This window comes from Euprymna scolopes, chromosome 38, assembly GCF_053919585.1.
Source record: "Euprymna scolopes isolate OS-2025 chromosome 38, ASM5391958v1, whole genome shotgun sequence".
Taxonomy (NCBI): domain Eukaryota; kingdom Metazoa; phylum Mollusca; class Cephalopoda; order Sepiida; family Sepiolidae; genus Euprymna; species Euprymna scolopes.
Genome location: NC_136519.1, coordinates 52078503 through 52222681, shown reverse-complemented (window position 1 = coordinate 52222681; position 144179 = coordinate 52078503). Strand labels below are relative to the sequence as shown.

The window sequence follows — 144179 nt, the reverse complement described above, 5'->3', positions numbered from 1 at the left end:
ACTTCTTTTTTATTTCTTCAAACTGTGTGGGAATGCGGCAGTCATTCACCGCTCTTCACAGTTCTTTTGCGATATCATTGAACCGTGCAAGAAGCATTCAAATCACGTTGAATGGAGAACAGAGGGCAGCACAGACCGTGCTGCATCATATGATGGACCCTCCACATTCGCAGATGAGTGGGCCGGTTTTTTCCCCATCTTACCATAGCAAAGTTTTATCATCCCTACTCATTTTTTGAGGCAGATGACTGTTTTATAACTGAATCTACGATTATTCTAGGTGAAGTAAGATAGCAGCTCCATAAATTAGGAGTTCCATGTCAGTAAGAAGAAGAACACCCCTCTGGTCTATATCTACGATAATATAGGGACCTAGAAAAGGCTGAATAAGCTTTTAACAATTTTCATAGTTACCAAGTAAAATAACACGTCTTATCAATTAATAAGAATTATAAGAACCTTTCTACTAATAAATAAAACATCTCTATATATATCTTTAAAAGTGAACGTGTCTGTATGTGTCTGTCTCTGTGTGTGTGTGTCTGTGTACATTTCCCTACGCAATAACTCTGTCAATTTTTAGTCTACAGACTCGGAATTTGATATACAGCGTACTGGGAAAATCGATGTGATCGGTTTATAGTCAGAAATTAGGCGATTAAGGGTAAAAGTTCAACGATTTGATCTTTGAGAACTCTACCAAATTCGTCCAACAATTTTCGGTCTACACACTTGAATTTTAGATATAGGTTCCTTGGACATGGATGTAACTTGATTAGAGCCCAAAACAATAAATTTATAGGGGTCATAAAAGGGGTCAAAGTTTTAAAAAATTGACAGCTTTTTTTTTGCTCAACATACACCTCCAAATACCCGGGCAACGCCGGGCACCCATGCTAGTATATCTATAAAGTGAACGTGTCTGTGTATCTGTGTGTGTATCTGTGCGTCTGTGTATGTGTGTGTCTGTGTGTCTGTGTGTCTATGTGTGTACAGCAATAATTCTGTCAATTTTAAGTCTACAGACTCGAAATTTTATATACAGGGTACTGAGATTTGCGAAAATCTTTGTGATCCGTTTTCGGACAGAAATTTATCTATTAAGGGGTAAAATTTCAACGATTTGACCTTTAAAAAATCTAACATGTCCAATGAACCTATATCTAAAATTTAAAGTGTTTCGACACAAAATTGTCGGAGGAGTTTTGTAGAGTTCTCAAAGGTCAAATTGTTGTAACTTTGGTCCATTAATAGCCAAATTTCTGGCCGCAAACCGATCTCTTCGATTTTCCCAAACCTCAGTACTCTGTATATCAAATTTCGAGTCTGTAGACTTAAAATTGACAGATTTATTGCGTAGGGAAATGTACACAGACACATACACATATACACACACAGACACTTTCACTTGACATTTGACAATCTGCACTGATGATTACCGAAAGGATGAAAAATTATTTTCTGTGTGTATTTAATGATTATTATAGTAAATAATTATGTCAGATCCTTTAAGAGAGGTTAAAAAGCATTTAAAAAATAACTGTTAAAATTCAACAGCATTTCTTGCGGTTTACGGTAGCCGAATGTATTAGATCCTTACTAATGAAGACAGTGATGGGTTCTGTCGCCGGGTTCGATTCTAGCGACTGGTGGTTATCATAACACCCTGCACTGATGATTCCTGAAAGGATGAAACCAGTGTTTGTGGGTATTTAATAATCTTACCTAATCCAGTACGCTATGAGGCCATAGAGAATTTACTGTTTAGTTTTTACGTTCATATATTTGCATAGATTCTATTATTGACATTTTTTTAAATATATATTTTTAAGAAAATTATATATATATATATATATATATATATAGCTTGTCTGTCTATTTATTCCATTTTTTTCATCAATTACTAGAAAAATTGGGCTGAGACTTAATATAGACCTTTGTTATTATAAGGTGCAGCGTATCATGGTATGCGTTCAATACAAAATTAAAGATTAATACTTCTCAATACAGATTAGTGTGTAATACTATATGAGCACACATTTAACCATAATCAACCATCAATTTGTGATAACGCACTCATACTAAGTCAAAAGTCTATAACTTTTGTATTCACGCGTAAATAGAAATGTTTTATTGCCAGGTATGTCTAGTGTATATCAGGTGTACTGTTTCTGGTATCGATGCTCGTGTGCCGTCTCGTGGCCAGAAGGACAGTTACTTTTCTTTGTTTATGGCGTGTGTGGACGTTTCGATCTGCTACGTATATATTTAATAGTCTTTCTATGTGTATGTAGGTATTTTCACATATTCACGACATTCGGGACAGAACGGACAGTGTTTAACCATGAAGCATTACACCCTTGTTTGTCAGGCCACATCCTTTATTTATTGTCTTCCTCTCCTCTGGCAGCAGACACCTGAAATGAAGACATCTTCTTCCGAATGGAACACTGAACGCCGACATTATATTGCCAAATGTCTATTCCCAAACTCTCCACGTCTCGGAGTTTGCAGCTCTAAAAGTTTTCCCTTCCATTTTCCTTATTTGGTCTGTAGATCCTTCAATCGGACCACAGAGACAACTCCTGCTCTTTCTACTAACCCAGTGTCTGGCTAAGTCACAACTCGTCTCCTTGACTTCACGTAACAGGATAACTCTGATTTCTGATTTCTCTTGTCTTACTATCTCTTACATCAGGTAGAGCGGGCAATCTTGTTTGTCACGAACACCACATCGGTTTTTACTAAACCAAATTCCAAACTAGCTTTGTTTATGTTTTTCTTCTATTAATACCATTTTTTATAGCAACAAATCCTGTTATGTTATGGCGGACAGTGCCAAGCGTCAGAACTATTATGATGTGAAAATACGTACATACAAATATACTACGCTGTGATCATAGCAAAAGGTGCGCCACAAGACAGAAATAAGGGATTAGTTAATCAAAAAGAGTTGATGGAGTAAACATTACTAACGTAATAATTTTTCAATATCAGTTCTGCGCGTGTTTAAATCTATTTTACGTCTAAAGAAGTTTTTTGCTAGGTATGAATTTAAGGAAATAAGCTAAAAAACATGTTTTATAATTTTTGAGGAAACCATCCATCATTTAAATTATTTGCATTATTCGGATTAGCGTTATCATCTTGGCTGTTATTTTCAGATTCTGGAACCACTAGATGGTGATTTGAAATGCCAAAATCATTTTAATGAAGTCCTTTATGTTAAATATGGAAATCGTCCCAATGCGTGTATATATATATATATATATATATATATATATATATATATATATATATATATATATATATATATATATATATCATTTTACTCTCTCTCTCTCTCTCTCTCTATATATATATATATCATTTTACTCTCTCTCTCTATATATATATATATCATTTTACTCTCTCTCTCTCTCTCTATATATATATATATATATATAGTGAGTAAAAATGATTTCATAATTCAAAGTCGGTTTCAAAAGGAAAAACTAACAAAATCATCGATTACTTGTTTCGACACAATCTCTTTCATAGATAACTCAGCTACGTTTATCCCGCTTTCACATCTTATGGCGCTATAACCACACTTACCTCCTTTCTTTTTTCGTTCTTCTTTTCATTTTTCTTTTACTTTTTTTTCTCTTAAGCTTCGCCGTTTTATTCTGCTGTCGATTTCAATGTATGGTGTCTAAAATGTCATTGGACCTTCACCAACTTTCTCTGCTCGTTTTAATTAAAAAATATTTCAATTCTTAAATTTGAAGAACAGACTTCTCCTGTGGTATTAAGTCGTCTGACAAAGACGTGTTAGTTCTGACCGACCACTTGTCTGAAACATTAGTCTGGTTTGTGTAGCGACTGTATAATATTTTCTATATAAATAAAAATTATATATATATATATATATATATATGTATATATCAATAAAGTTTCGTCATGGTGCCGGCTGATGCAACGTTTACAAATAACTAAGTAAGGCTTATTCTTTAGAGGAAATTAAAAATTGGAATATAGCATACTGTTTACATTGTTTTTCCCGATTTTGTCCCTTACTTTTGGGCGTACCCTTTTTTAAATTAATAAATAATTGTTATAATTCTTTTCCTATCCTTTGCAAATGTTTCAAATTTTAGTATACTATTATGGATGATAACGAGTATCAGTTTTCAAGATGTCAGCTTTTCACTGCAGTTATTTTTAACAAATATTAAGTTTTAAATTGTTGTCCCTTAGTTTTGGACGCTACTGCATGTATATATATATATATATATATATATATATATATATATATATATATATATATATATATATATATATATATATATGGCATTGAATTATTCCTTATTCAATCGCAATTGCGGTGGGCTAGTCATGTATTGAGGATACCCGATGACAGAATTCTAAAAATTGCGATGTACAGTCAATTTGAGGGTGGTAAAAGAATTGTCGGACGTCCTTGACTTAGGTACAAGGACAAGTTGAAGAGTAACTTGTCTGCAGTGAACATACCATACAGGAGTCTTGAAGATGAGGTGAATGACAGAAAAGGATGGAGATCAAGGTGTTTTGAAGGTCTCCAGAGGTTTCAATCTGAAAGCTTAAGACAACTGAAAGAAAACAGAGTAAGAGCAAAACGACTACCAGCCGCACCAATATCTGCAGTATTAAATCCACATTCATGTTCTATTTGTGGCCTTGTCTGCAAGTCCCTTGCTGGACTAAAAAGTCATCAGAGGCAAAAACATAAATGAGTTTTAGAAATATGGGTTGTCCGAACCTCATACGTCGAAATCGACGGGAGAGTCCATCATATATATATATATATATATATATATATAAGCAGTATTACGTCACAGGAAAAGATAAAATTATATAGTGATTAAATAAATTAAATTATAAAATGAAATACCAGAACAGTTTTTTTTTCACTTCTTGTAGAGTAATAAGTTTTAAATCATGATATAATAATACTAACTACCATGTCTGCTATCCTCATTTGAGTTTTGATTAGAATTCATTATTCGATGTATATTCTAAGTTAATTAAAAATGCATGAATTGTTAATTCAATGCAAATCCAAATGCAAATCTGTTCGATTTCGATTTCCATGGTTGTGTTCATATTATTGCAACTAAAAAACGTTAAAAACACTCTAAATAATCTGGATCTTCATTAATTATTAATTAATGGCTGGTAACTATTGGTAAAAGTTCACAAGAATCAGATTTGTTTAAAATTTCCCGAAGCGATTTATTTATTTCTTTCCTCTCTTTGTATGAAACTATTTGAATACAATAAATTTAAACTGAATGTATATTGCATTATCACCCCTTACACTTTCTAGCTGTGGTCTAAAATTTAAAATGATCAGTTAAACATGTACATATATTAAACTTTATATATACATATACCGAACTTTATATAATAATAATTATAATAATAATAATAATAATAATAATAATAATAAAAATGTTAATAATAAAAATGTTAATAATAAAAATGTTAATAATAATAATTTTAATAATAATAATACTGATAATAAAAACAATAATGTTAATCATAATAATAATAACAACAACAACAACAATAATAATATTAATAATAATAAAATGTTAATAATAATGATGTTAATAATAATAATATTAACAACAGCAAGAACAACAACAAGAACAACAATAATAATAAGCATAACAACATTAATAATAATAATAATAATAATAATAATAATAATAATAATAATAATAATAATAATAATAATAAAAACCCGATTGGGAAGACAAAGAAACAGTAAAACAAGAAGGCGATAAAGAAGAAAAAGAAGAAAAACGGAAAAGTTGACAGACAATTCCAACATCATTTGCCCTATTTAAAATGGCTGCGCTGCGCGATAACATATTAGTTTTCAACCTGAACGTGTTGGTCTGACCGGCAACAAAAGACGAACAATCGAATGTATCATCCGACATTTGCAAGAGATTTCGTTTCGGTGTAGACCCTAGCCATATTTTATACTTGCCTTGTCCGCTTCGTGAACATTTTGCCATCCGTTAGCATGGCCGTCGCTGATACGCCGTGAAAGGTCGTAATTGCCGAGCGCGTACAAAAGACGGAATTGTAAACAAAATACGAAAAGACGTTTTGATAGCGAATAAATGCGACTCGCGTGTACGGTTTTCGTGAAACATGTCAGAATGAAGATTTGACGCTAAACAATTTGGTAGCGTAGAATGGCCGAGTAAAAGACTGGTTTAGAAATCCTTTGTTCAGGAAGGAAAAAGAAAGAAAAAATGCTTTAAATAAATGATAACCGACATTGAAGTCTAAGACACCATTTATTTCTACTTTCGTTTGTTTGTGTTATGGCATCGCAACAAGTTTTGCAAGTTATTTAACGTAAAAGCACAATATATATCGCAAACAATTTGTCCACATATATTAAGAACTTGGGCTATACGGCATATCAACGCCAATGTTTTTGCAATACAAGCCATTCTACACCTGATTGGCCTATTAGAAAACCAGTCAGACTTCGAAGACATATAACTGGAATTATATTTTCCAAAATATTTGTTTCATGATTTAAATAATTTGTCATTCTATTTTGATATTTAAATATTCTTAATATTATAATTCATTTAAAAGTGTTCTCGTCAAACGTTGTATTCTTTAACTGAGATTTAAACACACACAAAAAAAGATTTAAATAAAAATATTGCACCCGGTAAGGGAGGAAGCCACTTGATGTATGGAGTAAAAAATAGTACTTCAAGATCAAAAACTTGCCAACAATAAGTGTCAGATGTAATCAATTTTGATCCAGAAAACAATAATTGTTCCCTCTTTCTAATGAAATATCGCACCTGGAATACAAAAAGACAAAAGTGACGCGTGAATTACGCAGCTGCCGAAGTTAAACCTAAGATCCACTTTCAATTTTTCGTGAATTTAAAAACATACAGATACATATAAAAATATATAAGGACAGAGTTTGGATGCCTACTAGAGATAAGGGGTTTGTCAAGACAATCTGGTCTGAGGAGACTTTCCCCTACAAGTAAAACCTGACTAAATATTCAAAATAACGAAGTATTCGAAGTCAGATAAGATCCTCTCGAAACAGCCTACCTGGACTGGTGTTTATGATGGTTGCTGTACTTTTCTAAATGATTTTTGCCTATAGTAATGAAACTGAGATGAATACTCCACCAGACAAGATTAATTCTTGAACTAAGATTAAGTAAGACACACAAAAAAATTATTGAATAAAAACAAAAGAAAGATGTACTATGCCGTAGGTAACTGATTAATAACTTTCTTCGGGCCAAGATCAAAGTGTAGTATCTATTCTTGAGATGATGCACTTAAATTTTTGTTCTCTCTCTCTGAGGTGAGGAGTAGTCCTTCACGACTGAGTCAATTTTTAATTTTTGTTCCTTTACTCCATGTTAAAAAACGACCCTGGTGTATAACTCTGTCCCGTCGGGAGGCTTTGTAAATAGTAACTTTCCTGTGGCCAAGATCAAAGTGTAGTATCTGATCTGATACAGATAAAATACATCATAAACTTTAACAACACACAGCATGATACTTCAAGTTTTTGTTCTTGGTTAGTGGATGAGAAATCATTCACGACTGAGACAATTTTTATTTTTGTTCTTTCCCTCACATTAAAAACCGATCTTGGTGTCTAACTCTGCCCTTGTGGGGAGGCAAGTAAAAAGGGACTCAATGATTGAGAGATAAAAGAGACCCATAATAGAATAGACGAATATTTATGCATCTCATATGGAGATCAGGTGTCAGCCTCTTGATACTTGAGAATTTCGTTTGATGGAGAATGAAATAAGAATGAAAATATATTTATAGCATGTGGGCTACACAGTAACATTTATGTTTCATTCGCGAAAAAATCATCAGGCTAATTCTGTGGTTGAATATTTTGCGATAGCTTTAATATGAACTTTTTTTTTTAATTTTAAATAAGACTCATTGGTTTTATTTATTCTTTTCAGGATTTCCTTTCTATCTCCCAATAAATGAGAAGGTCTTTGTTTGGACGTGTCAAACATTCTTGTGAGTCATGCACATGCAAACTATTACGATCCTTAAACATTTGGAACTTGACATAAATTTACAAATAAAAATGAGAACTTAATAAATTTTTGACATAGACTACCCTTTCGATATCACAGTGCAAGAGAAAGAACACGAAAAAAAGAATAAATAGCAAGATCTAAAGTGGGAATTATTAACCTATGAAAATATGAAAAAGTCAAGCTGATTACCATAGTAATTGATACGCTTGAGACCATAACGAAAATACACCACAAATAGTTTAAACAGATTGATTAGGCAGTTTGTTTCCAATGTTGCAAACGATTTGCCTAAATGATACGAGAGACGTGTTAGGGTACAAATTGAATGTCTAAAGTGAAAGAAATTCGTCTGAATCATATTATTTGGATTCATCGGATTACTGTTCTCATTATGAATGTCATTTACCCAATATTTCGGTCGATATAACCTCCGACCGTCTTCATGTGTATCTTGTCCTACTCGGGAACGTGTCTGTCGAGCTGGGAAATATAGACGGAATTTCAAACGGAACCCTTCTTTTACTTCACGGGGGTAGCATGCTCTCGTTCGGTCAGCCATAACTGATAGAAGTCCTAAGTATTTCGTAATTGTATTTTTCGGTTGCCGACACTGAGCACAGTTATATCCTATAACTGTAAAAGCTACAATTCCGCCATGCCTTGAGTACTGTTACCACATCTGGATCTGCGCATCTACCACTAATATCTCACGCTTAAAAAGAGTACGAAAACAATTCACACACCTAATAAGTCCCGCATTATATGCCTAGCTACAACCTCTGTCATATCGTCGCAATGTTACATTATTTGCCTGTCTTACAAGTAATTTAATGGAATCTGATCAGCTAACCCGACAAGCGGCGGAATCTTACCCCTTCACTGTCACTTGATAACAGAAATCTCTCTACTCTAATAGTTTGTTCCCGCGAACTGCTTGATGTTGGAAATTCTTTTTATTCCTGCTCCTCTGACGGTACTCACATGCAAAAGTTTAACTGCGAACAGATATCTTGCGGCTCAACTACCAACACAGTCCTGTTAGACATGATCTCAAATAGTTGTCCCTGACGTCACAGTGGCATGAGGCCTTGGTTGGGGCGAAAAAGAGTAAAAAAAAAACTATCCGAAATTCAAGTATTTGTTTCTTTTTGGAATGAATAACAAACTGTTATCATGTTTTTATCACTATTTATGCTCCCAAAACTATCGATTTAATATCGCAGATTTGATTTATGAACGAAAAACATTGTAGTGATTTTTATTGAAAAGCAAAAAAGGTTGATATAAAGATGAATTAATAATTTATCAAGAATAATGGATTTATAATCGGTTTAATGTAATACGTCTCAGAAGCAAATGGATAGCAAATGGACATTATATCTTCAAAAATGTATGCAATGATTATTGTGTATACACACTTATTCAAATTAGTATAAAACGTGTAACAGCGCGGACGCGCGCACGCAAATACATGCAAAATGACGTCACTGGTAAGGAAAAAGAAAGAATATAAAGTCGATCACGTTAGAGACGGGAATGCCGTTCGATGTGAAGTTAAATGCGTGATTGGCGTACGAGAGCATGTTCGGGAGGACGATCACTTGACGGACACCACAGCAGTAACGTGAGAATGAAGACAACGTTACACATGGAGTTTATATTACCTTCATATTGAGATACATGCACGCGTATAATTAATTTGCACTTGTACATTTTCACTTTCTTTAGTTTTCATTTTTAAAATTATAAAGACGTAGAGACAGTCATGCAATTAACTTTGGAAATACACTGTTCGTGGTTTTTATATATTTCTTAATTTTAATTTAGTACGAAAACTATCAATAAGTCTAAAGAAATACACCAATAGATAACATGTTCGTTAAAATTGATTTAATTTAATAAATGTCCACGAAAGTAAAGCTATATGGTGTGTTAATCTATTCATTTCTTTATTCTAATTTCGGAAAATTGTCGCCAAAAATCCCGTAAATTTCGTAGTTGCCTCCCCTTGTCTCGAATCGAACTATTCCAACAATGGCAAAAAAAAAAAAAAAATGGTAAAATACAAAATGCTATATATTCCACGTACTAAACAGTTTTGTTATTGGTGTTTCATACATATTATAAAAAATTTAACAAACTTTCGATGCATTTAAATTTTCACGAAAGCTTTCAATCTTCGATTAATCGCCGTTGTATAAAATAAATTAAAAAATAGTACACAATGTAATCTATTATACTTGGTATATATATTCCGAAATTTATATTGATCTGTTAATGATTTTAAAAGTGAATTAGTTTACATGAAATATATAAATACAAGGGCCATGCAATAAGTAATGGCACAGACACACAGAGCCAGGCACGTCCAAGGATGGAATACTGTTGCCACATCTGGGCAGGAGCTGCTAGAAAGGACTTGGCCTGCCTTGATAGAGTTCAAAATAGACTTCGTAGCCTCGTAGGAGATATCCTTTTCTCTTCCTTGCAACCTCTATCTTACAGAAGAGACGTTGCGAGTTTGTCTCTGATGTATCGTTATTTTCATGGAAAGTGTTCGACTGAGCTTCTATGGTCCCCCCTCGCCAAACTTTCACAAGAAACACTCGTCTAGCTGTAAACACTATCAATAATTCCCCCACCCTTTATCTGTGCCTAAACCTAAACGTAGATTCCATGAACAAAGCTTCTTTCTTAGAACTGCACGCCTGTGGAATTGTCTTCCGTTTTCCTGCTTTCCGGCTGACTACAATATGGTTGTGTTCAAGTCTAACGTAAAAAAGTTCTTGATGAGCCGTTCCATATAAGTTATCAAATTTACCAAATTTTCATTACTAATGATTTCTAACTATATTGTCAAATTTCTAATGTACACTCTTTAACCCTTATCCTTAAGGAGCCTCTTGGCCTTGATAATGTGGTCATGCCTATGTAAAAAAAACTTCCCATAGTAGTAGAGAAACGAAACTTGGCACAGTGATTCGTCTTTCTCTACATAGAAACCACCCTGAGTTATGCATTTCTCCCATCGTTTGATGCAGCTCTGAGACCGTTTTTGTAGAATACCCCAGATTGGTCCTCCAACCACGACGTGACTTCAGAAATCAAAGCTGCATCATCTGAGAAACGCTTTTCTTTAAAATACAACTTCATGGCTGGGAAGAGGTGAAAGTCAGAGGGTGCAAGGCCAGGAGAGTAGGGAGGATGGGAAAGATTTCATAACCACACGCCCGGGGCTTCTGATCTGACGACATGCGAGTTGTGGATCGGAGTTTTGTCATGCAGGAGGAGAGTACCTTTGCTGATCTTGCCCCGTCTCTTGATTTTGATAGCTTCCCTTAATTTCCTCAAAAGTGAAGCATAATAGGCTCCTGTAATTGTGCTACCCGTTGCCAGGAAATCTGTCATCACTACTCCGTCCTGGTCCCAGAAGACTGTGAGCGTGACCTTGCCAGCGGAGGGCTGCACACTTGCCTTCTCTGGAGGTGGTGAGTCCAAGTGCTTCCACTGCATTGACTGAGTTTTGATCTATGGATTATAGTGATTGACCCAGGTTTCAATCGGTGTAATAAGTCTTTTGAAAAACTTTGACTCATCTTCTTGGCACATCTCCAAATTCATACTCGAGCAGTCGACGCGTTCTCGCTTCTGAAATAGTGTGAGCACTCTAGGAATCCATCTGGCAGATACCTTATGCATATGCAAATGGTCATGAATGATAGTTTCCACAGACCCTGTACTAATTCTGACATCTTGGGCTATTTGACGCATAGTAATGCGCCGATCTTCCAAAATGGCAGCCTCAACTTGACGGACAGATGCCTCATCAATGGCAAAGGGGGGGACCAGGTCTGGGAGCTGTTTCCACAGACTTCCGGCCATGTTTGAATTCACGTTGCCAGCGTTTTACAAGGTCATTTCATCAAAAGTCTCCTGTGCTGTGCGTCCCTTCAAATACAAAAACCGGATCGCTGCTCGACATTCAACAGGCTCCATTTCAGCCTGACTCAATTCAAACACCTGTAAAATATAATCCACAATTAGTTCAGGGCTGTAATTTGCCACATAACCCGTACATATATAAATCATTGCACATGCAAAATTTCAGCTAGATCAGACAGACAACTGGAAGTTGTTAGGGGCATTACTTATTGCACGACCTTCGTATTTACTGTTACCTATATATATATATATATATATATATATATATATATATATATATATATATATATTTAAATGAGAGGGTCTCCAACAATGTGTATTTTTAACATTATTTTATTATTCTGTGTCTTGGTTATTCATTGAAAATTACGTTTAGATCATTGTAATGGTGTTTTTAAATCATTGAAATAGTTTTAAAAAATAATGAGCGTGTCATCCTTGCGCAACCTCCATGCTAATCTTCTCTGTATCCTTCCAATTTTAGTATATGTACTGCCAAAGCGTATATATATATATATATATATATATATATATATATATATATAAATGTAAATTTGGTTCGTTAAAAGCGAATAAAACCATATTTCTACGTTACCAATTTATTTGAAATTTTCAGACAACCCATCTTTAGAGTCGAGGTATGTTTTTATGTTATTACAATAAATTTACCTCGCGAATTATTAAAATATTAAATAAAATAAATATATTTTTTAAAAACATTACTGCGAATCTGTTCTGTTGATAAAACTGAACTTCCGGTTCGATTCATTTCACAGCCACAAATTGACGAAAGATTTCATTTTCTGTTAACTCGATAAGTAAAAAGCAAAAAAACAAAAAAAAAACAACATAATTCATTTGTTTATCTTCCAAATTTTTTAATTTACACATTTTTTCTTTATTATATAAGGCAAAAAAAAGTTTGTCGCTTGCTTTTGGAGTTTTTTTTTGTTTTTCGATATAAGATTTGTAGGTAAAGTACTGTTTTTTGTCCGCGCTATTTTTTAAATCGTATTTCCAGGTTTAATTAGTTTTATTATATGTTTTTTATTCAATTGTAAGGTTAAAATACACCCTCCCCTTCCCATGTTTAGAATGGCTTTTTAAATATTAACGTTATTATTACAACACGGATCACTCTCTGCATGAGTACTGTACTTTCAACTAACAATTTAATAAATAAAACATGGTACTTATGCAGAGAAACAAAAAAGTAACAGAAATAAAAAAGGTTTTCATATGTTACAATTATGAAACGTTCTATTCATATATGTTCCGTGATTTTTTTAATTGTACAATAAATAAATTTAAATTTGAAACAGAAATAATAAATTGCAAGAGATTACGCGCGTTTAATATTAATTTGTATCGTTTATAACTACTCGCGTGAATTAATAATAATCACGTGATTCAATTTTGAACTAAAAAATTAAAGAAAATATTGTTTAAAGAAGCCTGATAATTTATTATTTCTATTTATGTATTGTTCATCATTAAAAAAGGTATTCATTGAGTAGAATAAAAAAAACAACACGGAACATACAATTTTTAAAATATGAATAGAACGTTTCATAATTGTAACCTACGAAAAACTTTTTTTTATTTTAATTAAAAGCAATATAAACAAGTATTTTTTATGTTTTTTAAAGTTTTTTTCAAAAACAACTTCTGAAATACCTATATTATCTCTATATAAATAAAATGAACTCATTTTTCCCCTCCGACTTCGACCTTTATAGGACTGCCCCTGCTTACATTTGGTGCAGCCGTATCGTCCACAAACTGAATCACGACATCTGCCGTATGTTATAGGTTTATTACATATCCAGAACCTCGCTGCTCGGAGTTTCCTATATTCTGTCTGGTGAGAGTCCACTGTAAAAATCGGTTATATTTAATGGAGGTAGTAAAGTAAACTCTCTCTACAAAATTCATCCTTCCACCGCCACTCACTTACACCGTTCCTGGCCGTTCACAGGAGACATTTAAAACCGAACACCGGTTAGAATTTATCTAAAAACTAGACTGGACTTACGCTGAAACGAAGCACGCTTACTTTGCCATAGGTTAGCATAAAACATAAACAAAATTATAAAGCATTTATTTTATTAAAATTAGTTTAAAACAGAACACAATCCGTTAGCTGGAATTGAATTCACAATAACATTACTTCGATTTCGTTATAACCCGCGTGTGAAAACCTGAATTGACATTTACGTGAGACGCACCAAACTTACTTACTTACACAAACACAACTTCCGTTTGGATTTTTCCTTTCCTTCTTTTTTCTTTCTTTCTTTCTTTCTTTCTTACCTTACGTTGTCTTTTTCGCTTTTTGGGTGATGGTGGTGGGGTTTCTTCCCTATGTTTCTCTTTCTTTCCATAAACATAAACACAAACTAAACGCTATACGTTATCTTGAATTGTATAACCGAAACGAAACGTAACGGAACGAAACGAAACAACCTGATATTCCAGGTTTTACTTACACTCTATCACTCTACGACTCTTACTTGTGTTTCCAACTCTATCTGTGCCACGTTCCTTTACTTTTTCACCGTACCACTTACCAGACGACATTCAGGTAAATAGACTTATATATGCGGCGATATTCACGTACATGTAGTTCCCTTTTTGTTCTTTTTTCTTGGGCCCGGTTTACGTTACTACACGTTAGCCATGGATCGGGCGATCGCTGTCAGACGATAATACGACTTCTTTTTTTTTATTTTTTACTTTTATATTATGCTATCTTTCAACTAATTTCGGCATTCATACTCAGGGGACGGGTGACTTATTACATCAGTGGTTATTTATTTATTTATTTATTACTTTTTATGCAATTTCTTACTTTTTTTCCATTGGTGGAAGTTTAGTTAAACCATTGATACAAAGCCTATCTGAATGTCAGCAGACGACATTCGAATGGGAAGAAACATGAAATACACATACTTACATTTTTCAGCGTACGATTCTTGGGGTTATTCAATGTTCTTGCATTTTTATTCTTTCCGGTTGGCAGTAGAACCTATCTTTCTCCACTTCTTATTTCGTTTTTTCTTTACTTCCTTTTTGGGGGGGGGGCATCTACCAATGATTTAAACACACATTTTCCATTGCGTCATGTACGAAATTTTACTTTGTTGTTTTTTCCGAACGCCAATATGTTTTCTACTAACTAGGTGTTTTTTTTTCACTTCACTAGCAGTGTCAGAAATTTCGTGAAAATAGTGAATAATTCCACCCCATCTTTCCAAGCTTATAACTCCTCGAACAAAAAAAAAAGTGTTTTTTTTTTTAAAGGTTTTAAACTTCGGACTTTACAAGTAAATTTCTAAAAAAGCGATTTTTTGGGGGTTTTAAATTTGAATATATTATTGATTGACCTTTTCTCTTCAATTTGTGATATATAAAACTCCCCGACATAAATTAATTATTTACTTTTTACTAGACATTTCAAAATGGGTGACACTTGGGGGGGCGTGAATTTAAAAAAAAAACGTTTGTCTAAAATATTATATTCGGTTTATTGAATAAAATTTCACATTGACCCTGAAAATATCGTAAAAATACAATCATTAGAAAAATTTTGATAGATTTTTAAAGTTTCAAAATTGAAAAATATACAGTTCGGAACATTCATTACTGTTTAAAAAAAATTCTATTACTTTTAAAACAACTGTAATAGTTTATTTTGAAAGTATAATCCATAAAGAAAATAAATAACCCACTTTTAACAGAGAAATTACGAGATTTTTATATTGTATTCGCAGTTTCGTGTTAGGGGTGTCAAAAATTCCTACAAAAATTCTGATACTGCTAGCACTTCACTTTACTAATTAACTCGGAAATAGACCCAGAAAACTTTATTTTTCACGTGTACAAATACTTTTTTCCCCCTTTGGCACATTAAGTTTACTCCTTACTCTTTCGAATACAATAGAAAACTCATAGGAAACCTACAAAAAATGTAGGATAAATCGGCTTGCACAACTAAGTCCCTCATTTTTGCCCGCCCAGTTTGGCACAGTTTACATATTTGTGTCCTTCTGTTTGCCGGGGGGGGGGGCTGTTATAACTTCCCCAAAACCGGGGTATTGGAAACATCCACAGCAATGTTTTTTTTTTGCACAAAAATTGACCACTACAAGAACTATGATTATTTCCACTATTTGTCCGCAATAAATAACAAATAAATATACATCATTACCCGTTTATTTCGTTTGCAAAATACAGTCCGATGTTTGCATTTACATAAACTTTACTTCCCTCATATATTATCTACATCGATTCATAATGTGGTAGACTCATACATTTCGTTCATTAATGGAAACGTTGAATTTATTTCTTTCGTCGGTAGAAGAGGGGGGCAATAAAAACATAAACTTAATTCTGTCAGTTTCTTCTTTTTCAGTTGAAAAGGCAATCAAACATCAAAAGTCAAAAATCAAGACCATAGAGCTCATTAGTTGAGTATATAACAATTTTTCACTTTTTACACATTACAATCTTTTATAAAATATGCCACCAAAAAAGACTTCCCTTAGTCGTAATACAACAGCAACCAGAAAAAGAAGTCGACAATGGGAACATTATGAACAGTCTTAGGAAGACACTTCTGGTACTTCCTTGAACGAAAATGCGAATCAGGACTTTTGACCCAGACTTATATGAGGCGGACCAGTCACAACCTACGGATATAAACACGTATGTGGAACTTCGGGTTGCGCAAAACAGACAGGCTATATTAGAAGCAATGCAGAGACACACATTACGCACAACTGCTCCTAAATCATCTTTCTGGTTGCACAGAGGACGTACATATGAGGCTACATGTACTTATCAATTACGCTCAGATGTTCAAATTGGCACATTGAGTAATGGGACACCTTGCAGACAATGCAAAGCAAAGAAATGGAATCGGGAATCACCAGGTATCTGTTGTTCTGGTGGAAAAGTTATTCTTCCAGATTTAGGTATACCTCCTGAACCATTACGCTCACTTATTGATAACAATTCAATTAACTCAACACATTTCTTGAACAACATCCGGAGTTACAATAACTGCTTCAGTATGACAAGCTTCGGTGCTGAACAAATACGTGAAGGAGCCTACATGCCAACATTTAAAGTTTGTGGGCAGATTTCTCATAGACTTGGTTCTTTGCTTCCCATTGATACTGGAAATCCACAGTATCTTCAAATATATTTCATGGATGATGATCAGCAAGAAGCTACGACAAGATGTAATTATGCTCCCAAAACAAAGTTTGACATTGTTCTTGATTTGCAAAATATGCTTCACCGAGAAAATAACTTTATCAAAAACTTCAAGATGGCTATGGAGCATGCTCCATGTGATGATTTCAAAGTAGTTATACATGCTGATAAAACTCCAAGACAAGAACATAAACGTTGTTTCAATGTTCCAGATGCACCTGAGGTTGCTGTTGTAATAGTCGGTCAAGAATTTCATCAGCGAGATATCATCTTGCATCTCAGAAACCATCAACTACAGCATATTGCTGTAACACATTGGGCATATGATGCTTTACAGTACCCAATCATTCATTGGACAGGTCAAGAAGGTTATAATTTCTTTGTATGGCAGACAAATCCTCAAAATAAAGAGTTAGTAATAGGAAAAAAAATATCAGCTAATGCTTTCTACGCATTCCGAATTATGGTCCGTGACGACAGTTTTAATATTCTGATTAAATGTAGGAACTTATTCCAACAATACATAGTTGACATGTATGCTAAAATAGAGCATGAGAGGCTTATCTACATTAAAACTCATCAGAGGGAGCTAAGAGTTGCTGATTACATTCACTTAAGAGATTCTGTAAATATTGACGGCAACATTGAAAATGTGGGCCGTTTGACCATACTACCAGCAACATTTACTGGGGGACCACGATATATGCATGAACGCACACAAGATGCATTGGTCTATGTGAGAAAACATGGAACTGCTGATTTATTTATAACTTTTACCTGCAATCCCAAATGGCCAGAGATTGTGAATGAACTCCTTCCATATCAACAACCACATGATCGGCATGACCTCATAGCAAGAGTTTTTCATCTAAAGCTACGTGTCCTTATGGATTTACTTACAAAAGGAAACATTTTCGGAGTGGTTGTAGCATATATGTACACTGTTGAGTGGCAGAAAAGAGGATTGCCACATGCTCATTGTCTGGTTTGGCTTCAGCAAAAATTGAGATCCTCTGACATAGACTCTGTTATCAGTGCAGAAATTCCTTATCCTGTAACAGATCCAGTTTTACATGATATCATTAGACACAACATGATTCATGGACCATGTGGAACATTAAACAGCTCTGCACCATGTCTCAAAGAAGGAAAATGCTCTAAGAGATACCCAAAGAAATTTTTAAATGAAACTCGGTCAGATCAAAATGGTTACCCATTATATCGACGATTGCCTACTGATGCTGGAGGCTTTGAAACAACAGTTACCCTCCCTGGGAATGCAACGTTTCATGTAGACAACCGATGGGTTGTACCATACAATAAACCCCTTTGTAAGATTTTTAATGCACATATCAATGTCGAATATTGTAATAGTGTAAAATCAATTAAGTACATTTGTAAATATGTAAATAAAGGCAGTGATCAAGCTGTCTTCACATTGGAAAATAATGCTCATGATGAAGTTAAGAGATATGAAACCGGCCGTTATATTTCCACTAATGAAGCCATTTGGAGAATACTTAACTTCCACATACATGCGCATCATCCCACAGTTATTCACCTCGCAGTGCATCTAGAAAATGGACAGCGGGTTTACTTCACTGAAAATAACGCAGCTGATAGAGTTGCACATCCACCTCCAACTACTTTAACAGCGTTTTTCAATTTGTGTAAAACAGACGCTTTCGCACGTACACTTCTGTATGCTGAAATTCCCGCTTATTATACATGGGACACTCATAATAAAATATTCAAGCGACGCTTACAGGGTAGGTCAGTTCAAGGCTACCCGTGTGTTAAAAAAACTGAAGTTTTGGGCAGGGTATACACCGTGCATCCAAATCATTTTGAATGCTTCTGTTTGAGACTGCTTCTACATCATGTTAGAGGTCCACAGAACTTTAATGATCTAAAAAATATTAATGGTCAAATTATGAATACATTCAGAGATGCATGTGCTGCACATGGACTGCTTGATGATGATAACCACTGGGATGCTACATTACAGGAAGCATCTACATCTGCCTTGGCACATAATTTGAGACATTTGTTTGCTATCATGTTAACTACCTGTGCAGTATCTTATCCAACACGACTTTGGCATACACACAAAGAAGCATTAAGTGAAGATTTCCTTAGGGAACGCAATCAACATCCTGGGGCTGGTATAACTTTTACAGACAAAATCTTCAATACTGCTCTGGTTCATATTGAAGATATTACATATAAGATGAATGATAAAACACTGACAGATTTGTGTCTTACCTCACCTGATAGATCTAATACACAGCCTATTGTTACTGCTTGGACACGTGAAATTAGCTATCAGCCACATGAGCAAGCATCAATTGTTCGGGAAGGTATTGCAAAACTAAATAGTGAGCAAATTCATGTTTTTCGAACTGTAGTTAATACTGTTGAAGATCAGCAAGGTGGCCTTATATTCCTTGATGCACCAGGAGGAACAGGAAAGACATTTGTTACCAAGTTAATTCTTGCAAAAGTAAGGTCAGAAGGAAAAATAGCTGTAGCTGTGGCATCATCAGGTATTGCAGCAACCCTTCTTCCTGGTGGTAGAACAGCTCACTCCACATTCAAATTGCCATTATCATTAATAAAAGATTCTATTCCAATTTGCCATATAGAACGAGGATCAGATTCAGCTAAAATTTTACAGAATTGTTCCTTGATCATATGGGATGAATGTACAATGCACATAAAAAAAGCATTTGAAGCTCTAGATAAAACATTGCGTGATCTCAAGTCACGTGATGTTGTCATGGGTGGCATCACACTTTTATTATCTGGTGACTTCCGACAAACGCTTCCTATTGTTCCACGTGGAAGTCCTGCTGATGAGCTCGATGCTTGCATTAAATTGTCATATTTGTGGAAGTACATCAAGACTGTAACCTTATCTACAAACATGCGTGTCCATCTTAATAGTGACCCATTGGCTGATAAATTTGCTTCCATACTTCTACAAATTGGAGATGGCAAAATTCCAACAGACAAACATGGTAAAATTGTAATTACTTCAAGTATTGGATCAATTGTTTCCTCACTCGCAGAACTTTGTAACAAAGTTTACCCAAATATAGCTGCAAATTATACTAATTCTCAATGGCTAACAGAAAGAGCAATTTTAGCTCCAAAAAATGATATGGTACACATCATCAATGACCAACTGCTTGATGAAATTCCAGGTGAGGAACAAATTTACACTTCTCTAGATTCTACTGTAGATAATGACCATGCTGTACAGTACCCTACAAAATTTTTTAATTCCTTGCAATTACCTGGTATGCCACCACACAAATTAAAACTGAAATCTGGATGTCCAATTGTGTTACTCAGAAACCTTGATGCTCCACGACTATGCAATGGAACAAGATTATGTGTAACACGAATGCAACCTCATGTGATAGAAGCAGTCATATTGACTGGTGTAGCTACAGGCGAATTGATATTTCTTCCTAGAATACCAATTATTCCATCAGATTCAACAATTCCATTTAAAAGGCTTCAGTTCCCAATAAAATTATGTTTTGCCATGACAATAAATAAGTCGCAAGGACAAACCTTGGCAGTGGTTGGTCTGAACTTAGCTTCTTCTTGCTTTAGTCACGGACAGTTTTATGTAGGATGTTCACGGGTAGGTTCCCCACACAATCTATATATATTAGCACCAGAGGGTAGAACATCAAACATTGTGTATCCAAGAGCTGTATACAAATAGGAAAGCCAATTCTCCCTTCTATTATTTATAGTTATTTTTTGCTGTGAATTATCAGCATGGCAGTCTCATAAGTATTGTCCACACTCCACCCATATTCCTGTCAGGTCAATGTTTTAAAACTCTGATAGGAAATTCTTATGGGAAGTTTCTAATCTTTTTCATTATAGAATGTGTACCTTTTTCTATTAAAATTTAATTTAATACAACCGTTCACTTCTTTCATGTTAAGTTACTTAAAATCACTAAACTCAGTTGCAGTGCTCCCTGGCATAGTGGTTAGCATGCCGGACAATTCACATTATATTTTCACATTCGCGCTGACCTACTGTAGTCTTTTTTTTTTTTTCATAAACACCTAAAATGGATTTTCTTGGTGGCCGAGTTGTTAACATTGCATTTTTTTTTTCACACTTAATTTTCCAACTTCGCCCCAATACTCCGGGTTTGATCCTTCCTACTTACCTAACATCACTTTTTATTTATTAAACAATCCCCACCCCGGAAACAAACACCCGGGCAACGATTTTTTTTATTCTTTTGTTTTGATTTACTCAAAACCGCACACACCTCGAAACATCCGAGCAACGCCGGGTACCCCTGCTAGTTCTTTATATATTATTGGCATAGTAACGTACCGGTGATTAGGGAAATTAGTTCCTTTTATGTGATAAAGGGTTCGAGATTATTTTTCCACCTAAACTAGTCTTGCCGAGAAAGAACAGAGAAAGTACCATAATAATATAATAATATAATAATAACGTTATTTAGAAAGCCATTCTTAACATGAGCAGGACGTTTTGTTACTATTCTATACTTTCACCTAACAATTTAATAAACAAAATGTGGTACTTATGCAGAGAAGAAACCGTGCTGAAATAACGCTATTAAGAAAGCCATTCTTAACAGGGGAAAGGGAGAGTGTTCTGTAACTATTTTATATTTTCACCTAACATTTTAATAAACAAAAGATAGTACTTATGTAGAGAAGGTACCGTTCTGAAATATTACCGTTATTTAGAAAGCTATTCTTAACATGGGGAGGGAGTTTTGCATCTATTCTAAAATATGAATGCTTTTTCTTTATTAAAGAAATTGGGTACTCGTGCACTTATTGATCCGTGCTGAAATAATAACGTTATTATTTAAAAAGCCATTCTTAACATGGGGAGGAGAGGGTGCTTTGTAACTATTCTGGACTTTCACCTTACAATTTAATAAAAAAAAAATTAAACTTAAGCAGACAAGGAACAGTACAGAAGCATTAACATTATTTAGAATACAATAGAATAATAAAAAAAACAACTTTAATTAAACTTGAAAATATGATTAAAAAAATAGTACGGATCGGTAAGTGCATTAGCACTATAAATTTGTCTAATTCTTAATTTCTTATGTTATTGCAAAAAAAAGGAAAAAAACAAAGGTAAATATGAGGAATTACTCCATCCTCGAAAATTCTTTTAAAATTACCACTCCTATAGGTTGTCGGGGTCGCTGAAAACGAAAATAACCTTTATAATTAAGGCAAACGAGTAGTTTCCAAGATATGAAGAAATGTTAGTTTAAAAAGTGAAGGATCACTTTTCTATAATAATTTAACGTAAAATGATCACCCACTTTGTGGCCACGATTTTGGGGGTGGGGGCTTTCTTTCTACCCTTGGAAAATTTAAAATTACCTGCTTAAATTCGTTGGAGGGGCGGGGGGTCGGCCCCCCCCCACAGAAAAATGCCCCTCTCTCAGGTGGCCAGAAAGTGGGTGCTCATTATAAGTTAAATTTAAATTGAAAAGTGATCAATTAATTTCTTCATATCATGAAAACTTTCTTTTTGCGACGGAAAAGGTTTGCAGATTCGTTTTTAGTACACTGAAATCTACAATAAAATATTTCGTTATATACGAACATGAGACGGGCCTTAAAGTAAAATGATACCGGATTTTGGGGGCAGATTTGCCATTTAGTTGTATAATGTCCTCAAACCAGGTAATCACTAAAAGGGACTCTTAAAAGTCGTTACCTGTATCGATCAAAATTTAAAACCACTGATTATATGTCAGCCTACATCACAGTAACATATATTGAGTGAGTTCCTAACAGTATTTTGTATAGTTTTTTAGTGTAAACTCATTTTCCCAAAATTTCCCCAAACTTAACGTGTTTGATACAGTCTGCCGCCATTTGTATTTTTCAAATATACCAATAAACACTGCATGTTTTTGAACTGATTAAACATTATACATTACATAAAACACTACAATCTTATCCAGTTAGGTAGAACATTTACTTTTCTTGCCTTTGATAACATTTATTTGTTATATATTCTTTTTTTGACAACTTCTTTGTATCTGTTAATACAAACCCTTTTCATTTTATGTAACGTTTAGTCAGCTCGAAAAACAGTGTTTATCGGTGTATTTGAAAGATACAAATGGTGGCGGACATTGTTGATTATGTTAAGTTTGGGAAAGTGAGTTAAAACTATAAAACTATACAAAATACTGTCACAAACCCACCGATTATGTCAGCCTATGCCATGGTAATATATTCGGTGGGTTTTTGACACTGTATTGTATAATTTTTAGTTTTCAACTTAATTTCCCAAACTTAATGTATTCAACAGTCTGCAACCATTTCTGTTTTTCCAGCCGATTAAACAGTTTACCTTACATAAAAACACTAAACAATTATCCAGTTAGGTAGAAATGTAACTTACCTTACCTTTGCTTTCATTTGTTTTTGGACAACTTTTTCGAATCTGTGTATAGTAACCCCCCAATCACTCAAATATTAATTACTAACTAACATTTTTGTATACAGAAAAAAAAAAAACATTTAGCATTTCAACGTTAGATTTATCCACTGATTGTTGGTCGAGCCGAAGCCATGATTGAAGGTAATCCTGAGGATCAGGATCCAATTCTGCAAGAGTACCATTTTTTTCATTTTTTTTAGAGTGGATTGCTGTACTAAGAATATAAGAAACATGCATTTTCTCTTTTTATTAGAATTTTCCATTACACCAAATTGAGCCACAGCAACGCGTGGCAGGGTACAGCTAGTATATATATATATATATATATATATATATATATATATATATATATATATATATATATATATATATATAAATTTAACTCTTGCTTCGTTCGCAATTAATAGTCTAAAAAAACACTGGACGGATGGCTTCCACGTTTTGGTATAATATGTTTACTATATCCATGTATGTTTTTATATATTTCTTTTTAATTATAACATTATACTTAATTTTTCGATGATAAATAGGTGGTTTTCTTTGTACCGATAGGCCATTTTTTATTTAGGGACAATTATTTATTACATCTTCCTGTCACGTGGCCAGTGTTTCCAATTTAGCGGTTTTCCTGCTAGATCTGGAGATTTCGTTTGCAATCTAGCGGGGAATTCTAGAAAATCTGGAGATATTTGGCACCCACACACCCACAATTTTGATTAAAAAATAAAGAAAAGCGCCTGAAAATATTTTAAAACATAAAATAAACTCATTCATGTATGTAAAAAAAGTAGCATTTATTGCCTTTGGTAACAATTATTTATTGATTATTTGTTTTGTTTTTCATCTTTTTTTTCGGCTAACCATTCTTAAATCTCGCTATAAAATCGATTTTTTCAAGTACATTTTAGGTGGCGGGGGGCATTCCAACTTCCGAAGTTTAGTTTAAAATACGATCTAAGCAACCCCGCTTAATTCAGAAGTATTTAGTCGAAAGTTGTAAAAAGCAAGAAACAACAGCAAAAAAAAAGAACATACCAATACAGTAGAATTTAATTATCTACCAACCTAAATGCTTTTAACATGCTAAAAAAAGTTTTTTTGTTTTTTATTTTTCTAATTTCAAAATATGTTGCACCATTATTGTGATATTTAATTTGCAGTATATTTCAAATTAATTTTTTTTATAAAAAGTTTGAGTTTATGATTAGTTTCTTTAAAAAAAATACCCTCTTTGAAAAAAACAGGTAAAACTAGCTGATAAAATAGTTAAAACTTCTGGGGAGCTAACCGCTTCAATATAATTCCAGAAACATATATTGAGAAAACACGGAACATTGTATATGTTGAATATACTATATTTATATATTTTTTATTTTAGGAAGTTAAAATATGGAGTTTTTTTTTTGGGTGGGGCGAATTAGCGATTTTTGAAATTTCAGATGATAAAAGTTAAAAATCTAGCGATTTTCTGGACATTTATTTCTCCTGATCTCACGTTTTTTTTTTAAATCTCAGTTGCATCACTAAAAGGATATTTTGGTCTCAACACTACAGGCTTAATGTAAACAGAATGTGTTTACAATATCGGTAAATTTTCAATGGGTTTAATCACATGATCATTGATAATGTAACCATGTGATTGAAATTTAATTTAAATTAACCACACATGGTTGCTTTCCTATCAAATATTCATCGAAAAATGGTAGGTACAGATAAAATGAATGCCGACGCTCAAAGTGTATAAACATTTTGACCCTCCCTTTACTTAAAAATTCATCAAAAATCAGGAAATTAACATATTTTAATGAAAATTTCAGTATTTATCAAATAAGGATCGCAGTATATAATGAACTAATTATTTTTACTTAACTCTTAGTGAAACTGTTTTATTTTGTTTAAACCAAAAATACCTTTACTAAAGTTATGGTTTTCAGTAGTAAATAAAAAAACGTAAGAATTTATTTTTGCTTTTGTTATATAAATAAGGCATCGTAATTTGTAACAATAAAAAATAATTTTTGCTAGAACATTCCGAAAAAAAGCCCCTAAAGTCTGTATTAATGAATTCGATATAACTCGAAGAAAAATTAATTTCTCACATACTATTCAGGAAATTAAAGATTCAATTAGGTTCCTATTTCAGTCACCTAAATTATTAAGGGTGAAATGAGCGTAGGAATTTATAGCCAAACCTAAATTTTTTTTTGCTTAAAAAAATAGCATTAATACAGTAAGTTAGGTAAAATTTGAATAGAATGCTCTGCTTTACTGTTGTTGTAAAAAATGGAACGGACATTTGAATTTCGTTCCCTTTTAAATTCGGTACATCTTTACATTATGTCCAACTCATCGTTCACATTCGACACGTCAACTTTTATAGCTTTTCGGGTATGCTGGCAAGGTTGAGGGTGTCTATTCCGAAAGCCGTTCTTTACATGGGGAGATTGGTAGGTGTGTCAGAAATTTCGTGAAAAATAGTGAATAATTCCCTCCCGTTTTTCCAAGCTTATAACTCATCGAAAAATGTAACACACGCCTTAACTTTTTTTCAATTAAAGGAGCAACGACCAAGCTTTGATTAAAAAAAAAACAAAAAAAACAACGTGTTTTTTTATAGAAGGGTTTTAAACTTCGGACTTTACAGGTAAATTTCTAAAAAACACTACTTTTTTGTTTTAAATTTGAATATATTATTTATTGACTTTTTCTCTTCAATTTGTGATATATAACACTTTGCTGAGTAAATTAATTATTTACTTTTAATAGACATTTCAAAATGGGAGGCGTGAATTATTCGACCCCCTGTCTTTCCAAGCTTATAACTACGCGAAAAATGTAATTCAAGCCTAATTTTTTTCAATTAAAGGAGCAAGGACCAATGATTCATAAAAAAAACGAACAACGTAATTAAAAAAACAGGTTTTAAACTTCGAACTTTACAGGTAAATTTAAAAAAAAACACTACTGTTTTTGTTTTAAGTTTGAATATATTATTTATTGACCTTTTCTCTTCAATGTGTGATATATAAAACTGTGGTGAGTAAATTAATTATTTACTTTTTAATAGACACTTGGAAATGGGGGGCGTGAATTAAGAAAAAAACGTTTGTCTAAAATATTATATTCGGTTTATTGGAAAGAGCATAACATTTCACATTGACCCTGATAATATCGTAAAAATAAAATCAATAGAAAAATTTTGATAGATATTTAAAATTGAAAAATTGAAAAATATTGAGTTCGTAAAGTTCATTAGTGTTTTTTAAAAAAATCAAAAAATATTTCTATTACATTTAAAACAACTTTAATAGTTTATTTTGGAAGTATAATCCATAAAGAAAATAAACAACCCACTTTTAAAAGAGAAATTACGATTTTTCTATATTTTATTCGCAGTTTCCTGATAGGGGTGTCTTAAAGTCCTACAAATATTCTGATACATCTACAAGATTGAAGTGTTTATTATTGTTTGTACCCGACAACCTATAAATGTCGGCATTTCCAATGTGAATGGTAAGCTCGACTTATGTAAAATATAGCAAAAAGATATACCAAACTGACTTTTTCGTTTAAAAATGGGATTATTCCCCTTTCGTTATTAATTTCTTTTTTTTTTTTTTTTTTAAATATTTTGTGTTTTATATACATTAAGTACAATTGTTGAATGTTACTACTTTGATTATATTCGTTTAGGGGGCACAATTAAAAAAATTAAGAAATATCCAAACGGTGTGAAATTTACGTTTACGTTCCATTTTTACAACAACCGTAAAACAGCGCACACTCAGCAAGTTTTATCGTAATTTATAAGCATAATGTTGAAACACTAAATCAACATTTTATTTATTTTTTGCATTATTAATGATGGAAGTATTTTTCTATTTATTTTCTTAACATCTGTTAAAAAATAATTTGTACATTCTCTTGAAAAAAAGAATCAAACTTTTCTCTACTTTCACATAACCATTTACAGTGTTCATGTAAAGCATTTATCTGTTCTTTTTATAATAAAAATTTCATTTTCAAAGAGAAATGTTTACTGCATATTTTTTTAAAAAAAAGTGCAAGTTTTCATGAAAAAAAAAACCTTTCACCTAACAATTTATGATAAAAACTTAATCTTTTTTTGGGGGAAAAATAACAAATTTTATTGATTAAAAGAATTGCAAAAAGTAATGAAAGTAAATAAACGGACAAAATGCAATTTTTCTTGAGGAATGTGTTCCATTTTAACAAACCGAGCCACAGCAACGCGTGGACGAGTACAGCTAGTATATATACACATATAAATATATATATGTTTTATTTTTTATTACCGTATCTTTCTGTTAAGTTAGATTATCGTTTCGGCTACATGGCCGTTTTTTTGGGCCGTCTGTAGCGTCCTCAGACTTTTACAGAAACCTTTTCTGTAAAAGTTTGAGGACGCTACAGACAGCAAAAAAAAACGGCCGTGTAGCCGAAACAATAATGTAACTTAACAGAAAGATACGGTAATAAAAAATAAAACGCATATTTGCTCTACAACAGTATTAAGCACTTTCCTCAGTTTTTATTAATTACCATCTCAACTAAATATATATATATATATATATATATATATATATATGACGTGATCGTCCCAGGAGGCGATTGGGCTCCCCACAGGGGTGCGGAGGGAGGCAAGACTCCCAAAATGCTGGAAAGCCGAGCTGATATGATTTCTTTTATTCTTTGATTATTGTTTGTGTGCTCGAGCGACGGCAAAATACCTTGCTGAGAGAATGATTGGGTTGTAATTGTCATTGTTTTGAAAAGTGAGGTCGCGGGAGTGACCTTTTTCGGGGCATGAGAGAACTGACAGAACCACAGGTGCACACAGTTCACACAGGAAAGAGTGAACCTCCCCTAGAGGTGACGTAAATTGATACGATTGGCCCAGGGAGCTGCACCGGTCTCACCCCTTCCCTGAGTATATGAACGGGTCCCAGAATCGAAACCGTGTGTTGGCGGAGAGTTGAGCTGAAGTTTGGAACAAAGTCGAGACAGTGTAAGAGTCGCCACACTCCTCTCTTCCCGCATATTTCCACCGCGATATCGAGAGAAATGAGCCAATTTTAACTCAACAGAGTCTCTACAAAATCAACATGAACTACGGTGAATTGTATATCACTATATATCTGTATACCTTATCTTAAATTTAATCAATAGAATAGAGCACTTAGTTGTTTTTTTTCTTTTGTGTGCATGGTATTGCTTTTCGTCTAGTCGACAGATCGACGAAGCGGCGACATATCAAACCGGTCGTTAAATTAAGACCAACCAAATCGATTGAGAGGTCCGGTCACACTAAGATACCTTGCTGACCTACGAAGAACGAGACATAAACACATACAGATATATATATATATATATATATATATATATATATATAATTTATTAAACATAAAAGTTACTTACTAATAAAAAATTACCATATGTTGAGAAAAAACTTACTTAAAACGAGTAATGCCATACATGAGTTTAAATTTCGACTGTGGCATGTGTCTCAAAAGAAAGCACATATACCGTCATGACCCGTACCACCATTTTCCGCCACCTCACATGCCACATGTCCTCTCCTCTAAGTGTCATCACCCAACATGTAACTACACACAAGGAATCCAAGTAAGAATTTAGAAAATTCCTTACAGAGAACACGTTCATCCTGGCCGCCGCATATTCCGAACTGCGCCTACTCATTCCTAAAGCATTGCTCATTCGAGAAAAACAAAACAAAACAAAAACGGAACATAAACTAATAGACCGAGTTTGGGTGAGGGGACAGCGTAATCAAATCTTTTTAAGCGCGTCATCTGTTCAGTCAATTCACCAATGAACATTCAATATGCAACAGTTCCTTATAGCGACCCATGTAGGTGGAAACTGTTAGTACATTTAGCGAATCTCTTTACTCTCTGGCAGAAAATAGACAAAAAAGAACATGCAGAGCTTAGCGTTGATATCCAACTAAACCTGTTTAAATAAAAGAATGCTATATCAATATATATATATATATATATATATATATATATATATATATATATATATCAATTAATGAAAACAAAGAGATGTAGTGTTAACCTGATATACGCAATGGTAAACTTCAAACAAATATAAATAACACTATTTATATATAGAGACTGTAATCCTAACCAAATTAAAAAAAAAGTTCAATACGCAATAGAGAGTAGAGCTTATTATAAGAGAAAGAAAATTATGACTGTGAGTTGAACTTTACAGTCAAAATTTATTGTTCGACTGAATACTCCAAAAAACAATTAATAAATCCTTATTTCGCGGAGTTTCTCATTATTCTTCTCATCAGAGGACATAACATAAAGGAAACAGAAAATTATATTTGACGCAATCCTTGAATTTGCTAGTTAAGGCATTAAGTGAAACCTCAGTTTATTGTAGTTATAAATTGCCAAATAAAAAATGAAAAAAATATTTGATATGTAAAAAACTAATATGAAAACACACTGCGCATAATATTTCAGCTAGACTTGATCTAAAATGCTAAATAGTTCTTTAGATAAAAGTATGGATTACTTCACTGCCCGAGGAAAAAATAATTTTCATTATTTCAGCTGTTTTGTAAACTTTCTAATCGGAGTTTTGAAAACTTTCTAATCGGATTATATGCATCATCACACTGGACTTATTTCGGAATACATTCTATCTTACGTATCTTACGTGCAGTTCACTGTTATATGTGTGTGTGGGTGTGCGTTCTTATCCTTACACGGTTTCTTGCCTTGAAAGTCTTCGAGACGTTTATTTGCCATGTATAATGCGTACATACCTGGTTGTCTTGGCCAGCGAATGATATCTTCTGGTCGCTGGGCTGCCATCTCGTTGGCAAGTGGTCACTGCAGACAGATGCATCGATAAACAACAATATGGATTTGAAGCTTCAATCTTTTATTAAAGGCAAGCCAATCATCTCGAACCCTGGTTGTCGGAGAGACGGATCTCCGATCTGCATTCCTCTGCTGCTTAAACCACTCTCTGCCCATGTAGTCGTCAACCGAAAGCCTACAAGCATACTTACTGTGTCACCCCTAATTTCCGGTGTATTCTCTGTAGGTAGATACCTGTCAAACCTAATATGTTGTGACCCTGCCATGAAAATATACTTACATAACTTTCGATATCAAAAACTACCTACATGTAATTAAGCTGGGATTCAATATATCAATATATATATATATATATATATATATATATATATATATATTGATCGTCACTTTTTGACAGAAGTAACCATCTTTCCCTTGTTTTTTTTGTTGTTGATTATTCATCCATTTCCATGTACATTTAAAATATTATGCTATTGTTTGTTATTATTATAACTTTTTGATATCATTATTTTTATTTGTTTATTTGTTTATTTTTATTTATTTCATTTTAATTTTTTAAATCTATTTTTATTTGTTTATTATATATATACAGTTATACATATATATATATATATATATATATATATATATATACAGTTATACACACATACATATATACCTGTCGAGATGTGATCAAGATGCATCAATTTCCATCTGCTGTGGGAACGAAGGTGACTCTTCAGACCCGCCCTGCTCTTACACAGTCGGTTGCAGAGTTCACATTTTAGCTGAGGGACGCCAACTAGTGCTGCTCTACTATTGACATTCATATGACGCTTTACACCTCCACTCGATTTACAGACCACAGAGCAAATAGAACATCTGTGTCCCGCAGTATTTTCCCCGTCAAGAAATACTGATCTTCATGTGATCGCTTGTGGCTAGCTTTGCCGGCTCCGGATAAAGTCATTTTACCGCATAAATCACACACGTGGTTCTGCACGAAAGCCTCCGGTAGACCTGATAGATCTGACAGATTTTTTTCTTTTGGATATCAAGCGTCATTTTTGCATGCTCATATTTTTTCTTCTCAAAGCTTTTACAGCCACGATAGACCAAGGAGCGCCACTTTTTACGACCATTGGAAGTACTTTCCGAACTGGACACGTTAATACCGAGAGCTTTAAGATTATCTTTGATGTTCTCCTTAAAGTGTGTCCTAGGTTTATGTTGTGGGCGCTTTCCTTGTATAATTTCAGCATAGAACAGGCGCTTAGGCAATCTCTCGTAGTCCATACTAATATGGTTGCGTATAATCAACTTCTCGATACATTGTCTGTCAGCTCGCATAAGGACATCAATATCAGGTATAAAAAGGTTTCACCTGATGCCCAGAATGTGCCTCAGGAATTTCTGGTGCACTCCCTCCATGACTTTTATATGTCTACCATAAGTTGTCCAGGCTCCAGAAGCATTAAGCAGAGATGTTAAAATACAAGGTTTCTAGGCACTGACCTTTCTATGAATAGTTATACCCCTGTCAGACCATAGCAGCTTCTCAAAGCCTTAGTGGCACGCTGTATCCTATAGTTGACCTCAACATCCAGGGTTCCCTATCTGGCAAGAGCACTACCCAAATACACGAATGTGTCAACCACGGCAAGTCTCTGGTTGTTGAAAAAATATTTGGTTCCACATACAAACTACCAGATGGAGGTGTGAACATGATCTCAGTCTTCTTAAAAAGACGCACAGGCCCCTGAAAACAGATCCATAATACCCTGCATATCTCTCCCACTATGGGCCACGAGATCAGCGTCATCTACATAAAGCAATTCACGAATAGGTGCTTAAATGTTCTTGTAGTAGTATGAAAACGACGAAGATCAACAAACTTACCTGTGGTTCTGAAATGCAAATAAACACTCCTTAAAGGCATCGAAATCAGTAGAATTAACTAGGGATCGAAGCTTTTCACGTATACTCGGATCATACAGGCTGGACATATCAACCCGCTGGGAATCTCAACACACCTCGACCCACACTTCCTCCTTATACAGATTTTCAACTTTCCGCGTACGATAAAGTGATCTGTGCCGCATTCAGCTCCACGCACAACACGCACACCACAGACGTCCTGCAAATCTGCCTTCCTGGAAATAATATAGTCAATCAAGTGACCTTTTATTGAACGAGGATCGGTCCAAGTAAACCTAAGACCCTCTTTGTGGCTGAGGAAAGTGTTACGGATAGCAAGGTCAAACTGAGTGCATAGATGGAGAAGATGCAGACCATTACTGTTGATCTTCCCTACACCAAACCGGCTGAGTGATTCCTACGTGTGATGATCCTTGCCAACCTTAGCATTTAGATACCCATGAGTAAGATCTTTTCAGATAAAAGAAATAGAGGAAATGGTACTACTGTGATCTTGGTAAAACGCTGTGATGGGATCTTCATAATGACCCATGGTAGGGGCATACGCAGATAAAAATCATCATATACCTACTCTGTGCAAGAGGGAAGCGCATCATCATAATTCTATCACTTACACAGATTGGCCGTTCAATCCTCTTCACCAAGTCAGGGCACTGCAAAGCCAATCCCACCTTCTCGTCTTAGTCCCGATGGTTTTCCTTTCAAAAAAAGGTGTCCTGGGCCCACACCCAGCAATTAATCCTCACCACTCAATCGTGTTTCAAACCATGTCCCAATGCCTATGCTGTACCTAGCGAGCTCTCTTGCAACAATAGCTGTTCTCCGATCAGGTCTTTCACTATCTAGGACATTTAGAAAAGTAAATGTAAGCCATGTTTAGTTTCAGAACAGTTTCCAATGGCCCGTTGTTCTAGATACGGCCTGGAAGGTGACTGGTTTGCAGTAGACAGTTCTCGAGTTGGAATTCACAGAGCAAAAGATTCTTCCTGTGTTGACACGAAGAATCATATGCGAAATTGCTACAGAAAGAGTAAATATTTATGGATTGTTTCTGATTGGTTGGTAGCAAAATGTGAATTAATTCGATTCGGTAGTTCCTAGCAGCATCGTTTATAAACCGAATCTCATGCAAAATGTATTTGTCAAAAGGAAAATTTTTTATGTATTTTTTCTTTTTTTCGTTTTTTTTTTCGGCTTCCATTCGTTTTAGAGAGGTCAGTTCAGTATATAAAGAAATCATTTTGGGTTTTTCTTCCGAGAAATAATGCTCTCTCAATATGTTCACTGCTTTGCAGCCATCGTCCAGTGCTTCTCTCATCACCAGTGATAGACTTCGGTCATCTAATCACTGTATTAATTCCGCAAAAACAGTTACCTTCTTTTCAATAAAGTCGTGGTCGTTTCTGTATTCAGGTTGTGTTTGAAGTATTTTGTGTAGCTTTTGAATTCGTAGATAACCTAGAAATTTCACTTGACACAATTCAAATTTTGATTATCCATCGAAATAAAGACACACACTGGACGCATAACCTCTAGAAGTCTAAGCCATGTTTAGTTTCAGAACACTTTCGATGGTTCGTTGTTCTACACAAATCCTGGGAGGTGACTGCTTCGCAGTAGATAGTTGGAATCCACAAAGCAAAAGAGTCTTCCCGTATTGACACGAATGAAACATATGCGAAACTTTCGAGTAAATATTCATGGAGCAATTCTGGTTTTTGATTGGCTGGTAGCAAAACGTAAATTAATTCGATTCGGCAGTTCCTAGCAGCATTTTGATACCCCCAAATTCGAAGCTATCTCTTTACAACCTTTCCTTTTCATAACCTATCATACTTTCATAAATCAGAGTCAGTTTTCTGTAGTCTGTGTTTGAACCCAGTAAACGACGGGTATTTTGCTAGTATATATATATATATATATATATATATATATATATATAATATATACATATATATATAATATATACATATATATATATATATTCATGTTTAAGATGTTCAAAAGTATTGGCTAATGAGTACAACGAAGTTGTTAGATAGTGCTCAATAAAAAGAGCAAAATCGAAGCTGCAAAGAAACAGGGTAAAAATTAAGAAAAAAAGGAGCTCTTCAAAAAAAAAGATTATAATAGGTTGTAAGATCTCTAAAAAAAGTAGAATAAAAAATAGAGACTGCATTTAAACCTTTTGGAAAATTGTTAAAAAAACATTTTACAGCTGGATATAAATATTAAATGGTTAAATGTGGCATAAGTTTGCTAGAACGGTGCATTGTATATGAGGGTGGGTATAGGGGGTTCTGTTTGCAAACTGATTTCTACGTGTTAGGAAAAAAATTGCAAATGTGTTCGTTGACATAATAAGTCGCGTGTCAGGAGAAGGTTGAAGTTAGGGAGGGTTGGAGAGTTTAATAAAAAGTAATAGAGAAAGAGAGAGACCGAGAATTATCACTATGATGAAGAATGATACGTTAATGGACTTATGCAGACATATTCATACCGAAACACATATCCATATGCATACACACGCACAACATATACACACATATGTACGGGTTCACACACATACACACATACACACAAATATATACATAAAATAATATATAAACACACATGAATATATATATATAAACACACATGAATATATATATATATATATATATATATATATATATATATATATATATATATATATATATATATATACGTCGATGGCTTCAGGATCGCCTGAGGAAGTCTCATTTATTGAAACAGATGCCTGTTTGTAGCGACCATATGTAACTGTTTACCCTAAAATAATATATATATATATATATATATATATATATATATATATATATATATATATATATATATATATATATATATATATATATATATATAAGTTGGTGCAAAAATAATAACGCAACGAAATCCGACAGTGGAATGATCACAACCCTTGTTCGAGACGAGTAAGTTTATTTCAATGTCGGATTGCGTTGCGGTTTACTTGATAGGTGATAGTTAAAAAGACTTCCTTGTGTGATGCGCGTTTGCTCGGTTGGTAGAGTGCTTGTCTCTCAAGCAAGAGACTGGTTTCGAATCCTGATTTCGGATTCTCTAACTGATGAGACCAGATGAAGGCGAAACTCGGGTCTTGGACTTCTAGTGTGTTGCCTTAGTAGCTCTTGTGAACTGCGACGTTGTCTGGCTGTGGAAATAATTATATTTATATATATATATATATATATATATATATATATATATATATATGTGTGTGTGTGTGCGTCTGTGTGTGTGTGTGTGTGCGCGCGCTAGCGCGCGTGTGTATTATTCAAGGGTGTGATTAACTTTTTCTTACTTCTGCATCTTTTTCCGTTCTCTGCCGTGTTCAGAAGCATTGCGCTGAATGTCTATCTGATCTTCATAGTCAAGTTGGAAGTCTGTAACAAAAGAATATCTTATGATTTTTGCTCGTTTCAGAAAACGAAAGAAAATGAAGAAGCGAACATGTTTTATTGTGAAAGCATTAATGCCTTCTGGCTTAAAACATAAACACAGGTCGTCTAGTGCGGATATATGGGGGGGAAAGACAATATAGAAAAAACAGATAGAGAGAGAGAAAGAGAGAAACACAGATAGAGAAAAGGTGATAAGACAATAAAAAATTTGATCCTTCATAAAAGTTTTATACATTGTTTTTGCAGTTGTTTTCAAAACAATTAAAATACTTTTTCGTATTTGTCGCTTTGATGTATTAAATTTATTTTGTATAATGGCGCAAGTACTTTTTGTTTTGAACATAATGCATTTTTCTGGGTATATTTTTTATCAATTTTTTCAATTTATTTATCTGAATCATAAAAGAGAGCGTCACCAACTTCATTAAAATTTTTCATCTACTTCGTAGATTACACAACAACAATGATTGTAAGGAAATACTTATTCAATAAAAATCACATGCTCACTTTTTGGACTCATTCAGTCTTTGAGAGACAACGGATACTCACGAAATGGTGTTTGCGCATAGATTTTGTTTTGTGACAGGAGGTGCACAATCTCCAACCACACCTTTCCTGAGTCGACATTGTTAAATACCAGTGGTAAGTGAAGTGTATGTACATGTCGACTGGAAACAAATGGCGAAAAATAAGCGAGGAGCACATACAGCGCCTAGAATTCCCAAATGATCACCCATCTGGTATTAACCAGGATCAACGTTGCTTAACTTCGGTTATCTGGCGAGAACTGGTGTGTAAACGTGAATATGCTGTATATAACTAAATCGACAACAAACCCATATTAGGTTGGTGCAAAAAAATAATGTCGTTTATTATGATATATATATAAATATATATATATATATATATATATACACACACACGTAAAAAACGACATTATTTTTGCACCAGCCTCATAAATAGTAGTTGCAAAGAACAGCCCACACAAAAACATTGCTTAAAACAAACGCGCGTGAGTAAAAAATAAAAACGAAATATATTGGGATCAAATTTTACTTCCGTATAAACAGCGATAGCATGAGAAACATGAACCCACATTAAGAAACCAGATAACGCAAGGAAAATTTTTTTTCAAATAAATGAGTTTTTTTAATTCGAATTTTTGGCTTCATGGACATTTCTCAAGGTAATAAAGAAATTGTTTTCCATTGCTGCATTGCCAAAGATCTTGGTTTCCATTCAGCCTTGTTTAAGCAAAATTATATTCGTAGTGAGATTCGCAGATACGCGTGAACAAATATTGGAGATTAACTTCAATACAGTAGAAACATCGGTGTTATCTGATTGATTAATAGATTTAGCAATTTTTTATTATACAGATGCCTCTATTGTAGGAAGATGGAGTCAATATTTGTGCATGCATATTAACGCCTCTCCCTACGACGAACGTACATAAAAAACAAGACAGAAAGAAATTTTTGAACTTCGACAACTGTAAGATCTCGAGGATTAATAAATGTCTGTATCACTCTGACGAACGCTCTTGGAGCTAAAAATTGGAATTAAATAATAATTCATTATTCGGACTAGTTTTCTTATTTTGAATGTTATTTTCACAGAGTTTCGGTCGATATAATATCCAACCTTTTTCGGGTGTACTTTATCGAACTCGGGGAGCTTTCAGTCCAACTCGGGAATCTGCACGAAATTTCGCACGGTGCACTTTATTTAATCCACGGGGAAGCATGCTGTAGATCCGTCAGCCATGCCTGGATAGAGGTCTTCAATAACTCACAAATGTATTTTTGGTTGTCCACACTGACGACTGAACCTTTAATTTTACGACGACTGTCATTTTTTAACTGAATTTCACCAAGTATTTTTAACCACTGCGCCATGAATTCTTGCGGACTATTCTGTTACATATATTAGGAGGGTAAACCTATTTTCTTTTTAAATGTAAGTATAACTATTAATTACTATATGTTATCAATATATATATATATATATATATATATATATATATATATATATATATATATATATATATATAGGTACTAGTGCACTTATTTATCTGTGCTGAAATAATTAAGTTATTATTTAGAAATCCATTCTTAACATGCGGTGTAGAGGATTTTTTGTACTTATTCTGTACCTTACTCTTACAATCTCTCCTCTCTCTCTCTCTCTCTCGCTATATATATATATATATATATATATATATATATATATATATATATATATATATATATATAAAAGTGAACGTGTCTGTGTGTGTACCTGTGTGTGTCTGTGTACATTTCCCTACGCAATAACTGTCAATTTTAAATCTACAGACTCAAAATTTGATATACAGGGTACTGAGATTTGGAAAAATCGATGTGATCGGTTTTTTGGCCCAAAATTTGGCGATTACGGGGTTAAAGTCCAACGATTTGACCTTTGAGAACTCTACCAAACTCCTTCGACAATTTTGGGTCTACGCACTTGAAATTTTAGATATAGTTTTCCTGGACATGGATTTATCTTAATACCTTGATTTGAGCTCAAAACAATAAATTTAAAGGGGTCATAATAGGGGTAAAAATTAAAAAAAATTGACCTCTGCGGTCTCTTCCAGATTACTCAGACAATTTCTGGTCTAAATATTTGAAATTTTACATAAAGGGTATTCAGAGAAAAGGCAAGCTTTTTCATTAGTTTGGGTCGACAATTGTTAGTTACCAGTACATAAATGTATGTATGTATGTCTGGTTGCATGTCTGCCTTAAATTTTCAATAGAGGCGATAGATTTTAGCAAGATCAGTATTGTTTTAATGTTCGACCTTTCATACGACACATATCGAAAAATTGGCTAAAAACATTAATATCTTCCCCTTCAACTAGGCACTTTTCTACAGGGAGGGGTCAATTTTTCGCCGATATTTTTGAAAGTTATTCTCTTCTTTAGATTGTCTAGCCTTAATTTTTAAAAAATGTCGCTTCCGATTTGGCGGTGGTCGTAACAGCATAAACGTTAGGTTTTTATCCCGGACTGAAATGCTAGTTTAATAAAAACAGATATAAAACTATGATTAAACTTTTAAATATTATTAAAAATAAGGTGGATCAATAAGTGCTCTAGCACACACACACACACACACACACACACACACACACGTCTCTCTCTCTCTCTCTCTCTCTCTCTCTCTCTATATATATATATATATATATATATATATATATATATATATATATATTATCGTTGGGGAAATGCCCGGCTTGGTCCTGGCGTAAAATATACTTAAATATGTTTTTTTAATAACTCCAGATTTCATATATATTCTAATAGAGTCGTGATTTCCAAAGTAAAAAAAAGTATTTGGTTCTGTCAGCCAGAATCGAAACCGAACGTATAGCATTCACAGATTATATTGTCACCACCGTACCAACGTGACACGGATATGAACAGATTAAACATTAAAATTATAAATAAACTGAACACGTATAATGATTTTTTTTTAGTTTTGACCCATTTTTGACCCCTTAAAAACTATTTTAACAAGCTAAAAACCCATAAAAAAATGGTCCGTAAAAAATATCCCACTATTTGTGGCACCTGGCGCCGCTTGCACCTTTTGTTTCGGTGGAGATAGAGATGGAAAAAATAGAGACGGACAAACTGACATGCAGCATTTTATATATTAGATTACTATATGTACATTTTCTTACTATGTACTTATTACTATATATACATTTTCTTACTATGTACTTATTACTATATATACATTTTCTTACTATGAACTGATTACTATATATACATCTTCTTACTATGTACTTATTACTATATCTCTTACTATGTACTTATTACTATATATACATTTCTTACTATGTACTTATTACTATATATACATTTTCTTACTATGTATTTATTATTATATATGCATTTTCTTACTATGTACTTATTACTATATATACATTTTCTTACTATGTACTTATTACTATATATACATTTCTTACTATGTACTTATTACCATATATACATTTTCTTACTATGTATTTATTATTATATATGCATTTTCTTACTATGTACTTATTACTATGTATACATTTTCTTACTATGTACTTATTACTATATATACATTTTCTTACTATGTATTTATTACTATATATACATTTTCTTACTATGTATTTATTACTATATATACATTTTCTTACTATGTATTTATTACTATATATACATTTTCTTACTATGTACTTATTATTATATATACGTTTTCTTACTATCTACTTATTATCATATATACATTTTCTTACTACGTACTTAATAATATATATAGATTTTCTTACTATGTTCTTATTACTATATATACATTTTCTTACTATGTACTTATTACTATATATACATTTTCTTAATATGTACTTATTACTATATATACATTTTCTTACTATGTACTTATTACTATATATACATTTACTTACTATGTACTTATTACTATATATGCATTTTCTTACTATGTACTCATTACTATATATACATTTTCTTACTATGTACTTATTACTATATCTCTTACTATGTACTTATTACTATATTTACATTTTCTTACAATGTATTTATTACTATATATACATTTTCTTACTATGTATATATTACTATATATACATTTTCTTACTATGTATTTATTACTATATATACATTTTCTTACTATGTACTTATTACTATATATACATTTTCTTACTATGTATTTATTACTATATATGCATTTTCTTACTATGTACTTATTACTATATATACATTTTCTTACTATGTACTTATTATTATATATGCATTTTCTTACTATGTACTTATTACTATATATACATTTTCTTACTATGTACTTATTACTATATATGCATTTTCTTACTATGTACTTATTACTATATATACATTTTCTTACTATGTACCTATTATTATATATGCATTTTCTTACTATGTATTTATTACTATATATACATTTTCTTACTATGTACTTATTACTATATATACATTTTCTTACTATGTATTTTTACTATATATACATTTTCTTACTATGTATTTATTACTATATATACATTTTCTTACTATGTACTTATTACTATATATACATTTTGTTACTATGTACTTATTAATATATATACATTTTCTTACTATGTACTTATTACTATAGATACATTTTCTTATTATGTACTTATTACTATATATACATTTTATTACTATGTACTTATTACTATATATGCCTTTTCTTACTATGTACTTATTACTATATATGCATTTTTTTACTATTTACTTATTACGATATATACATGTCTTACTATGTACTTATAACTATACATGCATTTTCTTACTATGTACTTATTATCATATATACATTTTCTTACTATATACTTATTACTATATATAAATTTTCTTACTATGCACTTATTACTATATATACATTTTCTTATTATGTACTTATTACTATATATGCATTTTCTTTCTATGTACTTATTACGATATATACATTTCTTACTATGTACTTATTACAATATATACATTTTCTTACTATGTACTAATTACTATATACATTTTCTTACTATGTACTTATTACTATATATACATTTTCTTACTATGTACTTATTACTATATATACATTTTCTTAATATGTACTTATTACTATATATACATTTTCTTACTATGTACTTATTACTATATATACATTTTCTTACTATGTACGTATTACTATATATGCATTTTCTTACTATGTACTTATTACGATATATACATTTCTTACTATGTACTTATTACTATATATAAATTTTCTTACTATGTACTTATTACTATATACATTTTCTTACTATGTACTTATTACTATATATGCATTTACTTATTACTATATGTACAGGCGGCAAAAAAAGTCTTTACTTGTATTTTTTTCAAAAACTGCAAATTTAAGCTAAATTTTATCTGACGGTTTAAACAACAAATACTTCATTTGGTTCACCTTTTATTCCTTTTTAATTTTCCTGTCCATATTTGACTGTTAATTGAAATATTCTAGTGTTTACATCAATTTAAAAAGGAATAACTTAAAATTAAGGATTTAAAAATAAAGTCCGCAGCAACAAAGTCGCTTAAACCAGCTTAGATTATCGCCCTTATATCAGTTTAAAATATCCATCAACAGGCAACAAAGCATCTCTAATATTAATTATTGTTGTTCCAGATTATACAACGTAACATTTAGTCCATATGCCACGACTGTCTCTTAATGATTGTCATTAATCTCAACCTTTCTAGTTAATCTAATCGGGAAATCGGCCGCACATTGAAATGTGATAGCAAAACTGTTTTAAAGACTATGAAAAAGCACCAACACCCTGAGGGTGTTTTTTTTTTTTTTTTTTTTTTTTTTTTTTTACAAAGGCATCACCACATTATCAAGGCCCAGAGGCCACTCAAGGATAAGGGTTAAAGAGTGTACAGTAGAAGTTGGTCAATATAGTAATCATTAGTAATGAAAATTTGGTAAATTTAATAACTTATATGGAACGGCTCATCAAGAACTTATTTACTTTAGACTTGAACAAAACCATATTGTAGTCAGCCGGAAAGCAGGAAAACGGAAGACAATTCCACAGGCGTGCAGTTCTAAGAAAGAAGCTTTGTTCATGGAATCTACGTTTAGGTTTAGGCACAGATAAAGAGTGGGGGAAATTATTGATAGTGTTTACAGCTAGACGAGTGTTTCTTGTGAAAGTTTGGCGAGGGGGGACCATAGATTGAAGCTCAGTTGAACACTTTCCATGAAAATAACGATACATCAGAGACAAACTCGCAACATCTCTTCTGTGAGATAGAGGTTGCAAGGAGGAGAAAAGGACATCTCCTACGAGGCTACGAAGTCTATTTTGAACTCTATCAAGGCAGGACAAGTTCTTTCTAGCAGCTCCTGCCCAGATGTGGCAACAGTATTCCATCCTTGGACGTACCTGGCTCTTATATAGATAGAGAATAGCATCAGCAGTGAGATATCTACTGGATCGATAGAAAGATCCCACCATTTTTCCAGCGGCCTTGGCAACAGATTTGATATACGTGTTCCATTTAAGATCAGGAGTAATGGTCAAGCCCATGATGACCCTTAAATCTTGTTGTACGAGAGTTACTTATGACAGGGAAGACAATGCTATCAAGATCCTCAGCCTAAGAAAAAGATTTGAAACGGCTCCCCAAATTCAACAACAGTGCAATCTTGTTAAAAGTGGTCGCTTTCTACTGTGAAGAATCGATTAAAGCAATTTAATTTGCGAGGATATGTTGCAAGACGCAAGCCAATGATTTCTGTAAAGAACAGAAAGAGCCGTCTGGACTTCGTCAGATGCAATGAAGATCATAACTGTTTGGTCAAAAGTGCTTTTTAGCGATGAAAGCAAGTTCAATAAGATAGACAGTCATGATTGGCAGTACACCCATCGCAGGAAAGACGAAGAATTTAATCCTAGGTGCTCAGTTTCAACGCTGCAAGGTGGTGGAGGTTCAGTTTTGGTGTAGGGCATTATTATTACCGATGGTCCAGGGCCTATGTTTCGCTTGCAAGGTCGAATTAATTCGAACAAGTACATTAATATGTTGACTGAGCATTTTCTACCCTATTTTGGTTATGCAGGATAATACTCTCATTCACACAGTTGGCAATGTCAAGAGATTCCTGGAAGAGCATGATATTCCGTGTTTCGATTGGTCTGCATAATATCCAGACCTAAATCTTATCGAAAACGTATGGCATTACATCAAGCATCAGCTATGCAATTATAAAATTTCAAATTAGGAAAAGTTTTGGACAAAAATTAAAGAAAAGTGGAATTCCCTTTTTCCAAAGTATTGCTGCAGTCTAATTCAAGGGATTCCCAAAAGATTGCAGACTGTCAAATTGTAGAAGGACTGTGCTACTAAATAATAACTAGTTCATTGTGTTACTGTTATATTTGTGTTGCATTAATGTCCTAAAGTTACATTTAAATAACAATTTTCCATTGTGCTAACTTTCTTTTTGCCTCCTCAATTTGAAGTTATTTTTTTTTAATTTGACGTAAACACTAGAATATTTCAATTAAAAGTAAAATATGAACAGGTAAAATTATAGAAGAATAAAAGGCCAATCGAATGAGGCATAGTTTGTTGTAAACAGTTACGTTAAATTTAACTTAAATTTGCAGTTTTTGAAAAAATTACAAGTGCTGACTTACTTTTTGCCGCCTGTGTATAGTATTATCCCAACATATATGCTGCTTCTTTGAGTTGTCTTATCCTCCGTCGTTCTTTTCTTGCTATAATTTTACACTGTCCCATAAAGGTAAAGATTTCCACTCAGTAGTAAAAAAAAATCAAATTTTACAAAAAATATTAATTTTATCTAAAAAACTGAGAAAAGTAATAATTCATTAATTTAACAGAAAAAAAACTCTGCATTTTGTTATCGAGTTTCTTAACGGATTTTCAGATCCAAACCTGCTTTTATATAATCTTAGATTTTTAAACTGGATGACAAGCATTATGAATACACAACGGAATTTCTAGAAACTAAAATGTAAGAATCGAAAGGCACAGAAAACTAATTAAAAAAACGAGATTCGCTGAAAATAAAATCACAGAACTAGAAGTCACAAGAATGGAAATTACATAAATTTCTGTTAATAACATGGAATCATTTTCAGAGATTAGTAGATAGATATCATAAAAATATAATTATGGCATATAAGCTACACAGAAATGTTATTAATCAGATGTAATTTTCTACATTACAGCAAATATACAGTCTGTGTTGTTTATTTGTTTGTCTTTAATGTATTATTGCACTGCTACTAATAGGTCCTGTCATATAAAGCGTTGTTGAAGTAAATAATGAAAATATTTTTGCATGATTATATAATTTTTACCATATAATACGTGCATATATACATGAAATAGTAAATTATATATATATACATATATATATATATATATATATATATATATATGTGTGTATTTATACATATAGATGGTATTTGTTTTTGTTTTTGCGATACGTTTTGAATGAATTCAATTATTTACGAAAGTGTATTTTTACCTAAATGCGAGTTGGGAATAATTTTCCCTTTAACCAACTTGGTATTCCCACATGGGGAACGGCATACATGTTGTTTTTAAAATATAATTATCCAAGCTTTGGAATATTCTGCCGAATAATAAAATCTTGTTGTAAATTTCTACTTTACATCCCTGTTCTTCTTATTAATTATTTATACATACATATATATACTTATATATATATACACATTTATACAATATATATATATATATATACATTTATACAATATATATATATATATATATATATATATATATATATATATATATATATATGAAACTGTATACAAAAAAGACGACGAGTATTACAGTTTATAACTTTTCTTTATTCGTTTTCTATTGATAACGTGCAGGAATACAAAATGTTATTCTGAAAAAAAAATGTAAAACTGTTTTTACAAGTTCACATCTTTCGAAAGATTCTTCAGTCTTTATCAGTGTAGTGAAAATGATTCGTATGAACATGTGAAGATGAAAAAGGAAGAGAATATAAGAGAAGATATAGCCAATGAGAAGCTGCCACTTCAGTCTAAAATAAATAAATAAATAAATATATATACATATATATATATATAAGTCTGCACATACACACATGCACATAATATATATATATATATATATATATATATACATATAAAAGGAAAAAATAAACAGTAAATAAACACAAAAAACGCCAAATAAACATTAAAAAACGCGCATTTAACTAACATTTTCAATTTCAACAATATTATTTATTCCAAGAGAGAACATAAATCCAAAGAGTATAACACGTTATGAGGAAACGCGCTGTAAAAAAAATATGTATATGAGGTATGACAATTGTTACTCACAGACATGATTTGCCTACACATATGCAAATATGTTTGGGCAGAACTATGGATAGGCAATCCCAAGCTCGAACTAACGTTTCTTCTTTACGCTTGCATTCCTTTTCTTCTCTCAATTTTCTTTTGATCAAGCTGTGGTTGGAGCATCCTGTCAGACGCCAGAAATCCACCAGTGGTTTCAGTCCAACCAGAATTCTTTTGAATATTCTTATCGTTTTTAACAGCAATTGTTTTCATCATTCTTGCAAATTGCTCCACAAGTATATTAGCTAAGTGATCTTTGAAAAAGGTTTTATGAGTCCAGTAGTCTTTTTAATCACTGGAATAATGGAGATCTTCCTAAGATTCCAGTTTCTTTTCATGTGGTACTTAAGATCTTGATAGTTCGATATCTTTTTCATTCCAAATCTGTTTATGCCAGCATCATTGGGACAGTAACGTGTACTAAGGTTGCTTTTTTCTAATTCTTCTCCTATATCACGATGTCAGGTTTAATGGCTCAGTTTGCTAGGTACCAATATATATATTAAGTTTTGTCTAGGAATATTCACGGGTTTCTTTGGCCTTCCTTTGCTCAGACATATCGGCTACTGCAATTATACAATGTCTTTGTTCACTATTCAATGTCTTTGGAGTTCCTACATATATACATTTGGATCAAGGGGCTTCTTTCATGCCAGAAAACTTCAACGATTTCTACAGGAAGAAAGAGTAGTTATAAGCCAGACAATTTCCTACACCCCTAAGGGTAATAGCAAATGCGAAAAATATACCGGCATTATTTGGAAGACCGTTCAATTGGCTGCATAAAATAACGGATGTTCCATTGATAATTGGGAAAATCCCCTTCTTGTCGCATTATACGCCATCGATCCCTATTGTGTACCGCCACAAATGCCACCCCACACGAAAGGTTCTTACCTTTTTAGCTTACACCACGAATGGTCCCTTGGTGGACGAAGCAGAGTTACAAGAGGTGAATCTCCAGTACGCTCTAGCACGACATGCACATAGTTGAGGGTCTAATGTGTCCCTCAGAGATCTAGCACCTGCAGGAGACCAAGCAGGACCGCGGACAACTCCTGAGGACAGACCAACTCGCCCTGACACTTGAGCCACTCCGGAAGATCATTGCACTGAAATTGCTCCTGACCCGTCGTCTAATGACACTGTGCCCATTGGGGGTCCGTCAGATACTTCGGATGGGCCAACATCTGAATTCATTACAGATGAAGCACTAGCACCGAAAAAACTTGCTCATATATAGACTGACTCTGACGCGGAACGGTCTGCGCTTCTGAGAAGGAAACATTTCGGAGCGAGGTATTTTAGACTGACACTGAAGAGCCTTCCTCCGACCTTGAATAATGGGCTACCGAGGCGGCCACTGCGAGCTTGCAGGTAGCCTGGACATTTAAGGAACTTTCTTTCCGATCAGTGAGAAATTTGGTGGGGGAGAATGTTGTGAATATGGATTATCTCCTCTTTGATAAAAGCTGTACATTTCCGCTTGTCAAGCAGACGAGTAATAAGATTCTTAATTGAATAAAATATTACTAGACGGAATATCTTGTCCTGTTTTCATTACAATTCGGCACGACCTTTTTTTTGGGTGGGGGGGCGTCCTTGTAGTTGTTTTTTACATGCAAGTTCTTTGTGTATTTTTGGCGACTAATCTTTCGGCTATTTTTGTAAAAGACATGTTTTCTTACACTCCCCAAAACGTTTTGACAGTTTCGTGATAGAGGTTGTACTGATTCATGATGTTAGTGTATCATTTTGACGTTTGCACTTTGGGAGCTTATCAGATAATGCTCAGTGCACATAGAGATTGAACGATGCTGGTGGTCAATTTCTAAGAGACTTATGCCTTCTGCTTCTATTGGTAGATGCAACCTCGCAAACATTGGTTTTTGTATGTTATTATGTACAGTGTCAACATTTTTCTGCATTTTAGTGTGCCAATCAACATTAATAAAACTATATATTTTCACTGGCATGTATAGTTGGTTAATGTGACGAGCGTGCGCGGGAGCGCAAAAGAATTGCGTGGCAGTGTATAAGTCGGGCCTACCTGCGGTCAAAAACAAACCAGGGACCTTTCGATTGAAAATCAAAAGTTTACTAATGAGGTACATCAATCCTACCCAAAGCGACGATTGAGTTTCGCCAAGCGTCTATGAAAAATCACGATAAGTCATTCCGGGGTAATTGAAAAAGATTGCTCTGGTAACCTGTTGCATGTTACTGCGTTCATAATCGTGTTGTGGAGTTAAATTCGACCGTATTGTTCGGGATGCTGTCGACCCATGGTGTTGTTCAGGATCGTATCGTGTCGAGTCGACGGTATCGTTCGGGATCATGTCGGGCCGAATCATCGGAGGTGGTTGGCAACTTGTTCAAGACCATGCTGCCACGTGTGATATATATATATATATATATATATATTTATATTTCACTATTTTTGCGTGAAGCAACGGTTAATGACAATTATCTTGTTTCTGTTTGTAAATCTTACACGGCGTTAAAATTCACTGTCAATTTTATCCTTCATCTTTGGATGCTGAAATTAATTATTCTCTTTTACTTCGATAAGGTATTTGTATTTGTCATGTTTCATTCCGGTATTCATTGAGAATCGGCGTCAGAGTTGTCATACAGTCAGGTCATCCATGAAGTAAGTAATTAACGTTTTTTAATCCAGACCTTGTAGTTTTATTTTTTTTAAATAGTTTGCTTAATGGATCTATCGTCAGACAGAACAGTTTTAAAAAAAAGACTATTTCCATGGAAGATTTCATTTTCTGATCTTGACGTTACGCATTTTTACAGTTCCATTTTTTTTACACATTTCGATATACAGACACGGTGTTTTAGATCACGGAATGGCTGTTATTTAGATCAAGGCACCGCAGTAACCACGTGTAAAGCATACAATAATACACCCTTCGTAAGCATTCCACACCATATTTTGGTTCTTTTGCCTTTTCTCACAAAGTTGATCTTATTATCAACAGCTGATGTTTGGTTCCTAAACTCTTCTATCAGCAATCTGTATATTCTTCCATTAAATGATTTCCAGATAATTTGTGTATGAATACAATTCATTATACGCGCATGCATGTAATTACCTGGCATTTAGAAAAATTATCCATCCCTATGTGAATAATAATAATAATAATAATAATAGTAATAATAATAATAATAATAATAATAATAATAACAACAACAACAATAAAACAGCAACAATACTACTACTAATAATAATTATTAAGTCACAATACTATTAATAATAAAATTATTTTATTTCGAATAAAAATAAATTACACCAACAATAATAAGAAATAATAATAATATCAATAATATTAATAATAATAACCGAATTATTTTATTTCGAAAAAAATATGATTTAATTACAACAACAACTACAACAAAAACAACAAGAAAATAATAATAATAATATTATTAATAAATAATAATAATAATAATAATAATAATAATAATAATAATAATGATAATAATAATAATAATAATAATAATAATAATAGTTGAATTATTTTGTTTCGAATAAATTATAATAATTTAAAACAATGACAACAACAACTAACAAAAACAGAAATAATAATACAATTACAAAATAATAACAATAATAATATTAATAATTATAGATTAATATTATTTCGAATAAGTAACAATAAATTACAACAACGCTAACAAAACAGTAACAAAAACAGCAACAACAACAACAACAACAACAACAATAATAATAATAATAATAATAATAATAATAAACTTACTCAATAATATTAATAACTACAATAGTCATAATTATGGTGATAATTATAAAATTACTAAATAATAATAATATAAAACTACTAAATAATAATGATAATAATAATAATAATACTAATGAGAATAACAATAAAATTACTTAATAATAATAAAAATAACACCAATAAAATTACTAAATATATTAATAATAATAAAATTACTTAATAATAATAACAACAAAACTACTAAATAATAATAATAATAATAATAATAATAATAGTAATAAAAATAATGATAAAAATAATAATAATAATAATAATAACGCTACAGTTATTCGCACTACTATATAATAATACTACTAATACTAATATTGTTCATAAATATGTAAAGGAACAACTTTAATACAATTAATAATTATGATTGAATGTAGTTCAGAAGAAAAGTTTGATTTTTCGCAAAAAAAAAGGAATTAGTTTCATTGAAATTCACAGCCAAATTCATAAGATAGAAAATATATACAAAAGCGATTTTATTAAAAAAGCCAAACTTTGTTTAGAAAAAAAAAACTATATAAAGGCACTAGGGTTTCATATAAACGGCGGGTCTGATATGTCATATCCGTTTACACGGACTTTCTAGTATCCCTCCAATGGATTGAGACTTATTCTGTAAACGAGTGGCGGCTGCTGCGAATAAAAAATGGCGACGATAGAGATGGATCCTCTTGAATTTCTTGATAACAACCCATACGAAAAGGTACGTTTGTCGAAAACAATTACGAACTTTGTCATTTCATCTGAAATGTTCGCTTTTCTGACATAATTGTAATACTTCTTTGCCTCCCTCGAAGGACTAATATGGATTTAGAACGCTTACGTCAATAGTGTTTATATATATATATATATATATATATATATATATATATATATATATATATATATATATATATATATATATACACGATTTCTAATAAGCGATATTTTGGTTTTGAGTTTATATCCTGAAAACATAGAAAGAAAAGATAAATTTCGTTTATTTATTTTGTTTTTACGTTTATCAGTTTCATTATCCTTTTCCACTGACAGTTTGTTTTATTATATATTGTGTATTGCATCCCCATGCACACACACACACACACACACACACACACACACACACACACACACACACACACACATATATATATACATATATACACACTTAAAGGGATTAAATAAGTATATCTATATATGTATATATATATATATATATTTAAATAGAATTTTTTTTATATAATAAAATGCTCAACATAGAGGTGGCGCTTTGGCACAATATGAACAAAATGTTGATAAAGGAAAAATATATGCTGCTGTATATAGACTCATTAATCAATTTTTAAAACAAGGGAATGCAAAATAGTGTGTACGATAATGTTATATTCTTTTGTTTAAAATTGCTTAATAAATAAATATAAAAGAGAATATATATTCGTTTTCAATATATATATATATATATATATATATATATGTAGATATATATATATATATATGTAGATATATATATATATATATGTAGATATATATGTATGTATGTATATATATATGTGTGTGTAAATAAAGTGATGTATATATATATATATATATGTATATATATATATATATGCATATGGTCTCAATATATGTTCCGATTGTTTTTATATACATATATGTAAATCAAGGCTCCTTCAGTCTTTAGCAAACTATAGATACCCACGTAAGTGGTGCCTGCGCGTGAGCTGCGCAATCTCCAGCCACACCTCTCCTGGCAGGAGGTGCGCAATCTACAACCACACTTCTCCTGGCAGGAGGTGCGCAATCTCCAGCCACACCTCTCCTGGCAGGAGGTGCGCAATCTCCAGCCACACCTCTCCTGGCAGGAGGTGCGCAATCTCCAGCCACGCCTCTCCTGGCAGGAGGTGCGCAATCTCCAGCCACGCCTCTCCTGGCAGGAGGTGCGCAATCTCCAGCCACACCTCTCCTGGCAGGAGGTGCGCAATCTCCAGCCACACCTCTCCTGGCAGGAGGTGCGCAATCTCCAGCCACACCTCTCCTGGCAGGAGGTGCGCAATCTACAGCCACACCTCTCCTGGCAGGAGGTGCGCAATCTCCAGCCACGCCTCTCCTGGCAGGAGGTGCGCAATCTTCAGCCACACCTCTCCTGGCAGGAGGTGCGCAATCTACAGCCACACCTCTCCTGGCAGGAGGTGCGCAATCTACAGCCACACTTCTCTTGGCAGGAGGTGCGTAATCTCCAGCCACACCTCTCTTGGCAGGAGGTGCGTAATCTCCAGCCACACCTCTCCTTGCAGGAGGTGCGCAATCTCCAGCCACACCTCTCTTGGCAGGAGGTGCGCAATCTACAGCCACACCTCTCCTGGCAGGAGGTGCGCAATCTCCAGCCACACCTCTCTTGGCAGGAGGTGCGCAATCTACAGCCACACCTCTCCTGGCAGGAGGTGCGCAATCTACAGCCACACCTCTCCTGGCAGGAGGTGCGCAATCTACAGCCACACCTTTCCTGGCAGGAGGTGCGCAATGTCCAGCCACACCTCTCCTGCCAGGAGGTGCGCAATCTACAGCCACACCTCCCCTGGCAGGAGGTACGCAATCTACAGCCACACCTCTCCTGGCAGGAGCTGCGCAATCTACAGCCACACCTCTCCTGGCAGGAGGTGCGCAATCTACAGCCACACCTCTCCTGGCAGGAGGTGCGCAATCTCCAGCCACGCCTCTCTTGGCAGGAGGTGCGCAATCTACAGCCACACCTCTCCTGGCAGGAGGTGCGCAATCTACAGCCACACCTTTCCTGGCAGGAGGTGCGCAATCTCCAACCACACCTCTCCTGAGACGACATTTTTAAATACCAATGGCAAGTGAAGTGAATTCACAAGACGACTGGAAACAAATGCTGAGATAAGCGGAGAGGACATACAGTGTCTAAATTCCCAAATGGTCACTCATCTGGTACTAACCAGGCTCAACGTTGCTTAACTTCGGTGATCTGACGAGAATCGGTGTGTCAACGCGATTATGCCGTATATATATATATATATATATATATATATATATATATATATATATATATATATATGAAAATAAATGGATATATATGGATATATATATATATATATATATATATATATATATATATATATATATATACTAGTAGAAAACTCGTGTAATGCGGCCGTTGCAATTCACTTTACTAGAGAAGAGAAAAACGGTTGTCAAAAAAGGTCCCGTTTGATTCACTGTTTAAGTAAACTGCTGATTTAGAAGCAAAACATTGCACTTTTTTCGTTTTCCTCTGTTTATAATTGTAAAATAATATTTTCTCGTAGTCAGAATTATTTAATAATTAATTCATATATACGATTTGCTGCAATCTACTGAAGCACACTAGTTTGAACCTGTTATAGTTGGCGTCGTCTGGAGATTATGACAAGCTATCGTCCTCTGCAGATCGTGGCAGGCTTCTCGGCCGGATGAATTAATTTTCTCTTCGGCTTGAGCTATTTTTTCATGACCATCGGTGAAGGCAAATTGTGTTTCAAGTGGAGAATAGCCAAGGCTAAGTAAGCAATCGGTTTGCCACAATTGTACTTTAAAGTTAATAATGGTTGATTCCTTTAAATTGCTCAATGATATCAGCTGTGTATTAAAAAAATTACATTGGTGTTTGCAATTACAATTTTAAAGCTTCGGTCATATATAAAACATAATGTTTAATGTTGTTTTTATTTGTTGATACCTACAAATTGCTAAATTATAACAACCGCATTTAAAAGAAAAACGCGTTCCTATCCGTCGCGGTTACCACCTGATGAAGGCCAGAGGAATAGTTGGCCGAAACGTCGTGAAACAACAACTAATAAAGATGAGAATAATAGTCCGCAATAAATAAAAAATTAATATAAATAATACTCATCTCAATAATGACTTCCAATTAATATATATATATATACCATTCGGTACGGACCCGAACATGGGAGATCAGATAATAAATACACGTGGATTTATAAGATCGAAAAAAAAACAACCTTGATCGCTCTTCGGGGCCCGTGGTGCAGTTGATAGAGACGTTGAATATCTACGGTTCCAGATGAGCATTGTCTGAAGATATCGGTTTCAATCCTACCCAAAGCCGGCAAGAGGCTTACTTGGCGAAAACGTGGTGAGACGACAACAACTACGGGTGGCAGTGATTGCTGAGAATGCAGTTAGGAGATTCGAAGTTCCCATCTGTCGCGGTTACCACCTGACGAAGGCCAGAGGAATAGTTGGCCGAAACGTCGTGAAACAACAACTAATAAAGATGAGAATAATAGTCCGCAATAAATAAAAAATTAATATAAATAATATTCATCTCAATAATGAATTCCAATTAAAATATATAAAAGATGGATTGTTTTGGAAGCGTGCGCGGCGGTGGATGAACTAGCGTTTATCGAGGGGAAGCTTAGAGAACCCTCGATGGTCCTGGGAGCAGCTGTGGACAGCACTAGTAAAAGATTTTCCTCGTGACAGAACCGAGGAGGAAGCCATGAGGTGGCTGTATAGACTCGGGCAGTGGGTGGGAGAGGAGATGACCGAACTGGCGGCGAGAATTGTGATTTTCGTATGAATGGCCTTTTCTGACTATGGAAAAGCGTGAAAGACGGAAACATCAGGGCAAACGTCGCGAAAGGCAGTCCGCGGAAATTGCAAGAGGCTCTTGATTTTGACTTGACTCAAGAAAATGTTATGAAACATGCAAAACCTACTGACCGACAATGGTCAGTAAAATCCCACAGCGAACTCTGTCGAAACCTGAAAGAAACTGGGAGAAAAAGCGTTGGAGGCTGGGAGCGGTCTTTCTGAAGAGTGGTCGGTTCGGCCACGAATCTAAGTGGTGCACTGACGCCGAAGATCGATGACTGGAAATTAGAAATTAAAATGATATAATGCCCCATTCTCCTTTAAATAGCAAGGCTAGAAGAACCGAGATCGCCCCGCCCAAGGATGTAGATATTGATACTGGGGTGAATGATTGAAAGAGCAGGAGCCGGAAATTATTAAAACCGCCGACCCTGTCATTTACGCTTATAATGAATTGCAAGCCTTTAACATGAGTATCTCTGATTTTGACATTGTGCTTGATCATAACTTGATAATAACTTGCACGCAACTAAAATGATTATTTCTGAGTTTATATTTTATTCTTAACGATAACCTGGAGGTCTTTAGATTGATTATTCTGACTTTGAAAAAAAATGTAGTCGTTTGTGATGTTATTTGCTTCTTAACGATAATTGAGGGTTATGAAACTGACTGGTTGAGGGATGGAAGTAATAGTAAATGAAATATATATTGTGGATACGTTCTGGTGCGGCTCCGTTCTTGGCGATAAATTTAAAGCGCGTGAACTGACGAGTAGGCGGTCGTCAGGCTCGATCATTTTTTCCGGAAAGGAAAAAATGAAAACATTTAAATCGATACTTTGAGAATTAACTCGAAAAGCTTTTGAAACCATTTAAACTGATACTTCTGGGAATTAAATTGAGAAAATTCTGGAGAAAATTTTGAAAGCATTAGGACGAATATTTCTGGGAATTAAATTGAAAAAAATGTGAAAGCGTTTAAACTGATACTTCACGGAATTAAATTGACAAAATGTTGAAAAGAGTTTGAGGGCATTTAAACTGATGCATTTGAGAAAAAAAATTGAAAAGAATTTGAAAACATTTAAAATGATACTTTTAAGAATTACATTCCGCGCTGTTGTTATTCTGAAAACTAAATTAAAAGGAATGTCGAAAGGAAGATGCACAAATTTAAACTGATTCTCTCGGAAATTGAGTTGAACAATGCTGGACAGAATGTGTAGGTCTTTAAACTGAGAAATAGGAATTCTTTTAGACTTAAAAATAAAAAGTTGAGAAAAATTTCTACAATAGGACGCAGAGAGGTAGATAATTTACTCTGATCCTTAAAGAAAAGTAAACCACGTTGTTCTCGTTTTTATAGTGCATTCAGAATAGGATATGTATCTTATTTTGTTTAATAATGTTGTAATGAAGATCTCTCTTAACCTGTGATTAAACGTTCATGTGCTCATATTAAGACATTATGTTGAACAAAGATGGCGGCGAAGATTCAGTGGAGTTCTGATCATGAGTATTAAGTAATTCCCGGTAACAAAGACGGCGGCGAAGAATCAAATGCTAGTTCGTTACGGACATGACGGCGAACTGATTGAATCCCAAATTCGACAATTTTTTATGGTAACTTTGAAAGCTTTTCATTGGTTGGTTATTATAACTTGTGGTTATAAAAACGGACGTCAGAATCATTGGTGTCATACCCCCTTTTAGGAGTCAAAAACATCCCCCCTTTTTTGATATAATAGAACAAATCCTTTCGGATTCAATTTGGTTTGATTTGAAAAAATGAAAAATAAATAAATAAAATAAAAATAAACAAATAAATGATCAAACTAAATAAGATTTTTTTGTGCTTTTTTAAAATTTGATTTTTTTCTCATTGATCAAAAAGAATTATTAATATATTGATATAATGTGTTCAAAAGAAGCCATTTTTTGTAAATTACATTATTTTTTTAAAAAATACATTTAAAAATAAACACTTTCCGAATATGTATGTACATACAAATATAATCCTTCATATACATATAATATAATCCTATTCACACACACACATACACACACATACCCCCCCACACACATATATATATATATATATATATATATATATATATATATATATATACACACACAAACACATACAAATATACATTTTTTTTGTTTAACAAAAACTGGAAACATTCTGTTAGGTACTAGTTGTTTATTTGGTTAGTAAGATAAAAATGGTCGCAGTTTAACGTCGTGCCCAGGACAATTTACAATCTATTATTAATTTCTTTTTGCGTGTCATTTCGACCGTTCATGCTTTTCTTTTTTTGGTTTCTGAAAACAGATTTATTCATGATTACATTCAAAATAGTTCGGCTATAAAATGTTTTAATTTTATCCTTTTTATAGTTTTAGTGAAAATGTCGGCTATATTACTTTCAGACATTACATAACTGTAATATATTTTTTACTTATTTCATCCCTTATGAAATGATATCTGATATCAATATGCTTCGACCTTTGATGAATCATAGAATTTTTTGCTAATAAGATACTACTCTGGTTGTCAGAATGCATTGCTATATGTGTTTTTTTTTACTTAGATCTGGTTTAAAAATAGATTTTAGAAGGGTATTCAGAAAAAATTGCGATCCGTGCGAATGGGTAAGGGCCACTAATTGTGCTTCACAAGTAGAAAGGGCTACAATTTGTTTTTTTAGTTTTCCAAGGGATCATAGTGTTATATACTGGGTGGTATGACGATGACGTCTATTCTGTTTTGTTGTTGTTCGTCTTATGAAGAGTCTTAGTGTTTCATCTAGAGCCAGGGTACATTCTATTGCATGAGCAACAAGCCTGGAATTGAACTATCAGAGATTTTTGAATATCTCGATAGATAGAGAGATAGTCTGTTTGATATTTATAGACATATACTTGTTGTAAATGTCTCTGAATGGAATTACCCCGTTCATTTATCAATGAATAAGGAGACACTTGTTATAAACAAACTTGGTTTTTTGACAAAATTCATATATACACAATGCGGCGGTGGAGTGAAGAGGTGGTGGTGGGAGAGGTGCGGTTGCGAACATGACAGACAGTTTTTCGTCGTCTGTGCTTCGTTTCTCTCCGCGTCTCTCTGCCTGTTTTTTGTTTTCCATATCTGTTTTATGGATTTTCGACCTCTTAACCCATTAATCAATTTACGTCATCGACCCATATTCTGACCCTCTCGGTGTTTGCTTTTGGTCTTACCTGCGGTCGAATCACGTCATCTCATTCCCGGGTGTCATTTTTGTCGGTTAGTGTTTAAGGTCGTTCGAACTTTGCTCCATTCAATCGCCTGACCCATAAAACGACTTGCGTCATAGGACCAGGTCATCCAATTTCCCGGTTCCATTTTTGATGGCCCGGATTTCCAGTTCATTCGCACCTTGTCTCTCCCTTACAATAGATCCAGTCTTTGACAGTCTAAAGCATTATCCCTTTTATACTTTTTCTATCCAATCTGAATCTCCTTCTACAGTTAGAAGATATGTTGACTTTTTAAATATTAAAGATTGTTCCTTGGTTCCTTTTCGATAACGAAGGATTTGTTTTGCACGATTAAAGTCCTTAATTGTCGGTATCGATAAGTTTTGGGATAGCTTTGTTACAGTGTAACATATATCAGACCTAGTTGCGGTCATCAAATAGATGAGACTTCCAATCATTTCTCTGTATCATCGATCGTCTATTAATTTTGTTTCGGTCTGCATATTTTTATTTATATCCATCTAAAAGGAAGTTGTCCGCAGTTTACAATCTTGCATTCCGAACTTGAGCAGAAATTTTCCAATGTACCGTGATTGGTTCATTGTTATACTTTCATTTTCACAGGTAAATTTTATACCGAGGAATCATGACAATTGTCCAAGATCGACCATTTAAATTTGTTTATTTAATTTATTTTTAACATCTTTTAAAGTGTTGTTACAATTTGAGGCGAGTAATATATAGTCAACCCCAAAAAACAAAATCAACAATTTATTAACTGTGTTTTTGTTATACATGCACGCGTCTACGGGACATTGCTTGAATTCTTGTTCTATTAAATAATTAAGCGTGTTAAATTCTAATTGTGAGCACTTTGTCTTAGTCCGTAAAACGATTCATTCAGTTTCCACACGAAATTTTTATGTTTCATTTTAAATACCCCTGGAGGGTAAATATAGATTTCACAGTCAATGGCAGCATTTAAATAAACATTTTTTTACATCCATTTGATGTATTTTAAAATTGCATTGAGCGGAAAATTGCAATAAAATTCTAATTGTCGTTAAATTTGACGTTGGTGAAAATGTGGCAAAATATTTCACTCCAGAAATTTGTGAAAAACATTTTGCAACAAATCTTGCTTTAAAAGTTTCACTGTCAGAAGCTGTGATTTATTTGGAAAAAAAAATCCTAGCGTGAAGAAATGATATTCTTTCCTTTTGGTTTTGCCACTATTTTTTATGCGTTATTTTAAGATAAAGCTTTCAATTCGGATTTCGTAGCCTTTTCTGTTCTTGATGATTTTCTGAATTAATCGCCTCATTATAACTTTCTGGTGCGCTTTTCGATGAGTAACAGTAATCCACAGCGTAGTTTTGTATCTTTTCAATTTTTAAGAAATGACCTTTTTCGCTCCTTTATCGGGTATCGACGTGTCTGGTTAATATTTACGTCAGTAGTTCTATTGCAATCGTCGTCATTATTAATATTTTCATTGTGATCGATTAAGATAATAAGGTAATATTTTCTCAGGTTTTTCATCCACTAGATCGCCATTAGTTAAATTCAATGTATTTTTTAAATTTAATGTATCATTGAATTTTACACATGTAACCCTTTTTTATGTCATTTTGGTCTGGGAATTAGATTAAATATCCTGGACTGTTTTCATCGTAACCTCCGAAAATACCTTTTCCGCTTTTAGTATTTAGTTTACTGGTGTTTTCTATAAATGAAACACAATCTGAAGCAAATATATGCATTCGGTTAAATTTTGATTTTACACCGCAAAACGCTTCATGCGGTGTTTTGCCTAATTTTTTATCCGCTGCCATTAAAGCGTACGTCCATAAACTATGCGCTAATTTCGATTCGATAAGTAGACATCTCGCCATCTCAAAAATGGTCCGCCATGCTCTTTTAGCGGTGCCATTTTGAAATAAAGAATACGGCGAAGATTTCTCGCGTTTAATACGATAGTTAATTAATAGAAGTTTAAAGTCTTTACTAGTAAATTCAGTCCCATTGTCTAAGCGAATACATTTTACAAAACGGTATGGGGTAATATCAGCTAAATATTTCTTAGTGGCGAGGATAGGGTCGGATTTGGTTTTAGAAAATAAACTATAATTAAACCGGAAAAATCATCAACAAAGTTCAAAACGTACCTTAGATTATTTCTCCCAATCGGTCTGATCAGACCTGTAAAGTCACAATGCACAAGTGAAAGAATTTTCGTGGCCTTTTAGTCTGGTGTTTTGTTTATATATTTTGTCATTTTCCCCTGTGTACAGACATCACAATTTGATTTTCATGCATTCGACTACATTTGGTAATTTTTTACTATCAGCTGTATTGCAGTGTCCTAGAAGTTTATGCCAGGTTTCCAAGTCATGACATGCAGTTTTTGAGGGAACCATACTTTTTAAATAATATAGTCGGCCATTTTCTTTAATGCCGAATACAGTTCCATTAGGGTATATCAATTTTGACTTGTTTTATGGCCAAACTTTATATTCGCGCCTTGTTTAATGGCAGCTTGCACGAAAAATATGTTTTTTCTTAATGTAGGTATGAAAAGAGCATTTGTTAGAATGCAGTTACAAATTTCGCCTTAATTATTTTTTAATTATATTTTAGCATTGCCTCTTTTTAAGACTATATCATTTATTTGACTACCGTTGGCAAGTTCGACAAAATTACTTTGTAGATAAAAGTTTGAATCGAAATTAATAAAGTCAGATTCCTTGGTGATAACGCGTGCTGTAGCATCACAGTCTACAAGGAGAGTTTTACCGTTTGTGGTATTGTCACAGTTACATGTGAATAGAAATGTATGTTCTTTATCAAAGTTCTCAACGTTTTTTTTTTGGAGACAATTTTTGAGCTTTTATATCGACATTGGAAACTTTTGTGGTTGGGTCGTCCACAATTTTATTCTTTTTCTTGGGAAAATTACGTTTGGGGAAAACATTCCGGTTAGATGCGTAATTTGTTGATGTCTGTTTTCGAGAAGCATTTTTGAACTTCATGATATTTCTGAAATTATTATTGCCCACGAACATCCGATTCATCTCTTCATAACTGCGCAATAAAATTCATGGGTTCGTCTTCTTGCTTTATATCAGTTGTAAATGGTTTAAAATCGGCTAGAAGTGCCCTATTATTATTTCACCTGAGAGTTTTAAAGCATTGGCGGTTGTTTCTGCCCTTATAATGTAGTCAGTAATAGTTTCATCCTCGTTACGTTTCAGAGACGTTAGTTCTGTATATAGGTATATAATTTCCAGTTTTCCTTTTGATAAATAATGTTCTCTTAATATGTTCAATGTTTTCTATCCGCCATCCAAGGCGTCTCTTATAATCCGAAACAGACTTCTGTCGTCTAAGCATTGAATCAGTTCTGCAAAAACAGTCGCGTTCTTTTCGAAAAATTCGGGGTCGTAAGGATTCTCTGTTAGAGATTGTATCACTTTATGTAGTTTCCGAATCCTTAGATACCCCAGAAATTTTACCTGCCACAATTCGAATTTAGATTCCGAACTGTCAAAAGAAAAGACGATGACTGGGCGCATAACCTGTTAAGTGTTGAGGCATTATGTTGAACAAAGATGGCGGTGAAGAGTCAGTGCAGTTCCGATCCTGAGTATTGAATTATTTCTAGTAACAAAGATGGCGGCGAAGATTTAGTGCAGTTCTGATCTTGAGTGTTAAGTAATTCCCAGTAACAAAATGATGGCGAAGAATCAAATGCAGGTTCGTGACGGATACGACAGCGAACTGATTGTATCCAAAATTCGACAATTTTTATAGTAACTTTGGAAGCTTTTCATTGGTTGGTTATTATAACTTGTGATTATATAAACGATCGCTCGCCGAAATTATCATTGGTGTCATACCGCCCCCCCCATTAGGAGTCAAAAACATTTATCAGCTCAGCACATTGTTTGAATTAGAAACCGCCGATACGGTGACAATTGAATTTTTATCTAATATATGAATAGACTGTCGTGGAGGAATTTAAAGCTTTTAAAGCGAAAAGACCATTAATTAAAAAAGAATAAAAATACATCAATCAACCGATTATTCGGAAAAGTGAAACCGCGATACTGATGGTACTTGATTTGATGTTTTATAACTAGGGATACTAGAACAGCATATTCTTTTCCTTGTTTTGATTCTCAGGTATATATCCATTGATATCTTATATGTTTTTTATAAAGAGTGATGTGGTTCTCAGTTGATTAAGTCTGTCTGTGTCGGATATATACTCGGGAGTCAAAACCATGTTGTCATAGCCTTATTTGTAATATATGAATTTTACGATAGAAAAAGAAAACAAGAAATATTTTTTTTTTACGATTTTACACTCGAAACGAAAACAAATGCCACCAGCAACGGAATATGTTTTAAAATAGAAGGAAAGAAAACAAAAGAAAATAATTTTTTTATGATTTGTATTTAAAAACGTAAGCAATACAAGTTGTAAGGTGTTTTGAATAGACAGAAAGAAAAAAAAGAGAGAGAGAACGCAATTAGCCGAAACTAAAAGAAGGGAATTAGTTGCGTGCACCAGCAGCTCGCACGCAAGTCAGATTTTCCTTTGATCCTATCACTAAATTAATAGGACGAATTGCCAATAGAGTTATTGTCAGGAATTCGTAGCAGGGCTACCCGATGTCATCTGAATTGCGATAATTTTTTTTTTTTTTTAGTGAATTCTACTTTGTTTTGAAGTCTGGTTTCTGAGTTTTTAATAGTTTTTAGAAGAATTACTTACGGATTAATGGTTGGACGGTTTCCTGAAGTTTAATGGTTTTTTGATAAGACAAATTATTTGATAATAAGTTTCGAACTCTGACTGGATTGATAGGTCCACACGTTAGCGACAAATAATACCACCGGAACGATGGTCGATAGTTGAAAGTCTAAAGTTTTATAGTCAACTCGCATCGATGTGGGTGTGGTCGAACAAGCGCCCTGTCCGATCATGTTGACGGCGGGTGTGAGAGCGAGTCGGTGATTAGATGTTTCCGCTGTCAATTTTTCTGTGTTCGGAGTTGGTGTGTTTGTTAGACAACCCATGAATGACTCCAGTGTGTGCTAATGGAGCCAATCAGGCGTATAGAAAAGAAAGAGAGCAGAGAAATTAAAATGCATTATTAATTAAAATAGTAGCGATACCTGATAGGATGTGGGCGTTGCGTGACTAGAAATGAAGATATCTAAATTGAATTTATTTAGTTGTAGGTTACAACTTTTACAATTTGACAATTAAAAATGAAATATCATCTAGCAGGGGTAACTGATAGGATGTGGACGTTGCGTGACTAGAAATGAAGATATATAAATTGAATCTAGTTAGTTGTAGGTTATAAATAGTTATTTGTAGGCATAGACCAATTCATACCATCCAAAAAATTTCAACAAAAACCTAACAGCCAGCCTTGGTTCTCCCCTGAATGTGCTGCTGCCATCGCGCACAGAAATCACTTTTTCCATAGCTACCAACGTAATAGATGCACTGAGACTAAAGCTGCTTTCAGGACCGCCAGCAACCACTGTAAAAGAGTAATACAAAATGCAAGAGAGCTATATGCTCAATCCGTTAAATCTAAAGTAGCTGAGCAGCGGCTTGGTTCCCACCAGTTCTGGCAAATAACAAATAGGATCCTGAACAGAAGCATACGTTCTATCCCAACCATTATCAATGGACCAGAGGTCATCTCGTCAGCATCCGACCAGGCCAAACTATTTGCGAAAAACTTTGCAGCTAATTCTACCCTATGCGACGACGGCCATCAACTCCCTGTATTTCCTCCTATAACACACAACACGCTAGGTAACATACAAATATATTTGCGTGAGGTCGCCAAGCTAATCAAGAACATTGATTCCAGTAAAGCAACTGATCTTGACGGTATTCCAGTTATAGTGTTAAAAAAGTAATAACCAGAACTTGCCCCAATACTTACAAAACTGTTTAAGCGTTGCCTTAAAGAGAAGTGCTTCCCAACACCCTGGAAAACCTCATCAGTATGCCCTGTATTAAAGAATTCAGGTGATAAGTCATCTCCCTTTCAATACAGACCAATAAGTCTCCTGCGTGTGATGAGTAAGTTGCTGGAATCCATATTAAATAGAGAAGTAGCCAACCACCTCAGCCGAAATAACCTTCTTAGTGACATTCAATATGGTTTCCGTTCTGCTAGATATACAGCAGAGGTGCTAACGATTATATCTCATAGGATTAGCGAATCTCTCGACAAAGGCTTCATTTCTAGGGCAATTGCTCTTGACATATCAAATGTCTTCGATAAGGCATGTCATAAAGGCCTACTTCACCAGATTTACAGCTACGGTATAACTGGAAATGTTTTCTCAATCATTAAATCATTTCTCTCTGATAGGGTCATAAGAGTAGTGGTCGATGGGCAGAAATCAGAGGCCCACAGTATTAATGCTGTAGTCCCTCAGAGGTCGATCCTGGGCGCAACTCTCTTCTTGATCTACATCAATGATCTCCCAAAACAAATACTAAAGTCATTCGTTGACATCTATGCTGATGTCACGACTATCTATGGCAACACATCAAAGGCCGTAAATGACAATGTTCTCTCTGATTCTCTCTCCTCAGATCTTGAGCGCATGGTACAGTGGGAGAAGAAGAGCTGGTTACCTTTAATGCATATAAGACTAAGCTCCTATCATTACATCATAAACGCCCTGATCCCCATCTGGCATCAATTAAAATGGATGGCTTTCGTCTAGGGAAGCCCCCATGTTTTGATAAGCTTCTGGGTTTGACCTTTACTCCTGATCTGAAATGGAGCACATACATCAAGTCTGTGGCCAAGGTCGCTGGGAAAATGGTGGGATCCTTCTACCGCTCCAGAAGAAATCTCATTAACGATGCAATTCTCTATCTATATAAAAGCCAAGTACGCCAAAGGATGGAGTACTTCTGCCACATCTGGAGCTGCTAAAAATAGCCTACCCTACCTTGACAGAGTACAAAATAGACATCGTGGCTTGGTGGGGGATGCTCTTTTCTCTTCCCTTCAACCTCTCTCCCACAGAAGAGACATTGCGAGCCTATCCTTGTTTTATCGTTATTTCCATGGCAGGTGCTCGTCTGAGCTCCATTCTCTGTTCCCCCCTCGCCAATCTTTTACGAAAAACGCCCGACTAGCTGAAACCACAGTCAATAATTTTCCCCACTCTTTATCCGTGCCTAAATCAAAAAGTAGATTCCACGAACAAAGCTCCTCTCTTAGAACTGTACGCCTGTTTCCCTCCCGACTTACACTTGGATGTCTTCAAGTCCAACACAACCAAATTCCTGATGAACCGCCCCCTTAACTAAGTACACTTTATCAACTCTCCAATACTAACTATTACTACGATACTATCCCATTGATTATTGTACACACAATAACACTTATCCCCGAGTTGCTTCTGGACCTTGATAAGTGGTGACCTCCGTGTAAAATCGAAAAAGGTCACAGGAGGAAAGAAAATTTTTACCGACAGAGAAAAGGGAAAGATAATTATATTTCCTCTTTAAGGCGTGTATATATATATATATATATATATATATATATATATATATATATATATATATATATATATATATATATATATATATGTGTGTGTGTGTGTGTGTGTGTGTGTGTGTGTGTCTGTGATAGCGGTCCGTTGTTGACTTGGTGGAGTTTAGACGTGAGAATAATTGCAACTTTCTTTTGTTGTGGAGAACGAGATCATACCACTCATTTAATTTCTGGTTCGGGTAAGAGATGGTTCTCTTCGAAATTGTCGGACTGTATTTAAAATTTCTTTTGTTTTGATGAACAATGTAATTCCACTCGTTTTTTTACAAAACTATTGTCAACCGCTGTTCCAGGTGAAAGATGGTTCACTCCGGAATGGCCGGAATCTATTTGGGAACATCTTTTATTGTGGTGGATCAGGTCATACGATTAATTCTTCGACCACGGTTCCGGGAGGGAAACTATTTTTTGCACTCAGAATTGCTGGAAGGTGTGGTCATTAGTCCGTTTGTCTGACCACGATCATGATTGTGATAAAGATGACAAGGCGGATTGAATTTTGATCCTCTTCTGTTGTGGGGGTCCAGCGTCATATAAACCGGTCTTGAATTCGAATATTATTGTTATGATGTGCCAGCACCTTGTTTCGGTACTGAAGTTAGCGGGAATTTTATAATTGACGACTAGACTGCCACAATACTAGTCAGGAAGAGGTGGAGCTATGGGTGGACAGAGTCACGTATTATTGATGTCACCGCAGCCACCGAGTATCACATTTACTCTCCTCATCGTTAGGTGAAATAACATTAATGAATGCTAAAAATAGAAGACAATCTGGAAGTCTTTGAACTTCGTAAACTAATTCGAGGAATTAAAAGTGACTGTTAAGTCTTGAAATGGAAAGCCAACTTATGAAACTAAAGAAAAGAGTTCTCCATGTCGTTACAGATATGGACCTGCTCATGTAGGCCACCTCATGGAGCTGGAATAGATGACAGGAGCCCTGAGAATGGGAGGAGTGCCATCTTTAAGAAAACCAGTTAGGTGATAATCACGCAGTCAAACCAGTTTGTGATCTTAGTGAGTAATTTTGAATCCTCTATGGAATTGATTAGAATGTATCCAGGAGTTATCAATAAGTTTAATAAAGTTAGACTGCATTTAACTAATACCTATAAGGGTGTAGATGGATAAGCCCGAATATTAAGCCTCTTGGAGGATGAGTTGCGGTTATTACGACACCGATAGGCCGAGCAACGTAATTATCTAGAGAAGATAGAAGGGTTAGAAAATAAAGAAGGATGGAATACTGCTGCCATATCTGGGCAGGAGCTGCTAAAATAGTCTATCCTGCCTTGACAGAGTACAAAATAGACTTCGTGACTTAGTGGGGGGTACCCTTTTCTCTTCCCTGCAACCTCTCTTCGACAGAAGAGACGTTGCGAACCTATCTTTGTTTTATTATTATTTTCATGGCAGGCGCTCGTCTGAGCTCCAATCTTTGGTCCCCTCTCGATAATCTTTTACGAAAAACACCCGTCTAGCTGAATACACTATCAAAAATTTTCCCCACTCTTTTTCTGTGCCTAAATAAAAACGTAGATTCCATGAACAAATCTTCTTTCTTAGACCTGCACGCCTGTGGAACTCTGTTCCCTCTGCCTGCTTCCCACCTGACTACAGCCTGGATTTCCTCAAGTCCAACGAAAACAAATTCCTGATGAACCGTCCCCTTAAGTATACACTTTATTACATCTCCACACTAACGTACTGTACATGCAATAACCCTTATCTCTGAGTGGCTCCCGGGCCTTGACAAGTGGTGACCACCTTGTATAAAAAATGAGGAGAGCGGTGAGTTCTATACCAGGCAAGGCCTTAGAGGATCTGTTCGGTGTGATCACTGAAGAAGACGAAGAGAACTCGGGCCAACAGGTCAATAGTAACTACTCTTGGCTGTGTCTCCACCTTTCTGGACACAACCTATCCTTACATCTTAATCAACGCTCTGATCCCCATCTGGCATCAATTATGATGGATGGCTCTCGTCTGGGTGAGGCCCCGTGTTTTGACAAGCTTCTGGGTTTGACCTTTACTCCTGATCTGAAATGGAACACGTACATCAAGTCTGTTGCCAAGGTCCTAACTAAGAGACTGTTGTAGATTGATGTTGGCCCCAGAGGAGCCAGCAGTCTAAGGTGAGACGATGGAAAAAGAAGATAATAATAACATAAAAGAAAAAGCAAATGGTCGCCCTAGATTAGTGAATTGCATGTGTGTGTGTGTGTGTGTGTGTTTTCGTGCCGAACAATTAAAAAGAAGAACGGCCCTAAAAAAAAGGAAAAGAAAAGAAAAAGAAAAATACGTTGACTCTAGAAGAGATCACGGTATAAGGGGATATAGTTGAGAAACCAAGAAATAGATAGACTGATTGTATTTTTTTCTGCAAGAACATGAACTAAATAATTGCCAGTATGAGAATTTTAGACAAAATATTATGGAACCGAAAGTTTCACCCGAGATCAAACTAGGCAATGGTCCAAGAGAAGATAATCTTTAAAAACATAAGTAGAAGGCGAGCAATTGGCCTTGATTAGAACTGAAATTTCGCCTTCAAAATGAAATATACATGACATATATAACCTTTTCTTGCAAGGATATATAACTTTTGCATGATAAGTGCATGTTGCATGAATTTTTATATACGGAGGACTGATTCTACAAAATTTGCGGGCCAACCTTCTCCATTAAATACAACAGAACCCCCTACTTTCCGTTAGATTTTAAATATGCTTATTACATGGAGAATTCTCACCCAAAGTTAAACCAATTTGCCCTTTCAAAATTAATGGCAAATGATGTTAAAGATATTTGGACGGCAGAAAATCCCCGTTTGCCCCTATTAACTGAAAAATGGATTGTGCACAAATTGTAGGACGCCTGCTTTAAAAAAGCTAAGCAAATAAATAGAAACGCTTTATCCGCATATGCCAAAAGTCTTCTGGTCAATAAACTTGACAAATTATTTGACATTTCATCTTGTTCGTGTGATCTGTCAGTTGCAAGTTGTCATGACAAAAATATTAAATGAAAAATAGAAAATTGTCAGTCAAAGCATATAGTCTGTACTTTTCTTGTAAAAAAAGGTAAGTTTATTCTATTTTTTAAAAATTTCTCTTCTTCGTTTGAAAAAAACTTTTTTAATGAAAATCATAGACATTTTAAATTAAATGAATTTCCATACTTGTGTTTTATGTAAACCAATAAGAAAAGAAATTACAATTTTTTTTACGTGAAATAGAATTTATTTCTAAGATCAGTGTAGATTAGAATAAAAATTTGTTAAATTTTCTAATTCAGATTCCTGTGGAGGAGAGAGAGAGTATTTGAAGGACCAAAGAAATAAAATAGGACCCAAAGGCAATTTTCAACTCGGACCTGTTTATAAAGCTGCAGTGGCAAAATCTAAAAAGTTAACTGTGTTAGGAGAAAAGCAAGTTGATTCATCCCTCCCGCCTATTGCTTCAACATCCCATGACCAGAATATAATTCCGACATCAGAAAATAGTGATGGAACAGATGAAAGTTTTGAACCAGAGGAAGAGTGTAAGAGTATTTACAGCCTGATAAAAATTCCTCATCATGCCATTGAACTCATCAGAGGTGATGTCTCATCAAACCTAGGTGCAAGTCTTGCAAATGCTTTTCTTTTGGATCTATAGGCTGCGTACCTTCTAAAATCAAATGCAGATTTTAAAAAAATTCTTGATTAATCTAAAATTGACAGAGAAAAAGAAAGATAAAAAAATAATGCCTATCAAAAACATAATAAAAAAATTAGATATCTTGTCTGCATTCGTATTGATGGGAAACACGACGAAGACACTTTATTTTACATGGAAACTGTCGATGTAAAAGGAAACAAAAATCGAAGAAAAGCTAAAGGACAAGAGCATCACTTGACATTAACGAAGGAGATGGGATGTGGAAGTAAGGGAGAGTATCACATAGAGTGATCCCTACTGTTGGAGCAACTGGTGCTGTTCTAGCAAATGAAGCTCACAACGTTCTAGAAGAGTATGAGAGTGTGAATACTTTAAAGGCTGTCCTTTTAGACAACACAAGCACCAATAGTGGATGCGAATCAGGACTGGTTTCCTCACAAGAAAACAAGCTGTATAGAACAATACACACCATTGGCTGATTGAGATTGTCGGACTAACTTCCTCATCTTGGTTGTTATCGTCGCAACGTTTCAGCCGTTTTGCTCTCCGGCCTTCATCATGTGTTTTGTATCGAACTGTTAGGAGTCTCGAACCCAACTCTTTTATTATTACGGGGGTACCGTGTTCGGACTCCAGCTAGGCTCTGGGATATAGTTGCTGATTCTCTGTTTTAAATGTTACTTTTCACTGCTTTCGTTCAGAATTGAACTCAGCACCTTTGGGTAACTGTAAACTTTGATACAACGTCTAGGACCACTTGGTCATATGTCACTAGGACAAATCCTACTTGGTTTTTGTTAATGTTAAACCTATGTTGTTATTCACGGTTTTCCCTCTCTATCAGAGGTGTCCAAATTGTATTCAGCTCTATGCTTGGTTTGCTCAGTAGATACAAAACACCTGATGAAGGCCGGAGGGCAAAACTTCCGAAACGTTGTGACGATAACAACCAAAATGAGGAAGTTAGTCCGACAATCTCAATCAATGAAAACATCTCATCTCAAAAATACAGACAATTACACCATTGGCTATTCTTTACACAAGAATAAGCTTCCTTTTAGGGCATTATTTAAATCCCTTGATGGAAGTGCACAAAGCCTAACATCATTTACGGGTCAACTCGGAAAATTATGTGCGAAAAATTACCATCATTTACTCCAAGTTTACTTTTTTACCAGTGAGTAGTCCTCCAGAGGGCAGGTATTCTGAACTAACAGAAAATGATCTCACTGGTGACCAAAGACAACTTTTAGAGTATACTGTCGGTATTTCAAGGGGTGAAGTAGACCCTCAGTATGCAGCACGGAGGATCGGACCTTTAAATCAGGCAAGATGACTTACTCTTACAATCCGATTAATGTGTTTGTGGACCCGTAAAATTTATCCATCTGAATTGACCAGAAAAAATGCACCAGCTGTATTTATTGTAGAAGTGTATACAGTTAGCTGGTTTGAAATTAAACTGGATAATAAATTTCATAACCAGCAAATGTATATTTTTAAAATGATTGGGCAAATAAAAAAGCAGCCTCCAGAAATTCAGGAAATTGCTTTAAGCAATCTTCAGTTCAATGCTTTTGCCCTTTTGCCAGAGAATGTTCTGTTCTCTTTGTTAAAATCAGATGAAATGGAAGAAGCCATAAGAAGGATTTTAACCATTAGGTAATTAAACATTCATATAAAACTGATCAAATTCTTTATTTTGATTTATACATTCATTTTCAATTATTAAGTTGAAAAAAAATAATTAATTAAAATAAAAGTTGTGTTTGTTCAAGTCAATAAAATTATTTGACTTCTCTTTTCTTTTTCAGGAGTGAGGAACCAGTGAAAAAGCGTTAAAAAATATCAACACTAAATTTTGACGCTTTTCATTGGTCAGATTTGATAGATCTTTCTCAAAGTGGAGTTTCAGAGCCAGCACTAACTAAAGAATTATCAGATGATGACCTTCAGGAATTATTGATGAGCGGCAAAAGTGTAGAAAGGGCTGTAAAATTGACATCAGAAGCCTGCCAATCAGTTTTTAGACTTGAAGTAAGACATAGACATATTATTGCTAAGATTTTATGCCATGAAATGAGGCCATTTTTTGCTTCAAAGGAATCCTATAGGGAGAATTTTGATATTACGGTAAAAAATAGCTTTTTTATTTGCCAATTTTCTGTGTTTTTTATACAAGCATAGATAACTGTCTAGAGGTAGGTAAATACTTTGTTTTAGGTTTTACTAAGACGTTTTACCAAACAGAATAAACACTTCTTTTTTTCATTGATAGTAAAACGAATTGAATTTGCAGTTATAAAACAAAGTAAAATGCAGCATTTATAGAATTTTGTAATTGCCGCATCTCAGTTGGATGGGGGCAATTATAATTTTGTTTAATATTTAGCATATCAGTATTTTATAGCTTATTTAAATATATAAAACAACTTGTTATGATTGAAACTGCAAAATACTAAATAATTTCATACAAATCTTTCACAGATAAGGATTTTTCCCTGTCTCAAAGTAGACTATCTTTAAAATCAAATTAGCATGTGATGCCTGATTTTAGAAACCTAGTTTTTTATATTTGTACTCCCCATATGTTTATGCAACTTTCTCTGCTTTAATCTTGTACATTTTCCAAAAAAAGTTGAAAATCAACCTACTTTAATATATATTAGATAGAAAGATAGATAGATAGCTAGATAGATGGTGATATAAAAAGAGACGGGTACTGATAGAGACAATCAAAGTGAGGCAAAATCATTAGTCAGCAAGTGTATACTTCTAACGAATTTTATAACTCACCTGATTTCTAATTTCAAAGATCTATGAATACATGCGAATGCGCAATGAGTTTCGTTAGCCTTAGGTGGATCTTAGTTTTGGAAAACGACGACGACATGCTCGGTCACACCGAATATTTGCAATATTATCCCGGGAATGGAGGCAGAATTTGAAGCGGAATAAACACGGTTACATTTACATCAAAGCAGAAATTTCTTTATAAACTACCGAAAGATTTTAATATAGTTAAAGTTCAGAAACAGCACACGAGTTTCGGAAAGCTTTCTTTTTCTTTGCGTACATACTGTATCGTATATATATATATATATATATATATATATATATATATATATATATATATATATATAATTATATGTGAATTATAAATAAATAAATTATATATAAGTTATGGTAATTTTGAAATTACATAGTAATTTCTTTACCCTTTCAGATACATATAATTTTTCTTTAACATAATCTTTTTTCTACAATACTTTATAATTCAATAATCTTTATTTTAATTTTTTTATTTCTTCTTTGCTTGGCCGGTTTTTATCTGCAATTTCCGTATTAGTTTTTAAATATTCCTATCTGTATAATATATCAATCTATCTACACATTCATATCCTGTATGTATATTTACTTATATTCTACTATATGCATTTACTTACATACTTGCTTTATCCGGAATTTGCAGATATCGGCCATCCTCTCCCCTTAAAACATTTTATTTATTTTTTTATTTTATATTTTAATTTTAATTTATTTCTTATTTATTTATTAATTTATTTATTTATTCGATTTAGTGTCTTTTAATAACTCTTGTTGACATTTTCTTTAGTAATAACCTGTACATTCCGGTGACCTCTTTTTTGCCTTATATTTTTCGGGCCTTTTAATGTCATTTTGTTTGGGTCATTTTGACATTTGCTTTTCTATTTTCTATTTAATTCTATCACCATTTTCTCTCATCTTTTTCACTGATTTTTCTTGATTACACTTTGTCTCGGCAGCCGTGTTAAACGCATATATTATTTTTCTTTTATTAATATTATTTGAATATGTTTCTCCTTTTCCTTGTACATATTTGTGAATTATTCCACGGATTTCCGCTTTTTTGGATTATTTTGGACCATCTTCCAATTACGCGATTTCCTTGAATTTTACTTGTGCGAATGGAAATTTAATTAACTTTATTAGATTTACATTTTTGGATTTTACCCTCATTGGATACTTTACTTTTCACCAGACTATCCATTCACGTGAAACACCTTTTTCTTCACCATATTCCATCTGCTTCACTTTTTGTTATCAAGTAAGAGCTTTGACTTACTTGCAGTTTCATCAAATACTTTTGTATGCAAAATCCGATTCCGCATTTTGCTAATTTCTACCCTCTGATGAGAAGGAAAGTTTTCTTCGAAACTTCGCCAATTAAGTACTATCCACTTATTAAGTGCTTCCTTTTCAGATTAAATATATTTTTAACTATTTTTCAAAGTGTTTTTAACATATTTTATTAACTATTTGCGCTTATATATATATATATATATATATATATATGTATATATATATATGCATGTATATATTATTCTATTATTAATCGTCATCTAAAACTCTTTGAAACATACAATATAACAATGTGTGTTTAAAACATTTTTAGATGGCGATTAATAATTTGTATTATTCGGATAAATGTACTCATCCTGAGTATAAGTATCTCAGGTTTCAGCCGGTGCTAGTCCAGAATTTCGTTGGGTACATCTCGGCTGACGGAACGAGCGCAGTCGACCCCCATGGATTAAGTTAAGTAATCTGTTCGACATTCTGTACAAATTCTCCGACCGACATAAAAATTTCCGAGTCCGGCACAAAACATCCCGACTTCAGCAATTTTTACGTGAACAAGATTAGCAATTACATCGGCCGAAACGTTGTGAGAAATTACAAATACGAACACCAGTTTTATAATACGAATAACGCACATTATAATCACTCATAAAAAAAAACTCCGAAAGATAAAAGGAATCAATTACAGATAACTATTACCATAAGTTATATCTTTATTCATATTGCGGTTCATTTCAGTTGTCATATATGAAATTTTATCATCAAAATTTTGCGTTTGTATCAACAAAATATGATTGCGTATTTTAATATGATAAAAAAAAGAATTAATTTATGAGTATTGTCGCCTCATAAACGCGTTTGATATCAAACAATTGCACGCATTTGACGTCTGGAATTTACAATTTCGAATTAAACTAGTTTTTGGAATTTTTATAGAAGTATATAAAAATAAAACAAATAAATAACAAAACATTCGGTTATATTCCAGATTCTCAGCATTTTTTTTAACTTGCGGTTTCTGCTCGGCAGAAAGGACGTCGTAAACAAGCGAGATATGATCTCTTCTGATTAACACTTTATTAGTCTCAGATATCGTGAAGATATCACCTTTTCTCCTATTAAGAATGGCTTTCCTCCCCGATTTATCATGCCTATCTATCTATAAAAATCAACGACAGAAACCGGAAGTTAAAACCGGCAGACAATCTTGACAATCGCCAACCATTTAATAAATTTCATAATTCTATCTTGTTAGTTGCTTCTTATTTTACACGCCTTTTCGAACTCACAAATAAGTTCTTTCGAAACAAAAAAAAATTATTGTTGAAGGATAGAAGAAAATTGTTTTGCGTTAATGTTCGTTCAAACTCACTGAGCAGTGTTATAGGGGAGACAGAGGTTGATACCCGAGTCCGTAGTAAAATGGGGGCGTGAATGGATGGTAACATTTAATACTACTAACAAAAAGCTCCTTCCTTTCAACTGTTCAAACAGGACATTTCCGTTCATCGATTACAATAGATAATACTATATATTGAACACAATATTATAATCAATAGAATATTAATTCTATAATAATGAATACGAAATCTGAATAGATTAAAACATATTTAAATCTATTTTAAAACTAGGCAACGCTGAGCGGTTTGCCAATTTGAAACAAAAATAGTATATAGTGAGACGGGGACGTAAGTGGGTGGTAACGTTTACTGCTACTAAGACAAAGCTCCTTTCCTTCAATAATGAAGAAGTGGCTTTTTAAGTCACCGATTGCCATGGATAATGAAAATCTAGACGATATTTCATCATTCAACCTCCTCAATTCTACATTCACATGTAACATGACTAAGAAGAAACATATAAAAAGACATTGCCAAAGCTGCCGCAAATATTTTTTTCTTTTTTTTTTTTAATTCAATTTTCACCTCAAACAAGGCACAATGCCACTTTGAAGTAGGGGGCTACTATTAGGGACTTAATTAGCGGAATCATTATGAAGGGAGATGAGTAGAAAGATGTTTGTTAACATTACACTGGAACTTCTGCATATCAGTGCAGTTGGGAAAGCAGTATCCCGGAACGGAGTTCCAAAGACTCGCAGTTCTGGGGAAGAAACTATTGGAGTAAAAGGCTTTCTTGCACCTAGGGATCTCTACTGTAAAGGGATAAGACTTACTAGCTTGTCGGGTTTGTCGGGGGTAGTTACGTCGGGGAGGTACAAGTGTTTGCAGTTCGTCAGAGCATTCACCATTAAAGTATTTGTAGAACAGGCAGAGGGATGCAAGATCTCGTCGATGGGACAGAGGCTGAAGCCTAGATGACAGTTCAGGACCTATCAGGTTGGCGACTCTCTTTTGAACACTGTCCAGGAGCGAGAGACAAGCAGCAGATGCACCAGCCCAGATGTGACAACAGTACTCCATACATGGGCGAATGGTGGCCTTATAGAGGTATAGGATACTGCCAGGCGTAAGTAATTTTCTAGCACGGTAGAGGGAGCCAACCTTCCTTGCAGCAGCCTACGCAATGCTCTCAGTGTATCTATTCCAGTTCATATTCCCTGTAAACGTTAGGCCGAGGAGTTTAAAAGAAGTGCTTTCAGGCAATGTGTTCTTGGCCATTGCTATTGGTGGTAGAGAAGGTTTCTTGTAGAAGGAAACAAGCTTAGTCTTAGCAGCATTGAATGTGACCAACCATTTTTGTCCCCATTCCACTACAGATTGGAGGTCATCCTCTAGTGTTTCTACCATTTTCTTGGATATGTGTGCATTTGTTTTCCCTTCATATCTGTTATAGAGAGTGGTGCCATCGGCAAATATACCCATCCCCGAAACAATATTATCAGGGAGGTCATTTATAGATATCAGGAATGATAGATGTCCAAGGATAGGCCCCTGAGGTACTCCCGCATTTATGTCATATTGTTTAGATGTACGACCGTCGAGGACAAATAAGTTTTACTCTCTTGATCGCGCTCCAGAGATACCTATACTATTACATAGATCACTACCGGGGAGGCCAAATAACATGGACAATTATTATTATGATCGTTGTTGATGCTAGGAAAATAGATTGTTTAGAAAATCGAGGTAATAAAATATTTGTGTTAAAAATATGTATCATGAATATTAACGTACGAATTTTAAAACAAACAAGAATGGAGACGGTTTAGTGATGTCATCACATGATCTTATATTACGTGTACTAATGACGTAATGAAATAGAAGACACGCACAATGTTATGACGTTTCTGATTTGTTAAGATGAGCATTGATTATTTGTATTATTTGGATTTATCGGACTACTGCTCTCATTTTTGTGATTTTACCTCCGACCCTCTTAAGGTGTATCTTGTCACAACATAACTATGTTTCTGTCGAACTCTGTCGAACTCTGGAATTTGGACGGAATTTCGAGCGCAACCCTTTATTTACTTCACGGGCGTAGCATGCACTTGTTCCGTCAGCCATGACTGGATAGAGGTCCTAAGTAATTTGCAATTGTATTTTTCGGTCGGCCACACTGAAGATTGAACACTCAATCTTAAGATTAATATCACTTTTTACAACTGATTTTTCCAAGTACTCTAACCACTGCGCCACGGGTCCTTAAAAAGGCGGGCAAGTAAGCACGATATATATCGTCTATTCGTTTTGGGATAAACGTGACTTTAGCATAATGTAGAAATGACAACGTTTTGCAACTCCGATGTGAAATAACCATCCGTGAATAAAATGATGAAAAATAAAATTCCAGTTTTGTGTTTTCTTCTGTAGAAACCTTCAATTACAGACCAACTGTCCGTATTCTGCATAAGTATCCCTGTTTTTAACCTGAAGCCTGTACCAGGTAAACAAACAACAAAAAAGTCGTGTCGGACTTGTTAACCAGTAAGATCACTTGTGACAGCAACAAAAAATAAATAAATACGAAAAAGTAAACGCCGACAGACACAAGTCGTTATTCTAAGCATTGCTGTAGTTAGCGAACCAGAGTGAGCTTAATATTTAAGGGTTCCCCTCTACCAGGAGAAAAAGTCAAGATCCGCAACTGAACACAATTATTAAATCTCGGGTAGATCCTATTTTTGCTTCTCTCCATCGATTTATTTAGGTTTGCTTAAGAAGACAGGCGACAACGACTTGCTGTGGCGAGCATTTTTTTTTCTTACAGACCAATTGAACGGAAAACGGCACGTGTCCCAGCTCATTTCATGTATTTCTATGTTGTAAATGAACGGACTTTGATATATGTTACAATTCCCTGGTCTAAAGAAACGACATAAATACACAATTAGATAAGAACACGAGACCATAGTTGATATATAACACCATAATATTTTTACAAAACCACCAATCGAGCATGTACCGATGATTTTTCGTTTTCTTTTCCCAGAACCATCTTAATTTTATATCTGCACCATTTACGAGGGTCGTGCAATAAGTAATGCCCCTGACCCACTTTCAGTTGTCTGATCTAGCTGAAATTTTGCATGCGCAATAATTTATATCTCTACGAGTTATGTGGCAAATTACAGTACTGAACTAATTGTGGTTTCTGTTTTACAGGTGTTTGTAACTGAGTCAGGTGTGAAATGGAACCTGTTGAATATAGGGAATGATCTGGTTTTTGTATTTGAAAGGATGCACACCACAGGAGACATTTGTGAAATGAAAGAAACATATGGTGATAATGCCCCATCATATGACCTTGTAAAACGCTGGCAGCGTGAACTCAAACATGACCGGAAGTCTGTGGAAACAGCTCCCAGACCTGGTCGTACCCCTTTTGCCATTGATGAGGCATCTGTCCGTCAAGTTGAGGCTGCCATTTTGGAAGCTCGGCGAATTACTATTTGCCAAATAGCACAAGATGTCAAGATTAGTACATGGTCTGTGGAAACTATCATTCATGACCATTTGCATATGCATAAGGTGTCTGCCAGATGGATTCCTAGGTTCCTCACACCATTCCAGAAGCGAGAACGCGTCGAGTGCTCGAGGATGAATTTGGAGATATGCCAAGAAGATGAGTCAAAGATGTTCAAAAGACTGATTACACAGAATGAAACCTGGGTCCATCACTATGATCCAGAGACCGAAGCCCAGTCAATGCAATGGAAGCACTTGGACTCACCACCTCCAAAGAAGGCAAGTGTGCAGCCCTCCACTGGCAAGGTCACGCCTACAATTTTCTGGGACCAGGACGGAGTAGTGTTGACATATTTCTTGGAAAAAGGTACCACAATTACAGGAACCTATTATGCTTCATTTTTGAAGAAATTAAGGGAAGCTATCAAAATCAAGAGGCGGGGAAAGATCAGCAAAATTTACCTACCTCCTGCTGGACAACGCTCCGGTCCACAACTTGTATGTCGCTAGATCAGAAGCACGGACGTGTGGTTATGAAATCCTTCCCCATCCTCCCTACTCTCCTGACCTTGCACTCTCTGGCTTTCACCACTTCCTAGCCATGAAGTTCTTTTTGAAAGGAAAGCGTTTCCCAGATGACGCAGCCTTGATTTTTGAAGTCACATCGTGGTTGGAGGACCAACCTTGTGTGTTCTACATAAACGGTCCCTAGACGATGGGAGAAATGCATAATTCTGGTGGTTTCTATGTAGAGAAAGACTAATAACTGTGCCAAGTTTCGTTGCTCTACTGCTATGGTAAGTTGGTCAGGGGCATTACTTATTGTACGCCCCTCGTATATTCCTGTTTAATATTCCGGCGTGTGTATAATTCCCGTGTACAGCTTTACTCACGCAGTCGTGTCTGTTGTCTTCTTTCTGGGTTAATTTGTTGCATTCACTTATTTCATTTACTGTTTCGTCTCTTTGTCCACATACTCTACATTTACTGTTTTCCCCCGGGTTTGATACAGCTTTAATGAAGTTAGTTCCAATCGCGTTTTTCACGCAAGCATAAATAGAGATTTCGTTTTCTGTTCAAGTGTTCTTTTCTTAACAATGGCTTGGTATTTTTTGAGTATCTCATTCTTATAAACCTTATAAATCTAAATGTAGCTGTTACTGAATCGTTTCCCATCTCTCTTTTTTTATTTCGCTGCTTCGTGTCTTCTTTATTTTCACGATATGTCTTTTCGAACTGATAAGCAGTTATGCGTTATGTATTTTTGCAAGTGTATGTTTCATCGACATTCCTATCAGCATTTTTCCTTTTCGCATACTTACGTACACTCGGTCAATATAACCCATGAGTGTGCTACCCCAAGTTCCTCCAGTTCTTCGTTAGTCCATCCTATGAAAGGTAAAGGAATACTTTTCTAGTAACACGGTCCAAGTGTTTATTTATTTTTTTTTTTTTACTGGATTCCTCCTATGTATTTTAATAGGTACGTGCAAAATAATGTCCGATGCTCAAAATAAATAAACATTTTGACATTCACCAAAAAAAAAAAAACAGGAAATTAACAAATTTTAATGAAATTTTCAAAGTTTATCAGATAATTACCATGGAATATATTGAAGTCATTATTTTTATTTAAATCTTAGTGGAAATTTATTATTTTGTTTAAACAAAATATGCCTTTACTAAAGTTATGTTTTTCAGTCGTAAAAAAAAAAATAATTTATTTATTTTTGTTTCTTTTATTAAAAAAAATATCGTAAAATACATCAAGTAAACAAATAATTTTTACAGGAACATTGCAACAAACCCCCGTAAAGTCTGGATTAATGAATTCGATATAACTCGGAGAAAAATGAATTTCTCGAACTATCGATATACGTTAATATTTTCACACACACAAAATAATAATAACAAAAATATTTCTACTTTGTTTAGAATTACAAATTTCGCATAATTTTTATATGTAAGATTTTAATATTTTTCTTGCGCTTTAAGTATATTCTTAATGCTTAAGTCATGGTGATAAGCCTTCCACCTTATATTTTTTAGGAAAGTATTCTAAGCGAGACCAAATTTGTGGCTATATTCTTGTTGGGTAGGAATAGGGACATTTTTGGCAGACAGATGAATGTGTTCCTTTTCAAACATATCTGGAGAGAATAACTGACATTTTTTTTATTTGATGACCTGTACATTTCAGTTGACCTATATTATTTTGCCCTATATATTTTTGTCGCGCCGTTAACATTTCCTGTCTGGGTCATTTTGAATTTTGTTTCCCTTTATTTTATATTTTTTATTTAACTTTATCATCATTTTTTCCTCTTTCCCTTTCCTGATCTTTCTTATTTATATTTATGTCTCGAAAGTAGAGTGAAAAGCATATCTTATTTTTCTTTTATTAATATTATTGGAATCTTTTCTTTATTCCTTGTACACATTTTTGTGAATTATTCCATGGATTTCTGCCTTTGGATTATTATAGACCATCTTCTTCCAATTACAGGATTTCCTGGGATTTTACTTGTACAAATGGAAATTCTTTTAACTTTCTTGAAGTTTTACATTTGGATTTTACCATTACTGGATTTTTTTTATTTTCCACCAGACTATCCATTCATGTGTAATCACCTTTTTCTTCACTATAATCCCTCTGCTTCACTTCGTTTGTTTTCAAGTAAGATCTTTGACTTACTTGTTGTTTCATCAAATACTTCTGCATGCAAAATCCTATCCCGCATTTTGCTAATTCCTACCCTCTGATGAGAAGGAAAGTATTTCTTCGAAACTCCGCGGATTAAGGACTATCCATTTATCTAGTGCTTCCTTTTCAGATTAAATATGTTTTTAACTCATTTCAAACTGTTTTTTCTCACATATTTTATTAACTGTTTGCTCATATATATATATATATATATATATATATATATATATATATATATATAAATTAAAAGGGGATTAGAACATTAGTCTAAAGAGCAGAGTGTATTTTAATGTGATAGCAAAATCACTAATGTAATTAAAATACAAGAAAGAACAGTGCTCGTCGTAATGTCGCCGAAAAAAGCGACCCCTCGCTGTAAAAATTACCCAGTTGAGGGTGAAGGAATTAATGTTTTTGATCAATTGTTTGATATTTGTCGGTCAGAAAGTCGAGTTTTAAAACGGTACCGATCTCTTGAAAATTTGTCACATTTGTCAAAAGTTTTAGGCAGACCTACAAACATACATACATTCATGCATACATTCATGCATTCATTTAAACAGACAGTCGAGATTTATATTATAGACTATCGGGGATACCATGCGTTGTCCGGGTGTGTAGAGGTGGTGTAGTTAGGAACCTTGGTGTAGGACGTGGAGGAACGTGTTTAAAAAAAGTAGTAGCAGCGGGGAGGGAATCAAAGCAACAGTAGGTAGTTCGGTTGGAGAGGGGTGTTAAAAAGGGGTAGTAGGCAGGCAGGTTCGAACCCGTAACACGAAGGAGAAAAAAAGTTAAGAAAACGTAACGTCAAAGCTGATACGTCCATGGCCCAACCGGAAATTGCGAGCGTCAAAATTAAGCGTAGTCAATCGAACGGACACGATGACTTGCGAAAATATCGACGAAAATTTTGTACATTGACGTGAACACTAGGATACTTCAAATAAAGTTAAATATAACCAGGTAAAATTATAGAGGAATAAATGGGGAATCAAATGAAGTATGTTTAGACAATCACATTCAATTTAGCTTAAATTGACGGTTTTTGAAAAGATGACGAGTGCGGAATTACTTTTTGGTGCCGCTGTATATGTGTTCGAATCTCCTTTTCAGTTAAACTTATAAAATGAAACTCATTTCTGATAAAGTTGTTTTAATATGTAAGGCGAAATATTTAATATTATCATGTGAGTTAATTATATATGTTGACTTAATTTCTTTTATTACAATTCTTTTCATTCAAACATTTATTCGCCATTGAATCTTGACATTCGCAGTTGAAAAAAGGAACATCAATAGCATTTCTTCAACAACCCATATAATCTAATAATCCAGAAAAGAAATTAATAAATATACATATAAAATATCAACAAATAAAAAACAAATCTACATTCGACGCGAACGTAAAGAAAAATACAAAATCGCCTTAATGAGAATTTTAATCAATATAGTTGTCCACATTTCGTGATACAGAACAATATTCTACAAACATCTAAGTGATATATACAAAACAGAATAGTAAATAATAACTTTCCCCAACAAATTGCTCGACCAAAACAAAATGCTGTATCTGAAATTAAACATAAAAATAATCTAAACAAACAAACAAACAAACGCACAGAAAAAAAAAGAATATTATAAATCGCAAGAAACCAAGTGCAAAGCAATTACAAATTCGGCAAAAGCGCTATGGCGTATAACAAAAGATTCAATATTTATCTTTTTCACGCATAAGTATGATGTGACACAAGGCCAATAAGTAAGCAAGTTCCCTTACTCGCATTTCTTACTAGAAGTAATAAAATAATTTTTTTCTCAGAGGGCAGTAAACGTCTTGGAATGTGGACATTCAGTTCAACACAGGGATACGGATTGATGAGGTTTTTCTATGAAATAACTAAAAAACGATTGCCGAAAGAAACAACATTTACGTGAATGCACGACTTTCCGAGTATTTGTTTACGTTAGCCTTTTGAATCATAATTGTGTATACATTATGGATTTTTTCTGATCCACAAATTTGATATTGCTAGAAAATAATCTCTGTTTATGGAAAACACGTTTGACCGTATGCATACAAAATAGCGGTAGAAGTAGAGTTCTCATGTGAATGTTTTGTGCTAGCAAGGTTTTAAGTTCAGTTGAACTCCTAGCATGCAAATAACGATTTAATATAAAAAAAAAAAAACATGAACGTCTCTTTTCTGTTACAGAAGCTATAGGGAGGAGAGAGGGTCATATCCCACTAGATTATGAAGATAATTTTGTAATCTCTCAGCGCAAGAAAGAGTGCTCTAAGATACACCCTAGTTACAGGGTGGGACGATAAAATTGCTGAAAACCGATTTTTTTTTCTATTGCAGATAATCTACTTGGGCAAATTGTGTAGAGATCCCAAAAGCAATATAGCCTTCTATCATGTCTGAAAGTGCCTCAATGTTTAACGAGCGAGGTCGAAGATGCGCCGCTGTACAACTCATAATCTCTATCGATCCAAGTTATGACAACGCGGTCATTGCCAGCACACTCAAAATGCATCCCTAAACTGCTACTAGACTGTCACTAATAACATGGACGTGCACAGGGCGATGAGAACAACGGTTCACGGCCACTGTTATGGTCTTTGTTGTGGTTTCAAGTTAAGGCTACATCATGCAACTTCACATCTTCGAAGTCGGCTTGAAAATCAACACCAAAGTGTACCTTGATATGCAGAGAAGTATGGTAATCTCCTGGTCCAATCAGTTGGACGCTGACAGACTCTAGGTGTGGCGGCATTACTCGCCGCCGGCCCTCGAGTTTAATGAGATCCAGGTTTGGCTTCAGAAGGAGTCCTATGACTTTGCATCTTTTTCTCACTAGTCCTTCTCCTCCCCCGTCGTGAACACGTTGGACTACTTCGTTCGGTCATACGTCGAGAACATCACCAACATGACCTCCAACAGCACCAAAACCAGTCTGATCGCCGCCATCCTCGAGTATTCGCTGAGCCTCCTCCGGTGCTTGTAGAAAATGCATGCTCCTTGTTCCGGACATAGAGGCGGTGAATGAGGCTGAATGCGGCTACATTAAATAGATGTCAGCTTGCTACATACTCGAATTTTCTTAATTGTTTTTTTTTTCAATAAAAGTGTAAAAACAAAAGTTTTAGTGTTGTTTTCTTCAGGGCGACAAATTTATCGTTCCACTCTGTATTAAAGAATAGCTCAGTAGTTAACGCCATGGTTTTAAAACCTGGATGTGGCAAATCTCACGAAAACACTTGCGCATAGTTTACTTCTTTTAATGATTCGATATCTTCCTTTAAAGAACTTTTACAAGAAATATACTGGTCAGTCATTTCATTCATATGAAATGAATGAAAAAGTCAATTATTCTTAGAATAACCTGCCTGTTTTTTAATTAATAACGATCAAATTTTGATTAACTTTAGAGCACCCGGCATGCAAAAAAGATTAGTCTAGCAAGAGGACATAAAAGAAGTGCATACCTACGCTTGCTTCGATGTTCATGCCTACACACAGACACGTATTTCATCTAGGATTGAGGAATCTTAGTCAGATCAGGAGTCGGAATCGAATTCGCTTGAACGCAAATAATATGATTTACACAATTACGGTATCGTTTATCTTTTATATATCTTCAAAATTTGGAATGTGTGTGTGAGGATATTCTCAACCTATATACTCAACGAATGTTTGAAATACAGACATGAAATTTAGTATATTAGGAATTCAAACGCATGGAAAACTTTTAGTCGGTTTTCATACGAAAAAGGGCTGTTACGAGGGGCATGCAATAAGTAATGCTCCTGCCCTACTTCCAGTTGTTTTATCTAGCTAAATATTGCATGTGCAATGATTTATATCTCTACGGGTTATGTGGAAAATTACAGCTCTAATCTAATTGTGGTATCTGTTTTACAGGTGCTTAAACTGAGTCAGGTGTGAAATGGAGCCTGTTGAATGTCGAGCATGATCCGGTTTTTGTATTGGAAAGGACGCACACCACTGGAGACTTTTGATGAAATAAAAGAAACTTATGATGATAATGCCCCATCATATGACCTTGTAAAACGCTGGTATCGTGAAATCAAACATGGCCGGAAGTCTGTGTAAACAGCTCCCAGATGTCCATCAAGTTGAAGCTGCCATTTTGGAAGATCGGCGCATTACCCAATAGCCCAAGATGTCAAGATTTGTACAGAGTCTGTGGAAAATATCATTCTTGACTATTTGCATATGCATAAGGTGTCTGGCAGATGGATTCCCAGGTTGCTAACACCATTCCAGAAGCGAGAACGCATTGAGTGATCAAGGATGAATTTGGAGATATACCAAGAAGATGAGTCAAAGTTTTTCAAAAGACTGATTACACAGAATGAAACCTGGGTCCATCACTATGATCTAGAGATTAAAGCCAAGTCAATGCAATTACAGGAGCCTATTATGTTTCACTTTTGAGGAAATTAAGGGAAGCTTACATCATTTGTAGACATTTATGCTGACGACACTTCGATTTATGGTAGCACATCTAAGACAGTAAACGACCAAGTTCTCTCCAATTCTCTCTCCTCTGATCTTGAGCACGTAGTACAATGGGGAAAGGAGTGGCTGGTTACTTTTAATGCATCTAAAACCAAGCTTCTCTCTTTACATCATTAACATTCTGATCCACATCTGGCATCAATTGAAATGAATGGCTCTCGTCTTCAGGAGGCTTCAAGTTTTGACAAGCTTCTGGGCTTGACCTTTATTCCGTTGCCGAGGCCGCTGGAAAAATGGTGGGATCTTTCTATCGATCCGGTACATATCTCACTGCTGAAACTATTTTCTATCTATATAAGAGCCAGGTACGTCCAAGGATGGAATATTGTTGCCACATCTGGGCAGGAGCTGCTAGAAAGGACTTGTCCTGCCTTGATAGAGTTCAAAATATACTTCGTAGCCTCGTAGGAGATGTCCTTTTCTCTTCCTTGCGACCTCTATTTCACAGAAGAGATGCTGCGAGTTTGTCTCTAATGTATCGTTGTTTTCATGGAAGGTGTTCAACTGAACTTCAATCTATGGTCCCCCATCGCCAAACTTTCACAAGAAACACTCGTCCAGCTGTACACACTATCAGTAATTCCCCCCACTCTTTATCTGTGCCTAAACCTAAACGTGGATTCCATGAACAAAGCTTCTTTCTTAGAACTGCACGCCTGTGGAATTGTCTTCCGTTTTTCTGCTTTCGGGCTGACTATAATATGGTTGTGCGTAAATAAGTTATTGATGAGCCGTTCTATATAAGTTATCAAATTTACCAACTTTTCATTACTAATGATTACTATATTGTCCAATTTCTACTGTACACTTTTTAACCCTTATCCTCCAGTAGTCTCTTGGCCTTGATAAGTGGTGATACCTATGTAAAAGAAATAAATAGATAAAAGCTATCAAGATCAAGAGGCGGGGAAAGATCAACAAAGGTACAGTCCTCCTGTAGAACAACGCTCCGGTCCACAACTCGCATGTCGGCAGATCAGAAGCACGGACGTGTGGTTATGAAAACCCCCCATCCCCCTACTCTCCTGACCTTGCACCCTTTGACTTTCACCTTTTCCCAGCCATGAAGTTGTTTTTGAAAGAAGGCGTTTCTCAGACGATGCAGCCTTAGCAGTATCAGAATTTGGGGGGAATTTTTGACACCCCTAACAGAAAACTGCGAATAAAATATAGAAAACTCGTAATTTCTCTGTCTAAAGTGGGTTATTTATTTTCTTTATAGAATATGCTTCCAAAATAAACTATTTAAGTTGTTTAAAAAATAATAGAAATATTATTTTTCATTTTTTAAAAAAACATTGTTTACAAAGTGCGTGCGTGCGCTCAGGAAGCCATTTTGTTACGTAGTGAAATCAATTGATTTTTATGAGATGAATATTTTTCAATTTTTAAACTTTAAAAATCTATCAAAATTTTCCTATTCGTTCAATTGTTACGTTTTTTCAGGGTGAATGTAAAATGTTATGCTCTTTCCGATAAACTGAATATAATATTTTAGACAAACGTTGTTTTATAAATTCACCCCCCCCCCATTTTGAAATATCTATGAGAATTTTAATAATTAATTTTGGTCGACACGTTTTATATATCACAAATTGAAGATAAAACATCAATAAATAAAATACTCAAATTTAAAACAACAAAAAAAATATCACTTATCTGTAAATTTACCGGTAAAGTCCAAAATGTAAATCCTTCTTTTTTCGATAACCACGTGTTTTTTTTTGTTTTTTTTTTACGTGGAAGCTTAATTTTTGTTTAGAATTTTCCAGTCAATATTTTTCGGTCAGTGTATATTTTTATATTTAATTCCTGGTTTGACATTGTTCTTTATTTGCAACATATGCTTCACCGAGAAAATAACTTTATCAAAAACTTCAAGATGGCTATGGAGCATGCTCCATGTGATGATTTCAAAGTAGTTATACATGCTGATAAAACACCAAGACAAGAACATAAACGTTGTTTCAATGTTCCAGATGCACCTGAGGTTGCTGTTGTAATAGTCGGTCAAGAATTTCATCAGCGAGATATCATTTTGCATCGCAGAAACCATCAACTACAGCGTATTGCTGTAACACATTGGGCATATGATGCTTTACAGTACCCAATCATTCATTGGACAGGTCAAGAAGGTTATAATTTCTTTGTATGGCAGACAAATCCTCAAAATAAAGAGTTAGTAATAGGAAAAAAAATATCAGCTAATGCTATCTACGCATTCCGAATTATGGTCCGTGACGACAGTTTTAATATTCTGATTAAATGTAGGAACCTTTTCCAACAATACATAGTTGACATGTATGCTAAAATAGAGCATGAGAGGCTTATCTACATTAAAACTCATCAGAGGGAGCTAAGAGTTGCTGATTACATTCACCTATGAGATTCTGTAAATATTGATGGCAACATTGAAAATGTGGGCCGTTTGACCATACTACCAGCAACATTTACTGGGGGACCACGATATATGCATGAACACACACAAGATGCATTGGTCTATGTGAGAAAACATGGAATTGCTGATTTATTTATAACGTTTACCTGCAATCCCAAATGGCCAGAGATTGTGAATGAACTCCTTCCATATCAACAACCACATGATCGGCATGACCTCATAGCAAAAGTTTTTCATCTAAAGCTACGTGTCCTTATGGATTTACTTACAAAAGGAAACATTTTCGGAGTTGTTGTAGCATATATGTACACTGTTGAGTGGCAGAAAAGAGGATTGCCACATGCTCATTGTCTGGTAGTATAATAAATAAAAAATTCAGGTATTTCTTTAAGATATTAAAAAAAAAAAATTACATTTCATATCTTCATCATTCGTAATCCGTGTAAATCCAAAAATAAAAAAATCCCAGTTTTCATGTACGATAGCGTAAAGGCGCCAACATTAAAAAAAGGACGATGTTATCTCCCTTTATTCATATAGGGTCAATATGAAGCCACCCTCGAAAATTCCTTTAAAATTACGGCCAAATCTGTTCATTGCAATGTGACCATAAAGTGGGTGCCCATTTGACGTCACATCATTATGGAAAAGTGACCCCCCACTTTGTGACCATTTGCAAAATTTTTTATCTTGGAAACTACTAGTTTCGTTTGCCGTATATATAAATGGTTATTTCCGTTTTCAGCGCCTCCGAAAACCTTTAAAAGTGGAAAATTTGAAGGAATATAATCCAATATCGAGATTACGAATTAGTGTTTTTTTTTACACTTATAGGCTTCCGTAGATAAGAAAGTGATAATTTTAACATCCGGTGTCTTTACAACTTTCTTGAAAGACACGCGTTGTCGCGATATGTGTTGGAAAAATCCTTTCATTTAAAAAATACATGGATTATAATACATAAATATGAATAAATTTTCATACAGGAAGATTAAAAGAAAGCACATCTTACTCATTAACCAGGTAAGTTGTATATTTTGCCGTTAAAATAAATATCGTAAGATTCAAGTAATGTTATTGTTCGACAATCCGTGTAATGTTAAGTGAAGAAATCGAAGGAAAAATAAATAAAATTGTTTATTTCTCTATTAAAGCTTTTATGATATTAAAATTTGGTCTTTGCTCGTTTTATTGAAATAAAATTTACGGGTTTAAATTACGTTTTCATATTGTTATAATCTGATAGAAATATAGCTGTCTATTCAAAATGGCGACTCGGCTGAAAATTCCCCCAAAATTCTGATACTGCTAATGCAGCCTTTATTTCTGATGTCAAGTCGTGGTTTCAGGACCAACCTGAGGTGTTCTACAAAAACGGTCTCCAGAGCTGCATCAAACGATGGGAGAAATGCATAACTCTGGGTGGTTCCTATGTAGAGAAAGACTAATAACTGTGCCAAGTTTCGTTGCTCTTTTTCTATGAGAAGTGTGTCAGGGGCATTACTTATTGCACGCCCGTACGTGAAAAATTAGTACGTTGAGGTAATCGGATTTTTATCCGTTTGTCAAATGTTTCACGAATCCGTATGCGTAAATCGTTCGCAAAACATTTTGTTAAAAGTAGGTTGGAAAACACATGTCAAAGTTTATGCCAAGCTGGACTCATGGCTGTCGTACTTGAATCACTGTCTTTAGGTTTTGGTTTCGATCTCAGCTAAAGTATCTTTTTATTTGAAAAATTAAATTATTTAGAAAAAACCCCAGAATACTCGCATGCACCTCTCAGTTTTTGTATGAATTAAAATATGATATTTATGCTTATTTTACGACCGGGAAACGCCGGGGGTTTACTAGTATTCTATAATTTTAGCCTCAAGTACTAGAATTCTACATGCTGAGTCAATGCTAGGAAAGGGTAAGTCGATTTGAGGGTAATCAAGGAGTCCAAGTCGTAAGAATACTATGAGCCGAAGTTGGATATTTTAATTTTGGAAGAATCACAGACACGGTGAATATTGGATAACTTTAAAATAAAGAATCGGATTCGGATATTTAAAAATTCAAAGAGTTGGAGCGGATTTTTTTATGATACCGGGAATCGAAGAGTGTGCCCTAAGAATAATATGAGTCGAAGTCGGATTGTTTGAATCTCTAAAAACAAACAAACAAAAGCACACACAAACTTAAAAACACTGAATACTCAAAAGATATAAAATAAAGAGCCTAACTCGGATAATTTGAAATAATAATGGTTGGTTGTTTTGGTTTTATGGCATCTCAACCCTTTTAAGGTTATTTAATGCCGAATCCGGTAATTTTGAAGAACATTCTTTTAATAGAATGTATTTGTTTCTTGCAAGTCGGTTTCTATTTAACACATAGTTGGGACCCTAACAGTTACTACAACTCCGGGCCAAAGTGGACCTGGGAGCAATGACAATTAACGGGTGGCTCCACACTAAGCAAAACCGGCAAGCTGGGGCCTCACCATCGGATATAGGTTAAGGTCATATCCATGACCTGAAAGTCTATGAGTAGCATTACAGTTGTAATATGCGTCAAAGTAACCTTTGGATATTTTAAGAAAATGAACTAACAGTGTGAATATTGGAAATATATATCATTCAAACAGTGTTTGAATATATGGTAACGTGGCAGTTTTAGTTATTTAGAATTGCTTTAAAGCTTCACCGCTCACTCATTTTACGACCAAATTTCAAATAATTATTACAGTTTATAGATCACCTTCTTAGATATATTGTGAAAAAATCAATTTCCGTTCAGTAAAACTAAAGTTATGATGAATTTTCGGGTGTTCAAAGTCGTAAAAAAATATAAGGAGGTGAGCGACGTTTCCATAGCAACTATGTCGCATCAGCTACTACTGTTGCTACTATTTCACTGATGTCGCGATAAAGAGAAGTAACAAGTGAAACAGAGAGAATGAAAGCATGAAACGGAGATAATTGGGCAAGCAAACGAACGCCGTACATTGTTATTACAAAAAATTACACTGAAATTAAACAAAGAACAAGTAAATCTATAGAAAGCCTAGAATAATCATGGGTTACAATAGTAAAATGCGCGCATGAAAAGTTATATAGTTAAACTTAAACATAGAAAAGTAAAGGACTAGTTGTTAAAACTGGAAAAGAAAAGGACAAGATATTCTTGTAAAAAATATAATAAATTTATAACTTAAAATATTGCAGCATTAAGAATTTTATTTTAAATTCAATTTGTAACATTATATAATCAATTTTCATTTGAGATAGAGCATAGATAGATCTGAAAAGGCTGGTTTCTTACCCCCCACCCCGTTTGTCAACACGTTACTACTTATAAAAGAATATGCTTGTTTAAGTAGCGAACTGTCACGTGATGACCGTTTTTTTTTCCAGCAAAATCATTTCCCATTTGCAGCCGCGAAGGATGTCTTATTATAGCAGTTGAATTTTGTAATATTTCTTTTCTAGATGCAAGTGCTAATATATTTATTTCAGTTTTTAATCTTTATTTTTATTTCATTGTTTTATTAATTGTGTAAATGGTTTTCTCGTGGAATGATGTACTGAATCTATCTGGCAAGTTCCTTTGGAATATATATTTTATTTTATTTATTTATTTATTTATTTATTGATCATAGATTTTTCTTGTCTATAAATGTTTATATTTTCCAAATTGATAGCATAACAGTTTATGCAATTGTTTTCATTTTCAGTTGGTGAGAGGGGAATCGTTCACCTAACCCTCTCTTAAACACACCAAATGGACATTTATTAAGTACAATACTTAATTTGTTTTAATGGAGAGTAGACAATGCATTGTGGATGTGTTATCGGCAGCTCCCGTTACTCTCGCTTCTCTTTATTTGTCCCTCAGTCCTCATTTTTAATAAGTGATTATTCTGACAACGGGAGAAGAAAAAGCTGTTTTCTAGGTTGGCAGTATTTTGAGTGAACAGCCGCCAGAGATGTCGGAAATGTTCTGTTTCTATATCTATCCTTGTAGCCATGTCACGAGTAAGGGTGCTGAAGGTAAACGTTTTATCTGGCTGACGTTATCCGCCTGATAGCCAGGGACTCGAACCTTGGATTAACCACTAAGGAGACTGTCCTATCAGCAGTTCCAAAGTACTGAGGCTGCTGTATTGCCATTTGGTGAATGTATTCTGGGACATGCAGTAGCTTCCGGTGGGGCCTCCTGCTACGATATTAGTGGGTAATTGTTACGGCGTTACCTTTTCATGTGCTACAAAAATATTTCTTCATTTCTATTTCTCTCTTACTTTCCCTCTCTGCCCTGCTTCAGGCATGTCTGTCGACCTAGTCCACAAATCCCAAAACACCATCATGAAAATTTCAATAAAAACACACACAATTAAACCCGGATTTCCAACTTCTAACGTAGACACTCACTGCCAGGTCTCCTTCTCTAACACCAAGTGTCTACGTTCAAATCTTCCAGAGGTTGAAAGCCAATTACAGGAGACTAAACCAGACATATTATTTCTAAGTGACACTGGCATTGGACAGACCATTTCCCTAGATGAGTTCGTAATTAAAGGATACTCTAATTTAACTTCCAAATCTGACCCGTCAAGATCGCCATGGGCATGGAATATGTGCTTATGTAAAAGATGGTTTTCCATGTGGTAGGGACATCTCCAGGGAAGATCCTAACTTACCCTATATGTGCTTCCGGGTTGTACTAGCTCAAACTACTGCATTTATATTTGCTCTCTATCGCCCCCACAACAGCGGAGTTACTATGTTTAAAAGCATATCTGAGAAAATTGACCACGCTCTATCTGCTTATCCTTCAGCTAATATTCATGTCTGTGGAGACTTTAATGTTCACAACATGGAATGGTTAACTCACTAAAACAAGACCGATGTTGAGTAGGGGTTCTGTTATGATTTCTCCATTGCTTATGAACTCACCCAGATTGTTCACGAACCCGCCCGTGTTCCCGATACTGACAACCAGTATGCAAGTCTCCTTGACCTATTTCTCACAACTTGCCCTTAACTGTGATTAGCTTCTGTTCTGTCTTCACTTGGATCTTCCGACCACTAAGCTGCATCAGTTAAGATAAAAATGAAATGTAATAAGTCCTCAGATATAATTCTCCATCGTACAGTATATCGATACTTTATGACTGACTGGGATAGCTTCCGCATATTTATATCAGATCTAAATCTGTGTTCCCTTTTTAAAAAGGATGTGTCCTCTATAGTATCAGACTTGACGGAATAGTTAATTGTAGCTATAGATCGTTTCATACCCTCGAAAAAATTCCCGCAAAAACCTAACAACCACCCGTGGGTCTCTTCGGAATGTTCTTGGTTCCCACTAGTTTGGCCAAAAAGCAAACATAATCATGAACAAAAGCGTGTGCTCTATCCCAACTCTCATAACTGGAGCTGAGGTAATCTCGTCAGGATCAGACCAAGCAAAACTCTTTGCCAAGAACTTTGCAGCTAATTCTTACCTTTGTGACCAAGGCTGCCAATCTCCAATATTTCCTCCTGTATCAGAAAACACGCTATGTGATATAGAAATATCTGTACGTAATGTTGCCAAGCTAATCTAAAACTTGATTCCAGTAAAACAACCGGCCCTGACGGTATTCCATTTATAGTACTCAAAATACTTCAACCAGAACTTGCGCCCATACTTACAAAACTATATAAACATTGTCTTAAGGAGAATTGCTTCCCGTCACCCTGGAAAATCTCATCAGTATGCTCCGTATTTAAGAATTCGGGTGGTCCCCCATCTCCCTCACATGCGTCATGAGTAAGTTGCTGGAATCTGTGTAAAATAGAGAAGTAATCAGCGATTTCAGAAGAAAATAACCTTCTTAGTGACACGCAATATGGTTTCCGTTCTACTCGATCTACAGCAGATGTGCTTACAGTTATATCTCATAGGATTAGCGATTGTCTCGACGGAGGCTACCTTTCTAGGGCAATTGTTCTTGACATATCAAAGGCCTTTGATAGAGTATGGCATGAAGGTTTACTTTACAAGATCTCCAGCTACGGTATAGCTGGAAATATCTTCTCAATTATTAAATCATTTCTCTCTGATAGGTTCATAAGAGTAGTAGTTGATGGACAGAAATCAGGAGACTTATTATTAATGCTGGAGTCCCTCAGGGGTCCATCCTGGGCCCAACTCTCTTCCTGATCTATATTAATGATCTTCCAAATCACATCCTTACATCATTCGTAGATATCTATGGTGAGGATACTACTATCTATGGTAGCATAATAAGAACATAAACGACCAAGTTCTCTCTGATTCTCTCACCTCTGATATTGAGCAAGTGATACAATCGGGAAAGAGGTTGTTTGTTGTTTTAATGCATCTAAAACCAAGCTTTTATCTATACATCATCAACGCTCTGATCCCCATCTGGCATCAATCGGCTTGGGGAGGCCTCATGTTTTGACAAGCATCTGCGCGTGACCTTTTCTCCTGATCTTAAATAGGACTCACTGCTGATACAATTCTCTATCTATATAAGAGCCAGATACGTCCAAGGATGGAGTACTGTTGCCACATCTGGGCAGGAGCTACTAGAAAGGACTTATCCTGCCTTGATAGGATTCAAAATAGACTTCGTAGACTTGTGGGGGATGTCCTTTTCTCTTCCCTGCGACCTCTTTCCCACAGAAGAGAGGTTGCGAGTTTATTTCTGCTTTATCGTTATTTTCATGGCAGGTGCTCGGCTGAGCTCCATTCTATGGTCCCCCCTCGTCAAAGTTTCACAAGAAACACCCGTCTAGGAGAAAACACTATCACTAGTTTCCCCCACTCTTTATCTGTGCCTAAACCTAAGCGTAGATTCCATGAGCAAAACTTCTTTCTTAGAACTGCACGCCTATGGAATTGTCTTCTGTTTTTCTGCTTTCCAGCTGACTACAATATGGTTGTCTTCAAGTCTAACGTAAACAAGTTTTTGATGAGCCGTTCCATCATTTACTGAATCTCCATTACTAACGGTTACTTTATTGTCCAATTTCTACTGTACACTCTTTAACCCTTATCCTCCAGTAGTCTCTTTGCCTTGATAAGTGGTGATGCTTATGTAAAAAAATTCTTAATGCTGCAATATTTTAAGTTATAAATTAATTATATTTTCTACTAGATTATCTTGCACTTTTATTTCCCAGTTTTAGCAGTTATAACATAGCGCAGATGGCTTTATGCAAATACCGAGCCGTGAGCGAAATGGCATCACGGTAAGGATAAGCAACAAATGGCGGGAGAATGAGAAAATAAATGTCGTTGTACTACAAAATCCCTAGCTGATTTTTTTTTTATTCTTTGTCTACTTTGCGACTGAGGCTACTACGTGTTGAATAATGTTGCATAAGGAATCAAAGTTTGATATTATAGAATTCTAGGAATCGAAGTCCGTATACTTGCAATTCTTGGCGTCAGAGGTCGATTCCGCAGCCTTATTTTAATGATAGGTTATATGCACTTTAAATATCTGCTCTAAGAGTTGATTTTTTTCATAGTATTTTGTTTAACTTTCCATTAGTCTAAATGCACTAGCGATGGCTTCCACTTTATTAGTCGATTTTCATAGTTTACAAGATAAGCACATCTTTACTTCTAATGGCTGATATATTCTCTAATAGTAATTGTCTTTCAGTCTCGCTTGGCAAAGGTTTAGTCACTAACAAAACAAAAAAAACAAACAAAAAAAAACGCTCGCATATCTGATAGCCATCAGCACTCATTAAGAAAACTTTCAAATATTAGAAAGTTGGAGATAAACTCATGACTCAACTGAAAACGGACTAAAACGACCACCCGTACAGTACGTCGATTCAATGTACATTTTTGTTTAAATTCCACAAACAATATTCACACTATTCATGCGCAGTGATCGAACATGTATTTGACCTACTTTGTGTATCGCCCTAGATAAGCATTGGATTAGGTTTAGGTTAAATTAGGATTAATGTTAGGGCAAGAGTATGCAAGTAAATTATATCCCTCTCATAGCGGGAAAATGTGACTCATTGACCAGAAAGTGGGATTGAAATGCCAGCACTCCAAACAAGGAACACCCTGGCCTTCATAAATGCCTTAGTAGCACCGTAGACATTCCCCACGAGAGGCGCTTAAGGCGCTTAGCAATGAACTAGTCTCTTCTAAAAAACAAACAATTTCATGAAACAAAGAATGTTCAGGTACGATGTTATTTGTCAAGGATATCGATGGTTGGAGAGGCGTCTTGTAATTGTTAAAGGAGAGCAATTTGATCTTATTATCATGAACTGTTATTATACATTTGCGGCCTCATTCCTCTACGGTCTGGATTATTCTAATTATCAACGTTTTGGCAGTTGTAACCTCCGATGATCATTAATTGGATCTTTTTGAATTCGGGATTGTTTCTGTCTGACTTGAGAATCTGCACGGCACTTCGAGCAAACAAAATTAAATGAATCTATGACGCAGCATGGTCTCGTATCCTCAGCCATGGCCAAGCAGTAGTCTGAAATAATTTTGTACATATTCTCGTATTTGACAGAAAAACTCCCGAATTCGACGAGATACACCTAGTCGGAGGATACATCGGCCAATACGTTGGTAGAATATCACTATAGATCAGAACATAAATCCAAATAATAGCAATAATACGAATATTCAGTTCGGAAAGAACCGTTGTTCATTTCGGTTTTAGTATTTTAGGAGAAATACCATTCTATAGCGTTCTTTTACGAGTTCTTTCTTTAGATGTTACACAGATATTCAAGTTTGTATTTAAAAAAAACCCTATTTCTCAAATCTCGAATGGATGAAGTAGTTAATAATAATTGTCTAATCTATTAAATAAAGTAATTGATTCCAGGGCACAAAATGTGTCTGGTTTAGTGGAGTCACCAAATGTTATTACTAGTCGGTAGCGTCACTATGTTTAATCATACTGTTCCCTTGATAGTTCTATCTAATATACTGACACATAGTTGTATCTTGCGCACATCCCATAGAAATCTGATTGAAATCATAGTTTTCCTTATCAAATTTGACATTTGTGACGTCATACATCACGCCGCTGACGTCGCTTTGCATTTTTTTAAAATATACATTGAACCTACGTGACTTCTCTTCCTGGACAGCTTTCGTAGGACTTTATTTTCCAAATTTCGTGTAATTCCGGTTTGCTTTAGATCAGCATTTTTCTAGAATAATACTAGCTGATGCATTCACTATCCGACATAGGCCGATATATTGTTACCCGATATATTTTTAATTTTTAATTATATTCTTCATTTGATTAAAACGAATAATGTTACAGCCAATATCGCTTTATTATACAAATAATTTAATGAAATGTGTCAGAGTAGCCTCTTTTTTAATTTTACCCGCGTTTATATTAATCGATGACAAACCTATTTCACATACATTTCATTTACTGGCAAATATTCCCTTCACCAGTTGGTATGTTATTGATAGCTTGGGAAAATGGTATTTTCGCGAAAGAAAGTATATTACACTGACACACAAAGGAGAAGTTAATTCGTAGGAGGTAAGTATTACGCGAAACAAATATATACTACATAAGGAGGGTGTTCACATAACAGCAAAATATATACTGCACTAGCCTACTCAATAATTGACCAGGTAATACCTGGGAAAATTTGCTTATGACAGCAGATTACATTTTACACTAAACTCATAAATGGGAGAGTAATGCTTGGGAGGATGATATAATTACAACAGAAAAGATGCTACACAAGGATCCCTAAAAATAAAGTGGGGTATTTTTTGTAAGTATAGTATAATTATGAAGTACATACACTGCTTTACTCCCCAAAGAAGGAGATAATGCTTGTGTCTACAGATACTACAATCAGCTACTAAATTGAAAGTCGTGACTGGTTCGATGGTATAATAACGATTGACCATATACCACACTTAATGTAATGTTTTGGGAAGTTGGTATAATGATATAATGACCACTGAACCGATAGTACATTAGCTCTCTAAAAAGAGGAGCTAATGCTTGGTAGAGTTGTATCTTTACGAAAGGATATATATGAGACTATTTAAACCTTTTACTGAAAAGGCTTGACATTTGTCTCCGATGTTAACTTACGTTGAGCCTACTCAGTACCTGATGGATTAGCATGTTAGAATACCAGCCGCTGTATGTAGGAAAACCAACACTTGCCTACAAGAAATGAAAGCACCTAACGTCGTCAGTTCCGCTGACGACGATATATAAACGACTGGCGACCGCTTATCTATTTGATATTTTAATGAAACTTCGTCGTTCGTAGGAAGCCGAATAAATCTGTAAAGAATTAGTGCCGCTATGGTACGCGGTATGATACTTTGCTCACATAAATGAGAAAGATTTGAGAGAAATTCCTGGGAGGATATTATCATTACCGCACAATAGATACGTTTGAAAGATAATGCATTTGTCCTAAATAGCATCTTTAACTGAAGTAAATATTAAATCATAGTACAGGAGTACATTAATAGAAGTAATTGTATAGTTGCGACTTAAAGCTTACTAATCATTCGTGAATGCTCTTAGCGTTGCTTACTGCCACATAGTTCATAGTCTGGTTCAAAAATAGAATTGATAGTATCTATGTCTTAGTTGTGGGAATACAACTCGGGCTAAGATCACAGTGTTGTATATGTTCTGATTCTACGCCGAAGTTAATCAACTTGTCGTTAGTCAATATAGGGGGGCCTTCTATACTAAGGCAATTTTTATTATAGCCTACCTTCCGAGAGGCCCTTTTTGTTAACTGATTTTCTCCACACATTAAAAACGACCTTGTGTAACATTTTGTTCTCGTAGGGAATCAAATAAATACAAACATTATATCAGAATAAAAAAAGCAAAAAAAGAAATCTGATTTTACCAATTTTCTTTTGTCAACATATTAACAGTAATTGGCATTTTTCTGTTCGTATGAATCAATCTATAAACTTTTTATCGATCTACGTGATGCTGATGTTGGCATTGGTTTCTGAGAGTCTTGCCAAACAAACTTCTTTGTGTTTTGTTTCGAATACACGATAGCGATTTTTTTTTGCACCAAACCCATCTTGACGTCGATTTGAAAAATATGTTTCCCTCCACAATAATGATTCTATTATTTGCTTAAATGTAGTTGATGTTTGCACTAAGTAAATAGGACGTCGCTAAGATTAAACATCCAGGTCAAATAACAAGATGTAACAAACATTCTTAATGCAATTTTTTTACCTCCCTCCGTTCCGCCTCCATAACGGTTTGTAGATTTAATGTCTATGGTATTGATGCATTAACGCACAACTTAGCCTTCATAAATGCTCATGGATTTCTAAATCCTAGGCATTAGAGCAAGAGGTCTCAACCGTAACTACATATTTCCTGTTTTTCTCAAGTTATGATAAAAAAACTACTAAAAATAACAAGAACTGAGAAACAATTTGGAAAATGAAGTTTTTAAAATAAGGCCGACATGTCGTCTTAGCTACAACATTAACTGATGTAAGTGTGATAACTAGATAAAAAATATACAATTTATGCCACATTGTTATCAAAGTGTCACTACTTATCGAGGCACAAAGCCCATTCGAAGACAAAAGTTTATTAGTTTACCAGGTGGACGGGGATATAACACTGAAAATTTGTAACGACGAGCACAATTGAGTAATACCTTGATTATTTAAGAGGCCGTGAACTTAAATCATAGCGCATAACTATTGACAGATAAATTGTTAAGAATTAGGCAATATCCGTGGCTTCTTACTATTAAAAAAGTTAAATATAGTTTTGAGACAACATGATTTAAATCCAATCTGTGACTACTCCTTGGATCCATTTCGACAAAAACACGTCTAGCCACAATTCCCCTTATGAAACACAATACTGCGGAGCTGCTTCGTAGCAGGCTATAACGTACCTGTTATCAAGAAAAATATAAACAAATTCATGTTTATCTGCCTTCTTAATCAAATTCTGCCCAGGTTCAATCAACTTTCCAATCATCACGGTGTTTTCTCACTGTCAAACCTATAAACTCTTTAAGGCTTGTCTTCAAGTGGATTAACGGTTACGTATTAGACAATTATAATTGTAATATTATTATTATTTATAGCCTGTGTGTATTTTGAAATTTCCAATATTAATTATATTCTCAAACCGTATTGAAAGCATTCAAATTATGAACTATTAGGGACCATACATCAGTAGCGATTATATTTTAGGTGTGAAGTTTAGCAAGACCCATAAGTGTATGTCAGGGTTTTTTAATCTACAAACGGAATCGTTTCCAAAGAGATGTTACGTAAAATTTATACAGCGCTTGAGGCCATATGCCATAATCAAAACAGTAACCGAACTATGAGGAATTACATCATATCTTCGAACAACAGAAAATCAGAGTTTTTTCTAATAAATTTTCCGGTATATATATATATATATATATATATATATATATATATATATATATATATATATATATATAATTGTCTAATCTAAATTCCTTAATTGGAATTCATTTTTGGAGATGAGTATTATATATTAATTTTATTTTTATTTCGGACTATTAGTCTCATCTTTATTAGTTGTTTTTTTTGTTTTTTTTAATCTTTTTATTGGTTTGTTTATTCACAACGTTTCGGCCAACTATTCCTCTGGCCTTCGTCAGGTGGTAACCGCGACGGATAGGAATTTCGAATCACCTAACTGCATTCTCAGCCATCACTGCCATCCGTAGTTGTTGTCGTCTCACCACATTTTGACCAATTAACCTCTGGCACGCTTTGGGTGGGATTGAAACCGCTATCTTCAGACAATTCTCATCTGGAACCGTAGAGATTCAACGTCTCTATCAACTGCGCCACGGGCCCCGAAGGGCGATCAAGGTTGGATTCTTTGAGCTTATAAATCCACGTTTATTTATTATCTGATCTTCCATAGTCGGGTTCGTACCGATTGGTATATATATATATATATTATTCCTTAATTGGAATTCATTTTTTTTTAAATGAGCATTATATATAAATTTTATTTTTATTTCGGACTATTAGTCTCATCTTTATTATTTGTTTTTTTTTTTAATAATAATAGTCCGAAATAAAATAAAATTAAATTTTCCGGTGTTAGCCATGCAAACGAGCCACAGCTAATAAGGCCGAACACTTTTAATCTATGCGAAACTTTACGTAGATATCTATCTGCTTTACTTATTTTGTTTAGTTAGAAAGTTATATTTAAGAATTACATACGATAACATTCGTCTCTTTCCTAAGTCAATCCGTTACGTATTTAAAAAAACTTGCAGAACACTTCAGCGGACGTCTTCTTGTGTCTTTCCTGCATGGACTGTTTTATTCGTTTTAGTGAAATAGAAATCACAGTCGACTACAACTAGACGAAACGTACACTCATGGAAAGAAGCGAACAGAGCGTAAAAGAGAAACAAGGATAAACACCGAACACACGTCTGTAGAAATGATTTTATTTTTTTATTGAAAATGTAACAAATGCTTGCGCGACTGCAAAAATAACCGCAGTAAGCAGACTCGAACCTGTAAGACGAAAAAAGAAAATGAGAATGAAAAGTTAATGCGCTGCTGTCACGGGCACGACGACTCATGACCTCACAACAGGCTTAATTAACGTTTTTTAAACGTACATTAAGATATCTAGGCGTATGACGCGAAAGTGACCCCTTCTTAAAAAAAACGGTCCAATTGACGAGCACAGCATTAATCATCATGGCAAATTTAAAGATATTTTTCGCCCGAGAGCTGAATCTTTCTAACGATACCAATATTTTAGGGTCCGATGCGTCGTCAAAAGTTTTTGGCAAACATACAAACACACACAAACGACCACACATGTTCTCTTTTATTCCTTATATAACTCTTAAAAAACCGTTCCTAGGCGTTATAAATTCATTACGCCACGCACATTATAATATTCAGCTAACAATATCCTTTATTTATGAAGCCTCTACTAAATAGCCATGCCTCAAAAGGGTTTGAACGCATTTTTTTTTTCTTTAAAAACTGGTTGTGGAAATAAATGTCCTTGTTACAAAAAATAGAAGTCTAGTTATTACTTGTCTTCTGTTTCTTGCGACGTACTCTGCGGCAACGTTGGTCTAGGTGTTTAAAGTTACACATGCAAGTGTAATGGAATCACATAGAGGGAAGAAAAACAACTTAGTGAAGTTGTATCGTCAATTCATTGAAAATAACCGTTGCCAAAATACAATCCTTGGGATAACGGTAACAATGCACTGCTGCTCAATTAAATTGTGATACGATTGGTGTTCCAAATGTAAAGCTTCCTATTTTTTATAACCCCGAAAGTAAAAGAGCTAAGAAGACGCGAATAGTACCTTTAAAAGGAGCGACCTCTTATGATCCCAAACTTTTTTTTTTACATATTCTGAATGCACCTTTGCCAGCAATGGACAATGGCTATGCATAGGACCAGAGCGCGCTTTATCATACGAGTGTCGCTTTAAAAGTATAGCTTCCTATTTTTTAACTGGAAAAATTGAAGAGTTACGAAGACGGGCGTAATATCATTAAACGGGGGATTTTTTGTGCTTACGAATTTATTTTTCTACATAGTCACCACTATTCACAATGCCTTTTTGCTAGGAAAGCAATGACGTATCTCTGCTTCATACATACGTCGATGGCAGGGGTTGCTCTCTTAGAGGCATATACTATCAATATCTGCAATTGAGAGATGAAACTTTCAGGTCATAAATGCATGAGTTACGATCCAATTTGATCCATTTAGACCGAATAAAAGTAAGAGATATAACTTTTGGAACGTGCCTCTTGTAAAATGGAGTTTGGCAGTTTAGGCTTGAGAAGAACCAGCTGTTAAATTCTCGTGTTTGGATCTTTCTCTTAACAATCCACCATGGTTTGAATATGTTTTCCGTACAAACATTTATAAAATTTTATTGTGCTTAAAGATTCTTCTACGTAAAAAAAAAACCCAACAATTATTTGTTGACGGAGTTCTTTCTCTTTAAACAGAAAATATCGCAATATCTGAATGTGATAAAAACATATAATTTTGATGACATTGTGATGTGGTGCTCACCTTAAGGATAACAATGAACTCTTTCGCTTACTAAAAACAGCGGGGTGTTAACCTCTCCCAGTCACCGGCCACTAGATGTGACCCCTGACCCTGTCGAAGCTGCAATAGTTGTGTTAGTTAAGTGATGACCGGTAGGATATCCGTAGTAAAAGGGCTTTCCTAAAACAATCCTGTTTGTCAGAAGAAAAATTGGCATTAACGGGGTGGTGAACTATCACTAGATTAAATAATAATCAAGAAAAATTAGCAAAACGTGAAAGGAAACTGATATGTTATAATTATGTGCATCAATTTATTCGTTAGAATACTTGACCACTGGTACCACAAAGAAAAAAAGTTCAGCTATACAATTAAATATACCTTTTAAGAGTTAGAAGAGAATAATACGAGCTTCGCCGAGCATTTCTTCTCACTAAAACATTGATACCGTGATGCGTACGTACAATACAGAAATCTAGCTTTTTTATAATTGAGCGCATTCAGAAAAATACATGATCAGTTATTAGGAAGCAGTTAAGATTAAGTAGTTGCCCTGCAGGTGATATCATGATTGTTCGATAAGGGAGAAATTCCTTATTACCCATTATTCACAACAGTATTATAGATTTTCCAGAAACTTGTAGTCCTTAATTTTTGCGACTCAATGAGTTTTTAGATCATATCTATATATTTAATCTTAGTTGATGCTATTACATTCTTGAAATTATTTCTTCTTGATGCTATAAATTTTTGTCTATTTGCACATATGCCGGTATGATTCATGGACGGCTAGCTGCCTATGTACAGTAGCAACTGCATAGGTGGAAGTAGACCGTTGGAGAGAGTGTGTTTTGCTATGGAATCTGTTAACAGTGACATGTCATCAACCACATCAGCAAAAATAACCTACTGATTGGCATGCAATATGGTTCCGTTCTACCCTATTTACCTTACATTCATTACTGTTGTGGGGTAAAAATCACCCCTATTTGAGAACTAAGTGTAATCAACCAGTCCTATCAATACCACTGGTTTCAGAGATTAAATGGAGACATTTATATCATGTTTAACCGAATGCTATGAAAACTTTCCTCTCATACCACTTAAGTGTCTCCTGTATTCTTTATGATAAATACATATTATATTAATACAATTTACACTACTTGTGTTTTCTTTTATTTGTGACCCCTAGCACGAGTCTACGACAATTACCCATTATCCTCGACTGGCCTTCGGGCCTTAATATGTGGGTATTAACTTTTAAAAATGCACTTTAATATCTGCTTTTACCTATTTGGTTACCTTGTTTCGCATTGTTCGGTAAGAAAAAAATAAAGATTTTACACCATGGGGCGACTCTAATGTGATTGCCGATCAATTTCCAACTAGTCTGTCTCTAGTATAACATAATTTTGAGAGCCGACTGGATGGTATTTCAACAATTATATTTAAAAAATAGTACCGCAGCAATACTATGAGAGACATTGTCGGGAAGAATACAGTCCTGGTTTAAATTAAAACGGTGAAGGAAGCATAAATTAACAACGCTGCGTTGTAGGCTTAATCCCAAGCAAATGTAGGCCTGACTATTTGATTCTTCATCATGTGTGTAGGTTATGGGAAGGCTCTTACGAATGCTGATTCATAGTTACGGCATATGTTTACATAAATCTTCAGGGAAATTAGGACGGATCTAATCTAAAAGCGATTAAAAGTAATTTATCAGAGTTAGTTTCAGTTAGTGCAAGGATATCCGAAAATTTTATTGTTGAATTGTTTTAAATGGTTTTGTAATGTAGATACATTTCGAATAATTAAATTAATTAATGTTTAATACGTTCTAATTGACTTTAAATGTACACATACTTTTCTTGGAATAGTTTTTGATTTACTTGGAATTGCCCCAGAACTAAATTAATTCTATTAAAATGGACTTGGCAAGGTTCTTTAGTTATATTGGAATTGTGAAAGAAAATAATTTGAGACGTCCTTGAACAGCATTCTAACTGATATTTTTGAACAAGTAATTCTCCAGTAAATTCTATGAATATTACAAGATCTTTTAGGTGACTCAAACGGATATGTAAGATAATTACAAGCTTTGAGGTTCTCGAAGACTATTCTAAGATATCCAAAGTAAATCAAAGATAGTTCTGAAACATGTACAGAATGGAATGATAAAATCAACATGAAAAGACATGATTCCATTTCCGTTTAATAAAGACAAGTTTTCTTTTTTGTTTTTGAAAGCTATCTACTAGTTGGTCAGTTGTGTACACATCCTAAGAGCGATAGGACATTGTATCATGTCTGAAAGTGGCATGATGTTCAACGAGTGAGATCGTAGTTGCGCCGCTGTACAATTTCTGATCTTAACCGACCTAACTCATGATGACAGGACACTTGCCAATACCCTCAAAATGCATCGATAGATTGCCACAAATAACATGAATGTGCCTAGAGTGATGAAAACAAATTTCTGGCCGCGAATAGCACATTTGGTGTGGTTTCAAGTGAGGGCTACATCATACATCCTCACATCTTCGAAGTCGGCTTAAAAGTCAAACCAAAAGTATACCTGGATGTGCTGAAAAGTGTGGTGACCCCCTGGCACAATCAGGTGGACGTTGAGAGACTGGGTGTGGCTGTAGGATTCGGTGCCGGACTACAAGTCCAAAGGGACCCATGCTTCTGCTCACTCATTTCTTTCTACGTACATCGTTTGTCTTTTCAAGACTACAGGCAGTAAGCATCTCCTGTCTTTGCAATAATCACCTCCTTTCTTGTTTCTTGACTATGTGGCTTCATTTGTTGTCTAGAGCTATTTCCATAAAAATGTGTAATGAAACCGCAAACACTTGAAGAATATCATTTAATCGGTTGTATAGTTAGAACTAGTGTAATTAGTATTCTTGCTTGGGAATGTGTAAATATTCGGAGAATTTCGAATTTATTCCTATTAGTGTTAAGACGATTAATCGGAACTAGAATCGGGAATCGCAATAATCGGGCCTTTTTTGGGTATCAAAATAAGAAAAATGTATGACTGTTTTCCAATGTCTAACCGATTCCATTTATTCTTATTTATTTTTTGTTTAAAACTTATTTTCCACGTCTTATATTAACGATGAAATGATCAATGTTTAATGATTTTTAATCTTCAAGTTTAACCCCCTTATAGATCACGCTTATAACTGTATTTTATATTTGCAAACAAATATATGCAAATATTACATGTAATCTCACCCCCACCACACACACTCTTAAAAATACAACTCTATATTTCAAAATTTAAAAAGTATTGGAATCGGTAATTGTATTGGAATCGGGAATTCAGGACAAATTCGGTAATTGTATCGGTAAAAGTTGGAATCGTATCATTACTAATTGTTTTAGATTCATATTGTTTGTTCTCTGCTTGATGCAGGCATTGACTAATTGACTTAAAGAACGAATTTTTAAAATAAAATCGCGAACTTATCTCTTAATGTTATGTTTATTCCAACTTCCATCAGAGAGAATGATCACTCAGATCTCCACTGCTTCAATGTAAAATAAACTTTGAAGATTTACACCTGATCCGCACGGCAAATAAAACAAACTGAATTGCCTTCATCTTGTAAACCGAATACTTCGTGAAACTACACTAAATAACACGTAAATTAATATTGTCTTTTGTCAATAATTTAATGGCAAAATGAAACTGTCCAGCCTCCAAATGTGATAGAGTGCGTAAAAATGTCGAAGAATCATTTTCAGCCTACTATCAGGAGTGATAATCACCAGACGTCTGATGTAAATACTTAGCGCAACTACAGGCTGAAACGATACAAATGTCGCCATAGAAAAGACGGCACGATTTCATTTCCGTTTGATGAAAGCCGTTTTATTTATTTGTTGCAGTCCATTTACTTGTTGTGCACAAATACCAAGATCGATAGAAACTTACACAATATTCAACGAGCGAGATCGGAGATGCGCCGTGTACAACTCTACCGATCCAAGTTAAAATTACAGGACCATTGCCAGCACCCATAAATGAAAACCCGGTCGTTTCAATACTTGTGAACACAGCTTAATGCGTCGAACAACTCAGGATTATGGTCTTTGGTGTGGTTTCAAGTGAGGGTCATCTCATGCTGCTTCATCTCCCAACTCAGCTGAGAAGTCCACACCAAAGTGTACCTGTATGTGCTGAAGAGTTTGGTGATCTCCTGGCGCCATCAGGTTGTCGTTGAAAGACTCTGGATGTCGCAACAGGACTCTGCGCCTGGCACAAGTCCAAAGAGACCCATGTTTGGCTTCAGGCGGAGTTCTTCGACTTTGCACCCTAGTCCAACTCCCCAACCGACCCGAACTTGCTAGACTACTTCGTTTGGTCATATGTCGAGAACATCACCAACATGATCTCCCAGAACATCAAAGCCAGCCTGATCGCCACCATCCGGCGAGTATTCGCCAAGCTCCCACCGCCGCTTCGGAAAAGACGTATCGAGGTGGTGCTTAAGGCTGAAGGTGGTTATATTGATTAGATGTCAGCTCAATAACACAATCAAATTGCCTGAATTGATTTTCTTCAATAAAAATTATAACATAAAACGTTGTTTTTTATAGGGCGAAAATTTATAGTACTACCCTGTAGAACAAACTGAATTTTCTGCATCTTATAAACCGAAATGCTCATCAAACTACATTAAATGACACGTGGATTAATATTGTCTGGGTCAGTAATTTCATGGAAACATGAAACTGTTCAGACGCCAGAGGTGATGGAGATCGTGAAAACGTAAAAAAAAAATCCTTCTCAATCTATCATCATCAGTGAAAACCAGCAGAGGTACAGAGGTAATGATAATAAAAATACCAACAAATTTAAATGTTATCAAAAGAAATGTATCGATTGTTTAGCATCGGGATTTGTTCTACATTGTTTATATCGTTTCTGAAATGTATTTTCCCTGTTGATTACAGCATCATGCGTGCCCTGTACAGTTTTAGGTGGTCAGCCCTTCTAGGTTTTACATTCTCTCTTCGAGACGAGGTTGATGTATTGCTAACGTCTGAAGGGCCAATACCAGGGAATATTTACGAGATTGTCCAGACATTTTTTGCACATCAGAGTATTCCTTCTCGGAAACTCTGACTCTGAAATCCCACTTTCCGATCCGAGTGTTAAATTTCTCACAGTGGGAGAGCGATAAATATATATTTTGATGAAGTAACTTGAGATATTTCGAGACCTATTTTGTTTAATCTTGTGTATATGTATTGATAATAATCGAAAATGATAAGTTTCTTTTAAATGAGTTAATTAAGGGATCGTTTTGCATGCGTGTTGAGCAAAAACCTGGAGAGTTTTTATTTTAGTGTTTTGTATGATATATAAAGTGGATTGTACATGATTGAAAGTATGTTCAATATTGTCGACTGCCTCGTCTTGAAGTTCCTGGCAACTTATTCTTAGAGCCATGAGGTAACATCCGGGCGTCGCTATGATGTCGAACATTGAATCAATAAGTTTTATTTCCGTTAATTGAATCCTTTAATTGCCATTCCAACAACAAAATTAAACAAACAAACGGCTTATATCATAGTTTTCATTATCAGAAGCTCATAAGTGGGAATGATTTGGACAACGCTAATTTGTTTCTTTCGTATATATATATATATATATATATATATATATATATATATATATATATATAATAAAAATTACAATTAAATTTACCAAAATGATCCAAGATGGTAAAATTAAAGTATATTATAAATATTAAAGAATTAATATTTATAAAGTTATCTCAGCCAGATGTAAAAGCTCGATAAAACAAAATAGGAAATAGAGCTTATAAAACGAGCAAACAGTTAATAAAACATGTCAAACACTTTGAAATGAGTTAAAACATATATAATCTGAAAAGGAAATACTGGATAAGTGAGTAGTCCTTAATCCGAGGTGTTTCGAAGAAATACTTTCCTTCTTATCAGAGGGTAGGAATTAGCAAAATGCGGTATAAGATTTTGCATGCAAAAGTATTTGATGAAACAACAAATAAGTCAATGATCATACTTGAAAACAAAAGGTGAAGCAGAGGGAATATGGTGAAGAAAAAGGTGATTATATATATATATATATATATATATATATATATATATATATATATGCATATACATATTTATATATACATGTACATATTTATATATACATGTTCGTATGTATATATATACATATACATATTTATTTATACATATTTACACATGTATATACATATATATATATTTATATTTGTATATATATATATCCATATATATATCATGTCATTTCTATTGCTTTACGTTTTATTTGATTGCATTTATTTGTTCCTCTATTTAGTTATTACTATTTTATTATTATACTTTTTTACAAATATTTTGATCACTTTTTTACACAGGAGTCTTATTAAGGTCACTCGTGGATAAGGGTTATGAGTGTAAAGTAGATATTGGGATACTATCGTAGTATTTGTTAGTAGTGTAAACTTGGTAAATAGGATTACTTACGGGGACGGCCCCTCTAGTAATTGGTTATATTGTTGTCCGCTGGAAAGCAATCAAATTAAGACGTGCAGTTCTAATAAAGACGCTTTGTTAATGAAATCTACATTTAGGTATAGGCACAGATAAAGAGTTTGGAAAATTATTAAGCAACACATATTTTAGATGAAACCTTTCAATATTAAATACGACATGTGAAACACTAACCGTTAATAAAACAATAAATCACTTAAACGTCAAGTTCCATAGATTTGAACAGCATGCTTGATTGCAATTCAGATGATTAGGCTTCACATCAATGAAGGAGATGCGGATTGGATCAAAAACCCGCCGAGAAGCTGACCCTGAGACAGGGTGCATTCTCTCCTGATAACTAGAAATTATAATAGCCCACAGTTGAAATAGTATACAAACAACTTAATTATAAAATAACTTCAGAAAGATGAAAAAAAACGCCCATATTTCTTGATAACCCGGGGCTAGGTGAAAATACTCCACGCGTGAAAACAGCTGAAAAGCATCATTAAAATCGAACTAATAATAAAATCCAAAGGACTGGCAAATCTGCGAGCATATTTATTCCTTTGCATATATATATATATATATATATATATATATATATATATATATATATATATATATATATATATATGCCGTGAGTTTTATATAAAAATACGAAAACTATTGTGAAAAAAGATGCGTTTAAAAATGTAAGTGTTTTATATTTTTCCCAATGTTATTTTCGAAACTCGTTATTCTTGACTATTCAAAATATGTTTAAACATTGCATGTCTGGATAAATGATGTAATAGTTGATGTTAAGCCTGAATTTCTACATTGATAAATGAGGAAATAGTTCTTACTAGAAATTGCATTCTATTTTCTTTATCATATACATGTATGTATGTATGTATGCATATATAAATATATATATATATATATATACATAACTATATATATGTGTATATATATCAATATATATATAAATTTATATATATATAGTGTATATTTATGTTTGTATACATGTATGAGTCTGTAGATATATATATATATATTTATATGTGTTTGTATATATATGTTTGTATATATGTGTGTGAGTTATCAGTATGTGTGGTTATGCTATTGTATTATAATATGGAGTCAAAGAAACAATGTCTAATTTATTGTTTTATTATATATATATATATATATATATATATATATATATATATATATATATATATATATATATATATATATATATCCATCCGGGATAATCATGCTCGCACGCAGGTTCTCGCCAGATTACAGAAGTAAAGCAACGATGAGCTTGGTCAGTTCCAGATGGGCGACCATTTGGGAAGGCTTAGAGCTGTATTTACTATGCCGAAACGTAATAATTTACAGAGTGATATCTGAAGGCACGTTTAATTCACCAGGCAAGATTATCCTCCCCAGTTTTCGTTATGAAATACATCTAGGAGACGAAAAAACTATTATGTTAAATCTGAGGTCCACTTTCTAATTGGCCATTTTACCAACGAAGTTTAGTAATAGCAAAAAGCGTGGTTGGTTTTGCACAAAGACTTCGCCATTATAAACAAATCATCTGTGTAGATGTTTGAGAAACTTAGTTGTTGTGGCGGTATCCATACGTCGAAATCTCCGGGAGGGTAATTCACACACACACACACACACATACACATATATATTTATATTAAAAATGGCGTAATGGAACCATATTAAAGGTATTTGCAGCTTCTCTTCCAATTTTAGGATTTAATCATGTCAAATCACACATTGTTTCCTTTTCACGGATTGATTGTTGGTTTTTTTTCTGATGAGTTAAGGGCAAAAATGAATCACTGATTGATATAATAATTAGTGAATGATTTTGCGCTACGAAACATATCAAATCGAAATGTCAATTGAATTAAAGGAATACATTGTAAGATAGTCAGAATCATGAATTTTGGAATATAGTTTTTAGTCATTTACTTACTATATTGCTCTGTAATTACATTACACTTCTTAAGAATTAGTATATCTTATGGGAAAATATATTTTTACATATATATATATATATATGTATATATATATTCGTTAAAATCTATGCTGATGACACTACTATTTATGGTAGCACATCTAAGACCGTAAACGACCATATTCACTCTGATTCTCTCTCCTCTGATCCTGAGCAAGTGGTACAATGGGGAAAGAGGTTGCTTGTTACTTTTAATGCCTCTAAAACCAAGCTTTTATCTTTACATCATCAACGGTCTGATCTCCATCTGGCATCAATTGAAATGAATGGTTCTCGTCTTGGGGAGTCCTCATGTTTTGACAAGATTCTGGGCTTGACCTTTACTCCTGATCTTTACTCCTGATCTTACATGGAACACATACATTGAATCCGTTGCCAAGATCGCTGGGAAAATTGCGGGATGCTTCTTTCGATCCAGTAGATATCTCACTGCTGATGCAATTCTCTATCTATATAAGAGTCAGGCACGTCCAAGATGAAGTACTGTTGCCACATCTGGGCAGGAGCTACTAGAAAGGACTTATCATGCCTTGATAGGGTTCAAAATAGACTTAGTAGACTTGTGGAGGATGTCCTTTTCTCTTCCCTGCAACCTCTATCTCACAGAAGAGATGTTACGATTTTTCTCTGCTCTATCGTTATTTTCATGGCAGGTGCTCGGCTCAGCTCCATTCTATGATCCTCCCTCGCAAAACTGTCACAAGAAACACCCGTCTAGCATAAAACACTATCACTAACTATCACTCTTTATCCGTGCCTAAACCTAAGCATAGATTCTATGAACAGAGCTTCGTCTGTGGAATTGTCTTGTTTTTCTGCTTTCCAGCTGACTAAAATATGCTTGTCTTCAAGTCTAACGTAAACACGTTTTTGATGAGCCATTCTATATAAGTTAACAAATTTACCGAATCTCTATTACTAATGGTTACTATGTTGTCCAATTTCTACTGTATACTCTTTAACCCTTATCCTCTAGTGACCTCTTTGCCTTGATAAGTGGTGATCCCTATATATATATATATATATATATATATATATATATATATATATATTAGTTTAATTAAGTCGTATGGTTTTCATTTAGTTCATATAATTATTAGACAAGCCAATGTCTCACTTCAAGTCTACAAAAATAAAATGTGAAGAATTGAACTATTTGCAAATAAAAGTGACTATTCCTATTGTCTTATTATCGTAAGCGTCCGAATATTAGGTCTCAGGAAACCTAAAATGTACAAACTTTGTAACATGATAAAAATTCTGTAATCATCTTTCAATATTATCAGCAAAAGTTATGATTCGTTTCAGATTTCTTCCTGATAAAAAAAAAACAGATTAAAAAAATATTTATTATTTTTGTCCAATCAAGATAAACAATATACAGTTTAAATGATTACAGACACATAAAACAAAACTATGCCATCATTAAGATTGCGAAAACAATGGTTGCGCCAGGAGTGATTACATTTTAGGCTACAAGGTGCCTTAAATAATTTTCCATGTTATTTTGAGCACTTTTATTATTAGTACACATAAAAAAATCTTTAGTCCTCTTCAAATCTCCCTCGGCTGCTATGCACATGTTGTATAGTTTCAACATGAAAGTCCTCTTGTGTGAGTCAATAACCCTAGTCACAAGCTCTTTCATCTAAATTGTCTAATAACGAGAGCCTCTAATGTTTTCCTTGAGCTTAGGAAACAAAAAAATTCCAAGTGAGCAAGGTCTGATGTATAGGAGGGTGAGACACAGTCGATTTTGGTCCAATATCTATGACAAGGATTGAGTTGTGAATTGATGCCTTGCCTGGTGGAAATGACAAAAGGGAGAAGAAAAAGCTGTTTTCTATGTTGGCAGTATTTTGTGCGAACAGTTGGCTGAGATGGCGGAAATTTTCTGTTTCTATGTCTATCATTGTAGCCATGTCACTAGTAAGGGTGCTGGAGGTAAACGCTTTGTCTGGGCTGACGTTATCCACCTGATAGTTAGGGACCCGAACCTTGGATTAACCATTACGGAGGCTGTCCTATCAGCAGGTGCAAAGTACTGGGGCTGCTGTATTGCCATTTGGTGAATGGATTCTGGACCATGCAGTAGCTTCTGGTGGGGCCTCTCGATACCATACTAGTGAGTAATTGTTACGGCTTTACCTTATCATTAGCTACAAATAAAAAAAAAATTCTTCGTTTCTTTTTCTCTCTTAATTCCCCCTCTCTGTCCTGCTCTAAGTAAATCTGACGACCTAGTCCACAAATTTCAAAATTTCATCATGACAAGTTTCAAGAAAAAATACACGATTAAACCCGGTTCTCCAACTTCCAACGTAGACCCCTCCTACCATGTCTCCTTCTCCAACATCAGGGGTCTACGTTCTAACCTTCCAGAGGTTGAAACCCAATTACAGGAGACTAAACCAGACCTTTTATTTTTAAGTGAAACTGGCATTGGACAGGCTATTTCCGTAGAAGAGTTCGCAATTAAAGGATACTCTAACTTAACCTCTAAATCTAACCCCCAAGATCGCCATGGGCATGGAATATGTGTCTATATTAAAGATAGCTTTCCATGTGGTAGGGACATCTCCAGGGAAGATCCTAACTTACCCTATATGTGCTTCCGGGTTTCTTTAGCTCACACTACGGCATTTTTATTTACTCTCTATCGCCCCCACAACAGCGGAGTTACTATATTTAAAAGCATATCTGAGAAAATTGACCAAGTCCTATCTGCTTATCCTTCAGCTAACATTCACATATGTGGAGACTCTAATGTTCACAACGTCGAATGGTTGACCCACTCAAATAAGACCAATGATGAGGGGAGGTTCTGTCATGATTTCTCCATTGCCTATGACCTCACTCAGATTGTTCAGGAACCCACCCGTGTGCCCGACAATGACGGCCACTATGCGAGCCTACTAGACCTTTTTCTCACAACTTGCCCTGAACTATGTTCAGTTTCTGTTCTGTCGCCTCTTGGATCTTCCGACCACTCTGTTGTATCAATTAAGATAAAAATGAAATGTAATAAGTCCCCAGACGTACCTCTCCATCGTACAGTATATCGATACACTAAGGCTGACTGGGATAGCTTCCGTACATTTATATCTGATCTACCTCTGCATTCCATGTTTAAAAAGGATGTGTCCTCTATAGTATTAGACCTGACGGAATGGTTAATTATAGGTATTGACCGTTTCATACCCTCTAAAAAGTTTCAGCAAAAACCTAACAACCAGCCATGGTTCTCTCCAGAATGTGCTGCTGCCATTGCGCACAGAAATCACTTTTTCCACTGCTTCAAACGTAATAGATGTATGGAAACTAAAGCCGCTTTCAGGACTGTCAGCAACCATTGTAAGAAAGTAATAAAGAACGCAAGAGAGTTGTATGCTCAATCGGTTAAGTCCAAAGTAGCTGAGCAGCGGCTTGGTTCCCACCAGTTTTGGCAAATAGCAAACAGAATTTTGAACAGAAGTGTGCGCTCCATTTCAACTATCATCAATGGACCTGAGGTAATCTCTTCAGCATCAGACAAAGCCAAACTCTTTGTCAAGAACTTTGCAGCTAATTCTACCTTTTGCGATCAAGGCCGCCAATCCCCAATATTTCCTCCTGTATCTGAAAACACACTATGTGATATACGTATATCTGTACGTGATGTTGCCAAGCTAATCAAAAACCTTGATTCCAGTAAAGCAACTGGCCCGGACGGTATTCCAATTATTGTACTCAAAAAACTTCAACCTCACCGAGCGCCCATACTTACAAAACTATTTAAACGTTGTCTTAAGGAGAATAGTTTTCCATCTCCCTGGAAAATTTCATCTGTATGCCCTGTATTTAAGAATTCAGGTGATTGCTCATCCCCCTCTCAGTACAGGCCAATAAGTCTCCTGTGCGTCATGAGTAAGTTGCTGGAATCTGTGTTAAATACAGAAGTAATCAACCATCTCAACAAAAATAAACTTCTTAGTGACACTCAACATGGTTTCCGTTCTGCGAGATCTACATCAGATGTGCTTACAGTTATATCTCATAGGATTAGCAATTCTCTCGACGGAGGCAACCTTTCTAGGGCAATTGATCTTGACATATCTAAGGCCTTTGATAGGGTATGGCATGAAGGGTTACTTCATAAGATCTTTAGCTATGGTATAGCCGGAAATGTCTTCTCAATTATTAAATCATTTCTTTCTGATAGGTTCATAAGAGTAGTAGTTGAGGGGCAAAAATCAGAAGCCCACAGTATTAATGCCGGTGTCTCCATCCTGGGCCCAACTCTCTTCCTGATCTACATTAATGATCTTCCAAATCACATCCTTACATCATTTGTAGACATTTATGCTGACGACACTACCATTTATGGTAGCACATCTAAGACAGTAAATAACCAAGTTCTCTCCAATTCTCTCTCCTCTGATCTTGAGCATGTAGTACAATGGGGAAAGGAGTGGCTGGTTACTTTTAATGCATATAAAACCAAGCTTCTCTCTTTACATCATCAACATTCTGATCCACATCTGGCATCAATTGAAATGAATGGCTCTCGTCTACAGGAGGCCTCAAGTTTTGACAAGCTTCTGGGCTTAACCATTACTCCTGATCTTAAATGGAACACGTACATCAAATCTGCTGCCAAGGCCGCTGGAAAAATGGTGGGATCTTTCTATCGATCCAGTAGATATCTCACTGCTGATGCAATTCTTTATCTATATAAGAGCCAGGTACGTCCAAGGATGGAATACTGTTGCCACATCTGGGCAGGAGCTGCTAGAAAGGACTTGTCCTGCCTTGATAGAGTTCAAAATAGACTTCGTAGCCTCGTAGGAGATGTCCTTTTCTCTTCCTTGCAACCTCTATCTCACAGAAGAGATGTTGCGAATTTGTCTCTGATGTATCGTTATTTTCATGGAAAGTGTTTGACTGAGCTTCAATCTATGGTCCCCCCTCGCCAAACTTTCACAAGAAACACTCGTCTAGCTGTAAACACTATCAATAATTCCCCTCACTCTTTATCTGTGCCTAAACCTAAACGTAGATTCCATGAACAAAGCTTTTTTCTTAGAACTGCACGCCTGTGGAATTGTCTTCCGTTTTCCTGCTTTCCGGCTGACTACAATATGGTTGTCTTCAAGTCTAACGTAAATAAGTTCTTGATGAGCCGTTCCATATAAGTTATCAAATTTAACAAATTTTCATTACTAATGATTATTATATTGTCCAATTTCTACTGTACACTCTTTAACCCTTATCCTCGAGTTGCCTCTTGGCCTTGATAATGAGTTGATACCTATGAAAAAAAAAGAAAAAGTCCAATGTGAACAAGTTCTAATTGAATCGTCCCCCTAAGTAATCCAATTACAAAATTCCTATTGTTTACTATGCTAAAATCACAATGACTAATGTATACCTATTAACCCTTATCCTCGAGTGGCCTCTGGGCCTTGATAAGTGGTGACACCCATGTAAAAAAAAAATTTGAAGAGTGCTGACCTCGTCTGACGAAATCACTCTCTTTAAACCTCAACATAGTATTCCTTGTTTGTCTAATGTGAAGCGAGTTCATGTAGATAATGCCCGTGTTGTAAAAAAAAAATCATATGTCTCAGGGTTGATTTCTTCTGTCTTGCCTTCTGGGAGAGTCAGCATGATTCCCTAGCAACTCTATTAATGCTCTATGTGTAATAGTAGTAGATCCAGCTTTCATCGCATGCCGTATCTAAATTGATCAGCTCGACCATCTCCCTGTTGTCATGACAACGTCTTTCTTTCTGATCTTCTCAGAGCAGCCTTGGTACAATCGTAAATCTTCTGCATCCTCAGTTCCTTGCGAATAATTGTGTACAGTTCCCACACTGACATCAAACTGAGCACTTAATGTCTCTATAGACATACGACTATTCTTATCCATTAAATTCTTTATCTTGCCAATAAAATCATGTACGTTGATTTCCTTACTCCTTCCACGCATCTCATCATCCATTACAAGACTTACTGTTTTCTCTGAATCTCTTATGCCACTCGAAAACTGATACTAGATTCAAGCAAGATTGTCCAAAAGCAGTCTGAAGACTTCCATACGATTCTGTTGTATGTTTGTCAAGTTTAAAACGTAACTTTATTGCACATCGTTTTTCTAAATTGTCCTTACGTCCAGATTGCATTTTTAAAATACTCCAGCTGTTAAAATCAGGCTTTAGTAGAAGGTATTCTAATTCTTGTTGTAGCTGTTCATTTGAACCGGAAACTGTAAAACTTAGTCAGTGATCTTATAAGATGTATAGCAATAACATACTAAATGTTTAAGAGTGTACGACGATTTAAATGCCTGTAGATCAAGTTAGAGATGGAGATGATGTTTGAGAATACGTTCGAGAAGACGATCGCGGGATAAACGTCACTTCCGTAACGTGAAGTCACGCGTGACAGGAGAAAGGAATTCTATGTCTAACTAAAAGGGAGAGTTGAAGTTCGTACCTAATAGTTGTCTACTTTGCGACTGAGACGACACCATACGTTACATGAACACTGTGTTCTAATTTACAGAAGTAATTATTTTTGACAGAGTTGTGAATAGCTAACAAAAAAGGCTGTATCAAAGTCAAAACGGTTTATTAAAATTAACTAGAAAGATTAGCAAAGCATTTTATGTGACAAAGATATTCTTTCTGAAAACAATATATCAAATCAGTAAAATATCGAACTGTCCCTACCTTTAATAGTAACGAATATACTTATAAATACCTAAATCACATAAAAATATAATCACAATAAATACCTAATCACATAAAAACCTAATCACAATAAAACATAATCACAATAAATACATAATCACATAAAAACCAATAAACCCATTGAATAAGATTGATTTTTAGATGAATTTTATCCGTAGTTGAAAGACCATTTTCTCAGTAATAAATGTGCTTTTGGGGTCATATATCTTAGGCATACTGATTGACAATTAAGTAAAATACATTTTGGACATATATCATGTGTAACGTACCCTATATACACAATTATACAGAGTGAACCAAAAATAGGTGGAGAGTACAAATACATTTATTTTGATATCACGTATCCGTACAACTCTATATCATAAATAATGCTGAAACAAGAGCATATACGTTTCATTGCTTGGACTCTTGAGTATATATCCGTTAATATCTTATATGTTTTTATAAGTTTTTAATCTTTATTTCATTGTTTTATTAATTGTGTCGTGTAAATGGTTTTCTCGAGGAAAAATGTGCCGATTCTATCTTGCACGTTCATTTAACTAGATCTGAAAATGCGGTTCACTTCCCCACCCATATCCACACGTTACTATTTATAAAAAAAACATGCTTGTCTAAGTAGCGAGCTATATCATGTGATGCCCGTTTTCTTTTAAAAAATGCAAACGCTAAAGTTTATTTCAAGCAAAATCAATTCTTATTGCAGTCACGAAGGACGTATTATAGAAGTTAAGTTACGAATTTGCAATATTTTTCTTTTCTAGAAGCAAGTGCTAATACATTTATTTCAGTTTTCAATCTTTATGTTTATTTCGTTGTTGTATTGATTGTTTAAATGGTTTTCTCGTGGAAAAATGTGCCGATTCTATCTGGCAAGTTCCTTTGAAATATATATTGTTTTATTTTTTTATCCTAGATTTTTCTTCTCCATAGATGTTGTTTATATTTTTCAAGTTGATAGCATAAACAAATTAGGCAATCCCATTCATTATCAGTTAGTCAGAGGAAAATATTTCACCATACCTTCAGATTAACACGCCAAATGGACTTTTAGGTACAATACTTAAATTTTTTTTAATGGAGAATAGACAATGCATTGTGGATGCGTTATCAACAGCTCACGTTACTCTCACTTCTCTTTAATTGTCACGCAGTCCTAATATTTTTATGAGGGATTTTTCTGACAAAGTGCGAGGAAAAAGGTGTATTCTAGGGTGGCAGTATTTTGCAGGAACAGCCGCTAGAGATGTCGGAAAATTTCTGTATCCGTATCTATCCTTGTAGCCATGTCACTAGTAAGGGTGCTGGAGGAAAACGTTTTATCTGGGCTGACGTTATCTGCCTGATAGTCAGAAACCCGAACCTTGGATTAACCACTAAGGACACTGTCCTCTCAGCAGATGCAAAGTACTGGGGCTGCTGTATTGCCATTTGGTGAATGTATTCTGGACCATGCAGTAACTTCTAGTGTGGCCTCTCGATGCCATATTAGTGGGTAATTGTTACGGCTTTACCTTTTCATGTGGTACAAAAATATTTCTTCATTTCTATTTCTCTCTTACTTTCCCTCTTTTTCCTATTTCAAGTAAGTATGTCGACCTAGTTCACAAATCACAAAACTCCATCATGAAAAGTTTCAATAAAGAATACACAATTAAACTCGGATCTCCAAGTTCTAATGTACCCCCCACTGCCATGTCTCCTTCTCGAACATCAGGGGTCTACGTTCTAACCTTCCAGAGGTGTACACCCAATGGACATCTCCAGAGAAGATCCTAACTTACCCTATATGTTCTTCCGGGTTGCACTAGCTCAAACTACTGCATTTATATTTACTCTCTGTCGCTCCCACAACAGCGGAGTTACTATCTATAAAAGCATATCTGAAAAAATTGACCAAGTCCTATCTGCTTATCCTTCAGCTATTATTAATGTCTTCAATGTTAGAATGTGGAATGTTTAGAGTCTTCAAGGTTCATAATGTGAAATGTTTAACTCGCTCAATCAAGACCGATGATGAGGTTCTGTCATGATTTCTCCACTGCTTATGACCTCACTCAAATTGTTCACGAACCTCCCCGTGTGCCCGATACGGACGGCCAGTATGCAAGTCTCCTAGACCTTTTTCTTACAACTTGTCCTGGACTGTATTCAGCTTCCGTTCCGTCTTCACTTGGATCTTTCGACCACTCTGTTGTATCAGTTTAGATAAAAATGAAATATAATAAGTCCTCAGATCTACCTCTCTATCGTACTCTATATCGATACTCTATGATTGATTGGAATAGCCTCGGTACATTTATATCAGATCTACCTCTGCATTCCATGTTCAAAAAGGAGGTGTCCTTTATAGTATCAGACCTGACGGAATGGTTAATTGTAGGTTATAGACCATTTCATACCCTCAGAAATATTCCAGCAAAAACCTAACAGTCAGCCGTGGTGCTCTCCAAAAGGTGCTGCTGCCACTGCGCACAGAAATCACTTTTTCCATTGTTTCCAAGGTAATAAATGTGCTGAGACTAACGCCGCTTGCAGGACTACCAGTAACCACTGTAAAAAATGTAATAAAGAACGCAAGATAGTTGTATGCTAAGTCCGCCAAGTTCAAAGTAGCTGTGCATCGGCTTGGTTCCCACCAGTTTTGGCAAATAGCAAACAGAATCATGAACAGAAGCCTGTGTTGTATCCCAACTATTATCAATGGACCTGAGGTAATCTCGTCAGCATCAGACAAAGCCACACTCTTTGCCAAGAACTTTGCAACTAATTCTTTCATTTTCGACCAAGCCGCCAAGCTCCAATATTTCCTCCTGTATCAAAAAACACGCAATGTGATATACAAATATCTGTACGTCATGTTGCCAAGTTAATCCAAATCGTTGATTCCAGTAAAGCAACCGGCCCTGACGGTATTCCAATTATAGTACTCAAAATACTTCAATCAGAACTAGCTCCCATCCTTACAAAACTGTTTAAATGTTGTCTTAAGGAGAATTGCTTCCATCACCCAGGGAAATCTCATCACTATGACCTGTATTTAAGAGTTCAGGTGATCGCTCATCTCCATCGCGGTACAGGCCAAAAAGTCTCCTAGATAGAGAAGAAATCAGCCATCTCAGCAAAAATAACCTTCTTAGTGACACGCAATATACTTTCCGTTTTGCTAGATCTACAGAAGATGTGCTCAAAGTTATATCTCATAGGATTAGCGAATCTCTCGATGGAGGCTACCTTTCTAGGGCAATTGCTCTTGACATAGCAAAGGCCTTTAATAGAGTATGGCATAAAGGTTTACTTCACAAGATCTCCATCTACGGTATAGCTGTAAGTGCCTTCTCAATTATTAATCATTTCTCTTTGATAGGTTCATAAGAGTAGTGGTTGATGGGCAGAAATCAGAAGTTCTCACTATTAATGCTGGAGTCCCTCAGAGTTCCATCCTGGGCCAAACTCTCTTCCTGATCTACATTAACGATCTCCCAAATCACATCCTTATATCATTCATAGACATTTTTACGTATGATACTACTATCAATGGTAGCACATACCGTAAAAGACCAAGTTCTCTCCGATTCTCTCACCTCTGATCTTGAGCAAGTGGTAAAATGGGGAAAGAAGTGGCCTGTTACTTTTAATGTATCTAAACGCTTTTATCCTTACATCATCAACGTTCCGATCCCCTTATCTTGCATCAATTGAAATGAATGGCTCTCGTCTTGGGAAGGCCCCATGTTTTGATAAGCTTCTGGCCTAGACACTTTACTCCTGACATTAAATTGAACACATACATTAAATCCGTTACCAAGGCCGCTGGGAAAATGGTGGAATCCTTTTATCGATCCAGTAGATATCTCACTGCTGATGCAATTCTCTATCTATATAAGACGATAGAGTACTGTTGCCACATTTGGGCAGGAGCTGCTAGAAAGGACTTATTACGCCTTGATAAAGTTCAGAATAGACTTCATAGCCTCGTAGGGGGTGTCTTTTTCTCTTCCCTGCAGCCTCTTTCCCACAGAAGAGATGTTGCGAGTTTGTCTCTGCTGTATCGTTATTTTCATGGCAGGTGCCCGGCTGAGCTCCAATCTATATTCCCCCCTCGCCAAACTTTCACAAGAAACACTCGTCTTGCAGAAAACACTATCCCTAATTTCTCCCAATCTTTATCTGCGCCTAAACCTAAACGTAAATTCCACGAGCAAAGTTTCTTTCTTAGAACTGTACGCCTACGCAATTGTCTTCTGTTTTTCTGCTTTTCAGCTGACTACAATATGGTTGTCTTCAAGTCTAACGTAAACAAGTTTTTGATTAGCCGTTCAATATAAGTTGAAAAATGTACCGAATCTCCATTACTAACGATTACTATATTGTCCAATTTCTTCTGTACACTCCTTAATCCTTATCCTCGAGTGGCCTCATGGCCTTAATAAGTGGTGATGCATATGTAAAAAAAATGAAAACTGATGTGATTCTCAGTTGATTAGCTGAGTCTAACTCTGTCGGATATATACTCGAGAGTCAAAAGAATTGAAAGAATATGCTGTTGACACAATCTTAGTCATAAGTAAGGCTATGACAACAGCATATTCTTTTCCTTATTTTCATTCTCAGGTATATATCCATAAATATCTTTTATGTTTTTTTTTGTAGAATGATGTGGTTCTCGTTTGATTTAGTGTATCTAATTGTGTCGGATATATACCCGAGAGTCAAAACCATGAAATAAATATGCTGTTGTCATAGCGCTAGTGATAAGGCAATTATATTAAAAAATATTAAATGTTCACCTACTTTTGGCTTAACCTCTATATGTTGATTTTTTATTATTTGCATTGTTTGGACTACTATCTTCATCCTGGATATTATTCTCACTTCATTTCGGTCGATGCAACCCCGGCCTTCTTCAAGTATATCTTGGCGAATTTGTACGGATTTTCGAACGAGATTGATTAAAATTATCAGCAATGTTTGCGGAGTCATAATCGGCTGTAAATGATAATCTTCTAGATAGGCAAGTCGAAAATAAATACTTTCATTCACACTTTAAAAGACTAATGATCTCGTTTAAATATTTAATGTCTGTATCCGTCAAGATTTAATGGATTTGAAACTGACAGCTTTACTGCAGTGAAACGTCATACGAAATGTATACTTATACGTGAAGAAATAGCATACTTTATATTAAACATGGTGACATATAGTCTATAGTCTAGATCATTGAATATGTAACTCACCAGAAACAAAACTTATATTGCATATCAATTTGTATAAGGAATTGTGGATAAAATGAGCACGTGGGAAGATATCGGCGGCAGCGAAGAATCGCTGGCTTGCGAGGAGATTGGCATCAGCAGTAGCCGAAACCGCGCATATGAAAATTAGGAAGTGTGTGTGAGAAGAAAGGAAAACAGGAAAAAAGGACAGCCCGTGCTCAATAGAAACAAAGTGGGCGTGAAAGAAATTGGACGTGTAAAGCGAATGCGAGAAATAGATTACTGCGGCCGGTGTGGGGTCGGAGAGGAAAAGTATACACTGGGTGAGATGTAAGATGGACAGATACTTTTAAGTGGTGTCGAAACAATTAAACGGTAATAAAATCTTTTGTTAGTAATATACATACATACATACATACATACATATACATATATATATATATATTCATATTAAAACCCCTTTTTCTATTTATTTAAAAAGAAAATATAACTTTGGTCGAGGAATTACATTCATCTGCAAAATAAAATATTATCATTTAAGCGTATTTTATCATCTGGACAATTACGGACGGCTTGCTAGTTTATACATATACACACATACGTGGTGATTGTCAAGAAGAAGACCATCTTTCTCTTTCCCTTTTTCCCTTTCTCCTTCATTTTCATGTATTTTTGAAATTTTTTTAATATATATTATACACATATATACACTTATACACACACACACATATATATATATACGTGTGGAGATGTGATCAAGATGCGTCAATTCTTATTTTCTGTTACAACGAAGGTGGCTATTCAGACCAGCCCTGCTCTTACACACTCTGTTGCAAAGGTCACACTTAAGCTGAGATTGAGGGATGCCAACTGGTGCTGCTCTGCTGTGGACGCGCATATGACGCTTCAGGCCTCCACTCGATATACAGACCACAGAGCAAAGAGAAAATCTGTGCCCTGCAATATTTTCCCCGTCAAAGAACAATTCATCTCCACGTGAACGCTAGCTAGGCCAACTCTGGATAAAGTCATTTTACCGCATAAATCACAAGTGTGGTTCTGCATGAAATGCTCCGACAGATCTTATATATCTGACAGATTATTCTTCCGGATATCACGCTTCATTTTTGCATGCTCATATTTTTTCTTCTGAAAACTATCACAGCCATGATAGACTAAGGTGCGCCACTTTTTACGATCATTGGAAGCACTTTCCCAACTGAACACGTAAATACCAAGAGCTTTAAGATTATCTTTGATGTTATCCTTAAAGCGTTGCCTTGGTTTATGTTGTGGACGCTTTCCTTGTGCAATTTCACCATAGAACAGGCGCTTTGGCAATCTATCGTCGACCATCCTTGTCAGATGTCCAGCCCACCTCAGCTTGTTGCGTATAATCAACTTCTCGATATGAGGTACGTCAGCTGGTATGAGAACATCCATATAAGGTATAAAAGTGCTCCACCTGATGTCCAGAATGTGTCTCAGGAATTTGTTGTGCACTCTCTCCATGAATTTTATGTGTCTACCATGTTGTATAGGCCCCAGAAGCGTAAAGCACGAATGGTAAAATACAAGATTTATAGACACTGATCTTTGTGTGAATAGTTATACCCATGTCAGACCACACTCGCTTCTCTAAGCCACCAAAAGCCTTAGTGGCACGCTGTATCCTATAGTTGACCTTAGCATCCAGGGTTCCATCTCTGGCGAGAGTGCTACCCAAATACACAAATGTGTCAACCACGGCAAGTCTCTGGTTGTTGACAAAAATATTTGGTTCCACATACAAATTACTGGGTGGAGGTGTAAACATGACCTGAGTCTTCTTAAGACTAATAGTAAGCCCAAAATACTCACAGGCCACCAATAACAAATCCATGATACCCTGCATATCCCTCTCACCAAGGTCCACGAGATCGGCGTCATCCGCATAAAGCAATTCACGAACCAGGTGTTGAAAGGGTCTTGTAGAAGCATGAAAACGACGAAGATCAAAGACACTACCTGTTGTTCTGAAACGCAAATAAACACCAAAAGAACATTCCCTAAAGTCATACGATAACATAGTTGCAAAATAAATTGAAAAAAGTGTAGGTGCTAGGATATTACCCTGCTTCATACCATTGTCAACCGAGATGGGTTCCGATAGGCATCCGTTGAAGTTCAGGCAAGCCTTCATATACGTGTGGAGCTCCCCGAGTAATCGTAGAAATTGAGGTGAGCATCCCAACTTCCCCAGAATTATCCATAGGGCACTTCTGTTCACCGTATCAAAATCTTTAGTCAAATAAACAAAAACCTGATAAAGCGGAACACGGTGTTCAGTACATTTCTCCTGCAGCTGCCGAGCAGAGAAGATCATGTCCGTGGGTCTTCTGCCCGGACGAAAGCCACTTTCTGGAATGACGGATGGACAAATATTATTTAACAATCTATTGAGTAGAACTCTGGAAAAAACTTTGCCAACTGTTTCCAACAAACTTATCCCACGATAACTTCCAAAGTCGGTCCTGGAGTCCTTTCCCTTGTGCAGTGTTTTAAGAATGGTATCAACCCAATCCTGATGGATGGGAACACCCTTCCAGACATCAGTGATAAGATGAAGAATTTCATGAACAAGTTTATCACCCCCATGTAAGAGAACTTCCACAAAATACCATCAAGCCCTGGAGATCTCCCAACTTTCACTTCCTTAATTGCATCTTTAATTCCATTCTCAGATGGGAACACAGACATTTCATGGATAAGCTTCTGTTCTGATAAAAATTCATTGATGACGTCTTCATTAACATTAGAGGGGTTATCAAAGAGATCAGAACAATGATCGGTCCAACGAAGGAGAATCTTGTTAGGATCCTTTATAAGGGCAATTCCATCACTTGAGAGTAAGGGGAGATGTAGATAGTGTTTGAGGACCAAAAGCTTTTTTACGCAAATGGTACATGCGTTTGAGGTCTTTACAATCAAAAGCCATCTGGATTTGGTTGGCAAGTTTCGCCCACAACTGAGTTTAAACCTCTCCGGCTGCTGGACATATACACACACATACACATAAGCAAGCAAACATGCATATGTATGTATATATATATATATATATATATATATATATATATATATATATATATATATATATATATATATATATATCCCTAGTTCTCACAATATAGTAACCCTCCAGAACATGAGAGGGAAGCTAACAGGTACTACACCTTGCCTAAGGGTGACCTGAAACTATTCAAGGCAGAGGCGTTCATATCCCAGAGGCAATAGGTATACACACACACACACACACACACATATATATATATATATATATATATATATATATATATACATATATCTGTATTTACTAAAGGTAAAAAAAGAATACATTTTGCTCTACTTCAGTGTTGAGCACTTTTTAAATCTATTTTTTGACCATTTCTCATTGAATTTTACCTTGTATTATACATATATATATATATATAAAATACGACGGGCGTGCAATAAGTAATGCCCCTGACCTACTTCCATTTGTCTGATCTAGTTGAAATTTTGTATGTCCAATGATTTATACCTCTACAGTTTATGTGGCAAATTACAGCTCTGAAATAATTGTGGTTTCTGTTTTATATGTGTTTGAAATGAGTCAGGTGTGAAATGGAGCCTGTTGAATGTCGAGCAGTTATCCGGTTTTTGTATTTGAAAGGACGCACACCACAGGAGACTTTTGATGATATGAAAGAAACTTATGGTGATAATGCCCTATCATATGACCTTGTAAAACGTTGGCATCGTGAATTCAAACATGGCCGGAAGTCTGTGGAAACAGCTCCCTGGCCTGGTCGCTCCCTTCTGCCATTGATGAGGCATCTGTTCGTCACGTTGAGACTGCCATTTTGGAAGATCGGCGCATTACTATTCGCCAAATAGCACAAGATGTCAAGATTAGTACATAGTCCGTGGAAACTATCATTCATGACCATTTGCATATGCATAAGGTGTCTGCCAGATGAATTCCCAGGTTGCTCACACCATTCCAGAAGCGAAAACGCGTCGACTGCCTGAGGATGAATTTGGAGATGTGCCAAGAAGATTTCATAGTTTTTCAAACGATTGATTACACAGGATGAAACCTGGGTCAATCACTATGATCCAGAGACCAAAGACCAGTCAATGCAGTGGAAGCACTTGGACACACCACCTCCAAAGGAGGCAAGGGTGCAGCCCTCCGCTGGCAAGGTCATGCTCACTGTCTTCCGGGACCAGGAAGGAATAGTGATGGCAGATTTCCTTGCAACGGGTACGACAATTGCAGGAGCATATTATGCTTAACTTTTCAGGAAATTAAAGAAAGCTATAAAAATCAAGAGGCGGAGCAAGATCAGCACATTTGCCCTTCTCCTGCAGGATAACATTTTGGTCCACAACTCGCATGTCGGCAGATCAGAAGCACGGTCCTGTGGTTATGATATCCTTCCCCATCCTCCCCACTTTCCTGACCTTGCACCCTCTGACTTTTACCTCTTCCTAGCAATGAAGTTGTTTTTGAAAGGAAAGCGTTTCCCAGATGATGCAGCCTTGATTTCTGAAGTCACGTCGTGGTTGGAGGACCAACCTGGGGTGTTCTACAAAAACGGTCTCCAGAGCTGCATCAAACGATGGGAGAAATACCTACATCTGGGCGGTTCCTATGCAGAGAAACACTAATAACTGTGCCGTTTCGTTGCTCTACTGCTATGGGAAGTGTGTCAGAGGCATTACTTATTGCACGCCCCTCGTATATATATAAATATCTTGCTTAGTTTCGGTCAACGTACACTTAAACACGGTTGCTGACAACCTTTTTTTATTTCAAGATAAAGAAAATGTTAATTCTCGACATTCAACTTAGTTCATTTAATAGTCTTAGACCAAAGTTCAAATGAAGACTTGTGCCTTTTTTTTTTTCGAATCATGTTACCTGCAGAGCTATCACCCTCCGCACTGATTATTCCTGGTTAAAAGGGTGAAACACATTTTTTTGTGGTTAAAATTCATATAATATTTAACTTATAGGCCTTTATTTTCTAAAAACGGATGAATTAACTGCATTATAAAATTAGTTATTCACATTTAAATGAGTCATTAAACACTGTTGTTGAAATTCTTCAGTATGTGTTCCCATACTCTTGAACAGATTTTCTGTTCTTCAGTTTGTTTAGTTGGTCTTGTCTTTTTTCTTTACGAAACGTATCATTAGTTATCATTTCAAGTAGTAAATAAAAAGCATACTGCAAACAATAGCGATCCTGCCAAGTTAGTTGGCATCTTAATAGTTTGCATAAAGTAAGATAGGTTCAATATCTTGTATAAATAAATAGTTTAAAATGTGTATCGTGGTACGGCCTTTGAACAACCCAAAATGCCACGATTCGCGTAAGACGGCCATTATTGCAAATGTTTGCTGACATGAAATAAATATCATTGAATATATCATGCAAATATATTTCTTATTATTTTAATATGGAAATAGATAAAAGTTCGAGGAACAAAAGGTTGTCGATAGTCAAGAATGGAGACATGTGTTTCGTAGACAACAGAATAATCAGTACAAGACAAACACATTTTTATACATGACTTCTCTTTTTCTAAAAGGATATGTCCGTCGGTCGGTGTAGTACGTTTTTTAATACCTGATATATTTCGTGTGGGTTAGATTATTCTATTGTTGGCATTGGTCTCCCCAATATATATATATATATATATATATATATATATATATATATATATATATATATATATATATATGTAGTTATAATCCTATTTAGAAGTGCTGCCGTAGGAAATAAGAAAGTTAAACGATCCTCGGGAAAAGGCTAACAAAGTGGGTAATGTTTAATAATCTAGAGGAGAGTGCCGTGAAAGAGTGGCTTTTTCTTGTAAGTCACGAGTGTCAAGGGTATTTTTTTCTGAAAATGTATAAGTGCATCGGGCCATCTTTGTTGAAGTATAGAGATGCAACACTGCCGCGATGAGACAAGGCCTAGAACTTGGCAGACCACGCGGATCATATCATGTAAATACTTTATTTACCCTTGTCCAGGATAGAGGTGATAGTTATGGTTTATCAGACCAGATGTAGCCACAATACTATAATCTATGAGCGAATGGTGATATTACAGATGTAGTGAATTATGGCGAATGGTGATATTAGTGATATAGAGAACTACAGATGTGATTAGTTTTCTAGCACTAGAGAGGGAGCCTACCTCCTTAGTAGTAAACTTGGTAAAGACTGACCTGAAAGTTTCATCTCTCTGTTGCAGATATTGACAGTGTGAGACTCGAAGAAAGCAACCCGGGTTATGGAGTGCGGTAAGTGAAGTGCGTCATTGAAGACTTACACGCAGAAAAAATCGAACGGATCAAAATTACTGGCGCATGTTGAACGTTTACAAAGCCGATCCAGTTGATATCAGCAGAGTTAGGAGATGTGTTCATCGATTTCAGAGTAGCAACAAAGATCTGAGTGACAAAAGGGGCTCCGAATTTTCCGACCTCGGCATAAAAAGAGGCTGGCAAAACTGCGTTGAGAATAGTACCTCTACCGTTTTTGCAACTTTTCGACATTTTAGTATTTGCGTGAACTAGGTTTTACTTTTGGAAAATGGATTAGAAAATGGATTAGAAAACAGTTGATTAAATCGAGAGAAATTTATTACAGTAGACCCCGGGATACGGCATTAAAATGTGTTAAAAATACAGTACACTATACAAGACACATGTATATAATCAAATACCATCGCAAATAACACCGTAATGCGGGGGTAATTATCGAACCAGGGACATCCACATCGTACCTTGAAAAACCGTATCCCGAGGTTTTACTGTACTTATAAAGCCGTATTGACAAGTAACTGTTAACTTGAAAAACGACTATGCTGGAGTTATCAGCTATTCCCTTCCCTTAAGCTTAAGGTTGAAATAAAAATTTCGACGCGTACACGTATTGCTATTCTTGAAGTTCTGCTGCAGCATTTAACCTGGCAACGTTGAGACACCTTGCGAGTAAGGTTCTTACAAATATCGCATCCAAAATCGGTTTCCAGTTACATGTGCATCCGGTTGGAGGAGAAAATGATTTTGACGACATTATTTTTTTTCAGGAAGGTGTCACCGTTATAGCAACTTGTAATGCAAAATGAAAACACATCTGGTGATGACCAGGCTCCGTGAGGTTAAACCTCGGTTATCTGATGAGAACAGATGTGTCAACTAAAATTGTGCACCTGCTTATGCGGATTTATTCGTTTGTTTTTCTGTCTATTTGTCCGTCTATCACTCGCATAATGTAATGAACGCACTATTTTAGAAACTTCCAAGCATCATGATCAATTCTCCGCGTTTTCGCTTGAAATTGCATGATCAACATTTGCTGAATGCTTACTACAATTTTATCGATCTGTAATAGTTTACTTCGAAATAAACAAGTGAAGCATAGTTCCTCGCGAGTGTACAGTAGACGAGGCATAAAAAGATAACTAAGTTAAGCATCCCCCAAGTCTCCAGGGAACGTCAAATCTTGGTTAAAATGAACAAACAGTGCAGTTTTAGGCCTTAACATATGTAAATTCGAGTTCTGCGCCATGCAACAAAAGAAATGACTAAGTCCATTATTTGTCCCTCTCTGATTTCGCCCCAAAAGGCCAAGTTCAGCACCATGCTAAACTGCTAAATAAATATACACTGAAAATATTTGACAAATATGGTAAAATAGTCCCAAAAATGGAGTTTATTTATTAGCCTTAAAAGAGCCCCTAGGGCACACCCAAAACTTATCGCGAAGTATAGACAAACAAAATTATATAGAAATCAGTTAGTTACAACTTTTCTAAAAGTTTTATAAAAATCCAAGGCATCCATTTTTTTTAAGCACAAAAGTGTCAATTTTAGCCATTTTAACCTGAAATTCACCCGGGGGTGGTAACTGGAGTTTTCCCGGAAAATCTGTTCTTCTACATTTTTAATCATATCAGATTTCATGTTTGTGCAAAATTTCAAAAAATTCAATTTTATTGATAAAAGTGCTGACAGGCGAACGGACGAACGGACAAAGGTTAATTTACAAGTCCACCCTCCTTTTGTCGGAGGGAGGGCCAAAAATATTTATTTGTCTGTCACTTTTAGTCTGTAAGTCTTAAGCAGTTTGTTCACACACACTCTATTAAGCTTAAAATAATATTTTCATAAATTTTGCACACAGTTCATAGCATTGCATCGATCTTTCTACGCCAATGTTTAAAGTCAAATGTTCGTAAGCATGTCATGCTTAAGTTTGAAATAGCCATTTGCTCTGTGTTACACAGTTGATACCATTTCGTAAGTCAGTCACGCTTAAGTTTGAAATAAAATATTCCTTTGTCTACTGAGCCTTAGTTTGCTATGGTACTTTATCGATCCTTTACGGTTAAGTTCAAAATTAAATATTCGTTGATTTTCCATGCTTAAGTTTGAAGCAGCATCTTCCTTGTTCTGTCACAATGAAGTTTGAATAAAAGGTTTTCTTATAATGTAATGCTTAAGATCGAACTAAACCATTCGTTGCTCTGCAATGTTTAAGTTTGAAATAGCATCTTCTGCAGTTTCACATGCTTAATTTTAATCAATTTTTCTCCTTTGTTTGGAATAATATATATGTTCAGTTTTAAATCGCATATGCTGTCTGCAATGTTTGAAAAAAATATACACTATATGCAACGCTTTAATTTGGAGTAATGTGCATGTTGTCTGAAACGTTTAAAATTGAAATAATATGTATGTTGTCTGCAACGCCTAAGTTTGAAATAACATGTATGTTTTCTGCCACGATTAAGTTTGAAATAGCATATACATTGTATGCAACGATTAAATTTGAAATAACATATACGCTGTCTTCAACATTTATGTTTGAAAGAACATATATGTTGTCTGCAACGCTTAAGTTTGAAATACTCTATATGTCGTCTGCAACGCTTTAGTTTAAAATAATATATGCCGTGTGCACTGTTTATGTTTGAAATAACATATATTGTATGCAACAGTTAAATTTAAAATAACACATATGTTGGATGCATCGCTTAATTTTCAAATCACATATATGTTGTCTGCAATTTTTACGCTTGAAATATGTATGTTGTCTGCAACGCTTTAGTTTTAAATAACATATATGTTGTCTGCAACGTTTACGTTATAAATAACATATATGTTTTCTGCAACGCTTAACTTTGAAAGAACATATATGTCGCCTGCAACGCTTTAGTTTGAAATAACATATATATTGTATGAACGCTTACGTTTAAAATAACATGTTCTATGCAACGCTTAAGTTTAAAATAACATATATGTTGTCTGCAACGCTAAAGTTTGAAATATCATATATATTGTACGCAAGACTTTAGTTTAAAATAACATATATGCAGTCCGGCAATGCTTAAGTTTTTAAAAGGGTAATAAATCTGCCAACTTTATATATGCTGTCATATATTCGTTGGTCTGTCACGAGTCAGTCTAAAATGTATTTCATCGTTGAACGCACAGACGTGATAGTCGTATCTTACGAAGACATCCGTTCTTATTTTTCATTGTTTAAGAAAGTTTGAACTTGAACGCGACGGCATTCACCCAAGATGACAGGTGACTGATCTTTATCGCAGAACACGAGCAGCGACCATTCCCCGACTCTCGCTGATCGATTCGTTCAGGTTTCTCTTCGCTAGAAAACATGCTGTCCGCCATGTGCTTTCTCTCCATGTACATTGGCAATGTAGCGCTTCTTCCAAATCTTCACGGAAGTCAATAATATACAACAAAATACGACCGTTTACGCATTCGTATTCATGATCAATTTATATTCATGAAATACACTACCTTCCTATCATAATCTCTCTATAGCGCTGCTTTTCTCTAACTCAATCTCTCTCTCCACTCTCTTTATATCTCTCTCTCTATCTCTCTCTCTCCCTCTCTCTCTCTCTCTCTCTCTCTCTCTTTACACTGTCATCTCTAAGTCAATCGTAGCTGTTTGCGGGTAAACACACACACATATAAATACACACACACACACACATATATATATATACACATCTATATATACTTATATGAATAATTATTGTTCAATTATAATTATATATATATATATATATATATATATAAACATAAAATTAAACGATAATTATTATTTACAGATACTAGTGGTTCATGATCACGCAATCATCAGTGTTGGGGGATACCATTTTGCTTCGTTTGTTAAGCCTTTACCACGAGGACACCAACCAATTGCCAAGAAAATGAAGGACTATTAAATGCCGAATCTGGGCGAAAACATTAGACTATCTCGAGTGTTTGAACGAGCGGATGTCGTGATTATTGTATGAATGAAAGTTTAACATACTTCAGTTGTTTTACAGACAATGTCCATTCTTAAGTATTCTTAAAAAGGTTGATATCTATAATGAAACAATAATTACTCTTTATACCTACATTAGTGTGTCATACTTATGCAACCATCGTGTAGGGGTGACAATTCCTGTCGGTCATCAGATTCGAACACAGCCATGAATCCATATTTTGCTCCATTTGATAAGTCCCTCAGGTCGACCCAAAAAATTGCCACGGGAACGAAGGCAGTTGAGAAGTATAGAACGCTCAATTCGGGCGAATACATTAGACAATCTAAAGAGTTCGAACGAGCAGAAGTCATGAAAATTTCACAAATGCTAGTTGACTTCCTTTTACTTATAATTCCGCAGGCAGTGCCCATTTTTAGTGATCTTAATAGGGCTTGAGAATTATAATTCAAATATACTTATTCTTTATACCTATAGAGAATAGTGTTTTATACTAACGCAATCATCAATGCAGGGGTAACAATTCCTACCGGTCATAAGATTCGAACAGAGCAATAAAACCAACTTATATACCCCTATATCTAATATATATATATATACATATATATATATATATATATATATATATATATATATATATATATATATATATACTAGCATTTCAGCCCGGCGTTGCCCGGGTGTTTGGAGGTGTATGCTGAGCAAAAAAAAAAAAAGAGTAATTTTTTTTATTTGACCCCAATTATGCCCCCTTAAAATTTATAGTTTCGGACTCAAATAACTTTATTAAGTTAGATCCAGGTTCAAGGAACCTATATCTAAAATTTCAAGTGTCTAGACCCAAAATTGTCAGAGGAGTTTGGTAGAGTTCTTAAAGGTCAAATCGTTGAAATTTGACCCCTTAACAGCCCAATTTCTGGCTGACACCCGTCACATCGATTTTCCCAAATCTCAGTACCCGGTATTTCAAATTTCGAGTCTATAGACTAAAAATTGACAGAGTTATTGCGTAAGGAAATGTACACAGACAGACAGACACACAGACACACAGACAGACAGACAGACAGACACGTTCACTTTTATAGATATATATAATAGATAGATAGATAGATATATGTGTGTGTGTGTGTGTGTTTGTGTGTGATAGAGAGAGCCGGGTTGCAAGGCCATGGTGAGTGGACCTCCTAGGTAATACCCAGGCGGGTTACCTCGTCCGGGGTACCTTGGGATACGTTGGGATACCTCGAGATACCTCGGTAATGGCCAGTTTCTGACATCTCACATGTCGGGCTGATTGTAAAGAACGAATTTTCCACTAGTACTTTTAACCCATATCTCTAAACAACTTAAACGGTGAGAAGACGACAGATACACAAATAAAAATTATTATTATTTGATAATGATTATTCAAGAAAATTCGAGAAACGAGATTTGTTTAATGAAAGGGAAATAAGTAACACAATACCAAGGTAAAATCGCTATTGATTGCATAAAAATTATAATGTTCTGAAAATATTTATGTTAATAAGGTTGTAAACAGATAAAGAAAGTTTTGTGCCAGAAATAAATGCATTTATTCATCCATCGCAGCCGCAGCCGGGATTGAACTCACTATACGAGTTTGTAGTATAATTAAAATCTTGTCTTGAAAAAAAAATGCATTTATATATCGTAACTCATCAATAAGGCTAAACAAGTAACTGCCTCAAGCCAGGATCAGAATTCGACAGACCAAACGACAGTCGAGGTGTCTAACCTTTACGCTATTCAGTTGATGCTATGCAAGTAGGGAATTAGCAATATTTGACATTGTTCAAACGCCTAAACGCTATTTGTTTACACAAAGAGCATCGCTTAATACGCTAATGCCAGTTCGTATATCACTTCCCAATATACTCCACGCAAGGTAGGGAGCATTAAAGTAATCCACATAAGTACTGTTTCGCTGTATCACAGCTTATTAGTACAGCTAGACTATATATATATATATATATATATATATATATATATATATATATATATATATATATATATAGTAAGTTATAAAATATATATGGCGATTAAGCTGCACTGAATATTCCGCGTTTCCTCCACTCTAGGACTCTTCAGGCCCATGCGCGAATTTTGTGGTTGTTATATAATATATATATATATATATATATATATATATATATATATATATATATATATATATATATATTGAATGAAATGTATATATATTGAATGAAATGTCGTGAGATTAGAGATTATATGACACTGTAAACTTAAAGTCCAGATAAATATTACTATCAATATTTAAAAATTGATCCCAATTAGCTAAAGGAAGATCAATATGTAATATAGAGCAATGGTATAAATGGGAATTGTGATTAAAATTATGTAGAAAAATTTGCACAACAAATGAAGTACAAAAATATTTAAAAGTTAAAGCTTTCAACTTTTTTTTAACGATCTGGCAAATATTAAATGTCGTTGTATATTTACATAAATGAATTCTGAATTTCCGTATATATATATATATATATATATATATATATATATATATATATATATATATATACAAGTTATAAAAGCATTTCATCCATTTGTTAAACACAATGTTTTTACTATAGGCTTTAAAAATAAAGGTACAAGATTCAATTTGGAATTTATTTATCTTCTAAGTACACTGATATACATTTTACAAAGTAAGGTAGAAAAATTTAATTTAAATTGAATCAAAAAATTACCTTGGATTTATTTTATGTAATGTACATTCTGTTGCACTTTAAAAATATCATTGAAAATTTTATATCTATATCATTAATTGCTAGATGAAAAATAATATTTTTAAATTGCAACAAAATGTACATTACATGAGGTTATTTTTGGTTAAATTTAAATTAAATTTTTATACCTTACCTTGTAAAATTTATAAAAGTGCACTTTGAAGATAAATAAATTTCAGATTTAATCTTCTAACTTTATTTTTAAAGCCTATAGTAAAAACATTTTGGTTAACAATTTTCATGCCTTGGATGAAATGCTTTTCTAACTTGTATCTTATCTTTTTAAGATTATATTTTAAAACTCTCCTTAGTCTCTATTTCAGTTTGTATTTTTCCTCACAGCACAACTCATTTTTGCAACCCCCTCTTTGTATTATTACAGGTCTGGATATTCTCTCTGTTTCAGTTTGTATTTTTCCTCAAAACACAACTCATTTTTTGCAACTCCCTCTTTGTAATAAAGGTCTGAATAATGAGAAAATCTGAATTTTTTAACAAAAACTTCAAAATGACTTTTTTAGATTAAATTTTTTAAAACTTCGTTCAGAAATTTAATAAGGAACGTATTTCATATAGGTTTCTTAAAAAAAAATATTCAGTACATAACGAGAAAAATAGAGATGAAAATTTCAAAAGGAATGTATAACTGGTTACGGTCAATAGTAGTCCTCGCCAGCAAACGTCTTCGTTATTGTTATTCTAGTATTATTATTATTTAACACATTTTGTGTCCTGCTCTTTCGTGCGAGGACTAATATATATATATATATATATATATATATATATATATATATATATATATATATATGTGTGTGTGTGTGTGTGTGTGTGTGTGTGTGTACCAAGTTTTATCCTCGATAAACCCGCTCGGCAATAAGATCTCACCTATTCACTGTTGATGTCCCTAAATACCAGAAAGCTTTCTATTCTAATAGTTGATTCTGTCGAACAGCTAGAGTTTGGAATTCCCTTCCTGCTGCCTGCTTCTCTGACTGTATTACTATGCAGAAATGTAAATGTAACATCAACAAATAATTTGTTCATCTTTCCCAGACATGGCCCCAAACAGTAACCCTTACGTTCAAGTGGTGGTATGCTTAGGAGAGAAAACTCATAGATTTTAAAGAAGGTTATGACTAGTGTTCTATAGAAAGAGCAAAATAAAATATTTGTATTATATAGAAAAATATTCCATTACCACTACACTAAACATGCTAATGTGACAGACAAGTTTTCTTCAGGCGACGTAATAAAGCTTTTTATTCCGGTGAAGAAGTCTGGTTGTTAAAGGTAAGCTAGAGGAGAGATTGAAAACAAAAAAAATAAATAAAAAAAATAAATACATATTAACGTTAAATTGAGATGGAAGGGGTGGAATTTAGTTGACATATTAAACTCTAGACATTCAGAGGAACAAAGGAATAGACGACAAGATTAAAAAGAAAGGAAGGAAAAGAAAAGAAAAGCCAGAACAGAAGATATACTAAAGAAGGTCAGTGTAGATTACACCGCTAAATAGAATTGGGAGGCAAATGAAACACAATTGAGTTGTCTATGTAGAAAGGGGGAAGAGGAAAGTGTCAAAACATGAGGTCTGTTATGAAGGAAAATATTGGGAAAGAAAGATGTTAAATTCAAGGAGGGGTGGAGAAAGATAAATGTATGTATTATGGCATTATTTCAAACATATACACACATTCATACACGTATATGTACATTAACAGAGCATACACAGACACTATATATGAGCGGACAGTATGGAAACCTGTCCAATACGGAACGCATAGTCTGAATGCAATACGTAATAGTTATATTTTCATCGGTCTCGCTAAAAATAAGTAATATTTACCACGATGAAATTCAATATTTAACATTTGATGATTAATAGTTATATTTTCATAAATCTAGCTAAAATAATTTACATGAAGTTTAAAATATAAAATTTAATATTAAAATTAAAAAATATAAAATAAAAGGTAATGGTAAGAAAGCAATTATACGAAAAAAAAATTATGTTAAAAGAATGTATAGTATAAACATATTTTATATATAAAAAATAATATATATATATAAACATATATATAAGATATAGTATACACACACACACACACACATATATATATATATATATATATATATATATATATATATATATATATATATAAGAGATTTTGAATGCTTACTAGAAATTATCACTGAGTGACTAAGTGTTTTTTTTTCAGGACAAGCTTGCATGACGATCCTTTTCTTTACAAGAAAAAACCTGATTAAATATTCAAAACCACACAACATTGGCAACCTAAATTAGATCTATTCAACATGATTAACCCATAATGGCTTTTACGAAGAATGCTGCACTTTCTGCAAGTGATGTTACTTTTAGTAACAGCACCAGAAGGAATACTCCACCAGACTAAATAAAATATTGTCCTGAATTCCGATAAAAACAAGAGATCAGAAGAAAGGTAAAGGATAACATACTTTGAATTATCAATTGTAGCGAGAGAGGAAAATTATGTTACCAAATTCTAAACTAACTCAGTGTTTAAAGTGTAAACGAGAACGTTAATGGTATCTTTAAAGATGGGTGTGTTTCATACAGAGATCGAGGGCCAGCCCCGAGAAAGGGCTCTGTAAACCTACGAATATTTCGACTGAAATAAAATTAAAGAGTATGCTCACAACCGTGTGTGTTTGTATGTGTGTGTGTGTGCGTGTGCGTGTGTGTGCCTGTTTTTTTTTTTGGAATAGTTTCTTTCAGTAGGAAGCAACCATTTATTAAGTCACCTAACGAGGACTTCTGGTTTTGACCGACCACTTGCCCGAAACATTAGTATGTTCTGTGTAACGAGCATGTTTATTTGTTTATATAAATAAAAAAATTATCTTGTTCTTTTTTATTGAGCACTTTAATAACATTGTCTAATTTATTAGTTATTACTCTGTAATAACTTTAACCTTTATATATATATATATATATATATATATATATATATATATATATATACGCATGTGTGTGTATGCATACATATGCATATATATATATATATATATACACACATATATATACACACATATATATAAGATTGATTGCAGAAATTCCCCGTTGCACCAAAGTACCGTAGGTTTGCAACAGCAGACGCCACATACAAATGTATAGTGCCTACACTATTAGCCGCTACTTTCTTTAACTTAAGAACAACATTTTAGACATATTTAGTTTTATAATGCAAGCCTACATTTTATCCTAGCAGCGTCACCATAACAACCGCCCCATCTTTAGACAGAATTAGTTACTATTTTTCGCTCTAAATCGGTTTGTTTCGCTAAAACGATTGTAGGGCGTAGAGAGAGGGGTTATATTTGTAAAGGTCTAGCCTGGTTGTTTATTTAATAAAACTGTGTAATCCAGAAGAAGTGATTTGTCGGAGAACAACCAATGACAATGGCTTCTAAAGGGAGGAATCATGAACTCATAGACAAACCGTTACATTTCATTCCACAGTTCAAAAATAATAATTCCTCGCTTTACAAGCCATTGTCATTGGCTGTTCTCTGACAAATCACTTCTTCTAGATTACACAGTTTTATTAAATAAACAATCAGGCTAGACCTTTAGAAATATGACCGCTATCTCTACGCGCTACAATCGTTTTAGCCAAAAGCAACCGATTTTATAATTTATATGAATACAATGCTTCGTGTACTTATTTTATTGTTTACTAAAATTTACTCGTTCTGCAGAGATCCACAAGTGTACCCGCGAAAATGGAAGTTTCAATAGAAGCAAGAGAGCCCAACAATATGGAAAATAATATACACGGACATAGGTATAGAAAGCTAAAGCTACATAGAGAGAAAAAAATTGAGAGAGAGAAAAAGAGACCGATGGATAGATATAGAGAGATAGACAGAAGGAGAAAGAATCAGGGAAAGATAGCGAGATATATAGAGAAAGAAAGAGAGAGAGAGAGAGAGAGGAGCGTCGTTATCATCGTAGTCGTGCTAAAGTAAATCACAACACACCAATGAGAGCGAGCGAGGGCGACAGTATGGAAACTAATATACACGGGCATAGCGATAGAGATATAGAGACAGAGAGAGAGAGAAAGAAAGAGAGAGACGCATGGAGAGAAAAATGGAGAGACAGAAAGATATAGAAAAGGAAGGATAACGAGATAGAGAGTGAGAGATAGATAAGAATAGAGAGAAAGGGGTTGGAGAGAGTTTGAGAGAGAGAGAGAGAGAGGGGGAGAGAGAAACAGAGAGAGAAGCATCGTCAACATCCTAGCCATGCTGAATTCAACCATAACACACATAAACTAATTGTTTTCTTTCCTTTATTTTTTTTTAATATATTTAATTAGATAATTGTCCGTTGGAACTCATTTCTCCTTCTCTATACTTTAATCAGCAACAAAACACGCAACGAACCCTTACAACATCACTATCGTTTTGTTTTTTTTCACCGCCAACTGGGCCGTTCTTGGCGATAATACATTTGAAAGGCGTTTGCAAAATCATTCATGCACTGCCATAGAACGTTGTATAGGTGTTATTTCGAATTCCACCATGAGTCAGTCGATTAACGCGTTTATTTTTTTTTTACCCAACCTTTTCCTCGAAGGGTTACACGATCAAGCCTGGCTAATACGGCTATTTTTTTGGACGCTCGCACGAATACTCCCTGCTATTTTTATTATTTAAGAGGGTTGCTTAATTCTTTTTCTTAGGACTGGCACAGGTACTAACTAATATTAAATATTTTGTTTTTATTTTTAAACCCAAAAATGTTACAAAGAAAAATAAATTGTTTTTGTCTGATTTCCCTTAATCTTCTTTTCTTTTACACGCACACACACACACACACACACACACACACACACACACACACACACACACACACACACATATATATATATATATATATATATATATATATATATATATAAACTCCTCTCTCTCTACGTATCTTTATCTTTCTATACCTATGTCCGTGTATATTATTTTCCATATTGTTGGGATTAGAGCCATTTTCTATGAAGCAGAGTGTATTTTAATGTTATATCTCTGTTTCTCTCTCCCTGTCTCTCTCTCTCTCTCAATCTCTCTCCAACCCCTTTCTCTCTATTCCTATCTATCTCTCACTCTCTATCTCTCTATCCTTCCTTTTCTATATCTTTCTGTCTCTCCATTTTTCTCTCCATGCGTCTCTCTCTTTCTTTCTCTCTCTCTGTCTCTATCTCACTATCGCTATGCCCGTGTATATTAGTTTCCATACTGTCGCCCTCGCTCGCTCTCATTGGTTTGTTGTGATTTACTTTAGCACGACTACGATGATAACGACGTTCCTCTCTCTCTTTCTCTATATATCTCGCTATCTTTCCCTGATTCTTTCTCCTTCTGTCTATCTCTCTCTATATATCCATCGGTCTCTTTCTCTCTCTCTCTCTCTTTTCTCTCTCTCTATGTATCTTTATCTTTCTATTCCTATGTCCGTGTATATTATTCTCCATATTGTTGGGCTTAGAGCCATTTTCTATGGAGCAGAGTGTATTTTAATGTTATAGTAAAATATTAATTTAATCAAAATACAGGAAAAGAATAATGCTCGTTGTAAAGCCGATGTATCAAAGCTCAATTGGCAAATATCCTAAAGCTACTTTTATATTTGGTAAGGTGATTGATAATCTATGATTCAAAAATAAAATTAAAAATCCGTTTCATATGAAGGAGCACAACAAAGCCTATAAATTGTATGATCGTTTCGGAAACGATATTTTTATTGTGACAAACATGGAGTCCAGGACAATAATGTTAGCATATAGTTTTATTTGAAAACAAAGTCTCCTCATCAGCAAAATATTGGATGGATTTTTTTTAATTAAAAATAAAATATACCATGAATAAACCTAGCATTTAAGTAGAGCAGATGAATCTTAAAACGGTTCATCCTTAGAAAAACCTTAATAATGCTCAGAGCAATTCATTTAGATGTTGTCTCTAGCTTATGCATGCTCTGCTACTTAAATGTTAGGTTTATTTATGGTGTCTTTTATTTTTAATTAAAAACCACCCAATATTTTGCTGATGAGGAGACTTTGTTTAAAAAAAAAACTATATGCAAAAATTATTGTCCTTTACTCAACGTCTGTCACAATAAAAAACATTGTTTCCGAAACGATCGTCCAGTTTATTTGCTTTGTTATGCTCCTTCTTATGAAATGAATTTTTAATTTTTAATTTTATTTTTGAATTATAAATTATCAATCGCCTTAGCAAATATATATATATACATATATATATATATATATATATATATATATATATATATATATATATATTGTAAAATAGTTGTAAAATGTATTCGTTTACAAAATTATAGAAAACATCTGTGTCTGCTGTCTAAAATTAAAAAAAAAGGTTTAAATATTGTGTCTTTTTTCCGGTTATCGTTCAATAAGTAATGCCCCTGAACGCCTTCCCATTGTATGATCTAGCTGAAATTTTGCATGTGCGATGATTTATATCTCTACGGATTATGTGGCAAATTACCTCTCTGGTCTAATTGTGGTTTCTGTTTTACAGGTGTTTGAACTGAGCCAGATGAGAAATGGAACCTGTTAAATGTCGAGCAGTGATCCGGTTTTTGTATTTGAAAGGGCGGACACCACAGGAGATTTGGATGAAATGAAAGAAACTTATGGTGATAATGCCCAGTCATATGACCTTGTAAAACGCTGGCATCGTGAATTCAAACATAGCCGAATGTCTGTGGAAACAGCTCCCAGACTTAGTCGCCCTATTTCTGCCATTGATGAGGCACATGTCCGTCAAGTTGAAGCTGCCATCTTTGAAGATCGGCGCATTACTATTCGCCAAATAGCCCAAGTTGTCAAGATTAGTACAGGGTCTGTAAAAACTATCATTCATGACCATTTGTATATGCATTAAGTGTCTGCCAGATGGGTTCCTAGGTTGCTCACACCATTCCAGAAGCGTGATGTGCCAAGAAGATGAGTCAACATTTTTCAAAAGACTGATTACACAGGCTGAAACTTGGGTCCATCACTATGATTGAGTGACCAAAGACTAAAGACCAGTCAATACAGCGGAAGCACTTGGAGACACCACCTCCAAAGAAGGCAAGGTCGCAGCCTTCCGCTGGCAAGGTATGGGACCAGGAAGGAGTAGTGATGACAGATTTCCTGGTAAAGGGTACGACAATTACAGGAGCCTATTATGCTTAACTTTTGAGGAAATTAAGTGAATCTATCAAAATCAAGAGGTGGGGCACGATTAGCCAATTTTCCCTCCTCCTTCAGAACAACGCTACGGTCCACAACTCGTATATCGCCAGATCAGAAGCACAGGCGTATGGTTATTAAAAATCACTCCATCCTCTCTACTCTCCTGACCTTGCACCCTCTGATTTTTACCTCTTCCCAGCCATGAAGTTGTTTTTGAAAGGAAAGCGTTTCCCAGAAGATGCAGCCTTGATTTTTGAAGCCACGCCGTGGTTGGAGGACCAACCTGAGGTGTTCTACAAAAACGGTTTCCAGAGCCGTATCAAACGATGGGAGAAATAATACCTCTGGGCGGTTCCTATGTAGAGAAAGACTAATAACTGTGCCAAGTTTCGTTGCTCTACTCCTATGAGAAGTGGGTCAGGGACATTACTTATTGCACGCCCCTCGTATAAACGATTACTTTCTGAAATATCGTTTACAACTTTTATATTAAAAATGTATGTTTTCGTTGTCTAAAATCAAACTTTAAAAAGTTTACATTGTTTCAAATTATATAGTGTTCTATTGATATAACAATGTAAATAGAACACTATATAATTGAAACGATGCCAACCTTTTTAAAATATTCAACATATTATATAATTAAAAAATTCTGTATAGATGGTTTATAATAAATAATAATTGTTGAC

General features: G+C 34.8%; 1 pseudogene; it reads right to left on the bottom strand.

Annotated features, from left to right (window-relative positions):
• Positions 1 to 12449: 12449 nt before the first annotated feature.
• Positions 12450 to 12550, bottom strand: LOC145263490 (U6 spliceosomal RNA; annotated as a pseudogene).
• Positions 12551 to 144179: the final 131629 nt, after the last annotated feature.